This window comes from Dromiciops gliroides, chromosome 2 (genome assembly GCF_019393635.1).
Source record: "Dromiciops gliroides isolate mDroGli1 chromosome 2, mDroGli1.pri, whole genome shotgun sequence".
NCBI lineage: Eukaryota > Metazoa > Chordata > Mammalia > Microbiotheria > Microbiotheriidae > Dromiciops > Dromiciops gliroides.
The window spans coordinates 554,233,611-554,377,789 of record NC_057862.1 but is presented as its reverse complement, the minus strand read 5'-3'; the positions used below and the strand labels follow the sequence as shown (position 1 = coordinate 554,377,789).

General features: G+C 37.4%; 2 protein-coding genes across 5 annotated transcripts; both read left to right on the top strand.

Annotated features, from left to right (window-relative positions):
- Positions 1–76,369: 76,369 nt before the first annotated feature.
- On the top strand, positions 76,370–120,217 carry LOC122741712 (GDNF-inducible zinc finger protein 1-like). The gene is made up of 7 exons (XM_043985439.1): positions 76,370–76,502; positions 94,542–95,828; positions 107,596–108,513; positions 110,214–110,308; positions 112,677–112,844; positions 115,717–115,874; positions 118,684–120,217. Exons 2-7 carry the CDS (start codon positions 94,543–94,545, stop codon positions 118,924–118,926), a joined length of 2,868 nt encoding a protein of 955 aa, XP_043841374.1. The 5' UTR covers positions 76,370–76,502; position 94,542; the 3' UTR covers positions 118,927–120,217.
- Positions 120,218–122,534: 2,317 nt separating this feature from the next.
- On the top strand, positions 122,535–140,190 carry LOC122743527 (GDNF-inducible zinc finger protein 1-like). 4 transcript variants are annotated; one of them, XR_006354994.1, is made up of 7 exons: positions 122,535–122,825; positions 124,747–126,113; positions 127,998–128,092; positions 131,065–131,232; positions 134,283–134,440; positions 135,720–135,804; positions 136,984–137,116. XR_006354994.1 is itself a non-coding variant. In XM_043988514.1 (6 exons), the coding sequence occupies exons 2-6, from the start codon at positions 124,768–124,770 to the stop codon at positions 137,335–137,337; spliced, it is 2,121 nt and encodes a 706-aa protein (XP_043844449.1). In that variant the 5' UTR covers positions 122,535–122,825; positions 124,757–124,767; the 3' UTR covers positions 137,338–140,190. The 4 variants fall into 4 exon arrangements, 3 of the variants coding, with proteins under 3 accessions (XP_043844449.1, XP_043844447.1, XP_043844448.1); XM_043988514.1 differs by lacking the exon at positions 135,720–135,804 and having other exon boundaries at positions 124,757–126,113; positions 136,984–140,190; XM_043988512.1 differs by lacking the exon at positions 135,720–135,804 and having other exon boundaries at positions 136,984–140,190.
- The last annotated feature ends 3,989 nt before the right edge of the window (positions 140,191–144,179 follow it).

Here is a 144,179-nt window from a genome sequence, read left to right as displayed (position 1 = left end):
ATCATTTTACAGATGAAAAAACTGAAGCAAACAAGGATTAAGTGACTTGCCCAGGGTCACACAGCTAGTAAGTGTCAAGTGTCATGTCGGATTTGAACTCAGGTCCTCCTGAATCCAGGGCTGGTGCTTTATCCACTGTGCCACCTAGCTGCTCCTTATTAGGTGGTTTTTAATATGCACATGACTTGCCTCAGGAACCCCAAGTAGAATATAAGCTTTTTGAGGGCTAGAACTCTATTTTCTTTCTGTCTTTACATCCCCAGAACTTAACATAATACCTTGTGCATAGCAGGTGCTTAATTACTTAGAAGATAGGATTAAATGTACCTTGTCTTATGCTATTATATAAGCCCTGTGGCACTTTGTTCAGTGTCCTTCACAAAATAGGCCTTCAAATCACATTTACTGATAGATGTTTGTTCTTTCATTCTATGCTTGTCCCCAGCCAGAATTTTTTTTTCCCTGTTCTTTGTGGTATCAGTTTATAGAACACTGACAGAATAAAGACACCAGAAATTAATCCTGCTGGCTATTCTAACAAATAGGGAACAAAAGGAAGAAAATCCATAAGAACAAAAAAGGCTCTTTTAGCAGATGAAATAAATTTTTGAAAAATGCTTAATAAAATGTCTTCAGGATTAAGTTCAGACAATTTTGAAACACAAGCTGATTGATAGAAAACTTATATCAATGTGTCTTCTGAAAGATCTCACAATTAAAGGTGGAGGGAGAAGAATTATGAATGGGGGAGGTAGGTAGACAGCAAATTTTTAATTTCTTTCTTGGTCTGAAAAGTAGAAACATGACAAAATTTGTTCCAGGATCCAATAACTACATGCAGAATAAAATGAATTCTAGGGGGCAGCTAGGTGGCGCAGTGGATAAAGCACTGGCCTTGGATTCAGGAGTGCCTGAGCTCAGAAACTTGACACTTACTAGCTGTGTGACCCTGGTTAAGTCATTTAACCCCCATTGCCCTGCAGAAAAAAAAATAAAAATAAAATGAATTCTGAGGATTTGATAATAATTATAAAGGGCCTTTCATGTGGAAAGCTCCAAGTATTTGAGGGGTCAAATGCAGTGAGCAAAGCACAAACATGCCTGAAAGGGCAGAATAAATTCGATTTTATCCAAAACTATGAACAAAGCACAGCCCTCTTTAGAGGGATCAGTTTGACTTTGATACCTGGAGAAAGAACATTGCTCTTAGTTAGACTCTAGGTGCTAGCCATTGTTCCCTCTATGCCCTTAACAGATTTTGTTTTGTTTTGTTTTGCTAAATCCTCTAGTAGCATCCTACTCTAAACTGAATTAGCCTCTCTTTTCCCATTCTGAAACCCAATTTCCAGGGAGCCCAGGTTCAGAAGGATCAACCCCAAACTGTAAGAGAGGCCTTCTAAAATTTCAAAGAACAAATCTGCTAGAACACATAATGTATTGACTTTATTTTGGGCTGAGGTTCAGATTAGAATGTCTATTCAAATAGAGAGTTAGGTCACAAAACTGCTGTCCTGGACTGTCAGTGACATGAACACTGTGCTCTTTGCAGACCCAAAACTTCTTCTTGTCTTTATAAAGCTGTTCACAAGAGTCAGATATTCCCATGCTTTTGTAAGGTTGTGCTCTCAAAGAGAAAATGTGTATCAGATACTTAGAACATTTTTGGGCTACTTCCATATCCTGAAGTTGTATTTTATAGACGGTTCAAAAGGGTGGGATATAGTGCTGGACTTGAAGTCAGGAAGACTTGAGTTCAATTCTAGTCTCATATATTTACTAGCTGTGATCCTGGACAAATCACTTAATACTGTCTGACTCAGTTTCTTCATCTGTAAATAGGGGGATAATAATAAGACCTACCTCTCAGAGGTTATTGTGAAGATGACATGAGATAATTTTTAAAAGTGCTTTGCAAACTTTAAAGTGCTACATAAATCAGTCTAGAGTGCTAGATTTGAAATCAAGAAGTACAGGACTTGAATTCTGCTTCTGACACTAATTAGCTATGTGACCATGGGCAAATCACTGGACTCTCTGAGATTGTTTTCTCAGTTGTTAAATGAAGAAAAAGATACATGGAGTACTTAATTTCATAGGGTTGTTATAAAGTCGTGATGACATAATTTATGTGAAGATGCTTTATAAACCTTAAAGCAGTATGTAAATATCAGTTATTGTTATTACTTATTCTAATTCTACTAGCCAATTCACAAATCATGAGAGACTTATGTTTCAAAATTTCTTTTTGACTCAGTTTTTTGAAATTCAGAATGCCTCTTCCCATAGACACAATCTTAAAAAGAAGGGTTTCAACTTGACCCCTTAACCATTAAATTGAATAGCCTTTTTTTCTCAGGCTCCTTCTCCTTGACCTCTGTCCTGATGCTAGTAATTACACTCCCCTCCAGTCAGCTCCTTGGAGTCTGTGGTATCATCTTAGTGTTGCTCCTATTTCTTAGATCCCTCCTTTCCTGTCTCTTTTACAAGCTCTTCTTCACGTCCTTCTTCAATTTTTTTTTTTTGGTGAAGCAATTGGGGTTAAGGGACTTGCCCAGGGTCACACAACTAGTAAGTGTCAAGTGTCTAAATCCGAATTTGAACTCAGGTCCTACTGAATCCAGGGCTGGTGCTTTATTGACTATGCCACCTAGCTGCCCCTGTCCAATGCCTTTTTTTTTTAAGTGAGGCAATTGGGATTAAGTGACTTGCCCAGGGTCACACAGCTAGCAAGTGTTAAGTGTCTGAGGCCGGATTTGAACTCAGATACTCCTGACTCCAGGGCTGGTGCTCTATCCACTGCGCCACCTAGCTGCACCTGTCCAATGCCTTTTAACAAAGTGCTTTGAAAGTTTTCACATCCTTCAGCTAGACAACATATTGGAAAAGAATATCAGGCTTAGTAGTCAGGATAGACCTACTTTCAAATTCTGCCTCAGGTGCCTACTAGCTATATGACCCTAGGTAAGTCAAGAAGATGATGGGATCACAGATTTAAAGCTGGAAGGGACCTTTAAGGGTACTATGTCCAACAACACTCATCCTAAATATAAGGAAACTATGGCACAGAGAGGTTAAGGCGATTTACCTAGAGTAGGTGAGGCAAGATTTGAATCCTGGCCTTCCTGACTTCAAGTCCAATCTCTTGCCCACTGTTTCCTGATCATAAAATTGATATGATAATAATAGCACCCACCTCACAATCCCAAGATCACATAAGTAATTAGTAACCAAGCAGGAACTGCAGTGCAGATCTCTTGATACCTAAATTCTCTTCATTAGTTTTGGCATCATGTGAGAGATAGAGTGCTGGATTTGGAATTAGGAAGACCTGGGTTCAAATTATCATTTGAACATATACTAGCTATATGAGTCTGACCAAGTCACTTACTCTCTACAAGCCTTAGTTTCCTTATCTGCAAAATGGGAATAAGTACTTACATCACAGAGTTGTACTGAGGAACAAATGAGACAATGTGTGGCAAGTATTTTACAAATCTTAATGTGCTACATACATATTAGTTATTGCTGTTAACTATTATTGCTGTATTCCGGAGATGGCTAGCACTTTATTATGGATAAATGTGTCTGAAAAAGGCTTCAGCTATTTTTGCCCTTCTAAGTATAAAACTGTGCTAATCCTAACTTTGGTAGCTATTCTAACTTAGCCTATAATTACTTATAGGATTGATTTTCCTAGAAGTCTAACATGTGCAGCTTTGCCTCTTGGAGTCTACAAGAGACAGCTATAGAACTGGGAAGGGTGGCAAAACTCATTGCCACATGTATCCTAGTAATGTTTTGTATGTGCGTACCACTGTATGGCCCCAGACTTTTCACTGAAACAAAAGCTCATCTTCTCAAATGCCAGTATTCTTTTGGCAACATTGTATGGCTCTAAGTTATGGAATATTACAGTTACCTATCAACTGAAGTACATAATTGCCCAAAAGGCAACAGAGAGGTGATCACAAGCAGGCTGCAATATGCTTCAAATAAGGAATTGCAAAGGAGAAGTACCATTTCAAAATATCATTAAGAGAATTATGGCAATAGAGAAGACCTTTTTACACAGTCAACTGAGGTTTCCTGGGGGGTCCCAACAACCCATTCAAGGAGTCCACAAAGTCAAAATTATTTTCACAACAATACTAAGATGCTTCAATTTCTAGCGTGTTAAATACCTACAAATATAACACATATAGCAAAAAAAAAACCTCTTTGGGTAGTCCTCAATAATATTTAAGAGTATAAAATGGTTCTGAGACAAAAAAATATTGAGAACCTCTGGTATAGAAGTTTGGAAATATTGGAGTTGAAGTCAGGAAGACTTAAGTTTAAATCATGCATCAGATATTTACAGTGTGATGTGGTGCCTAACCTCTCCAAGCCTTGGTTCCACCTCTTATGTATAAATCTTTTATCTACCTGTTAATGCAAATATTGTCTTCCCCCATGAAAATGACTACTTGAGGAGAGGGTCTGTTTTTGCTTCTTTAGATCTTCAGCCCTTAACTTATTGCCCAACACAGAATAAGCACCAAATAAAAGTTGATTGAATGATTGACTGGTTGAGGGGGTTGGACTCTCTGAACTCTGATCCCTTCCTATTTTAAATCTATAATCTCTTGAAAAGGACAATGTACTGTTTACAAAGCAAGAACTAATGAATGGAAAGAGAACCAGAAAAAAGTCTTTGGCATATTTTGTGGGAGGTTATAGACAAGAATTACACAAAATGGGCAGACACAGTGAGGTTGTGATCAGTACTGATGGAGTGAGTAGTCAAACTGACAAAATCACAGATTCACTGCAGCATTAGGGTGTCACCCATTGCTGATATGTTGTCAGAAAATGCTATTATTAAATGTAAAGATAGTGGGAATGAGATCCTGTTCCTTGATAGCAAGGATTGGATATTCATAACTGAAACAGGAACCCAGATCAACCAGCTCCCAGCCCAAGACTTTTTTTCACCAGCACCCATCATTGGCCTCCCTAAATTCTCACACTTTTTTCTCATACTACTTTTCTAAATAGTTTTCACATACATTTGCTCCTTAGAGACCCACAACAATGCAATATGGTAGGTAACTAAGGTATTATTACTTTCAGTTTGCAGATAAAGAATCTAAAACTATTTCATTTACCAAGAGTTACACAGTTACTTGATGAAAAAGTCAGAACTAGAACACTGGTCTTCCATTACCAAGCCCAGTACCCTTTTTGGTGTACCATCCTGCCAACTAAGATTTTGGAAGATGTTGTTGAATTCCTATCAGGCCCTTTTATCTGAGTTTCTCAAAGTGTTTTAAATAACATGAAGTGTTCCTATTCCCCTGGACCTTTATTGGGTATGTCTTCTCAGATGAAATGTTTTAAGCAATATGTGTAAGTCCAGAAATTGAATGTTTCCAACTATGAGTTCCTTAATCATCAAATCTAACCCTAGCTCTCTTGAAGGATAACTCTAGAACCACAAAATGACCCTGAACTCTACTTTCTGAAATGAATATTTTCAATGAAATGAACTTTCCCTTATTGTTTGGTGAAACTTTCTACATAATCCATACATCTGTGAAGTTGTATGATCATAGTTTTAAAGTGAAGCAGGAACTTGGAGATCATCAATGTGACTTCTCTATTTTTCTTTGCTGGATCAGCCATGTCACATCTCCTGAATATGGGTATACTCCAAGAAACTGTCCTGGATACAGTTTTCTTCTCTCCCTCTAGATGACCTTATCGGATCACATGGGTTTAAATATCACCTGTGTGTAAATGATTCCCTAATCTATAGATCCAGTTTTAAAGACCATATCATCAATTGTCATTTGAATTCTTTTCTGTAGGTATGTCAAACCCAACATACTCAACTGATCATCTGTGTCTCATTTATCTTCCAAACATCCTTATTTATATTGAAGATACCACCATTGTTCCAATAACCCAGATTTGGAACTTTGGTATCATCTTCAGTTCCTTACTCTGCTTAATTCCTTATATTAAATCAGTTGATATGTCTTGTTTCTACATCTATATCTCTCATATCAGTCACCTTCTCTTTACTTATACAGCCACCATCCTAGTTCAGCCCCTTATCACCTCTCACCTAGATTATTGCAATATTCTCCTAATTGGTCTCCCTAATTGGCCTATTTTCTCTCACTTCTCCAATTCTTCCCCCCCCCCCACTACTGCCAACTTGATTTTCATAAAGCACAATTCTAACCATGTCATTGCAACAAAATAAATTGCAGTATCTTCTTGTTACTGCTAGATCAAACACAGTTTTCTGTTTGGTAATTCAGTGCCTTCAGAATCTTACCCCAGCCTAACTTTCCATCTTTCTCATACCTTACTCCCCTTTACACTCTCTATAGTCCAGTCAAATTGGCCTTCTTGTTTCACAAATAACACTCCATCTGCCATTTCCATTCCATTGAATAGGCTAATTCTCATGCCTGAAGTGCCCTTTCTCCTCACTGTCACCTCTTACATTCACTACATACCTTCAGAATTCAGCTTAAGCATGACCTTCAGAACTGTCCTTATCAACTTCCCCATCCTCAGTATATATGTATGTATGTATGTAATTATAAATATTTAGATAGACAGAGAGAGAAAGAGAGAGAGAGAGAAACAGAGAGTAACAGACATACACACAGAAACAGAGAGAGAGATGTTTTGTTTCCCCAAAAAGAATATAAACTCCCTGAGGGCAGAAACTCTTTCTTTTTGCCTTTGTATCTCCAACATCTAACACAGTGCCTACCACACAGTAGGTATTTAATAAGTACTTATTGAGTGATCTAGTCCAACTTTCTCATTTTACAGATGAAGAAATTGAGAACCAAGGAATTAACTGTGACTTGCCTAAGATCACACAGTATATGGAAAGCAGTAGGCCCAAGAAGCTATGACATTGAATGATTGAAAGTAGAATCCTAAGAATGGACAACTTTTCTAAGAGAAGCAATAAAAACCAACCTGAAAATTATCAGACAGTTGTGAATAGTGAAGGAGATGCATGAAGCAGAGGGACAGCAATAAATAAGATGTGTTTAAATGACTGGAACTGGTAGCAATGTTACCCAGCTTTTCAAATGTAGATAACTAATGTGGCACACCAGTACTGAAGTTGGTGGGAGGGAAACTAGGGGGAAAGGAGTCAGGGAAGGGCAGAGATTAAGAAGTCCAGAAAGTATTACATGCCAGATCTTCTCCAGAGGCAGCATAGTGACCTGGCCATGTTGCAAGGTCCACAGAGATGCTAGGTAGATGAGAATGACAATAGTAGCTCAGGAAACTATATTAATCATCTTTGTCTAGTTTTCAGATCTCCTAGGGTGAGAACCTCATGGTCTGGAATTCTGCAGGCAACGTTCCACTCTCTACCCATAGCCACTCCTGGCTCCTTCTGGCCAAGATCTCACGGCGGTAGGAAAACAGGTTACTCTATTGTATCTTCTTTAGCATGTGGCTTTGTATTAAGGATGGAAGAAATAAAAACCTCAGCTAGTCCAAGGTTCCCATCTCACTGAAGTCCTGACTTTACAAACTACCAAAGGGTACTGGAATCTTGTATTCACATCCACATTGCCCTGATATTTTGTTTTAAGCACAGACCAGACTAGACTGGTTCTTTACAGCCAGAACTCCATTGCCCACTTAAATACCATGAGCTTACTTTGCAAACTCTCTGAATAGCAGGCCTTCTTCTTTATATTCCAGCAGCATCCTGCTTCCACAAAAACCAACAATTCAACAAGCTAATAATAGCAAGAGGGCAAAACCAAAATAATCTTTTCTGTGTTTTCTTGTTGGATTCACATCATTTATCACTCACTTAGCATTTCTCTTGCATGTACAGCTGTGTTTATTCATTTTGCTTTGTCCCCTTCCTACCCATGCATATTCAACCCCCAAGTTAAATCTTGCAGAAGCATACCAATGAATGTAAAGAATAGTAATAGCTGTCATTTCAATAATTCTTTACATACATTGAATCATTTGATACTTACAAAAACCCTGTAAGGTATTACCATTGTATTACAGATGAAGAAACTGAAACCCAGAATGTTTAAGTGATTTGCTCAAGATCACAAAACTAGTAAGTGTTAGAGGCAAGGTTTAAAACATAGTTCTCTCCTAACACCAAGTCCAGAGCCAAAGATTGTTTCAAGAAACATAGGATTGTTGGGGAGGGGGGAGGGAGGGAAGGGAGGGGAAGGAAGGAGAAAAATTTGAAACTAGAAGTCTTATAAAAACAAATGTTGAAAACCATCTCTACATGTAACTAGAAAATAATAAAATACTTTAAAAAAAGAAAAAAGAAAGAAACATAGAATTGTACCTTCATGTCTTATTTCCTTGACCACTCCTTTCAGTTTCCTTTGTTGGATCATCATCCATGACCACCCACAAATTGCGGTGTTCCCCAAGGTTCAGTACTGTATATTCTTTTTCTCCCCTCTTCTCTCCCTTTCTCTTTTTTCTCATAATTTCATGTGTATTGAATTATCATCTCAATATTAATGTCTCCCCAATCTATATATGCATATAATTTCTCTCCTGACCACTAATGTCACATCATCAACTCACTATTGGACACTGCAAACTGCATATTTTGTAGGCCTTTCAAACTCAATGTGTTCAAAATAGAATTCATTATTCCTCCCCAAAATTCAACAATCTTCTAACCTTCCCTATTATAGTCTTTCCATCTTTCCATTCAGGTTTATAACCTTGCTATTATTCTTGACTCTTAACTCTCCCTCATCCTACCAAACCAATCAGTTGGTACATCTTGCTGCATCTGCCTCTACCACATCTGTTCCCTTCTCTCCATTCACATAGCATCTACCTTAGTTTACTCTCTCATCATCTTTCACCTAGACTATTGCAATAGGTTCCTAAATGGTTTCCCTGTCTTGTCTCTCCCAATTCCATCCATCCATACAGTCACCAATTTTCTAAAGCAAAGTTTTTATGATATCCCCATCCTAACTCAAATAACTCCAGTGCTACTTTAGATATCCAATATAAACTTTACTATTCTTTTTAAGCCCCTGACAACCTAGGTCCAACTTATTTACAGGCATTATTACAGACTATTTTCAATCACATAGAATACACCAAGGTCCAACCAAACTGACATTCTTACTGTTCTCAAACTCCTACCTCAATATTTTGTCATTGACTGTCCCCCAATCTGGAATTAGGCTTGGAACTTGAACCCTTCTAGAATACTTGTTTTCCTTCCTGCTTCAGTTCAAATGCTACCTTCAAAATTAAGTTTTCCTTGATCCCTGAGCTTCTAACACCACCCCCCAAAAAAAATTCCTTGTAGCTATTTTGTATAATCCTATATATGTCCATCTTATGTCATCTAGCTAGATTGCAAGCTCTTTAAAACATGGATTATTTAATTTCTGACTTTGTACCTCCAACACCTATTATAGTACCCTGTGTATGGTAGGAATTTAATAAATATGTGTTGGTTGAGTGATTAATTGATAAAGAAGTTCTGCATAATCCTAGGAGAAACTGGCTTCTGTCATACTTATGCAAGTAAGGCTCAGGAGTTTTATTCTTTTTCCATTATTCTTTTGCCTTTTTAGACATTCATCCAGAAGTTCCATTTTTAATAATGGCATATGGTGCATATATGACATTAAGCAGCCATATGCAAATCAGAAAGATAAAAAACATTGTTAGCTAGTGTATTAGCCCTTAATAAAAGTAAGCTTTATTTATTATAGGGCAGCTAGGCAGCAAAGTGGATAGAACACTGGGCTTGGAATCAGAAAGACTTATCTTCATGACTCCATATCCAGCCACAGACCCTTACTAGCTGTGTGACCCTGGGCAAGTCATTTAATCCTGTGGGCCATGGTTTTTCATCTGTAAAATGAGGAGACAGAAAAGGTAAACCACTCCAATATCTTTGCCAAGAAAACCCCGAAGTGGGGTCACAAAGAGTTAGACATGACTGAACAACAAAGTGTTTATTATATATAATATTTTAAAGTGTGTATATCAAAAAGCTTTTTAAAAGAATTATATTTAAAGAAAACTTCTGTCGATTTTTAAAAGTAAAGAACCATGCCCTAGTTTATCTAGTTTGTAAATTTATAGATTTTTCACTAAGACCTTAATTTATTGTAATCCACCTAATTGAAACATTTAACTCAGATTTTGTTGTTGTTTTTAAAACTCAGTTTTTAAAGGAAATAGTCAAATAACAAGACCACAAGTGATTTATGGAATTAGTATTTGTAAACAGCATTTCTATAATATGTCTGTGGATCACTGAATTTAGAGCCTTAGGTGATGTTGGAGATCATCTGGGGCAGGGTTTCTCAACATAAGTTCCAGGGATCCCTTGAAAAAGTGGATAGATTTTAGGAAGAACTATGAATGTGGGAGTGGGGGGACTATATCTTTATTTTCACTAGGCTTACTGAAATTTAGCATTTCTTTTAACTATGAATGCTGACAACAATACCAGTAGTAACTGGAACATAAGTCTTCTGACTACCAACTGAGTCCCTATCCCTTGAAGTAGGAGTTCTTTAAAAAGAACTTTTTTTTTGGGGGGGGGGGCAGGGCAATAGGGTTAAGTGACTTGCCCAGGGTCACAAAGCTAGTAACTGTAAAGTGTTTGAGGCCATATTTGAACTCAGGTCCTCCTGAATCCAGGACCAGTACTTTATCCACTGCACCACCTAGCTGCCCCAAGAAGAACTTCTTTAAAGAAGAATTCCTAGTTGAAGGGAATAAGGACTCAGTTGGGAATCAGGAGATCTGTGTTCCAATTCTGCTACTTACTAACAACGTGACCTTTAGCAACTTTTTGAACCATAGTTTCTTCATTTGTAAAATGAGAAGGTTAGATTGGATGACATCTTAGGTCTTTTTAAACCCCAGATCTAAAGTTCCTATCATTTCTGAGATCCTTCTACTCTAACAGCAATCATTAACTTGAAACTGAACACATCAGTGTTTACTGTTGCATGTGATTTCCCCCCACCAAGTTCCCATCCTTAACTCTGGCCATGGCTTCCAAGTGTTTCTGTTAGGGAGTCAGGGGAGAGAAGCTATATGGTCCCTCCAAACCTCAGATTTAAGGTTTCAGGAATATAGGTCATTGGCTTAACTAATGCTGAAAGGAGACAGAAGAATGAATATTTGGGCTGACAAGTAGAAGCCGCTGCTGTTGCTCAACTAACTCTTTGCTATTCCCAAAAGAGCATAATATTGTATCTGGTTGCACAGCTACCTCCTTGTTGATGTGGAATATATCTTAGGGTTGACTGTTTCATTTTCTGCTTTGATACTTTATTCTTTGGTGGACCCATGGTTCCTGATGCAAATCTCAGCCCATTCATGCCTTCTCATCATGCACAGTGCTTGCCAAAATTTTTTGTTTACAGATGGTTTAAGGACAAGGAAATCATGCCAGAGTCAGGCATTGCCCCTTTAAAAAAATAGACCACAATTTTTTCTTCAAATGTGAACCTCTTTCCTTGTCTTTTCTTATTTTTACCCTCACATTTAGAAGTTATGATTAGCACTTACTGATTAGCAAATAAATTAGAATAATTGATAGCCACTAATAATCCTCAAATTGTATTTTAGTCAATAATTTCAAACCTGTTTTTTTACAAGAAATTTTTTTTTATCATTATTGGTTGCAACACTGATGGGGGATTTTGTTGTTACTCTAAATTTGATGGGTTGAAACACTGGTGGGGCTTTTGTGATGCCAAAACAGACTGATGGACATGAAAAAATTAGGGCAACCCTCCAGATGTTTTGTGCTGAGTAGACAAAACATCTGGATGTTTACACATTTTGTTGATTAGGATTGCCTCTGACAGTTTTGAGCCTTGCCCAGGTTGTTTGCCCTTTTACACCCTCTGGTGGAGATGTTAATGGGCCAAAATATAGGCAACAAGAGAAACAGAGAGCAAAGAAGAGCCACAAAAAGGATGTATAGTCCCTAAAATAATGGAAATTAATTTATGAATGCTATCTTTTGAGCAAAAATTAAATTTGGGTAGTTGGTTGGTTAGTTAATTAAATTATCTTGATTTTTCATTTACTCATTCATTCATTCATTCAAGTGTACCTAGGTAGAGTTCATCTCTCAGGATGTTCCAACTATACTTAAAAATATAGCTATTAGATACAATCATTTTGAAAAGAATTAGTATTATACATATTACATATACAAACACACATATATGTATATAATATGTTGCTATTTGCATATACATATATAGACATAATTATTTGTACTATGGATTTTCTGTTTATTTTTACTTTTTGTTATTCAGCGTTCTCAAAGATTAAAATGTTACATAAGGTTTATATTGGTTTGGATATCAATAAATAGATAAGGGTGGTGGTAGATTAATTCCAATTGTCAGAGAGAACCAGGGGCATGGCCAACATATTAAAAAAAAAAAAGAATTTGATACCTGCACCATATGCAGCAAAGCTTCCATAAATGGAAGTTATTTTGGTTCCTATTGACTAACAGCCTTGAATCTGCTAACCTTGGAAACCTTGGTATGCTTACTTTGGCACTCTGTAAGGGGAAAGCAAACCTGTAGTAGTAGTAGGAGGAGGAGGAGTGGTGGTAGTAGTAGTAGTCATAGTTGTAATAGCAGTAGTATTAGCAGCAGTAGTTAATGCTTATATAGTGTTTTAAAATAATAGGATCAGGGGGTGGCTAGGTGGCACAGTGGATAGAGCACTGGCCCTGGATTCAGGAGTACCTGAGTTCAAAACTGGCCTCAGACACTTGACACTTACTAGCTGTGTGACCCTGGGCATGTCACTTAACCCCCATTGCCCCGCAAAAAAAAAAAAATGAGACAGAAAATAATAGGATCATAGTTTTAAAGCTGGAAGGATCTACAGAGTTCATAAAGGATAACTCTTTTATTTTACAAATGAGGAAAATGAGACAAACACATGGAATGTCTTATACAACTAGTAATTGTCTGAGATAGAATTCAAATTCTTGACTTTCTGACTTCAAGCCCATTTCTCTATTTACTCTGCCAAGAGTCTTCTCAACACAACTGAATTTAATTAAAACTATTATAGAAACAGTGATGTGAAGGATCAAAAACATTTAGCAACTCAAAAATAACAAAATCACTACATTGCACTACAGTGCTTCCTTGCTTTGTACATAACATTATTTCCAAAAAGAAATGATGAGTTTAAAAAGGGAAGAATGAAGGGGACATATTACCTTCACAACCCTACTTTTTTGTGTCTTCTCAAAAGCAAATAGATTTTTAAACCACTACAAGAGGGTTGTGCTGCTATCAGCAAAACCAGGAAAGACATATGCATGGGGCAGGACGACTTTGCAGTCAGAATCCTGGATTTTAAATCAGAGGACCTGGTTCAAATCTAATCTTTGTTACCACTTCTGTGTCCTTGGGCAAGTCGCTGCACTACTGTGATGACTCAGTTGCCCTCTTTGTAAAATGAGGGGATTAATGTGGGGGGGGAGGGCAGAGGGAAAGAAAAGTTGGACTATATGACCTTAAGTTTCCTTCTATATTTAAATAAGTAAAATCCTATGTTTTCTACATAGATGCTTCCACTTCTACAGCTAAAGTTATGAATTTGACCCTACTCTTGCTTCAAAACTACTCTGGGATAAATCCATTCAAAAATATATCTTTTAAAAAAATTATACTGTGTTTTGGAAATGCTTGTTTTATTCCATAAATTTAAATAAGTAGATAAATTAGTGAATTAATTTGCTATATGTTTGTATGTATGTATGTGTATATGTGTGTATATATATATACCTATACATTTGTTTATATGTACATGGTCAAGAGTGCACATGCATGCATACACACATATATACACACACAAAGAACTAACCTGAGCAGAAAAGGATTAAAAAACTATAACACTAAACTCTAGAGCCCCCTAGAACATGAAATAGAATCTATGGTCAGCATGTTGACAGATAGAACAGGAGTACAGGTTAAATAAGGTGAGTAAATTATGGAATCAATAAAAAGCAAATCTAATTTAGAAACCAAACTTCAGCCCAAACTTAGAAATTGCTTCTTAGCTACAGTGCACTGAGAGAACCCACTTCCATTCTTTTATTTATTTATTTTATTTTTTAATTTTTTTGCAGAGCAATGAGGATTAAGTGACTTGCCCGGGGCCACACAGCTAGTAAGTGTCAAGTGTCTGAGGCTGGATTTGAACTCAGGTACTCCTGAATCCAGGGCCCGTGCTTTATCCACTGCTCCACATAGCTGCCCCCCACTTCCATTCTTTATAAACCCTCAGTAGCTATTTTCACCTTTGTATCAGCAAATTCCTAGGATAGTACATTGCACTGCTTATCAAATGCTTGTTGAGCTGAAAAAAATTGAATGAAATTGAATTGGCAGTTCTCATTCCCACCCTTCCTGATATGTTACCAAGGGCAGCTACGAGGTCTCCCCTGGATATTTTAAAGGCTGACATAGAAAGCTTACTTTCTGGGTTGGCCCAGTATAGGCCTGCCTGCAGGATGGACCTGGATGACCTCTCAAAGTCCTCTTTCGTGCTAAAATTCCAGAATAGCTTGAATTCACTCCAGAATATTAAAGTCACTAGGAATATATAGCTGCTTAGGGGAGAATTGTTTGGTTAAAGATCTATACAAATGAAAGCCAGGAACCACATCTGCCAAAAAAAAAAAAAACAACCAAAAACGCAGAAAAACAAAAACAACAACAAAAACCCTGCTTTCCATTGAAACTCTGTTAAAACAGATTGTGACCTATCAAGAACTGTATCTCTGGCTATGAACTTGTCAGTCCTGTTGGCACTAAAACATCAGAACCTAGCATAAGATAAAGTTTGCTTTCAGTAGAATCTCCATAACTTCTCACTAGTAGGTTTCAGCTCTACACAGCCACTCCCCCTTCACACACACAAATATAGATATTTGAGTGATTGGAATTTACCTCCCCTTCTGCAAATCTACTTCTCCATAAGACTTTCTCTAAAACAGCAGCTTCAGAACTTGTCAACTTACTAAATACACTCTCTTTTGAGACCAAAACAAATAAATAATTAAAGCACTCTGTGAACCTAAAAGTTCTCTATAAATGTCATCTATTATTATTATTATCTTTCTCATCTTTTTTAAATGAAGTTAAGAAAGAAATGGTCCTGCTATTATTATTTTGTATTTAATGTTCTATAAGATTGTTACACAGGTGGATAAAATAACTACTTTTTTGTAAGTCACTAAAAGTATTGGAATATACATCATCTTTTTTTTTTTCAGGGCAATGAGGGTTAAGTGACTTGCCCTGGGTTACACATCTAGTAAGTATCAAGTGTCTGAGGCCAGATTTGAACTCAGGTCCTCTTGAATCCAAGGCCAGTGCTTTATCCCATGCACCACCTAGCTGTCCCCCTCTGATCCTTTAAGGTTGCAGCTGCAAAGTCTGTGTAATACTGATTGTGTCTCCCCTATATTTGAATTTTTTTTTCCTGGCCATGCAGTATTTTCCCCTTCACTTGATAGTTCTTAAATTTGGCTATAATGTTCCTTGGAATTTTTATTTTGGGATTTCTTTCTGAGTTGCTTGCTGGATTCTTTCAATGCCTATTTTTGTCTCTGGTTCCAGGATATCAGGGCAGCTTTCCTTGATAATTTGTTGAAAAATTCTATCTAGGTCCTCCTTTTGATTTGATTTTGATTTGCAGGTAGTCCAATGATTCTGACATTGTCTTTTCTGGATCTATTTTCCATGTCAGTTGTTTTTCCAATGAGGTATTTTACATTTTCTTCTATTTTTTCAGTCTTTTTAATTTAATTGATTCTTGATGTCTCATAGAGTCATTAACTTCCACTTGTCCAATCATAACTTTTAAAGAGTTGTTTTCCTCAGTCAACTTTTTTTTTAAGTGAGGCAATTGGGGTTAAGTGACTTGTCCAGGGTCACACAACTAGTAAGTGTTAAGTATCTGAGGCCAGATTTGAACTCAGGTACTCCTGACTCCAGGGCCAGTGCTCTACCACTGCACCACCTAGCTGCCCCCTCAGTCAACTTTTGTACTTCCTTTTCTGTTTAGCCAATTCTACTTTTTAAACACTTGTTTTCTTTTTCCAAGCTGTTCACTCTTAAAAAAAAATTCTCTTGAATCACTCTCATTTCTTTTCCCAATCTTTCTTCTAACTCTCTTACAATTTTAAAGCTCCTTTTTGAGCTCTTCCATGAGTTTTTTTCTGGGTTGAGACCACTTCCCATATTTCTTTTGGGTTTTGCCTATAGGTGTTTTGACATTATCATCCTCATCTGAATTTATGTCTTGATTTCCCCTGTCACCATAATAACTTTCTAAGGTCAGATTCTTTTTTGTTGTTGTTATTTTTCTGTTCATCTATTTTGTCCTTTTCCCTTCCTTTTAAATTTGATCTCTGTTCCTGGGGTGGAAGGGGAACTGTCTCTGGTTTCTTGTGTCAAGGACTGCAGGCCTAGGCTATTTACCTGGTGCTGCACTGATGTTGTCTTGAGGCCCATGGGAGATCCTCATGTCTGGTGCTGTACTGAATCGGTGGTGTGTGGAATGGCTGGTGTTGCTGGAGACCTAGTAGTTTGGCTGGTGCCAAGTGGTAATTTCAGGACTAGCAATGAATTGGATTTAAGTGAGGGAGGGCTATGCAAGGTCACCAACCTCATTCTCTCTGCCAGAGCCATCTGGGGCCCATGGTAAGATATACATCAGGATGACTAGAGATGGCCATGGATATTTAAGGCAATTGGGGCTAAGTGACTTGTCCAGGGTTACATAGCTAGTAAGTGTGTGAGGTGAGAACTAAGATTCTTCCAACTTCAGGGCCAGTGCTCTCTCCACTGTGCCAACTAGCTGCCCCAGTGTCTGGAGTATACTGAGACCAATGGGATGTTTCTGAATTTTCCTGGGGCTACACTGAAATACATGACAGTCTGGTTGTTGGAGGCTGCCCATTCGCCCAGAGCTATGGTGAAGCATGTGGAGTTTCTCTGAACTGGAGTCTGCTCATTACTCTGGCTATGCTGAGGCACATGGTGGGCCCTGGGATTGACATTTGCTCACCCCAACACACTGGGGATCAGGATCTTCCCCTGGTTTGCTAAGGTGGGGCTTGGTGCTGGCTTGCTGGGACATTTCCTGTCCTGGACTCCATTCCTCTTTCATCTGAGTGAGACCGACCTTTCCTTGCTTTCCTTCCAAGTTTCTTGGGCTAAAAGATTGTTTCACTCTATCTTTTAGCTGGTTCAGTTGTTCCAGGATTTGTTTGGGGGTGCTACCTTTTGCTTATTCGAAGGTAAATATGGGAGAGTTATGATGAGTTACTGTTTTCTCTGCCATCTTGGCTCCCAGAAGTCCACTTTTGATTACTTTTGACAAACCCAATGTTGTGTATCTATCTATGTCAACTTCTATTGTTTCTTAGTAAAGACATGTCTGTTGGTTCTGTAGGTTTTAGCCATGTTTATCATTTTTGGAGTAGTAGATGACATCATATCCTGTGCCCATGAGGCTTTAATTTCTTTGACTAAGTCTCCTTATTCTGAAAGTTTTTCATTCCTTATAGTTTGGTGATTATAAGTATTTGGCATGGTAACATCTATTTGAAAAAAAATCATTGTTCTTAGCTTTTTATGGATCAATGTTTTCCTGGACAATTGTGGCAACAGTTCTGTCTTCAATGATGTTGTGTTCAGTGTGGTTTAACCTATATGTTGAATTTATAGATATTTTGAAGTTTCTATCTTTAGTAGAGGGGTTTGTCACTTGTTAGTTTATAAAGAATGATAATCCTCTGGTGGTATTATTCTAATCATCTAATCATATCTTTCTAGGTCTCTAATAGACATGGAATTTTTGAAACCTTCAGGGAAATGTTGCACAGTTTCTACCATTCTACTGCATAATCTGCGTCATTAAAAAATCTGAGCTCCTTAATTATCTTTATGTAATTTATAGTGTCTGACTGATCTCAAATTCTATCATAAACTTCTTCATTTCTGTAAGCACATTTGTAAGATACAGGCATATTTTGATGATGCTTTGTCTATATGTTATTGATTGAGTTCATATGGATGTTGCCTGTGGAGGACATTTTGATTACTCTTTTGATTTTTAATCATTTCCAAGGTTTCATTCGGACATAAGCCACTTTCAGCATAACATAAGCAATGGCTAACTGTTACTTGATTTTATAGTTGTTTGGAGAAATGACATATGTTTATTCCAAAATCATTTCTATAAAATTTATCAGATTTATCTGATTTTTTGTCAGATTATCAGTTATTCTAAGAATACCTATTTAGATGTTTCTTTCTCTTTGGCATATAAATGTGGATCTTTCTATAACTGCTTTAGGGTTATGGGCCCTGTGCTTTGTTAATATGTTATGAGCCTTTGTTAGGATACTTTCAAAATATATTATGGTATATTTTGTAATTCCTAAGGTATATGTTAAAACTGGTATTGCATAAGTGTTGTTTTAAATGTGTTCTTCCCAATCAGCTTTTATTTTAGGATACTAGTAATTCTCTAAATGTATTCAACAATAGCCATTGTGATAAAATAATTATTAATAATTGCTTTCTTGAGAGGACCCAGAGATCAGTTTCAATCCTTTCTCCACCCCCACCCCTCTCATCCCCCAACTCCAGAAAGTCCAGTTCTTGAGGAACTTGAGCAAATTTTGTCTGGGATAATTAATAGATTAATGAATAGATATTTCACAAAATGAAGGAGCTGTTTGATTTAGTTTTTGTATATAATTCCTTGACTTGTCATTCATATATATATCAAGCGGTTTAAAAGATGCTTTGGCTTGTCTCCTTCTTTAATTTGGAATCCTAACTTAATTCTATTCAGAAGAGATAATAATATACTTAGCACTAGGCAGAACCATAATAGATTTCAATTTTCTCTCTGAAAAATGATCCATTTTATATGAATTTTCTTGAATTTATTGTGTTGTATTTTAAATGGAGAATTACACTTCCATCTATTTTGTATATTTATAGGATGTAAAATGTCATGAGTGCAAAATTGATTCAGAGGCTATGTGATAATAAATATCATCACCCCCAAAATCATCATCTACAACAAACCCTGTCTGTCTGTCTGTCTGTGTATATGTATGTTACTATGCTTTGGGGCATCTTGTTAAGTAACTCCCTCAATAAGTATGTTGCCTTTTACACCCCTGTGGTATTTTGGGGGGCACATTCTTTGCTTCTTAGCCAATATATTATTTTCTTATGTTTATAGATTTTTAAAAAGTACAACCTGTGAATGCTTTTCATTAAGTATTTAATGAAGTAATTCACTTGTATCAATCAGGCTAAATTCTGAGAGTAAGCTGGCAAAATGTATTAACAATATTAATTATTATAGAAACTTTTCATAATGCTCCAACTATAGGCTACTGCTCTACTTCCCATATGGTAAAGTAAAATATGGGCCAGACTGACTTCAGAGAGCTAAGAAGCCTTTGATGTAAAATGAAAAAGATCCTTGAAAAAGGCAACAAGGTAGTGAGAAATGTATACTAAAGTACAAATGACTAATATCAGATTATTTATTAAAAGCCAATTTTTTTTCATCGAGAATAAATGAAGGGGAGTACCAAGTACTTTCCAAGGTTGTTATTTAGGGACAAGGGCTACCACAAGTGATGTTAAAAGGTGCATAAGTGGGGGCAGCTAGGTGGTGCAGTGGATAAAGCACCAGCCCTGGATTCAGGAGGACCTGAATTCAAATCCGGCCTCAGACACTTGACACTTACTAGATGTGTGACCCAGGGCAAGTCACTTAACCCTCATTGCCCTGAAAAAAAAAAAAAGATGATGTATATTCCAATACTTTTAGTGACTTACAAAAAAGTAGTTATTTTATCCACCTGTGTAACAATCTTATAGAACATTAAATACAAAATAATAATAGCAGGACCATTTCTTTCTTAACTTCATTTTAAAAAGATGAGAAAGATAATAATAATAATAATAATAATAATAATAATAATAATAATAATAATAATAATAGATGACATTTATAGAAAACTTTTAGGTTCACAGAGTGCTTTAATTATTTATTTGTTTTGGTCTAAAATTTACATTTTGGAGGAAAAGCAGTGTGGAATTATTGGTAGAGGGCCAGTTTCAGAGATGGAAAGTCTTGGGTTCATTCTTATTTCTAATTCTTATAGGATGTTCTTCACCCAACACTGACCCCAGACAAGTCGCAAATCAGTATCCTATTTTTTTTTTTAGTGAGGCAATTGGGGTTAAGTGACTTGCCCAGGGTCACACAGCCAGTAAGTGTTAAGTGTCTGAGGCCGGATTTGAACTCAGGTACTCCTGACTCCAGGGCCAATGCTATATCCACTGCGCCACCTAGTTGCTCCAAATTAGTATCAATGAAAATAACTTCTACACCAAGTTATACACAACAATGAAATCCCAGACTTAAACCAAAAGCAAAAAAAGTTGCAAAGGCAGCTCAAGTTTGCTCCTCAAAACAATCCTCTGAGGTAATAGTGCAAGCATTGTTATCAACATTTTGTAAGTGAAGAAACTGAAACTCAGAGTAGTTAAGTGATTTGCCAATGGGCACACAGCAGGTGAGTAATAGAGAAAGAATTCTAAACTAGCTCTCTTCTCACACTCGCAAGTACACTGCACTGGTTTTATATCTATGTGACCTAGCATTATCAGTCAAGTTCCTAACCATTGAGAAATTACCAAAGGAAAACAAATTTTTAAAAAAGAGAGAGAAGAAAGACATGAGGTTGATGAACTCATTGTAAGAGATAAAATGCCAGTGCTGTAGAGGAAGATCCTCATCATGGGACAGGAAGTGAAAAAGGCTGTATCTCATTGGGTAGGGTGGGGATGGCTTAAGACAATCAGGGTAGAGTCATCCAATTTGGAACCTGGCCAAAACATCATGGTTAACAGTTCTATTACTCTTCATTTTTTTTTTTAATTTTTGACTACAAATAATCACATAAGAAACTGTAATTTTCCCAAAGAGACCTTCAAAGAAAAATTAAATTCTCTCCAGCCTTAGGCATTCTTCCAGCATAGCCATATTCATCTGTTGTAGTCAGAAGAGAATTCCTTTCCACTTGGCAGTAAGAATATTAATCATCTTCACTTCTGTTACTTGATCACAATAAGGTGGCATTTGTTATGCTCTTCCTTAACCCTTGTTTACAATCTTTTTTTATTTAGAATTTTATTTTTCCCAAATTACATGTAAATATAAATTTGGGCATCAATTTTTTAAAACTTTGTGTTCCAAATTCTCTTCCTCCCTCCCCCGTCAAGAACTCAAGCAATTCAATATAAGCTATACATGAGCAGTCATGCAAAACATTTCCACATTAGCCAGGTTGTGAAAGAAAACAGACAAAAACAAAACTTCAGATAAAGGAAATAACAAAAAAATTATGTTTCAATCTGTATTCAGACACCATCAGTTCTCTCTCTGTTGTAACGATTGGAATAACGCCACCTGCTGGATACTTACTGTAGAAGAGTTCTGCCCATGAAGGGAAGGTCTTTGAGGGCAAGACCAGGAGTCTTTTCTTTGGCGGGAGGAAGTGACGCGCACTAGTGGGAGGAGGAAGGAAGAGACTGGCGCTGACTCTGGGACTCTTTCCTGAGGACGCTGGCGGAGAAGGGAGCTAGAAATGTGCTCTCCCTTTAATAGATAGGAATCTAGGCCTTTCTCTCTCTCTTTACCAAATTTTTATTCTCCTTAATAAATGCTTAAAAGTCTAACTCTTGCTAAAGCTTGTAATTGATTGGCGACCACTCATTAGATATTTTAGACAGTTTAGCTAGAATTTTATCCCTTAACAGATGGCTGACCATGAAGAGGAAAGCTAAACTTCAGTCTTCTTCTGATCTTCTGGTTGGGTAAGAAATTTCCCCTACCCTCTCCCTTTAACTGCTAAGTACTGGTGTACTGACTGTGTTTTCCTTTAAATTTTTCGAATGGACCTTTAAACTCCCTAATTATCCTATTTTTGATTTTAGTCTGTTTAACCAGACAAATGGGAGATAAGATCATGTTAATGCTTTGTTTTTGTGGATTTTCTATTTTTCTTTTTATTTTTGTTAAAAGAGCCAGCAACTTACTCACACAAGGAAATACCTCTCCCTCTCCCAACCATGCTTTTTCAGAGAAACCTGAAGAGATTCCTGCAGCTTTTCCCAATTCTAACACTAATTGTTGCTCTAATTTTGCATGCCTGGAGGCAATGACCCACCCTCTAGAAGCTTTTAATCCCCTAGCTCCAGGAGGCAAAGTGGGGGAAGAGGAATCCAGGCCTGAGTTCAAAATCAAGTCTGATTCAAATTGTGCTGGTCCCTCCCCTCCTCTCCAGACCCCACCCTCTACTCCTCCCATGGCTAAGCCCATTGCTTCCCCTGCCTGGGAAGTCCAGAGATCTAATGCTCATGCGCAACTTTCTCTAACTACATTTGCAGCTTCAGGCTCAGCCCTTCCCCAGCCTGGCTGTGCTTCTGAGACAACCTTAGAAAACCCTTTAAATTCCAGATATGCTCGTTTTGTTCATAATTTTGCTAACCTGCTTTTGTCTTTAATTAGTAATCTTATAAAGCATTTGTATGGTGAAAAGACTGACAGACAATATAGAGGGGTTAAAGAAGAAAAACTTAAGCTGAATGAGAATGACAATCATCAACATAGTTCAAGACTCTGCTTCTTTTGGCATGGAAGGGTATATATTGTACAGAAATGTAGAAGTAAGCAGCAAGGTATTGATATGAGTATTGGGGATTTTAGATATCGGAATCAAAAGTGTTCTGAATTTACTCAGAGTATTAATAGTATCAGGTCAGAGGTTACATAGGATTTCTATGCTATTACACCTACATTTTGAAATTAATGGTATGGGTTTATTTTCATAGAGATTTTCAGGCTTTTGAGATTGTGTTTTATACTTAGTTTTTAAAACAAGGAGAATATTTGTAAAAGCTTTTTATAGTCATGCGATCAAGTTTATATTTTGTAATACTCTTATTAATATTAAGTTCATATTCATTTAGATTTCCTTAGTTTGAATTTCATTGTCTTTTATTGTTCCATGTTTCTTCTATTCTTTTGTCTATCTAATTTTGAAACATTGCAAGATGGTTTTGATTTCATAATACAATGTTAATTCTAGGAGTATTGTGCTCCCATATTCTGAGTTGTTTGTTTTTGTTATTTTTTCTCAACTGATTATTTGATCAAACTCTTTAAAGCATTTCCTTTGCAAATTGGTTGCCAAGGCAAGTGTAAATTGATTCTAGAAGTATTATTTTTGATAAGCATATTCCAAAAAAAAAAAAGAGAGGAACATTTGTAAAAGTTTTCTTGTTTCAAAAAAAAATTTTCTTTGATATTCTGTTGTGCTTTAACTTGTATTTAAATATGTTCTGATTTTTCACAAAAGTAATTTTATACTAAGTGCAAAAAAGGAGTATTATTTGAAATTGTTGCATAATTATATATTGTGTTCTGGGTCAAGATGTATTCACATTTTTTGCAATCATTTATTATCCTCAATTTTTAAATCCATATGAGACTTGGATTATGGGAACTTATCTTTTAAGACACTAATTACCTTTATTCTGAGTTATCAGATGCCAGTTGGCCAAGATGCCATCCAATCACAAGAGGAATACATGCAAGAGCAGACACTGAACTGTCACATGAGGGGAGACATGCATGAAGTCAACGTATGGCCGAGGGAACGGCTTTTGACAAATGTTGAGGTTGGATTCTCTTGGTTTAATATTTTATTCTCTTTTTCCCCACAATACTGTACAGATGGCTGGAAGTATTGATCCCACCCATCTCACTTCTACACCTGGCTTCTATGCTCCCTCCTATATGCCTGATGCCATGGACATCTCAACCCATGCATCTGATTAAGTCTGACTCAGTTTCTTCCAATATGTTCGGTGGCATGGACATATATTCCATCCACCTATTTTAAGCCTGGCATACTGTATGGGCAGTACATATTGCTCAAGTGTGGGAATGCTCATATCCCATCATTTCTCTGTTCTTTTATGGTAACCCCCATAATTATCTCAGGTGTCATGATAAATACAGTGTTGAATTTGGCCTTGACACCTGTTACCAATTATATTAGATTTTTTAATTTCTCATAATGGCATGAGGATAATTAGGCAGATGATGCAAAAAGTGATGAAACAAAGATAAAAAATTATTTTTAATAATTAATATCGCAGCAATTGTCTTCTCAATTACCCTCCATAAGGGGGGGACTATAGTAATATTATAATTTTAAAGAATGGTTCAATTTTTGTTTTATTATATGTTTCATGTGTAACAACTAAGATTCTGAATTCCCTTAGACATGTTTTTGAGAACTTTCATTGTTTGATTTGATTATTGACAAAGCTATTTTAAAGTTGTGTTAAGCTCAATTTTGTAGGAAATTTTCCTGGCTGATTACCAGCATCCACACATCAACACCTGAAAAGACTTCCATTCCACGACTACACCTAGAGGACATCTGAGAAAAGACTTTCAGAGACTTTAAATGAACAGTTTTGATTTGTTGTTTTTGTTGTTTTTTTTTCTCTTTCTGTTATAATATACACCATCTGTAACATGTATTCTCTGCAGAGGCCCTCCCTTTGCAAGACTAATGTCAAAGCGTCGGTTCATGAGGACAAAAAAAAAATCGCCCCTCTGGACAAAACTTTCCTCTCTTCCTTTTCTATATTGTTGTTCACATATTATTAGTTAGCAATAGTTATTATATTGTTTTTACTGTTCCGTCAAGGAAACATTTTGTTTCTTGAGGAACAACAGGGGGGACTGTAACGATTGGAATAACGCCACCTGCTGGATACTTACTGTAGAAGAGTTCTGCCCATGAAGGGAAGGTCTTTGAGGGCAAGACCAGGAGTCTTTTCTTTGGCGGGAGGAAGTGACGCGCACTAGTGGGAGGAGGAAGGAAGAGACTGGCGCTGACTCTGGGGCTCTTTCCTGAGGACGCTGGCGGAGAAGGGAGCTAGAAATGTGCTCTCCCTTTAATAGATAGGAATCTAGGCCTTTCTCTCTCTCTTTACCAAATTTTTATTCTCCTTAATAAATGCTTAAAAGTCTAACTCTTGCTAAAGCTTGTAATTGATTGGCGACCACTCATTAGATATTTTAGACAGTTTAGCTAGAATTTTATCCCTTAACACTGTAGATGGACTGCATTTTTCATAAGACCTTCAGAGTTGTCTTGGATAGTTGTATTGCTGAAAATAACCAAGTCATTCACAGCAGATCATCTTGCAGTATTTCTGTTATTTTGTATACAGTACATTTCCCTTCTTTACAATCTTAACCCCTGCCTGGACACATAAGGACATTTTACCAAGGACATGTGTGACAATGACCTTCTTAGTAGAAAGTTTTCTTGCTCAGCATGTATACCATGTGAAAAAAGCACAGATCCTAGGATCAATGAACATGGGTTCAAATACTGCCTCTGAAGCTTCTACTTGTGTGACCATGAGTATGACCTTTTATTTTCTTGGATCTCTTTCCATATCTTCAAAATGATAGGAAGGTGAACATGGTTCTTAACTTCTTAAGAATCTTAAGATCTATGATGCTAAGATCTCTCAATCTGAAAGACTTTGGGTTTGCTAAGACTCTAACTCCTCCCCATAACAAGTTTTTCTGACAAAAGAACCTGATTTGTTCTACTTTTCCAAGGAGAAGAAACTAGATTTTTAAAAATTCCAGGCACTATGAATCTACCATAGCATTCACTGCACCAGGCAACTTGTAAATAATAGAAATGTCTTGAATTTAGGAAGCATCAATCTATTGAGTGCCAAGAACACAGAGCTCAGATTATTCAATCTTCAGACATTTTCTGAACCAATGATTACTTCAATACTATACAAGACCCACAGTTGTGGCTTCCTCTCCTGGGGACAGTTGGATTTTACACACAATGGTTTTGAATTAAATTAAGCATGCAATGAGGTCCCTTTGATTTCTAGAATTTTGTGATTCTATTGAAACCTTAGTCTTCATGGGTTTCTACAGTCAAAAAAAAAGCATCATTTCCCACTTGGCGGTCTTCAAGTGATGAACTTCTCCTATCCAAACCTAGCTAGGCTGGTCCTTAGATAAAAAACAGAAGAAAGTATTTGTACCAGGGTTGAATTTGCCAGAACTTCTGCTCCATTAGCATAGCCTTGGAGAACCCAGTGTCATGATGAAGTATCAGATAAGTACTTTAAAAGAAGCTTGATTGGAAAAATTATTCTATTTTCCATTGACTCTGGGTGGTCAGTAGCTGCTTACAAGTATGTAAAATACAAAGAAGTACTTTTAAAAAAGAATTTTTTTATAATGAAGAGCCTTACTCTGTGAACTTTGGAAGAGAAAATAAACATCAAAAGAGTTTCTATGTGCTATACTTCCTTTCCTGTCTACTTGAGAAAGTGCCTACTGGAAAGGAGTCAAATAAAATTTATTTTCCTTTTGTATTCTCCAAACCCTAGAAAACCCTAAAGTACAAGGGCAGAGAAATTCATGTAAGACAAAAGAGAAAAATTATGGCTCCTGAGAAAGCTACTTTCATCTATGTGGGAATTGTGGGAACGTTTCCACTGACTGACAAGGTTACCAGAAAATATATATGTGATGGAGGTGTCCTGGGATATGAAGATTAAGTGAGACATGAAACAACAAATCAAAATGATAGGACAAATTCATTATCAAGACATAATCCTTTCACATCTATCTCCAAATGTACAGGAACACATGTGTCAAAGAATATGCCATGATGAAAAAAAGAAGGAACATGGACATATTATATGCCAGCAGTATAGAGCAGGGGTTACTAGGCAGTCAGAAAAGAAACAAGAGCTGAGGAGGAGGGAGGGTTAATGAGGAGGATATTTGCAGGATATCTAATTTTTTTTTTTTGGTGAGTCAATTGGTGTTAAGTGACTTGCCCAAGGTCACACAGCTAGTAAATGTTAAGTGTCTGAGGCTGGATTTGAACTCAGATCCTCCTGATTCCAGGGCCAGTGCTCTATCCACTGCACCACCTAGCTGCCTTGAGGACACTTAATTCTTTAGGGCAGCTGACTACATTTCATTTACTATTTGCCTTCCCATAACCCAGACTTTTGGGGGCAGCAAGGTGGTGCTGGGTCTGGAGTTAGGAAGACTCCTCTTTATGAGTTCAGATTTGGCCTCATGCAATTTCTAGTTGTTTGACCCTTGGCAAGTAATTGAGCTCTGTTTGCTTCAATTTCCTCATCTGTAAAATGAGCTGGAGAAGGAACTGGCAAAACACCCCAGCATCTTTGCCAATAAAACTCCAATGGAGTCACAAAGAGTTGGACAAGACTGATAAATTAACAACAACAAAGAAAGCCTGATATAAGGACAAGGATAAAAATAGAGAAGAAGCAAAATTTTATTGGTAATCTATGAAAGTAAGGCCAGTCCCTCCCTCAGGTGTGGGAGAAAAAAAGGGTTTTCAGGGCCCTGCAATATTGTGTTTTACAAATATTAAGTTTATTCCAAGTCTTATATTTAGGAAATCCTTCCTGACCTACAGTTGTCAAAGAAGGATATGATAGAGCAGAAAGAACAATGACTAGGAACTAGATTTGAAGACTATGCTAACTGCTCATGGTCCATCTCTCAATTTTCTCATCTATAGTTGAAGATGTTTGGTGGCGGGGGGGGGGGGTTGGGGAGGATTTGATTTACATATGAAGAATTGATGTGATCATAAATGATGAGGTTTTGTGTTAGCAAAGGTTTACTGCCCTATTATTTCTTTAAGAAATATGAGCTCCTGGGGGCAGCTAGGTAGCGCAGTAGATAGAGCACCGGCCCTAGAGTCAGGAGTACCTGAGTTCAAATCCGGCCTCAGACATTTAACACTTACTAGCTGTGTGACCCTGGGCAAGTCACTTAACCCCAATTGCCTCACTAAAAAAAAAAAAAAAAAAAAAAACTGTGAGGGGCGGCTAGGTGGCACAGTGGATAAAGCACTGGCCCTGGAGTCAGGAGTACCTGAGTTCAAATCCGGTCTCAGACACTTAACACTTACTAGCTGTGTGACCCTGGGCAAGTCACTTAACCCCAATTGCCTCACTAAAAAAAAAAAAAAAAGAAATATGAGCTCCTCAATTTTGATAGAATTGTATGGGCTGAAAACGAACCACATCACTTCATGGCTTTAATATCTATGCCCAGGATGTAGTTGAACACTCTAACAGTTTCAGATTTTCATAGCTTAAAACAAAGAGAAAGTCAATGGTTGAAAAAGAACCTAACTCTTCACCTCTTGGGGAAAAAAAAGGCAAATTTTTTTTTTCTCCTGCACACTCTCCGTCAGTCTGGCGACAGAGCTATTTGCTAAGCTATACATCCTCTCCATCAACTAGAGAATAGGTTTGAGAGAGCTCAGTCTAGGCAATAGAGTCACACATGAAGACAGACATGTATACAGAGATGCAGTCATTCAGAGAGGAAGCAACTTTAATGAGTAGAACCTCTGGCAAGAGAAAAAACAGCCAGCTTTGGACTCAATAGAGAGCTAGAGTCAAGCTATAGAAATTAGGAGATTCTGGCAATCCAGCTAAACTACCCAACCAGTAAATAGGTTATTCTCAAAGAAGAGTTTTATGAAAACTTTACAAGAAAAAAATAACATCAAACACTGAAATACTAGAGTTGTGAGTTGCCTTGACCATGAATCTTTTAGCATTTATATGGCACTTTTAAGACTTACGAAGCACTTTACAAGTGTTATTTCATTTGATCCTCATAACCCTGGGAGGTAGGTGCTATTATTATCCTCATGTTACAGATGAAGATACTGAGGCTGACTCAGGATCATATATCTAGTAAGTGTGTCTTAGATAAGATTTTAACTTCCTGACTCCAAGTCCAACACTATTATACCCCTTACCTGTTTCCCATGTATAACTCATTGTGTTGTAATTGAAGTTAGTCTGAACTCTTCCTATGAAAATTCTGTGTATTTGGGGGAGAATATGCTCCAGGTTTCTAGAGGGGGAATATTTTGTAGCCACCATTCTTAACATACTATAATAATAAATGCTTTCCTAAGATTTGGTCACATCTACTGGCTGACTGTTAATGGGAAGCACACTAGAGGGGGCTTGTAAGCTATAGTTTCATTCATTCATTCAGCTTTTTATTTGTTTATTCATTCATACATTCATTCATTCATTTATTTGTTTGTTTGTAGGGCAAAGAGGGTTAAGTGACTTGTCCAGGATCACACAGCTAGTAAGTGTCAAGTGTCTGAGGCTGGATTTGAACTCAGGTACTCCTGAATCCAGGGCCCGTGCTTTATCCACTGCTCCACCAAGCTGCCCCAGTAAGCTATAGTTTTAATAGTAGTTGCTCACAAGGTATCCAACAACATGAGGTAGAAGCAACCACCAACTCACCTCACTGGTATTAGTAGAAGGTAGAGGAAGGGGGAATGGCACTACATATAAAATTATGAGGTTGTGCTATGATGCTGTGATCCCCTTCCAGCTCCTCTATCTATGTTGGTACAAATTGTGGGTTTTTGAAGTCTTGCTCCTCAAGCAGGTCCCGGAAAAGTTATTTGTGGGTACTTGTGTAACCAGGTCATCTGGTGTAAGCTGCTAGTTAATATTCATCTATGGGGAAGAGGGAGAAACCTTAGAACATATGAAGCTTGACTAGATTGCTTTCGGAGAGGCTGCAATGATAGCTTGACTAAAGATTCATTCAATGCCTTAGGTTCTTAATACTTTTTTTATTTAATTGAATTTATATTCAATAAATGCTTGTTGAATTAAAGTTGAAGGAAAGATGGAAAGGGAATATACTTAAAAGGAGAGTGGGACTTCACCTACTTTCCCTTTGAAGGGTGAAGACTAGGCTCTTGCTTTAGGCTGTGCCAGGAATTGTTCGCAAGCTTCAAGGTGGGCCTGATCCCAGTTTCCAGGGTTAATATCAACAGTAACAAAATCTCCCCTGTCCTGAGTCAAACATCTGGAGTACCCACAGCGCCAATCCCCGAAGCACAGTCTCAAAAACACTGACCTTTCTCCATCTCCTGACATAGGGTTCAGCTTCAGGCTCCATTTCATGCTCCAAGCTGAGAGGCCAAACTTTAGTTGGGATTTCCTATTCCCCCAAATTTGGAGATGTGAGCCCACCCAGAATCTGTGCAGAATGTACCTAAATGAGGAGAGGCTCTTTGTTTTGACAAAGTGCACTGACCTTCCTCTAGCAGATGGCTAACTTTGCTTTGCTCTCTGGAATTCTTGAATTCCTGTGACATCAGTCTGTGCCTCCAGCCAAAAAGCATATTGCCCAAAGGCATTAGCAATCCTGAAGTGGTTGTCATACAAATTACCACTTAGCCTTTACACTAAGGCCAAAGCCAAAGGTGACTAAGAGATGACAGTATATACAGACAAGCTATAACACAAACTTTCCCCCAGGGCATTTTGAAAAGAGCACTTAAAGGAACCAAGAGAGAATTAACTAAAAGACCAGCAAAACTTACCCTACTAAGCTAGGGGCAGAGAAAGGATGAGGAGCTAGTGGCATTATTTTGATGTAACACTTCTACTCATAGAGAGAAGGAATTCTGTGCTTGGAATTGTTCCTCAAGGGCAAGGTACAGACCAGATTATTAGGTCCATCAATACATAAGAGCTAACATTTAAATATCACTTTAAGGTTTGCAAAGAATACTATTTATTCTGAAATATTTATTAGCAGGTGCTAATAAATGAATGTTTCCATTCTCCCAAGCTAAGTCTTTCTAAGCATTGTTCCTATAGCCTCCCAAATAGTATTTCTTCAGTCGATAGCTCTGAATTCTTGTTCCACTCATATAGTAGAAAGAAGCCTAGATAGATTTAAAGAGGACCTTTTTCAAAATTCTTCCTTTTCTATTTATTGCTCTATGTGACCATTGAAAAGTCACTTTTTGCCTCTCGAGGCCTCAGTTTTCTCCTCTATAAAATGAAGACTTTGGACAAAGGAAACAATTAAGGGGGGGAAAGTCCCTTCCAGTTTTAAACCCTATGGTCCTACCATCACATTTTGTTTTCCAAACTACTTCTTAGGAAGCTATCAAAAAGTTATTTATGTTTAATCTAGTTTTCAAAACACATAATCTGTTCTTTTACATTAATATAAATTGTAAGAAATATTGGATGGAACTTCAAGAAAAATAAAAAATGGGGGAAGGGGTGGAGCCAAGATGGCAGAGAGGGAACAGCAAACTGCCTGAGCTCTCCTTCTGTTCTCTCAAAAAGAACATTAAGTCAAGCCTCTGGATGGATTCTGAAACTACAGAACCTGCAAAGAGACAGAGACACAGTCTTCCAACCAGAGATAATTTAGAAGACTTCAGGAAAAGGTCGGTCTGACTCGGGCAAAAGGGAGGCCCAGCACAGGGCAGCAACCCAGCGGAGGGAGTAGGGGCAAGTCGCAAGAGCTGCGGGCCACAGCTGAACAACTGAGGCCCCTGGAACCTGGCTCAAAAAATCGGGTGGCCAAGAAGTGGAAAAACCTACCTGCACCAGCAGAGAGGGCAAGTTGCCAGCAGTAGGGCCACAAACAGGATAGGCGCGACCAGGCACACAGAAGCAGCGCACTTAGACAGGAAGTGCAGGGGGGCGAACTACACACACCATAAAAGCCTCAGAGTAAAAAGCCGGTCAACACAGCACCTATACCCCTGCACAAGAAGCCCAAAATAGGGACCCTGGTGCCCCTAGAGCAGACCTCAACTTAAAAAATAAATAAATAAGCTGCAATAATGAGTAAGAAGCAAAAAAGAGCCCTCTCCATTGAGCTGTATCAATAGGGAAGAAGCCAACGCAAACTCAGATGAGGACAATACCCTCAAATTGCCTACATGTGAAGCCTCCTGAGGGAAGGTGAATTGGTCTCAAGAACAAAAAGTCTTCCTGGAAGAGCTCAAAAAGGATTTTAAAAATCAATTGAGAGAAGTAGAAGAAAAAATGGGGAGAGAAATGAAAGCAAAACAAGAAAACTATGAAAAAAGAATCAGCAGCTTGGAAAAGGAAGCACAAAGATTGACTGCAGAAAACAATTCCTTAAAAAATTCATCTGGCCAAATGGAAAAAAAGTGCATAATTTCACTGAAGAAAACAATGCCTTAAAAAATTTATCTGGCCAAATGGAAAAAAAGGTGCATAATCTCACCGAAGAAAACAATGCCTTAAAAAATTCATTTGGCCAAATAGAAAAAAACGGTGCATAATCTCACTGAAGAAAACAATGCCTTAAAAATTAAAATGGGACAGTTGGAAGATAAGGAATCCATGAGACACCGGGAATCAGTCAAGCAGAATCAAAAGAATGAAAAAAATAGAAGAAAATGTGGAATACCTCATTGGAAAGACAACTGATCTGAAAAACAGATCCAGGAGAGACAATTTGAGAATCATTGGACTTCCTGAAAGCCATGACCAGAAAAAGAATCTAGACACCATATTCCAGGAAATTATTAAGGAGAACTGCCCTGATATCATAGAATCAGAGGATAAAATCATCATTGAAAGGATCTACCAATCACCTCCTGAAAGAGACCCCAAAAGGAAAACTCCAAGGAATATTGTAGCCAAATTCCAGAATTATCAGGTGAAGGAGAAAATACTCCAAGAAGCCAGAAAGAAGCAATTTAAATATCATGGAGCCACAGTCAGGATTGCTCAGGACCTGGTGGCTTCAACATTAAAGGACCGCAAGACTTGGAATATGATATTCCGGAAGGCAAAGGAGCTTGGACTGCAGCCAAGAATCTATTACCCAGCAAAAATGTGCATTCTCTTTCAGGGGAAAAGATGGACATTTAATGACATTGGGGAGTTTCAATCATTCCTGGTGAAAAGACCAGAATTGAATAGAAAATTTGATCTTAACATACAAGACTCAAGAGAAGTTTAAAAAGGTAAACAGAGGGGAAAAGAAAAAAAAAGGTTATTCAATTAGGTTAAACTGTTTATATCCCTACATGGGAAGATAATACTCATAACTCTTAAGAACTGTAAATGTATTTGGGCAGAGAGAAGGACTTTATACAGAGGGTATAAATATAAATTGTCTTTGATGTGATGATACAAAGAAAACTAAGGGGTTAAAAAGGGAGACTATGGGGAGGAGAGGAAAGGGGAGGTGGAATGGGGTGAATTATATCATATGAAGAGGTGAAAAAAAGACCTATTACAATAGAGGGAAAGAAAGGAGGGGTGAACATTGTTTCAACCCTACTCTCATTAGATTTGATTCAAAGAGGGAATAACATATATATTCATTGGGATAAAGAAACTTAGCTCATTCTTTAGGGAAGCAAAAGGGGAAGGGAAAGGGGGGACTGATAGAAGAGAGGACAAAAGCAAGGGAGAAAGGGTAAAGAAAGCGAGGGGGGTGATAAAAAGGGAGGGCAGATTGAGGGAGGCAGGGGTAAGAAGTAAAACATCAGTGAGGAGGAATAGGGTAAAAGAAGGGGGGGAAAGTACAAAGGGGGTAAATAGAATGGAGGGGAATAGACAGTCAGTAATAATAACTGTGAATGTGAATGGGATGAACTCTGCTATAAAACAGAAGCGAATTGCAGAGTGGATTAAAAACCAGAACCCTAAAATATGCTGTTTACAAGAAACACACTTGAAGCAGAGAGATACACACAGAGTAAAGGTAAAAGGCTGGAGCAGAATATATTATGCTTCAGCTAAAGTAAAAAAAGCAGGGGTAGCAATCCTTATCTCAGACAAAGCACAGGCAAAAATAGATCTCATTAAAAGAGATAAGGAAGGAAATTACATCTTACTTAAAGGTCCTATAGATAATGAAGTAATATCAATATTAAATATGTATGTGCCAAGTGGTATAGCATCCAAATTCTTAGAGGAGAAATTAAATGAGTTACAAGAGGAATTAGATGGTAATACTATACTAGTAGGGGATCTGAATCTCCCCCTCTGAGAATTAGATAAATCTAACCGAAAAGGAAATAAGAAAGAAATGAAAGAGGTGAATAGATTACTAGAAAAGTTAGACATGATAGATGCCTGGAGAAAATTGAATGGGGATAGAAAGGAATATACCTTTTTCTCAGCAGTACATGGCACATTTTCAAAAATTGACCATGTATTAGGGCACAAAAACATCATAGTCAAATGTAAAAAGGCAGAAATAGTAAATGCATCCTTCTCAGATCATGATGCAATAAAAATTACATGTAAGAAAGAGCCAGGGAAACATAGAATGAAAATCAATTGGAAACTAAATAATTTCATTCTAAAGAATGAATGGGCGAAACAACAAATCATAGAAGCAATCAATGACTATATCCAAGAGAATGACAATACTGAGACAACATACCAAAATCTATGGGATGCAGCCAAAGTAGTACTTAGGGGAAAATTTATAGCTCTAAATGCTTACATGAATAAAAAAGAGAAAGAGGAGATTAATGAATTGGGCATGCAACTTAAAAAGCTAGAAAAAGAACAAATTAGAAATCCCCAATTAGATACTAAACTAGAGATCCTGAAAATTAAAGGAGAAATTAATAAGATTAAAAGCAAAAAAACTATAGAATTAATCAATAAAATGAAGAGCTGGTTTTATGAAAAAAAAAACAATGAAATAGATAAAATATTGGTTAATTTGATTAAAAAAAAAGAAAGAAGAAAAACAAATTACCAGTATCAAAAATGAAAAGGGTGATGTTACCACCAATGAAGTGGAAATTAAATCAATAATTAGGAATTATTTTGCCCAACTGTATGCCAATAAATTTGACAATCTAAATGAAATGGATGAATATTTACAAAAATACAAACTGCCCAGGTTAACTGAAAAGGAAATAAAATCCTTAAATAAACCCATATTAGAAAAGAAATTGAACAAGCCATTAATGAACTCCCTAAGAAAAAATCCCCAGGGCCTGATGGGTTTACAGATGAATTTTACCAAACATTTAAAGAACAATTAATTCCAATATTATACAAATTATTTGGAAAAATAGGTGAAGAAGGAGTTCTACCAAATTCATTTTATAACACAAGTATGGTTGTGATACCAAAACCAGGCAAAGCAAAAACAGAGAAAGAAAATTATAGACCAATTTCCCTAATGAATATTGATGCTAAAATCTTAAATAAGGTATTAGCAAGGAGATTACAGCAAGTGATCACCAGGATAATACACTATGACCAGGTGGGATTTATACCAGGAATGCAGGGCTGGTTCAACATTAGGAAAACATAATCAACCACATCAATAAGAAAACCAACCAAAATCATATGATTATCTCAATAGATGCAGAGAAAGCTTTTGACAAAATACAGCACCCATTCCTAATAAAAACACTAGAGAGTTTAGGAATAGGTGGAGCTTTCCTTAAAATAATAAACAGTATCTACCTAAAACCATCAGCAAGTATTATATGCAATGGAGATAAATTAGAGGCCTTCCCAATAAGATCAGGGGTGAAACAGGGATGTCCATTATCACCCCTATTATTTAATATTGTACTAGAAATGTTAGCTTTAGCAATCAGAGAAGAAAAAGGAATTAAAGGAATTAGAATAGGCAAGGAGGAAACAAAACTATCACTCTTTGCAGATGATATGATGGTATACTTAAAGAATCCAAGAGAATCAACTCAAAAATTACTTGAAACAATTAACAACTTTAGCAAAGTAGCAGGATATAAAATAAATCCACAGAAATCATCAGCATTTCTATACATGACCAACAAAGTCTAGCAGCAAGAGATAGAAAGAGAAATTCCATTTAAAGTAATGGTAGATAATATAAAATACTTGGGAGTCTACTTGCCAAGACAAACCCAGGAACTCTATGAACACAACTACCAAACACTCTTCACACAAATCAAATCAGATCTAAATAATTGGAAAGATATCAATTGCTCATGGATAGGCAGAGCTAATATAGTAAAAATGAAAATACTGCCTAAATTAATTTACTTATTCAGTGCCATACCAATCAGACTACCTAAAAATTATTTTATACAGCTAGAAAAAATAATAACAAAATTCATCTGGAAAAACAAAAAATCAAGGGAAAAAATGAAAAAAAAATTCACAGGAAGGTGGGTTAGCGGTACCAAACCTGGAGCTTTATTATAAAGCGGCAGTCATCAAAACTATCTGGTACTGGCTAAAAAATAGAGTGGTAGATCAATGGAATAGGCTAGGGACAGGAAATGCAGTAGTAAATGACACTAGTAATGTAGTGTTTGATAAACCCAAAGACTCCAGCTTCTGGGATAGGAACTCAGTATTTGACAAAAACTGCTGGGAAAACTGGAAGATAGTATGGCAGAAATTAGGCATAGACCAACATCTTACACCTTATACTAAAATAAGGTCAAAATGGATACACGATTTAGACATAAGCGGTGACAGCATAGGTAAATCAGGAGAGAAAGAAATAGTCTACCTATCAGATCTTTGGAAAGGAAAATGGTTTATGACCAAACAAGAGATAGAGTATATTATAAAATGCAAAATGGATGATTTTGATTACATTAAATTAAAAAAATTTTGTACAAACAGAAGCAATGCATCCAAAATTAGAAGGGATCCAGAAAGCTGGGAAACAATTTTTGTGGCTAGTACTTCTGATAAAGGCCTCATCTCTAAAATATATAGGGAACTAAATCAAATTTATAAGAATCCAAGTCATTCCCCAATTGAGAAATGGTCAAAGGATATGAACAGGCAGTTTTCTGATGAAGAAACCAAAGCTATCTATTCCCATATGAAAAAATGCTCTAAATCTCTAATGATTAGAGAGATGCAAATTAAAACAACTCTGAGGTACCACCTGACACCTATCAGATTGGCTTAAATGACAAAAAAGGAAGATAATAAATGTTGGAGAAGCTGTGGGAAAATTGGAACACTAATGTATTGTTGGTGGAGCTCTGAACTGATCTAGCCATTCTGGAGAGCAATTTGGAATAAAGCTGTGCATACCCTTTGACCCAGCAATACCACTTGTGGGTCTTTTTCCCAAAGAGATCACGGAAGGGGGAAAGGGACCCACATGTACAAAAATATTTATAGCTGCTCTTTTTGTGGTTGCAAGGAATTGGAAGTTGAGGGGATACCCATCAATTGGGGAATGGCTGGACAAGTTGTGGTATATGAATACAATGGAATACTATTGTGCTGTAAGAAACAATGAGCAGGAAGAGTTCAGAGAAACCTGGAGGGTCTTGCGTGGGTTGATGATGAGTGAGATGAGTAGAACCAGAAGAACATTGTACACAGTATCATCAACATTGAGTGTTGATCTACTGTGATGGACTATATTCTTCTCACCAATGCAATGGTACAGAAGAGTTCCAGGGAACTCATGATAGAAGAGGATCTCCAAATCCAAGAAGAAAAAAAAAGAACTCTGGAGTATAGATGCTGAATGAACCATACTATTTCTTTTGTTCTTGGTGCTGTTGTTTTTTCTATTTGGAGGTTTTTCATCATTGCTCTGATTTTTCTTTTATAACATGACTAATGCAGAAATAGGATTAATGTTATTATGTGTATGTATATATATAAAGCCTATATCAGATTACCTGCTGTCTAGGGGAGGGGGGAGGGAGGGGAGGGAGGGAGAAAAATCTGAAATTGGAAAGCTTGTATAAACTAAAGTTGAGAACTATCTTTACATGTAATGGGAAAAAATAAAATACTTTAATTTAAAAAATTAAAAAATTAAAATAAATTTTAAAATAAAAAATTTACAGGGGGAAAAGGACTCATTTTGCAACTTCAGTTAATCCTAAGCAAAGATAATGCCCAGTTTGAAACAGTCTTCATAAAGGACTATAGACTGAGGGGAAAGTAACTTTCCTTTTTCTCCTCATTAATATAGATTATGTCCCAGAACCTCTTAGATACCAACCACTTCTGTCTCTCTACTATAGGTCTAGGTGTGAAATTACAAGACTGAAAATGTTTTGTTGTTGTTTTTTTAAAGGAGATTTTAGGGGGCAGCTAAGTGGTGCAATGGATAAAGCACTGGCGCTAGATTTATATGGACCTGAGTTCAAACCCAGCCTCAGACACTTGACTCTTCCTAGCTGTATGACCTTGGGCAAGTCACTTAACCCTCATTGCCCCAGAAACAAACAAACGATAAAAGATTTTCCTACCAACTAAAGATGATAGAGTAAAACATATTTATAGAACAAAATATCGACCTATTTCAGAGTTACATCTTCATGCATCCCATAATCTAGCTATTTGGAATTAAAGAAAAGCTAAAGCATAAGGTTGATGTAAACGAGAAAGTCCTAGAGAGAAGAATAGAAACCATAGAATATTAGAGATGAAAGGAATCTTAGAGATCAACTTAATACAATTTACTCAGTTTAAAAGTGAGGAAATTAAATCCCAGAGAGAAACAGTGACTTGTATATAGTCACACTGCTATGAAGTCTAACCACATTTCAATGTCCCAGCAAAGGTACAAGTTTAGGCAGCCTAGGCTAAACCTTGCATGTATCTCAATAATCATATTTGATTTGTGGCTGCTGCTCCAGGGCTTCCTCTGGGAACATTGATTAGTTTTACTCCCATTCAGGGTTTTGCCTGTTGGAAAATTTAGCTATTCTTTGTATCTATGGAGAAAAAAAAAAAGTGGTAGGGATGGGGGGAGGGCCCTCAGCTCTCATACAAGCACTCTAACTAATAATACATTCACTATAGGAAATACTTTGTTTAACCCAACAATAAACACAAAGAATCATGATGCAGCTCATAAATAATGAAAATAATTCTATTTTTTTCTCTAGTGAGTTGAAGGTCCCCAAGAACTTATATGGTGCTCCAAATTTATCTAACCATAAGCAAGCACCTCCCTCTCTCCTCCAAGGGCAAAGAACTTAGAGTTTCAAAGTTAAGTAGAAATTTCCCTTCCTATAGTAAGTGCCACCTTTCCTAGTATTTACACAGTCCTCAACAATTGTACTAATATCCTGAGGTTGTGTCTTCCTCTCTACCCTCGGCAAAGGGAAAATATTTGTGGTTACTAGAAGATCTACCTCTTTCCCCCCAGACCTGTAAAGTCCACAAAAATTACAGTACCAGCAAAAAGTAAGGCCTAAGTTTGTTCCATATCATCATGGCCCTGCTCCTTGCTATTCCTTGACTACTTGCTGGCCAACCAACCAACAAGCATTAAATGATGTCTATGTACTAGGCACTGTGCCATATAGAATGTGCTATACAGAACTATGCTAAGTGCTTAGGGATAAAAAAATAAAAGTGATATAATCCTGACTTCAAGGAGCTTATGTCCTAAAAAAGCAAACAACATGCAAATAAATAGCTATATACTAAGCAAACACAAGATAATGTTGAGCATAAGAATGGGAAAGATACCAATAGTTGTGAAAATCAGGAAAGGTTTCATGCAGGAAATGGTACTTGAGAAATCTTGAAGGAAGCCAGAGATTGCAAGAAGTAGGGGTTAAAAAGGCATGGGAGTGGGCAGCTAGGTGGCGCAGTGGATAGAGCACCAGCCCTGGAGTCAGGAGTACCTGAATTCAAATCCAGCCTCAGACACTTAACACTTACTAGCTGTGTGACCCTGGGCAAGTCACTTAACCCCAATTGCTTCACTAAAAAAAAAAAGACATGAGAGTAAGCCTAGGCAAAAGCATGGAGTGGAAGGAGTGCCAGGGCCTAGTTCAAATCTGGCCTCAGACATGAACTAGCTGTGTGAGCCTGAGCAAGTCACCTAAACTTGTTTGCCTCAGTTTCTCATCTGCAAAATGGGCTGGAAAAGGAAATAGTAAACCACTCCAGAATCTTCACCAAGAAAACCCCAAATGGGTCACAAAGAGTCAGACACAACTGAAAAATGACAACAAAAACAAAGGTGCCAGGCACTGTGTTAGATTTGGGGGTGGGGTAAAAGACAAAAATGGAACCAATCAGGGGAATGGTTGAACAAATTGTGGTCTATGCATGTAACCAGCTTTATAGCAGTGGTAAAGACAACAAATAAGTAACCCAGAGAAATGTAGGAAAACATGAAGTGATAAAATTAAGAAAACAAAACCAAGACCAAAATAAAAACAATGATTTCAGTAATGTAAATGTAAATAACACTAAAAGGCAACTAAACTCAAGGTGAATTGCAATAAACAATCTTGCTTCCAGAGAAGAGTATGAAACACATATACCTCTTCTCAGAAAAGGTGAAAAGAACTCTGGGTATGGAATATTACATACACTGCCAGAATTAGTTGCTTTCTGTTCAGTTTTATTCAACCATTTTTGTTTTGAAAGGTTTCAGTGGATGGGTATAGATAGGTAGATAGATAGATAAGATAGATAGATAGATGACAGATAGAGCTACACACATATATATTTATATATTTTAAACTGTATTTTTAAAGTATCATTATAAAAGTAAAAATGAATCTTTAATTTAAAGACCCCACATTTTAAGACTTCATATTTTTTATTTACCACAGGAATTTCCAGTGCCCCTGTCTATTGTTGATTCTCAAATAACACAGGTATTGATGGGGGAGGTGAAGGAGGAGAGTATTTTGTATTGGAATTCTGTGTTGTAAGAGTACTCTGTGATGGAACTTAAAATGATACCGCTAATTATAATTCACATGTATATCTCATGTTTAAATAATTTTTTGTAATATGTCAAGCTTATATGGTCCTTAAAAGTTCACAAAAGACTTTCCTCCCATAATTCTTGTTGAGGTAGATAAATAAAGATTATTTATCTCCATTTTACTGATGAGGAAACCTTAGCTCCCATAGGTTTAAGTGACTTGTCAAATATTATGCAAGCAGGATCCATATCCACTGTCCTTTCCACTGAACTGCACTCAAGCAGCATCCAGCTTATTGCTAGACCCAGAAAGTAAACCTCCTATTCCCCAGAATTTGTTAACAGAGTTTCTCTAGTTTGCTTTTTGGGCAGTTTCATGTGGCAATCATATTGTTTTACTTCCAAGTAGCTGTAGTACATTCTCATTTGTCCACATCCAAATTCTAATGTTGAAGCCCCTAGGTGTTCTATAGAGGAGAAAAGGAAGGGACATGTTAAAAGCAGAACCCTAGAATGAGTAAGCAAATCTTTTTTTCATGATCATTATTTTTTTTCGAGTTACAATCATGATCCGTATTAATTACATTTGCCATAGCGACAACGTGTATTTTGGTGGGCTCTTCTTCCCAAAGAGTTAATGGTATATTCAGCAACTTCTGCTTCCTAGTACCCATTTCATCATAAGCTTTCTTCTGGATTATTCATCTTATGTTGGGACAAATAACACTAGAACCTCTCATTTAATTAATCCTGGTATGCTTTTATAGAAATTATGAGAAAAGTACATCACAGTTTAAATGAAACACAATACTCTATTACAACATTCTATTTTCATTTTGTTGATTCATCTTAAGTTGGCTAGCCTTCCTTTTACTGTTTCCACTTCTATGAACAATGAATCAACAGAAAAACAATTACAAAAACAACCACCAAAACATATGAATATAAAGAAAGCTGAATAATTCAGAACAAATCTCATTTCCCTTCCCCTCTATCTAACCCAAGCCTAGTTTCATCATTCCTTTGCTAAATAAGCATGCCTTCAGCAGCCTGTTCCAAAGATGTAAATAAAAATGAATAATTCAAAGTTCCAGTCTCATTTACCCTGTCAGAGTCCCATTTTGTTTTCCATCGGTCCCTAGTTAAATAATGGGATGGATTTGTTTTGTTTTCTCTCAGCCTCCTTCTTGACTCTCTCCAAGGTATATCCCACTGCCTAGTATGTGACCTCAAAAGAATTTGGATTCTCAAATTGGTAGTCCTTTTCTAACTACTAACATACAAGTTTTCTTATCTGTTACTTAACTCTCTTTTTGGCAGGGTTGTTCTCCCTGGTAAAAAGTTCACCAGGATACAAGTAAAGATAATCTTTCTATACATAGGAAGCTTCCAGCTATCTCAGAAAATCCAAGGATCTCTCATCAAGGACTTTGAGACTCTGGCTTTTCTCCATGATAGCAATTAGATATTAGTTTGGGGACAGCAGTGGACTTTAGTTAGGAAAGAGCCCTAGAGTCAGAGCTGGGTCTGAATTCTAATCTTCCTACTCACTGTGTGACCCTGAACAAGTCATTTATTTAAATTGGTTTCAATTTATCTCATGTATTAATGCTATCTAATACCCCTTTAGCTCCAAATCCCATCCTGTGACTTGTTTCTATCACTGCATCTGATTCCTAGTCTCACTTTCCTCTTGGGGGAAATAAAGTGTTGGGTTTTTGTTTTGTTTTGTTTTTGTGGGGCAATGAGGGTTAAGTGACTTGCCCAGGGTCACACAGCTAGTACGTGTCAAGTGTCTGAGGCTGGATTTGAACCCAGGTCCTCCTGAATCCAAGGCCAGTGCTTTATCTACTATGCCACCTAGCTGCCCTGGGAAATAAAGTTTTAGGGATGGGGAAAAAACACCACTATCCTACTACAAAAAGCTGTCTAGAGTGTTCTTTTACCCTTCAAGGCTTCCCTTCAGCCCTTAATTCTGTGATGAGATATCCTCACTATGTACCCAGTCAATGTATTCAAATGAACTTAATAATTCCAAGTCACTCTTTAACCTCTAATTCATCACATTTTGTGTATTTTCCACTATTCTCAATTTAACTTTTTCGATACCTCCATTTTCTCCTTTCCATATTCCAATTAAAATTTGTATCTGATTCCAAATACAAAAGATTTCTCAATTATTCAATTGCACAAATATGCAAGTACCTAGAAAGTACCTAATATTTGCTAAGGCATGCTAGAAAATAGCAATAAGCCTGGTCCCATCTAAGTATCCACCACCACTACCCTTTCCAGCAACTCTTTATATGTATTCCTATTTGTTTGTATTTATATCCCCAGTTCTTAGCACAATGTCTGGCACAAAATAAGCTCATAATAAATGTTTTCTATCTATCACTTTATCTATCTATGGAGAGGGTATTGCAGGGAGTGGGCTGGGAGCAACATGAGCCAAGTCATAAATAGACAGTACATGGCAACATCAAGGTAACTAGCCTGACTGTATACATATGGAAAGTATCAGAATAAAAGGGCTTACCCACAAACACCCCCGTGTCTAACATAATGGTAAGTACATGGTACTCTAAAACTCCAATGGATCAGTGATCTCCTTGATGTAGGTCACAACTCATTCATGTCTGCCCATGCTGTAAACTCCACCTTCAATTCTTCAGAGACTGATATGACCTATAGCTATAGAACTTCACCAGAGTCTTGGTGTTAAGAAGACAGGAATAGTATCAGACTATAAGAAATTATAGATATGAAGAACCCAGAGGAATTTGAAGAGAAATATAAACTGATGCAGAGTACAGAAAGCTAACCTAAGAAAACAATAGACACAGCAACCATGATGTATCTAGTAAGATACACCATAATTCATATTAATATACAACCACTAGGTGGCAATAGCTAACAGATTGGCAGAGAAAACAAAAGGAGGAGGAATTACTTTTTTCCCTTACTTCCACCCTTCTTTCTCCAACTGCTCCCATAGCAGGTCTCAAGGGCTTGATTCTCCCTTAAACCAGGTCTCCATGTCATCCATTAATTACTCTGGAGTACCAGGGAACCTTTCAGTGGCCTAGGAAAGAAGAGAGGAGGTAGAGTAAACTCTCTACAGGCTGAGAAAAAGCATTCTTTTTGGTAAGTTGGCTACATCAACATTCATTCACACATGACTCAATAGCCTTAAGTCACTGTTTGCAAGATACATAATTCACCACTTTGCTATTTATTAATAAATGCCAAAATCATCAAATGCTTTCATGATTACAGCTCAGACCCTCTTAGGATGAAATTCATTATTTTTTTCTCAATATAGAGATTTTTTACTATAGATGAGGAATGCTCTACACACTAATAGATAAGGCTGATAGGTTGGCTTGTATTACTTAGCTGTTCTGTTTTATTTTTAGCTATAATGATGGGTTCTAAGCACATGGAAGAAGATGATGGATAATACTAGGACATAGCAGTGATGTGAAAAAATCAATAAAATTTAAAAGATAAACTAAGTGTAAACTGTAGAGTGCTACACAAATATGAATTGTTATACATAATGCTAATTGAATATACTACTTTCTTTGGCTACTTTACCAACTGTGTGGCCCAGTTCTAACAGGCCTCCTGTCACAATTTCCACAAATAGACAAAGATGTGGACCACAATTCATCTATATAGAAATTACCTCTCCTGTGTGTGGAATTCATCTGTCTCATGGGAGGCCTTTTCCAAATCCTAGGCTTCTTTCATGCCTCTCTATCATTTTATATATCTAATGGCTTCAACCTCCCATGCCCCATCTTTAACTAGTGACAAAGTTATTCCCACTATTTTGATGTCAGGTCCAACCTTGAAGAGCTTTAAAATCTTTATAGTTTGTGCACCATGAAAATGTCCATTTAACCTTCCACAAATTGGCCCCTATCTTTCCTCATCTTTCTTGTTTAAAATGTGCTGACTATTCAAGGAAAACTTTCAATTCAGAAGTTGACTAAACAACAGTTGGTGGGTCTGTAATAAAGGATAACAGGAAAGAAATGAGCTGTTCCATGGAGTGATTGAGTAATAAAAAGAGAAGACATAGAATAATTTTGTATATTCAGTAATCTCTCCCTTTTCATTTCCTCCACCCCATAATTTGCTTAGGGTGTGGTTTATCCCTAAGGAAGTCCAGCTTTCAAAAATTTCTAAAACATTGGGAACATTTCCCTTCACAGCAACCTCAGTGCTAATGATTCTAAAATAAACTGAACTGGAGATATGCTTCTTGGTGTCAGCATTCAATGAATATAGATAATGTGATCCCTTTTTATTCCTAGATAAAATCAATTATTTATCAACAATCTCCTTCCCATCTCTGTTAAAAGTATAATTATATCATGTCATCCTCCAAATTATAATTGTATTCTTCCAAGTGATATCATAATGCCTTCTAGGACTCTAGGTCATTGTCAGCCACAGCCTCCTCTCATCTACACTCAATCCACTGAAATTGTACACTGCCAGATGTTTCTATTCTTTTCTTTGTCCACTTTTTCCTATAAAATAAAGAACTCCCTGTATTAATGCCTCCACAAAACTGTAGATGACATTGTCTATCTAATATCCAGTCATTCTCTAAAGCATAGGCAAAAGAAAAAATGAGTAGGAGGAGGTTACTAGGGAAACATAGATGGAACAAATTTTAAGCTTGTCTGGGTCACAATTTTTTTTTCCCCAAATCCCATCATAAAGGTTCTTGTTTCTTCTTGCTCTGTCAAATCAATAAGCATTTATTAAGTGCTTAAAATGTGTCAGGCATAAATTATGTTAAATTCTGGGGTTGAAAAGAAAGGCAAAACAATTTCTACTCTCAAGGAGCTTAAAGTCGAATAGGGGAGAGAGCACAAATGACAGATATATACAGCATAAATGGGAGATGATCAACAGAATAAAGACACTAGTATTACAAAGGTTGGTGAAAGGCATCTTGCCTTCAACCCAAATTCAATCCCAACACTAGCACCTGAGAAAAGATACTTTTATATATAGGTTAAACTTTTTTCATTGCAAAAAAAAGAAATTAAATCACTTTTTTTTTTTTTGCAGGGCAATGGGGGTTAAGTGACTTGCCCAGGGTCACACAGCTAGTAAGTGTCAAGTGTCTGAGGCCGGATTTGAACTCAGGTACTCCTGAATCCAGGGCTGGTGCTTTATCCACTGCGCCACCTAGCCACCCCCTAAATCACTTTCTAAGTCATTCTTGTTACATCTCTTTGGTTAGAAACAAATGGTAAAAAATTTTGGAACCTAAGAGTTGCAATTATTCAAAAACCATATCATCTAATCCAGGACTTAAACTTTTTCCATTCACAGCCCCATTTTGCCTGAGAAATTTTTATGTGACCCTGGGCATATAGGTGCATGAAATAGGTATAAAAAGCAAAAAATTTACTATAAGATCTTTCATGATTTCCATATTCAGATATGCAACCCCATATGGGGTTATAACTGTGAGAATTAGAGCACTACCAACCTGTTGAGAAAGATATTGCAGGAAAGCTCCACCATGAGGAGAAAGCATGTGACTTGGCATCCACATGTGAGTTAATGTCCAGAAGTGACCTTTTCTGGGGTTTGAAAGGTCAGATCAGCGTCAGGAAGTGATGTGTGCCACCTGTGAATCCTGTCAATCAGTGCTACCAACCAATTAGCTTGGAGCTGTGTGTGTGGACAGCCCTGTTTCCTGTTTCACAGGAGGCTTCTGGGAGGAGCAAAGCCTTTTTCATTACAGGACCTTGGCTTGGCAGGAGGACAGATACTTGGCTCTCTTAGATAGTTAGATGAAGTTTGCTTTTTACCTCTCTCTTTTCACTAACTTCTGATGTACTTTAATAAATACTTAAAAGTCTAAGCTCTTGTTAAAGCTTCTTAAAGTTCAGTCCACTATTCTGGCATAATGAAATCTCTTTGGATCCTTTGTCATCAAGTATTTTAGCCATCCCTCTGAATTTTTGTCATTCAAAAATTCAAGATACAGGCTAGCTATACTGTTCATCTAAGGAGCTGCATGCGGAACAGACTATATCTGCCCTGGACAGATCCCTAGGCTATTCTATTAGAGAGCTCCCTTCATTCATAAATCATCACTTTTTAGATCATTCTCAGTTGGCCTATCTTGCTGAAATGCAGATATAATATGTGTATTATGGCATTATTATGATCTATCTAATAGCTCTGTCAAAAAGCATAATACAGTCTATCTTGAGATGCTTTAATGAAGCCATGTTGGTTCATTGCAATCATAGATAGGTTTATTTTCTTAAAATATTCAAATCATCCATTTACTAATACATTCTGGGATGATTTGATAAAATAAATTCATATTCATTTACATTACTTGAAGAATCCAATGCCAATCCTATTTTGAACTTCAGGGTATTTATCCAACCCCATGCCACATCTCCTTTTTTATTTCTCAAAGACTCTTGATTGTGAATTGGCACTCAAAACCAGTTGCTTTTTTAGTACCCTAGGATACAGTTCATCCCAGCCTAGTAACTTAAACTTACTAAGAGTAGCTATGATCTCTGTTATATATCCTCACTTGTATTTCAACTCATTATCAACCATTACCTTTCCCAATCAATCAAAATATATATATTAAGCACCTACTGTCTGTCAAGCAAAGTAATAAGCATTAAAGATAAAAAAGCAAAAATGAAACAGTCTCTATACTCAAGTAACTTATATTTTGGGAGGAAAGATAACATGTACATCCATAACAATAGGTAAGACAAAATAGAAGGCAATTGGAGGAAAGAGAGCACTGGTAGCTGGTAGGAATCTAAATGAGTGTCACCTGGAAGACTACAGTTGCGCTCAGGTTTGAAAAAGAGTAAAGCATTCTAAGAAGGGAGGGACAAAGACTATCCCCAAGCCAAGTATCATTCTTTTTGTAAGGGAATGGGAAAGCAAAATAGAAATTAAATAATTTAGGCTTCTCACTCTCATCTATTATAATCAGTTCATCTGTCCCCACATAAGGGGGCACTATCTTTAATTTAATCTTTCTCTACCCCTAATTAAGATAAAATAAAAATAAAATACACTTTGTAAAAACCTTGTAATCCATTGCCAATCATATCTCATTTTTAGCTCTCACTTTTCTGATGTTATTCTTTCACTATTCTTAAGTTATTCCTTTGTAATTTGTCTAAATTACTTTCCCTTTTTTTCCATTTCTATTTGAAAAAATGGGTGGATCACTTAGTTTCCTACTTTATTGCTATTACTAATTCATTCAGTGGTATTGATTTCTTTAGATAGTCCCCTCTCCCTTTTTGTACCTTATCAAAATATTTTATATTCATGTAATCAGAATTTAATTCTAGACAGGAGCCCATACCTCTTCTGGCATGCTCTGTAGAATTTTTAGACCATAGACTACCATCTACCCTTCCTTTGAATTTCTTGAAAACAACTTTCCCAAGATCTAGGTTGTGCATCTTCTCACTATGTCTGGAATTCCCTCTTCTTATCTATCACAAATGGCTGTGGTAGCTTCCTTCTAAGATTTACACCATTACTGGTCAGAGTTAGGATCTTTATTAGTTGAGAATGATGATTGACTTCATTGATTCTTCCACATATTGAAAAATGAAATTAATATTAAGGCAAGTTTAGAATTGAATAGCCAATCTTCTTCAAAAAAAAAAACAAAAAACTTAGGGCAATGATGGTTAAGTGACTTGGCCAGGGTCACACATATAGTAAGTGTTAAGTGTTTGAAGAAGGATTTGAACTCAAGTCCTCCTGAATTCAGGGTGATTACTTTATCCACCATACCACCTAGCTGCCCATAGCCAATCCTCTTTTTTTTTTTTTCTTGGCGAGGCAATTGGGGTTAAGTAACTTGCCCAGGGTCCCACAGCTAATAAGTGTTAAGTGTGTGAGGCTGGATTTGAACTCAGGTCCTCCTGAATCCGGGGCCAGTGCTCTATCCACTGTGTCACCTAGCTGCCCCCACCAATCCTCTTTTAATAGAGAGTGTAAGAGGTTTCAAAGTTTCATCGTCTGAGCAATTGTTTGTAGTATACTACACCATAATTCTTTAGTAGTTATGGAAAATGTATTCTCATTTGAGCAAAAGGACTAATAAACTATTTAGAAGTCCTTTTCAGCTTCATTCTTCTAGTTGAAGAAATGGTCATTTCTCCCTGCTATCTTCCCTGACATATTTTTCTTATGGACAGAGAGGTGGCCTTTTGCCTTGATGAGACAGTGATCTGGGTAATTTAAGTATAGAGCTATCCACAAATTCTGTACTTGGATGGCTGGGCTAGATGACCTCCTGAGAGACCTACCTTCTAAATGTTAATATGATCTGGTTTTGAGTCAGATATTTCAGTAAGATCTTCTAAAAGGACATATCACTGTGACACTTTGGGTTTTAGAGAAAGAACCATAGGAACAAACATCTAGAGCATTAATTCTTGATCTTGATTTAATGACATCAAAAAGGTATTTCTAGTTATCTCTAGGGATGGGAAAACATTTGCCAGAATAAAAGAATAAAAGAAAAATTCCCAAACAAAACAAAATGAAGTTTCTATAATACAGAAACTTCCAAAAAGGCTTAGGAGGATGCACCTTTATGATGGAGGTGACTGCAATCTTGAAAGCTACACAATTATAGTACAAGGCCTGGAGGGTCTTAACAAATTGGAAAGGCTTCTGCTATTGGTCTTACAACAGACTATATACCTGTTGTCTGAGAACCAACTTGGCCAATTTTTTTTAAATGCATCACTGGTAAGTGGATGATTTTGGGGGTTGGGGCATACATAATAACTTATGAAATTGTCTACAAGAGTGTGAAGAGAGTTGGGATTTGGGTTGGTGGAGGAAGAATCAACAATAATGAAAAGTTTTTGAATTATTGTACTAATTTGAAAAATAAAGATATTAACTCAATAATTTTAGGAGAAAGATGTAAAGGGAAGTAAGATAGAGGCAAGGCAGTTTTGTGAAATGAACCATGTGGTACAATTCTCAAACACCTGGGAATCACTTGTGGGGACCAATTTTTAATTGGGGAGTGCTAGCTAAGCGGCTCGCTGCAATATTGGGGCAAGGAAGGAGACTGGCAGCCTCCCTCAAAACAGAACAGGATTTATTTTAACAAGAACGAACTGAAAAACAAAACACAAACAGGATCAGTAGGATCAAGGGAAAGGAAAAAAAATGGGGAAAGGGAAATTATAATACCTGAAAAAATACCACCGCCCAGGAATCAGCTGAAAATACGCAGCAGAATGCCTATCGCTTCCCAGCTTCCACCTAGAATGCCCAATTCTCCTCCCCCCGCAGCCTCAGCCAATGGGATGGCCACTCTGACAGTCACATGACTGCCCTCACTAGGCTTCCAATCATTATAATTTTGCCAGGCCTATATAGGCATCAGCGAGTGGTGATGATGTGAGGTGCCAGAGCCCTGGCAACAACTACAACCAGTGGGTGGAGCACTGTGCGGTTTGCAGAGCCCCAGGCCAGTGCGTGCTGAGGCATAAAAACCTCAAATAACAATTAATTCTTTACACACTTTGGAAAGTGAATTGGAGAAGCTACTCTAAAAATTCCATGGAGGTGTTACCCACTGTGACCTCACTTATCAAAGTAAAATGACAGTCAAAGTTCTTTTCAACTTTCTTTTACGTACATGCTGACTAACTGTCTTGTACTGGGATTTAGCCTTATTAGATTTTATTTGGGCTTTATTGCCAAACAGAAACCTGAGAATACCCAGTCCTGGCATAAAGGACACTATTGGTCTCATACCCTCCATGGATATCACTCAATGGTTTCAAGACAAGAGTCAGTGTAGAGTAGTGGATAGAGAACTGGTCTCCAACTCAGGAGGACCTGGCCTCAAACACCACTTCTAACACATACTGGCTTGCAAACCTATACAAGTTACAACATCTCAATATTCTAGGAAACTCTCTAAGACTTATAAATTCCAGGAAAAATGACAAACTGCATTTCTAGAATGAGTTTCTTCTTTTTGTGTTTTTTTTTTGTTGTTGTTGTTGGGGTTTTTTTTGGGGGGGTGGTCAATGGGGTTAAGTGACTTGCCCATGGTCACACAGCTAGTAAGTGTCAAGTGTCTGAGGTCGGATTTGAACTCAGGTACTCCTGAATCCAGGGCTGGTGCTCTATCCACTGAGCCACCTAGCTGCCCCCTAGAATGAGGTTCTTAATCTAGAAATTCCATATGGCTATAAAATCAAAGGCCTAATTCCTGTGCTATAACAAAATAGGCTTGGGCAACATAATCTGACTTTTTGGCTTTAGTGGGTCTGTGTCTTGTTGCCTATTATGCGGATTTCATATGTCTCCCTTAAGCCTTTTAAAATTTTGGAGAGTACATTCTGAATGCTCTTGTATTTCTTTTTGTGCTGTGGAGACAGCTTTACACCATAGCAGGACTATTACTAAAGTCAGCATATTAGTCTAGCTATCAATCATTCTCTGCACAAATAACTCACATAGTCCCCAGCATGGCTCCAGATGCATGTTTAACCTATGCTAATACTTTTTATTCTACATGGACCAGATGAACAGACATTTCATCAGGAATTGATGAAATGGGGAGGGGTGCATCACAATATGATTGCATATGAATAGGGAAAGGGTGTGTGTGTGTGTGTGTGTGTGTGTGTGTGTGTGTGTTTGCACATATACACATGTGGGAAATAGCTTGGAAGGTTGGAAGAGTCTTTTGGGTCACTAGAAGACAAGCTGAGTTCTTTTTCTGATTGAGAAAGCTACTAAAAGCTCTTACCTTACATTCTTAGAAAAAACCCTAAAATAATAGGGTTGCTACCCAATAAGATTCTCTTATATGGTGTCCTCAGTAACTTTCATTCGCTCATAGCCCTCAGCTTCACAATATTCAGCACCATGGTCAGAGCATGTAGTTTAGCAAAAGGTTGGAAGGACAAGAAGGAGAATGGGTTGGGGAATAAAATAGGAGGAAGGAGTGGAAAAAGAAGGAAAGGGAAGAATTGAAAAAATTCATGTTCTCCATTCCCAGATATTAGTACTTTTATGTTGTTAAGAACATGATGTTGTTGTTCAGTTACATCTGTCTTTGTGACCCCACATGGGGTTTTCTTGGCAAAGATATTAGAATGGTTCTTCTCCAGTAGAGTAAGGCAAACAGGTTAAGTGACTTGCCCAGGGTCACACAGCTAGTAAATTTCTGTGACTGAATTTGAATCCGGGTTTTCCTTTCTCTGGGCCCAGCACTTTATTCACTAAGCCATCTAGCTTCTTCTAAGAGCATCATCATTAATTCTAAATAATTGCCAAGTACAGTATCACCTGGTTTGGTAGATGCTGAACTTAAGGACTCTACTTCACTCTGTATGACCCCTGATTCCTTTGCTTACCCACAATCTCATATGTTACTTTTCTTCTCCCCATCATGAGTATAAGTAGCTAATAGATGTTGAGTTTTTATTTGCTCCTTGGAAACTCTCACCCTCAGTCTTTACCTTCCTCCTTACCTTTTCCCTCAGAGTTTAATAGTGTCCCAGGTAACAACCAAGAAAACAATAGTCTTGCATGTGAAATTGTGTTGATATTGCCTGACATGTTGCACTGGGCCCTCCACATATGGTGACAAAACTCAAGTTTCCTTGGAGTTGGTAGCAACTCTTGATATTTGAATCTAGAGAGTTTGGAGATTCCTATCACTACTACCAGTTGGAAGCAAAGAAGAAAAACAACTAACTGAAGAGCCTTCTTCTGAAAACATATAGATAGTTGGGGCAGGAGGCTGGTGGAATGAAGAGGGGTAACAGAGCCAGGAATTTGTTGGCCTTGGAAAGATCCTATTAGTTAATAGTTCCTCCTTTCCACACCTATGAACACATCAAAGGGACAGGAAGAAGGAAAAGGCATTTACAGGAAGTTAGGGTGCTATTAGTCCAGCCAGCTGAAAATTCCCCTATGGTTCCTTTAAATGACCTGGGCGTGGATCATCTCTTATTGGGATCACCAGCTGAGAATAAGAGGGCAAAACTGGTCAGAAACAGCTAGCAAGTCAAATGTAACTAACTAGATTCTTTTTTCTGTTGCTAGGGAGAAAGAGAAAAGGATTTCAAATTACTTCAGAATGCAATAACAATTTCATGCTGCCTTCCCCACCCATAACACTCAACTGAGAACTTTTACTTGCCAATCAATATCTCATTAGAAAGAATAGATCCCAAGAGGAAAAAGGTACATTCCTCAGTATAAATTAGGCACTGATTCATTCTGGACTTTCCGAGCACAGAGAAGGATTCTCCATTTATGCATTTGTTCATTTTTTGGCTCTAATGATAAAAGTGTGTCCCTTTGTATCAAGTCACATTGGGGTACTCAAATAAAAAAATAAAACATTTAATTAACCCATAGCTATTTTTGAGGAGCTGCCTCTGAATCATTCCTAAAAGTGAAGTTCATGCTCTTCTGAAAAAATGAAGAAAAATGAAAATTCTCACAATATTTCCTAAAACCCTCACTGGGAAATCTATCCCATTTTATGTGCTCAAATGCAAAGAACATGACAGCTGCCTTTGAGAATTTGAAGGACCATCACATGAGAAAATAATTAGCAGAGTTATGATTGATAAGCAATTTATTTTTCACCTGAGGCAGGTGCCTGGAAGATTGGGGATAAAGGGATGAGGAAGATGGGGAGGAAACTTACCAAAAAATAGGCGAAGCCTACTTGAGCTGGAACTGCAGGTGGGTTGGGGAGGAGGGTGAGAAAGAAAATTGCCAAGAGGGAGAAAGAACACCCTGTCTGAGAACTATACTATCAGTACTCACTAAATTTTCCTCCCTAAGGCAAAGCTCTGAGCACTGTACCCTAGTTTTAGTTATCAGGAGGAAATTTATTCTGCTTGGCCCCAGAAAGCATAAAATGGAAGAACAGTTAGAAATTAAAGAAGCAACTGTGAGCTTGATGTAATGAAAATCTTTTTAATAATTAGAGCTATTCTAAGTGTAATAGACAGTTATATGGCTCAGTGGATAGAGATCAGGGCCTGGAATCAGTTCAAATCCAGCCTCAAACACTTACTAGCTGTGTCATCTTGATCAAGTCACTTAACCTCTGTTTGCTTTAATCCACTGGAGAAGGAAATGGTAAACCATTTCTGTATCTTTGCCAAGAAAACTCCATGGACAGTATTGGTGTGCTATGGTCTATAGGGTCATGAAGAGTCAGAAATGACTGAACAACAACAATGTGTAATAGACTACCTCAGAAAGTATTGGGCTTTCCCTTATTGAAGGTCTTTAAGCAAAGACTAGATGACCATTTGTAGGATTTGTGGTATGGGGATTCATTGAGGTTTCTTCCAAGCTCTGAAATTCTGTGAGAATGGGAAATGCTTCCAAATTTTCTAAAATTTAAAACTTATTTCAGATGTAAAGGAGCCACTAGGTTCTTGATCAGAAAAGTTTGACATGATACAGGAATTGATAGGTCCAGCCTAGATATAGAGGGAACACAACTAGGAATCGGAATACCTAGAATCCAGATCTTTGTCAAGCACTTGAGTTATGTGACCTTGGGCAAGTCACTTTTCCCTACTGATTTTCTTTTTCCACATCTGTAACATTAGAGAACTGGACTAAAGCAGGGGGTCTTAATGGCTTTTGTATCATGGACTCCTTTGGCAGTCTGATGATGCCTATAGACCCTGTCTCAGAATAATATTTTTAAGTATATAAAATAAAATGTTTGGAATTACAAAGGAAAACAATTATCCTGAGATACTAATATCAAAATATGTGCATATATATATATATATATATATAATGCACATGCATTATATATATATAGTGTGTGTATGTATATATGTATGTATATGTGTATATATAATGTGTGTGTGTATATGTATGTGTGTGTGTATGTGTGTGTATAATGGGGCAGCTAGGTGGTACAATGGATAGAGCATTGGGCTTGGAATCAGGAAGACTCACTTTCATTTGTTCAAACCCAGCCTCAGACACTTACTAGCTATGAGACTCAACCCTGTTTACCTCAGTTTCCTCATTTGTTAAATAAGTTAGAGGAGGAAATGGCAAACCACTCTAGTATCTTTGCCAAGAAAGCCCCAAAATTGAGTCATAGAGAGTCAGAAATGACTGAATAACAATAATGTGTGCATATGTGTACTATATATATAATACACATATACATACATATTATTGTTATTATATATTATATGTATATATAATTATATGTGTGTTTTATGTATACATTATATATGTACATGTTTGTAGTTATATGTACACATGTGTGGTATGTATGTAGATAGAATATACAATCAAGGCTTTATGATGGACAGATAGATTTAATGATAGAAGATGATAGGTAGATAGAGAAATAGATGAAAGGAAGTGAGGAAGGAAGGAAGGAAGGAAGGAAGGAAGGAAGGAAGGAAGGAAGGAAGGAAGGAAGGAAGGAAGGAAGGAAGGAAGGAAGGAAGGAAGGAAGGAAGGAAGGAAGGAAGGAAGGAAGGAAGAAAGGAAGGAAGAAAGGAAGGAAGGAAGGAAGGAAGGAAGGAAGGAAGGAAGGAAGGAAGGAAGGAAGGAAGGAAGGAAGGAAGGAAGGAAGGAAGGAAGGAAGGAAGGAGAGAGGGAGGGAGGGAAGAAGGAAGAGATTCACAGACCCTAGGTTAAGAAAAGGACTAGAATCTCTATGGTTCCTTCCAGCTTTAACATCACATAGTTCTGATTCTAAATATTTCTTGCTACAATTTTCTTTTAGGAAGTGAAGCTGACTTCTCATTTTTTCCAAAGTCTGCAGTGGCCTCATGTGGACATGTCCTGAAATAACAGCTAAGGCAAAACAGAAGTATTAGAAAATTGCACTATTTTTGAATATGTAAAGAAAATATTTAGTTTTCAAGCACTGACAAATAGGTGTTTTAAAATAATGTAAATAATATGATCCTAATGTGGTTTCATGATCAGGTTAAAGCACCAGAAGCCAAGAAACATTAGCTCTGTTTTGGGCTTTACCTCTTCAACAATTATTTTTTTGTTGCCCACTGTAAATCTCTATACTCTGAGGCCTCTGTGCCTCAGTTTCTTTTGCTAATTCATTTTTCAATGAATTTTATTCCCTGAATATTTTGTCTGTGGTATATTTTATTGAAATGTTAATTATATTTGTTATATAATAAAGTATTACTAATAATGAATAACATTATATAATAAGTTATATAAATTTGATCCTTCAGAAAAACAACACCTCTTTATTTTTCTTCTAAGTTACCACATTAAATTCTCAGTTCTTTTTTCTTCTATTTCCAGCTGAATTTTGTAAGGATATCAGCTCCTGGGGTCAAGACATTAGTCCTATTTGAACTTTCTTAAGGAATGTCTATCACTAAGCCACACACATTTGAATACATCTAGTTTCTTACCAAAACCCTGAATAGGCAGAAGACAATAATTTTGATTATGTAAAATTAAAAATTGTTTGCACATACAAGAACAATGCAATTTAAATTAGAGGAGAAATGGTTAGCTAGGGAAAAAATCTTTGCAACAAAGTTTCTCTGATAAAGTCTCATATCTAAGATAAAAAAGTAACTGATTTAAAATGTATTTGTGTATTTATATGTAAATATATGGGGTATCTGTGTGTGTGTATATATATATATATACATATATATATATATACATATATATATACATATATATATATATATATATACAGTGTCTCTATATAATAGATCATTAATAGGCAAATGGTCAACAGGTATGGATAGTCAGTTATAGAAAGAAGACATCAAGCTCTGAAAGCCATATGAAAAAATTACCTAAATGACTAATAATTAGAGAAATGCAAATGGTTATAGGAGAAATATCTCTGCTCTGAGATCATGTTGTGGTTAATTTCTGTCAAATGTGTATTTGCCACAACACAGAAATGATGATGGTAAAATCCTAGGTTTTATTATTATGATCAAGCATAGGTTCAGACCTTAGAGAAAATGTAAACAATTTTGAGGATTCCCACAAGGCTTCTTATAGGAAAAATTACATCAGATTGACTGAGAAATAATTCATGTACATATGGCAATCTTGTACATTCCTTTTGGACATAAAAGTTAAAGAGAAGATATCCATAATCCTATGCTTCCCTCAATGTCATAAAAGTTGAACAAACTTAGATAAACAGAATTATAATTTCCTATATCTCCTAAGGGAAACAAACTTCATCAAACAAATTCTATAAGAAAACTAAGTCAGGTTACAGATTAAACTACACTTAGAGTATTCACAGGTAGGCTGATTGAGGAGGAGGATTTATGTCATAGCCAGAAACAGTTGAGATTCTTCCTCTGACTTATCATCTAAGATATGTTTAAGACTCTAAGTATATTTTTACACCCAATGGGGCAGGTTTTAGTCAGGTGAGGTAAATACAGGAGGAATAAAAGGAAATCAAAAATTCTCAAAGAAAATTAAAACAAATCAAGTTTCATACCAATAAGATTAACAAAGATGATCAAAAAGAAAAAGGGAAAAGAAAATTACAGTTGCTGTAGGAACTGTGTGAAAACAGGTACACTTATGTGCAATTGGTAGAGCTGTGAATTGGTCTAGTCATTCTGGAAAGCCATTTGGAATTATGTCCAAAAATTACAAAGCCTTTGACCCAATGATACTGTTGCCAAGCCTATACAAAAATCACCAAAGAAAGAAGAAAAGGATCTCTATTTACCAAAAAAAAAAATATATATAGAAGCTTTTTTTGTTATAGCAAGGAATAGGAAATTTGGGGAGGTACATGCCCTTTGACCCAGCAATACTGCTACTAGATTTAAACCCAAGGAGATCAAAGAAAAAGGAACAGGACCCATATTTACAAAAATATTTATGGGACCTCTTTTTGTAGGGCCATAGACCTGGAAATTGAAACGATGCTCATCAACTGGAGGATAACTGAACAAGTTATTGTATATAAGTGTGATGGAATACTATTGTGCAGTAAGAAACATTGAAGGAGATGGTTTCAGAAAAACCTGGGAATGTATGAACTAAGGCAAAGTGAAGTGAGCAGAACCTCAAGAACAGTGTATACAGTAGCAACAATATTGTAAAGATAATCAACTGTGAAAGCCTTGGTAATTCTTATCAATACAAAGATCCACCACAATTCCAAAAGACTATTCACCTCCAGATAAAGAACTGATGGACTCAGAGTAAAGATTAAAATATTTTTTCTCATTATTTTTCTTGCTTTTTTTCAGAACATGGCAAATGCAAAAATATGTTTAATGGATTTTTATGGCTTCATATGTTTAATGGATATCAATTTTGTTGTCTTCCCACTAGGTAGGAGAGGAGTGAATGGAGGGAGAGAATTTGGAACTGAGAATAAAAATATAATTTAAAAAGAAATTTAGAAAAACAGGTGGTGCCCATTAGTTGGATAATAAATGAATAAATCATTATATGAACATAAGGGGTTTGAAGTATAAGAAATGAGGAAAGGGTTAGTTTAAGAAAAACCTGGAAAGAATTCTATGAATTGATGCAGCATGAAATAAATAAAACTCAGAGTATAATTTCTACAATAACAAAATTGTAAAGAAAAACAACTTTTAATAATTTTAGAACTCTGATTAACGTAATGACCAACCATGAATTCAAAGTATTGAAGAAGAAACATATTACCCATTTTCTGACAGAGAGGTGATGGGCTTGTTAATATGAATATATGGATCACCTGGATTTGATGGAAGTACCTTATTATCCAAAAGTATTTTTTATGAAACCCTGGGTTAATGGGAACAAAATGTCCTTCAACTGAACTCCAAAACTGAACCCAGATAACTAGCAGATAAAAGAAGCTACCTAGTGACTTCTTTTCCCTCAGGATAGTAAGTCCCTATCTTATGGTGACATCTGGGCATCCTCATCCTTGCTAAACCCCTTTTTTTGGAATCCTGTAATCTTACCATGATGCTTTGGTATTTCCTTCATACTTGTTAAAACTGAAATTGCTAAACTGCCTTTGCTTCTGTATCATAGTATTGTAACTAACAATGCCCTGTAACCCATGGGCAAAGAAACCTTAAAAATGCTTAGAAGGAGAGTGTCTGTGAGCTTTCCTCTTAGGAGGGGAATCTCCACATGATCATGTGTTATGTATTTCTTCTTGGGACAAAATATTAAATTGATATTATGTTTTTCCTATCCATTCTCTGATCTGGTTTCTGTGAGGTACCTACTTCTGGTAAGAGAGGCAGAAATAGACTTCTCTGATCTGGGTGAACAAATTGTAGGAGATATTATTGATATCTCTGACCTGTTTATTATCTTGTAGGAGGATGGTATGAAGACTATATTTAATATTCAGCAGAAACAAATGCAGAATAAAGACTACGTTTTTTAACATGGCAAATGTATTGGGTCTTTTTGCTTAATTTAAAAAAAAAAGAAAAGATGATCATTGAACCATTTTCAAATGCACAGAAACAAAATGAAGGAAAAGCAAAAGGAAACACAAATAAGCAGAACATCTATGAAAGTTACATGTTCAATTGACTATGTAATAGAGATTTGCAGTTTCATATATAGCCCTCTCTGTTCTATTTTGTATATGAAAATACCTGTTTTATTTGGTGTTTGTTAGGTTCAGAATTTTTTAAATGTCGGAAAAATCATGCATATAACTTGCCTAACTGGAGTCCTACAACCTAGGTGAAGCCTTCTAGGGCTACTTCTACTGACAATGAACTCTATTCTTGCAATTTCTATAGCACTTAGAGTCATAGGATCATAAATTTAAAGATGAAGGGGGTTTAAAGGCCATCCAGTTAAATCATTTCATTTTTTGATTTGCCTAATGCAGATGAGAGGTTAGATTTGAGCCTAGGTACTCTGATTCCTTTTGACCTTTCTATGTCTCAAGATGCAATAGACACAACAAAATTTAGCACTTAATCTATTCATCTCCTATTGTTCTCTAATAGCTTCACTTCCCTTAATCTCCCCAATTAGACTGCAATTTCCTTGGCCTGAGAGCCTATGTATTGCATCTTTTCTTGCCTTCACAGCATTTAGAATGCAGTCAAGAGGTCACAGTAGACATTTAGTTATATTTCTGACCTTCAACTCAATGCAGTTCAATTCAGTTCAACATTCATGGAGACCCTCTTCAGTGTTGAGATTGTAAAATCCTTTTTGTGCTTATTATTTGTTGATTCAGAGTACTTTATTCATTGTTCTCTGAAGAGCAGAGGCGTCAAATGTAAATAGAAATTGATCCCTGTAGGAATATAATAAGAAAATCATAAGATAACTATCTTTGTTATATTATATATTTTTTTATTTTGTTAAATATTTACCAATTATATTTTAATCTGGTTGACCACTTGCTGCCTTCTGGCCAAGATTTTGACACGTCTACTCTAGAGCAAAAGGCAGTCTTAAAGGACCTTCTCAAAGATGTTTCCCATTCTTATGAAAAGATCACACAAGATTCAAGGAAAGCTCCTAAGCACAGTCATGACTTTGACCAAAGATCCTCAAATTATCAGTATAATGGGAGGCATAAAAAGGGAAGACATGTACTTATAAAATATTGGCATTTCTGTAAAGGAGGAACCTCTAATAATAGATGGTGAATTCTTCTAGGGGCTACTCTTTTCAGATAACATGACAATGATCATAGCATTGTCATGCTGAAATTTAATGAGAACAATTAATATAACAGGATTAAGTTTGTTAATCAGGGCAGAGGAATTATAAAACATGGTATTGCATAGCAGATGCTAAGAATACTCAAAGAGTGGGGTTGAGATCAGAGTTTTTATAGGGTACAAGGACAGCAGAGGAGTTGTAATTTGCGATACCACACAGCAGGTGCTAGGGTACCTGAAGATGGGAAATGCGGACAGGGTTTATATGGAATACAAGAACAGAGAGTGAATGAGATTGCCTTTGGGTAGAACAACTTTCTCACATTTTCACCAGACAGGTTCATTTGTAAAACAAGCTAAAGATCAGGAAGAAACCTTGGGAATCTCAGGAAGAGATTCTATTTCTTTGGTTTGTCTACTTTTGCTTTTGGGGGGGGGGGGCGGGACTTTACAAATTAATCAGAAATGTGAATATAATGTTGGGTCATTCTCCGGCAATTCATTGGCCTGGGAACAAAACTAGATGGAATTCAATCAGTTCTCAGTCAATTGTGTTTGGGGTAAGGGAGATCAGAATGAAGGGTGGAGGTCCCAAAGCTAGCTCAATCTAATCTGGTTCCACTTATCTCTCTAGGCTTATCTGTCCTCTGGTTTAGTTTCTCAAGAAGATTCTTTGATGTACCCCAGAGAACTTCTGGGGTACTCTGGGCCCACAACATTTCCCCACTTCTCTATATATGGAAAGGGGACGAAGATTCTTCTGAAACTGCTCCATGCTGATGGGGGTCGAAGAAATCACATTGCAAGGGAGGGGGAGGGGAGAGAAGTGGAGAAGGCTGGTCCAGAGTGTGAGTAGCTGTGAGGCCCAGAGGGTCTAGAGGAGACATGTAGGCACAGTGCCATGAATCCTTGAGCCTATATGGAACAGACTTAACAAAAAAATTAAAACTGACCAGAGCAAAAAACGAAAAGGAACTTTATCAGATCAGGAGTAAAAGTGTGACCTGGAAAGGCTGAATGCAGGACAGGGCATGGCCTGCTTTACCAAAGTTAAGTAATCAGATCAAAGCCTAGTTCTATGAGAGGCAGTGTCTGTCTACATTTAGGGTCCTTTTACCCTATCCCCACTTTGTCCCTTGATTGAATGCTAGGACCTGAACGAGAGAGTAAGACAGAGGTCACCCCAAAACCATTCCTAGGCTTGCCTCCTATGTCCAGCTTTGCCATGGGCCTGACAAGGGGCTGGCCAAGAGGCCAGGCTGCAGAGTGCTGGGTTTTCACTAAGCCATTCTCTTGGACGCTGCCCTGGGGACAAAGATGTAGGAGAGCTGGCCTCACCTTCGAGTGGTATCCCCCACTTCTGTGTCCCGGTTTACTGCAGCTGCCAGAATCTCAGTCACCCGGAGTTCTGCTGGTAGCAGATGTGGTGATGGCTGCTGCTATTATAGAAGCTTGGTCTATGGAGCGGGCACGAGCCATCTTTTCTCTCTCTTTGGCTACTGCCAGGTCCCTGTTATTAAAAATCTTAAAAGCAATATCAAGGAGTTGTGAGGATGGGATCTGGGGACCCCAGTCTAACTTCTGGAGTTCTCTCCTAATATCAGGAGCAGACTGGCTGCAACATGGGTGGAGATGGGGAAAAGGAGATGGGCATAGGCTACTGCAGATTAGGTAAAGCAGATGGGAGTGACTGCTGAATGGAAAGAAATAGGAGAATAGAGGACGTATTGGGGCTCCCCCAGATTGTGACAGGGGTTGTGGAGACCGCTCTTGGGTAGGGTGAATAGAGGAATACTGAAATCCACTCCCAGTATGGCCAGAGCTCGGCTGTGGAGGGCACAGGGGATTGGTTCTGAGATCAGCTGGTAGACAAAGAGGAGTCTCAGTCACAGAGCACTGGCAAGGGGTAGACACACAAGCACAAAAGTTCTTACCCAGAAACATGGAGTCCGAGGGTCTGACCGTGGTTTGGCTGTCTAAGCTGAGCTTTTGGCGAGGGAGGGAGACCCAGGCTGCCCGTCCACTGTCACATGCAAAACCTCTCCCTCTCTGTGACTCAACCAGGAGGTTGAGAGGGAGAGGGAGAAAAGAAACCAAGAAGGGAGAGTCCTACCTCCAGGTTTTGTGTGTGCCAAGCGTGGTCCAGATGTCTGACTGAGTTTTTGGCAAGGGAGGGAGACCCAGGCTGCCCTCCTCTCTGTGACTCGAATGGGAGGTTGAGTCAGGTGGGAGAGGGAGAAAGGAAACCAAGAAGAGAGGTTCCCACCCCCCAGTTTTGTGTGCCAAGAGGAAAGAAGGAATTTCCTTTCTCCCCGTACAGGCCACCAAAATGTTATGGGGGAAATGGGGTACAGGGTTTGGGTTAGGGGTAGGGGTTCTTAGGAATTCCTCTTTAAAGAATTACACCCTCTTGCACACAAAAGCAGTTAGAATAAGATGGTAGTTTATTTAGGGGCAAGGGAAGGGAAGGGAAACCAAGAGAAATCCTTGGACTTCTCTTGGGGAGAAAGGCACAAAGCATGTGGCTCTGAAGTACCAATCTCCTCGAGCAGGAGACTGGCAGGTACTTTTATAGAGGACTGATGGGGGTAGGAGTTGACCATTTGACTGTGGAAAGTTCCTTTACTGAGGGAGGCCCATCCCCCACTGGTGGTAGCTGGGGGAATTGGGTGAGGGGTGGCTACAGATCTCTCCAGCCATCTCTCTCTTCGGGACACAAAGGCTGCAGCCACACCCAAACTTATCTCCCCAGGGGTAAGGGAGATCAGAATGAAAGGTGGAGGTCACAAAGCTAGCTCAGTCCAAACTGGTTTCACTTATCTCTCTAGGCTTATCTGTCCTCTGGTTTAGTTTCTCAAGGAGAAGATTCCTTGATGTGCCCCAGAGAACTTCTGGGGTGCTCTGTGCCCTCAACAAGTTAATGGTGTTTTATGGCCAATGTGAAGTACCACTTGGAGAAGAACTTTTATAATAATGGTATAAAAATGGTATAAAGTTATAAAATCTTTATTTCCTTTTATACCTCCTGAAATTTTTGGTTAATTTCACCTCACCAAAACATCCCATTGTGATGGGTGTAGTGAGACAAGGGACCTCAAGAAACTTGAAACCATAACCCCTAAGGAATCCTTAAAGTTTAGAAATTAAAACCCAAATGAAAAACAGCTCTGCCCCCCCACCCCCACCCTCTCACTTCAGGAATATGGTATGGATGAGCAAGAAGACCCTGGTACACTGATAAGGTCAGCAAGGAACAAAGATGATACGCAAGATATGGATGGGTGACTGATATCCCATTATTCAAACTCTGGACACCCCCTCCCCAGTTGTTTTGTCTTTCTTTGTTTGTAAACATATAAAGAGATCAGCTCTTTTTTTACTCAGGGAGACAGTCTCCATAGTGACTCTGTCTCCTGGCCAAATGTTCCTCCCCCCTAATAAATTGTTTTATTTTACAAGATTTGCAGTGAGCCTCCACTTCTTTGTGTGAGCTAGTCCTCCAAAATCAGATGGACAGTTCCCCCTGCCCTTCCCCCCTGACAACACCATGGAATATAAAATTTTACTTAAGACCATTAAACTCTACTTTGATAAGAAGCCATAGGAAGAACATGTAAATCCTTCTCCTCCTCAGTCCATCTATTTGTGAATCATCTAAATACAGTTTAATCTATAACCTGATTTAGTTTACATATTGTTTGACAAAATTTGTTTCCTTAGGAGATATAGGAGATTATAGCCAGATTGAACAAAGTTTGAAGTTTTATGACATTGAAGAAAGCATGGAAAGAAAGCATGGAAGAAAGCAACTATCTTCTCTTTAACTTTTTATGGGCAAGAAGAACGTACAAAATTGTGAAATGTAGTTTAAACTGTTACCTATAGAGTTTATTTGATGAATTTTGTTTCCATAGGGGAGGTATGAGATTATAATTCTGTTTAACTAACTTTGTTGAACTTTTATGACATTGAAGGAAGTATAGGATTATGTATCTATCTTCTCTTTAATTTTTATGGCCTAAGAGGAATGTACAAAATTGCAAAAAGTAAAAGAATTGTTTCTCTGACATAATTTTTCCTATAAGAAGCCTTGTGGGAATCCTCAGAGTTATTCGAGTTTTCTCTGTGATCTGAACCTCTACTTCATCATAATCATAAAACCTAGGTTTTTATTTCTATCATTTATGCATTTTGATAAGTATAAATTTGGCAGTAGGGTCACTAGATGGCCTAGTGGATAGAGCACCAGGTCTTGGGCCTTGAATCAAGAAAACTGCAGTTCAGATTTACTAGCTATGTGACCCTAGGCAAATCACTTAACCTCTGCTGTAATCCACCAAAGGAGAAAATGTCAAACCACCCCAATATCTTTGCCAAGAAAACCCCATGGACATCCTTGGCATGCTATGGTCCACAGGGCCCACAAAGACAGATATGACTGAAAAAAATAACATTTGGCAGCAGTTACCCACCACACAATTTCAAAGAGGAGATATTTTTCCAATAATAAAAATAACTAATTTATACACCCTAATTTAAAGTTTACAGAGTGTTTACATTTACTATTCAAGTAACAACTCTAGGAGGTAGGTCCTATTATTATTCCCATTTTATTTATGAGAAAACTGAGCCATGCAGAAGTAACTTACCCAGATTAATGCATCTAGGGATTCCTGACTTTCTCTACACCGGGCCTTCTTAAAATTCTTCTACTTGGGACCCCTTTTTGCCTGAGAAAATTTTACATAACCCCAGGTATATAGGTGTATAAAATAGGTAAACATAACCTTTTACTGTTGCCAATTTTTTTTTGCAACCCCTTCATTCAGTTATATGATCCCATATGGGGATATGACTCACAGTTTAAGAAGCTAGGCTCTACACCATCTAGCTTCCTCATACCTTTGATGGAAGTTTCAGAAAGGCAAATTGATGGTTGGTGCCAAGAATCACATCCTAACAATTAGAGCAATCCAAAAGTGGAATAGGGTCCCTAAAGAGGCGATGGAGTCTCCTTCAGTTGGGGAGGAAGGGGAGGGTGTCTTAAAATGGAAACCAGGTTACTACTTATCCATTGCATTTTAGAAGGGATTGTCACTCAGGACTGGGTTAGACCAGATGATTTCTGAGGTATCTTCCTATTCTAAGGGTCTGTGAGAAGTTAAGTTTGAGTAGAGGATATGGATGTGAGGTAGTTGGGCAATAAGACTAGGAAAATCATGTTGGATAGAAGAATGAAGAGACTGGAAGAAGGTAAACTGATTAACAGGGTCTACAACTCACTCTGTGTGACCTTTCTGGCTCTCAGTTTCTCCAACTATAAAATAAAGAGTTTGCCCACTAAAGTATTCTGTGCTTTTAGATGATCCTGGGTTGTTGTGAGGTTACTACAATAGCCTAGGTGGAAAGACCTTATAAGGCATATAATCTGACCTGTATGTGTGCAAGAATTCCTTCTGCAACACATTTGACAAGTGACCTCAGCCAGACTTTGCTTGAAGACCTCTCATGAGGGTAAACCCATTACCTCCTAGAGCAGTTCATCCCACTCTTGAATTATCATAATTATTAGGAAGTTTTTCATCACATCAAAGGTAGGTGGCTCAGTGGATAGAGCCCTGGGCCTGGAGTCAGAAAGACCTGAGTTTAAATCCCCTCTCAGACACTTTCTAACTACGTGATCATGGGAAAATCGCTTAACCTCTGTTCACCTCAATTTCCCCATCTATAGTTTGAGAAATAATAGCACCTATCTCCCAATTTTGTTTTGAAAACAACATGAGATAACATTTGTAAGGCACTTTGTAAAAATTAAAGTGTTATATAAAGGCTCATTGTAGATGTTGTTATCATTGCTCCTACTTCTGGCATCTGGGGCAGAGTAAAAATCAAATCACTTTTCAAGGTGACAGATTTTCAGGAAAAACAGTGAGAGGAGAGAGAGAGAGAGAGAGAGAGAGAGAGAGAGAGAGAGAGAGAGAGAGAGAGAGAGAGTGAGTGAGCACTTACAATGTGCCAGGCACTATGCTAAATGCTGCAACTGCAAATACAAACAAAAAAAGAAGACTGTGCCTGCCTTCAAGGAATTTACATTCTAATAAGGAACACAACACAAGCTGGGGGGTAGAGAATAAAAAATTTCCTGCCAATGCAGGAAATTCCAGAGAACCAGGAACAGAGAAACAAGCTAAAGATAACTCAAATGAAAGGTCTAGGTAGGGACTCACTGAGAGTATCATGTCCTTCCTTAAGTCTTCAACCAATCTTCATATCATATAATTTCATCTAGTCTCTTTATCATTCTGGTTGCCTTCTTTGGATGCTCTATGGGAAGATTCCAAACCTGAAGTCCTGAAGTCCATACATTTGGTTTTTAAAATATCTATTTTGATAACTATATTTCAATATTATTAGTTGTCTTTGTAATCCTATGTATTTTACTTTATTTATTTAAAAAGAGAATACTGAGAAGGGGTCCATAGATTTCACCAAATTACCAAAGGGGTTCATGACACACACAAAAAATTAAGAACCATTGTCCGGGCAGCTAGGTGGCGCAGTGGATAGAGCACCAGCCCTGGAGTCAGGAGTCCCTGAGTTCAAATCTGACTTCAGACACTTAACACTTACTAGCTGTGTGACCCTGGGCAAGTCACTTAACCCCAATTACCTCACTAAAAAAAAAAAAAGAACCATTGTCCTTTAGCTTAACAATATCTTTTCTAGAATGGGAAGGACAGAAGTTAAGAATTATAATGTGGTCCTGAATTAATGTAGTGTCATTGGGAATTCAAAGGGACAATGCAGAGGATAGAAACTTGGGGAATGACTTATGTGAGAAGCAAAGGAAAGAATCTCAAAGATGAATCCCAGGTTCTGAACCATTACCAGAAATGTAGAAGAGAGGCTAAAAAAAAAATTTGGTTTGAAACTATATGAATTTGAAGGGCAAATGGAATATCTAGGTGGAAACCTTCAGGAGTCAGCTAAAAGTATGGATCTGGAGCCTTGCCAGTTTACACTGAAGTTACAGCACCCTATATAGTAAATCAGCTTGAAACATGTGCATCTGTGAGGAATATCACTCCAATAACTTCTGGAACTTAGCGTTGGTGATGTGTCAAAGGCTCATTTGTTGTCATTCTCTTGAGAATGGGCCATCCCTTGTCTAGTTGGTGGATGACCACAAAATGGAGGCTCGAAGGCCTTGTTATGCAGGCCTTTTTATCTCCTCTCATGCCTAACGCTAAATGGCCCCTCCCTTTTTCAAGGATTACAATCTACACAAGACACAGTATTCTCACCACTTTAACTTTCCAATGGGAAAAATCTATGACTTTCCCAGACATAAATATCTCAATCTTAATACTAACCCTCACCTGGGGATACATTTTCACAAATGGTTCTTAATTAGCTTTTAAATTGATTCATACTGAGAGGAGACAAAAACCCCCATTTCCTCACAGTATTCTACCCAAAGTCTGAACTCTGATTAATACAGAAAGCTATACTAACAATTCCAGGATTTATTAACTGAGTGGTACCAGGAATGTGCCCACTGACTCAATAATTGGGACTCAAGAAGAAAGAAGGCCAAAGTACAGAGCTCGTTCATTCTTTCAAAAGAAGGTACATATTCACTGGTGCAGCCAGGACATGTGACACACAGAGGCAGAAAGTCAAGCAGTTTTTATACCTTCTTGCAAACAAGTACAGTGGTTAATATGTGGCTGTTAGATTGAAACCAGATGGTTGGCTACACAATTCTCCTTCAGAGCAGGACCCCCTGACTCTAGGGTCCCAACAATAGGTCATTCCTTTATTCTTTAAGGAGTCAAACCTCTGATTTCTCAACATAGCCGGAGCTAAATTTTACGACTACAAAACAATGTTGAAATGTTTGAATGACTCTTCCTGAGCAGAACATCTTTAGAGCTAGGGGCTGGGGGGGGGGGGTCGGGGGGGGGGGTCGGAGTGGAAATCATAAGATCTGAACATCAGGCTATCAGTCATTCTTCTCATTAACAATGACCCTTTCAGAGATCTGGGGCACAGAAAATTAGCCTCCAACTAACCTATCAGTGCTGTTATTGGCAAGGGAGGCAGTTCAACATTTCAGAATCAAACAGGATTAATCAAATTAGTCCTCCTCCTCCAGTCTGGAATAAAGCTGGGGCACTTTTGCTAGGTCCTGAAGCAGCTGACTCTTCAGTTGACTACTCTGAAATGTTGCTCCATCCAGTCCTGCTCTTGATGCTCTTGGGATTACAGAGAGGATCGGCTACATCATTTAAAGAGTGTTTTGGTTATGCACTAACCCTCTGGAAGGAGATTTTGTGGTTTGGGTTTCTTTCTCAGAATCTGAATCCTTAGCATCTGAAAAAAAGGTTTAGGTTTGTTTTGTTTTGGTTTGGTTTGGTTTGGTTGAAACCCATCAAAGCCACAACTGCTTAACTATTTCTGCTGATAGTTTGGCTCCAAAACATTAAGCTTCTCTGAACAAACAATTACTGTTAGCTCCTACACAGCCAAACAGCCATTGTTGATTTAAAAAATGATTAATCCTGTGTTTGCAGAATTAAAGATGCTTAAATCAGGTCTGTCATCATGGCTGCCAAAGAGCCACGGGGGCTCAGTTTTTACAACCAGATGCTCATTCTATCCCTGATTTGATGCCAGCTTTGAGATGAGGCAATTGGTTCCAGGAGCTGCCTAAGCCCAGCATTATTTTCCAGAAGATGCAGATGTGAACCTATGGCTAAAATACTATTGATATGTAAAGACTTTTGTTGCAAGATAAAAAAGCCAGTCATTTCTAAGCTTGTTGTTGATGAAGGAGGTCAGATATATGACTCATATTACTGAAGGTCTCTATTTACAAGTATAGTTTTGACAACAGAATAAACCCATTATGCTTTGCACCATGCAACAGAAATATTGTGGAAAGGACCATGTCAATCGATTTTGTATAGTGAATCTGAATTTCAGTGTCCTAAGAGAGCTGGAGAGTTAAATCATTTTGTAAAGCAGTAAGTAACTCTTCCCTCCTACCTTCCCACATCTTTTCTCCTTTGGCGTTTTAGGTAAATCCAGACATTTATAAATTGAGTTGGTTTAAAATGAGTTTTGCCTGTATCAGATTGCTACATTCTGCATGTGTGTAGGCATGGGTAAGGGAATGGGGGAAAGGGAGTGGGATAGAGAGAAGTCCTATAAAAGTACATAGTCATGCATCTCTGTTCTCAAGGACCTCTGGTGGAAGGGTTAGGAAGTGTCTACTTCATTTTTAGGAGGTGGGAAGAGACACTGTATCCCTCCATTTTCCTCCACTAATATACATCTACAAATCTGTAAATCTGTTTTGTAAATGACTATCTCAGGCAGTCCCAGTGTTTTTTAATTTACATCTTGAAGAGTCACAGACTTTCCAAGCCACTGGGAAATTAAGGGATTTGCCCAGTGTCCAACAACCAGTATATGTCAGAGTGAGACCATGAATCCATGTCTTCCTTACTGCAAAGGCCAGCATTCTTTCCTTGACATCAGGCTGTCTCTTCCCACTTCAAGAAGCCTCCAATCTGTTATGTTCCTACTATTTGAATAGTGTTATATTTAACTCTGTAGGCAATTTGCCTTATAAGTGGGGGAGTCATCTAAATGATCTCTAAGGTACTTTCTTGTTCTGAAATACTTCAGTTTCTGCTTCTGAAATCCTTCCTTCCTTCCTTCCTTCCTTCCTTCCTTCCTTCCTTCCTTCCTTCCTTCCTTCCTTCCTTCCTTCCTTCCTTCCTTCCTTCCTTCCTTCCTACCTTCCTTCCTTCCTTTCTACCTTCCTTCCTTCCTTCCTCAGTCTAGTGGCCCTCTGCTCACCACATTTGTGTGGGACACCTAAATGACTTTAACTCTACAATTCACAACTCCAGAATCCAAATGACCCACCAGCCTCAGCTTTCCTGGGGAGGAAAGACATCAGGTATGCACCAACACCTTTAGTTGGTCTTGACTTTTCAAATAACAATAGGTAAATGAGGCCTCCATTAGCTTCAAAATTTTAATTCTCTAGGCCTCAGTTTCCAAATCTGTAAAATAAGATGGTTGGCTTACATGATTTCTAAGGTCCTTTCTGACCATTAATATTGGAACCCACGATCTATGGAATAGTTCACATGATAACAATGACTCATATTTACATAGCTTTAATGGGTACAAAGTATGTTGTTCACAACAAACCTGTGAAATAGGACATTTTTGAAAATTCTGAACTTAATGAGCCCTTTTCCCACCAAAAAAGGACATTTCCAAATACAGAGTAAAAAAGAAAATGAGGATTTCATATTAAATATCTATAATGCATAGATTATTTTAAAAATCATAACAAATGCAACACTTTCCTTCAAAACTATCTTGCTTCTGTTTCCTCTTATCCTTATTTCAGTTTGTTTTCTGCATTAAAAATATTGCAATTGCCTTCTTTTATTAATTTTATTTTTTGACAACCTTTGTTTGGTACCCTCATAATCCCTTTTCCTTAACTGCAAAAAGAAACACAGTTCTTTAAAAAGAAAAAAACAAATAAGCATGGTTGAGCAAAATAAATCCACGCATTTGCTATTTGAAAAAATGTATCTATAATTCTGCACTTTGAGCCTAGCACTCCTCTGTCAGGGAGTGAGAAGCAAGCTTCTTCACCAATTCTCTGGAATTGTGATTGATTAGTGATTACACTGATCAGAGTTATTAAGTCTTTTAAAGTTGCTTTTCTTCTGATTGTTATTACTGTATAAATTGTTCTCCTGGCCATCAATTCATGCAAGTCTTCCCAGGTTTCTCTTGAAATCTTCACTTTTGTCATCAATATTTCATTACATTAATTTACTGTAATTAGTTTAACAATTTACAGGCATCCCTTTAGTTTCTCTGATACAATAAAAAGTACTGCTATAAGTATTTTTGCACTAAGGAGTCTTTCCACTATTTCTTTCAATCAATTAACGGATATTTACTAAGCATCTCTTATATTCAAATCACTGTACTAGGTATAGAGGATATAAATAATGAATGATAACTGCAGTTTACTGAGAACTTACTGATCTTCACCTATTCTCCATTCTCAGGTCAATGAATTGCCTGGGGTTGGCCAATCTTTGTCAATTCTAGACTATTGATTGGTTTTATGGATATCCCCTAAATAAACTATCCCCTCCCAAAGATTCCTAAGCTTATTTCCTGGACTTTAAGTTATTATGTAAAAAGGTTCACTTACATTAAGTAGTTTCTCTCTGTGAGAAACTTACTTTTCCCAAGGGCAGTCTCAAAACTCCCTCTGTTCTGTTACCCCATATAAAGCCTGTCCTCGGTCTTCATCTTTAGGTGTTCCTAGGAATCTGATATGTGATACTCTGCTCCTCTGCCCTGATTAAGGACCTAAATTCTCCTAGATTGATTTTTTTCTTTAATTTTCAGGTTGACAGTTACAATCACATCCCACAACTTATTCAGCCAATTCCTCAACTGATGGACATCCCCTCAGTTTCCAATTCTTTGCCACCACAAAAAGCTGCTATAAATATTTTTGTATAAATAGGTCCTTTCCCTTTTTTTTTTTGGATTATTGGAATATATCCATAGTAGTGGTATTGTTGGACTATGGACTACTGGGGGCAGCTAGGTGAGGCAGTGGATAAAGCACCAGACCTGGATTCAGGAGGACCTGAGTCCAAATCTGGCCTCAGACACTTGACACTAGCTATATGACCCTGGGCAAGTCACTTAACCCTCATTGCCCTGGGAAAAAAAAAAAGACTGTGGACTATGGACTAGTAGTCCCTGCTAATAAAGTGACTTTGCTTGTAGTAGGTACCTCAATTTGCCTTTATTGAACTTTTTTGTGACAAGTATGAGTTGGAACCTCACAGTTGTTTTAACTTGCATTTTAAAAATATTTCATTATTGGTGATTCCAAGCATTTTTTTTTTTTTTGCGGGGCAATGGGGGTTAAGTGACTTGCCCAGGGTCACACAGCTAGTAAGTGTCAAGTGTCTGAGGTTAGATTTGAATTCAGGTACTCCTAAATCCAGGGCAGGTGCTTTATCCACTGCACCACCTAGCCGCCACCCCCCCACCCCCCAGTATTTTTTAATGTGGCTCTTGATAATTTGGAATTTTTTGAGAATTACCTGCTCATATCCTTTGACCATTTATCTTTTGGAGAATGGGTGTCATTCTTATTTATTTGAATCCATTCCTTGTCCATCTGGGATATGTTTATCTAAAAAACTTGCTATAAAAATTTCTTTTCAGAACTAACTGTGAACAGTTACATTTTAATTTGAATTTATTTGGTTTTGTTTGTGTAAAAACTTCAATTTTATGCAATCAAAATTATCTATCTTGTGTTTAATGATCATTTCTATACCTCATCTGGTCATGAATTCTTCCTCTATCCAGAGTTGTAAAAAGTATTGTTACGGGGAAATAGGTGGGGGATTTGGAATAGGGGTTTGGGATAGGGTTAGGGGGTAGGAATTTGGGGTTCTTAAGAATTCCTCTTTAAAGAATTACATCCTCTTGCACACAAATCCAATAGAATAAGATAATAATTTATTTAGGGGCTGGGGAAGGGAAACCAAGAGAGAAATCCTTGGACTTCTCATGGGGAGAAGGCATAGCACAGAGGCATGGCTCTGAGATACCTATCTCCTCTAGCAGGAGACAGGCAGGTACTTTTATAGAGGACTGATGTGTGTGATCATCTGACTGTGGAAAGTTCCCTTATTGGGGGAGGACCATCCCCCACAGGTTGTGGCTGGGGGAGTTGGATGAGGGATGGCTGCGGATCTCTCAAGCCATCTCTCTCCTCCTCCAGCCACAAAGGCAGCAACCACACCTAATCTTATCTCCCCAGGGGTGGGGGAGACTGGAATGAAGGATGGTGGTCCTGGAACTAGCTCAGTCCGGATCTGCTGCCACTTATCTCTTTAGGTGTGTCTGTCCTTTGGCTTCATTTCTCATGGAGAAGGCTCTTTGATGTACCCCAGAGAACTTCTGGGGTGCCAGGCCCATAACAGTATTTTCTTCCTTGCTCCTCTAATCTTATATGAGAAACGAGCATGCAAGTGGAACCTAAAGCCAAAGGAAAGAGTTCACAACCCATCTAGAAGTTTGCATATTTATACCAATTACACAAAGGGAGGAGGAGGTACCAGAAATCACCTAAAAGGGGAGTGGCATGGGAGGGATAAAGGTGCAGTAAAGTGGGAAAAGGATAAAACCCCTCCTGAAGGGGAGGAACAAGGGAATAGCAGAAGCAATGCTCTTTTCCCTTGGGAACTAACTGTTAGGCAAGGAAGATTTGAAGGTCTGCTATCTACAAGGGTCTCAGCTACACAAGTAGTTTCTCAGTCTAGTGCAGACTGACTGACACCTGTCTTGACTCCCACAGACACACAGGAAGTCCAGTTTGGGATGCAAGCAACAAATTATGTCAATTAGAGGGGGTGGGGGGCTTCATCCTTGACACATTCAGGCCTCCTGAGGTAAGTGTTTCTGAGAAATACGAAAAATCAAAAAGACAAGTTCAGGGAACCCCTTTATAGTAATTGCATTTTTGAAGAAAAATATAATACTGTATTAAGCACCTTAGACACAAGGCCACCATAGACATTTTTAAAAAAGTATTATTTTTCTAAATCCAAGTATTTCTAGAGAGAGAAATGTTCAAACTGACATCATCCCTCACCACTTCATGTTTTGCACATCTCTCACAAATTAGGACAACAGTTATAGGAATCTTGAACTAGGAAAAAGTCACAAAATGTTTAAACTGTAAAGAAAATTACACAACCACCTGAGACTTTCCTTATACATAGGGGAGGTATAAGATTATGATTCTGTTTAACTTACTGTTTAACTCACTAATGGTTTTGACTAACCATTAAAAACAGTTTGGGGTTAAGATACTACTTCCTATAATAGTCCTGTGATAACTTTCTTACCACCTTTTCCTTTAGAAGAGCAGCCACCTAACACGCTAGAATCTGCAAAATCAATCTTGAGTCTAGTTACCCGTTTTACCTGGCTAGCTTCCTAGTTTTGCCCCACATGGATCTCCCTTTTCTGCCACTGTTCTTTGATGTGTAAATCATTATCTTTCCTACTTATTTAGCCCAAACCAGAAGTAATCATAGGGACCACTTCCTCCCTCTGATTAATACCTAATGTCTTCAGGAGATGAGGAGAAGGGACACTGCCCTTAGATGAGCCAGTGGCCCAGTCACTTCTGGGAGATGGGGAAGGTAATGATTTTTAAGCAGAGTTGTCATCACTTTGTTGTTGTCACTGTTTAACCTCCCTTAATCCCTATACTTGAGATTTTTAGGCTTTGTTCTTGATATGTACATCTTCCTAAAGGGGAAAAATCTGGAAAGGATATTAGATTAAATCAAGAAATATTATTTCTTGATGTTGTCTGATGAACTAAAAGTGAGATTTTAAAATATGCTTCCATTTATTCATTTAACTGCTGTTTCTGAGAAAGTATACTATTTTATACATTCTGTAGTTATTATAAATAAAACAAACAAAATGGCCATTTTGGAGCCAAATAGAAAAGAAATGGACCAAAAAAACCCACCCAAAACAACAACAACAACAAAAAACACCTTACCACAAGAATACAGTATTTCCCCAGCCCAGCAAACAATGGAAAAAAATAAGGGAGAGGACAGATAATGTTTGCTATATTCCTCACCTGTGGTCCCTCGTCTTTAGGATTTAAGGCTGAAGAGAAAGTCAAGAGACAGTGTGGGGGGCAGCTAGGTGGTGCAGTGGATAAAGTACTGGCCCTGGATTCAGGAGTACCTGAGTTCAAATCCAGCCTCAGACACTTAACACTTACTAGCTGTGTGACCCTGGGCAAGTCACTTAACCCCCATTGCCCTGCAAAAAAAAAAACAAAAACAACAAAAAAAAGAGAAAGTGTGCTTTCCAGGCACTGTGCCCTGCTCTCAGGCTAATGGGAGAGAAGACATGTTAATAGCCATCTACTATCGTGTTGGAGAAATTGGAGATTATACCAGAGCACCAGCTAGGGTCAGCTAAGTGGAGCAGGGAGTCCGTTCAAAAATGACCCCGTACATTTACTAGCGGGTCACTTAACATCTGTCTGCCTCAGTTTCCTCATCTGTAAAATGGAAATAGAACCTAGCTCCCAAGAATGTTGTGAGAATCAAAGTAATATATGTAAATAAATAGCACATAGTAGGCGTTTATTTACTTAAGGGACGGAAAACTTGGACAAGTCATTCTTCTGTCAGCTGGCCTGTTTCCTCCCCTTCTAAAGAAGGAGGATGGCCTTCTTATGCTCCCAAACTGTACTGTGTCCGGCGCTGCTAGTCGGGCTCACAGGTCCCGGCTATTCTTATCCCGCGCCCAACAACCACGGCAACCCATGGCAACCTCTAAGCCAATCGGAACGGTAACGGTTATTTGGCGCAGACGCAGTTAAAGGTGTTCCAGCCTGCTGGGTCTCCGGGGCCTGGGGATGCATGCATACCATCACCCAATTAAGGCCAATGAGAGTCAAGAAAAGTGACAGCGGGATAAGAAGGGGGGGGCGGGGGGGTGCAGGTGGGAGGAGGACGCTTGCAACGGAATGTAGAGCTGGTCACCGGTCACGTGACGTGAGCTCGCTGTGCCATGTGATCTCTGCCGTCGGCTGTTTTCAAGGCCCCTTCTTCGGCTGTAATTGAGGGGACCAGAGTGATCGGTGGCGCTAAGAAAATTGTCAAACTACCAGCCTCGGACCCCTGCCACCCCTGCCGCCTTAGCCCTCGGGCTCCCCGAGCAAGGCAAAGGGACAGGGGCGGGGCGGGGGCGGGGTGCGAGGTGTGGGGGGGGGGAGAGGGGGGAGAGCGCCCGAGCAGCCAATGAGCTATGAGCGCGGCGGGGACGGAGCCGCCCAGGTCGCTCCGCCCCGCCCCGCCCCTCGCCCTGCCCCGGGCCGCGTCCTAGCTGCAAGCAGTGCGGAGCAGGGTGAGTGTGTTTGAGGAGGCCGCTGGAACCAGTTGCCGGGCCTCGGGACCCTACCGCCTCAGGGGACACGGGGCGGGGTCGGTCCCTGCAATTTAATCTGATACCAGGGCCGGGGGAGAGGGGGCAAGGGGTGCGGAGTGGGACTTTGACTTTACTGTGAAGCTCTGAGAGGAAAGGGAGGCGCGGGGCTTTATCTGTACTTAGCTGATGACTCTCGGTGGAAAGCCCCGTAAGCTGGTTGCCTCGTTTTATTTTTTGGTTTGCACTTGATTTCATCATTTCAAGATATCTTACTCCCAGTATGGAATCTCCTTCCACTCTTGTGGGTCAGCGTATGTAATTTAATAGTGTTAAGAGAGTTGCCTGGAGGCAGTAAGAGGTTTAGTGAGCTGTCCATCAGCACAGTCAGTATGTGCCAGAGGCACGACTTGAATCCAGCTCTCCCTGACTCCAAGGCCATCTCTCTCGCACTATGACAATGCTTCTTTGTTGATGTCACTCACGTGTGGTTGACATATAACATGCAAAGCCATCTTTAGAGTTCTATATGAATGTCAGTTATTAACTATTAAAAGGAAACGAGTATATGTGGACTGTGTGTTCTTTAAAATACATGAAGGTTTTCGATGCGTTATACCAATGTGGACAGGTAGGTTGCACTGAAGACATCTATGGTTGGATGGGGTGTTTGGCTGAGAAGGGTTAACTTTCCAGATTGAACAGGTCAGGCAGAGTCAGTTCGGCGTGAGAAATTTTGAGCGAAACGGTATCAAGCATAGTTATGGAATAGAATAGTGGGCAAAGAAGATTGTTACGAAGTGCTGTTCAAGTAGCCATTCCTAACATTTTCTCAGGATGCTTCAAATCAGTCATGAAGTTTCTTACCAGAGAAGTAATTTGCATTCGTGCATTTTTCTTCTGGTATTTTGGGTGATTTTTCGTGGGTGTTTGCCCAGTCTCCATTATTAGATGTAAGATCCTTGTTGCAGCTTCTCACGGTAATCTATACTCCACAGGCTGTGGAGACTCTTGGTTATCTTAGTAATGAGAACACTAACAAATGTGATGTCATTTTTCAGTCTCATAATTTGGGTTTCATCCCTTTTATCCCACCTCCTTCCCCCTAGCATTACTTAATCACCTATTCTGTGCCAGGCACCATGCTTGATATTGGGAATACAAATGTGAAAGTTATATGATAATTTCCCCAAAAGAATTTACATTCTAACATGGGGCTGAGCACTAGAGAAAAGAGTTTTGGTGTGGGCAGTCAGTCATTGGGATTATGAGAGGAGCAAGTCAATAGCCACTCCCTTTTTAGGAGCAGTGGTGGCACAAAAATCCAGAGGCACTAAACTGGAAGGTGGTAAAGAAGAGGAAGGGGAGGGAACTTGATAAAATGCTGGGTTTCCTGGTGATTACCTAAATAGGATTAAAGCATGATCTGGGGACAGCTACATGTTTGAAAGTTAGGTGCCTTTTCAGGATAGAGTGCCAAAATTGTGTGGATTAATTTCCCTTAGTATATAGTTAGATAATAGAATGCTGTAATTAATGGGGATCATTCCACTAGGAAAATTTTGAGAATAAAAATAGTCACCCACCTTATCTGAGTGGTTTAGGTACAGTTCTATTTATAAGCAGAGGAATCACTTAGTTAGATAACCCTCCTAAATCTATGATTTTCCTTTGTTGCAAGAATATGCTTATGGCAATGATACTGGACCTTGTTTTTTCAACAGTTCTTAAACATTTCCAATTGTCTGAAAGGGTGCTAAATTTTTATTTTTAAATTTCAAAACCAAATTATTTTAAATTCATTTTTAAAACTTTGATATGTCATAAAGCACCTTTAGAATGAAAGGAAAGAATTGGAAAGACAGAATGGTATTATAACTTTCAAGGGTTTGAATTATTACTTCAGGAGGTTTTCTCACCGTAATTGGAAGTAGGTGGAAGAGTTTTTTTTGGGGGGGTGGTCAATGGGGTTAAGTGACTTGCCCATGGTCACACAGCTAGTAAGTGTCAAGTGTCTGAGGTCTGATTTGAACTCAGGTCCTCCTGAATCCAGGGCTGGTGCTTTATGCACTGTGCCACCTAGCTACCCTGGTCAGGCTGATTTTTGAAAATTATGTGGCTGAACATGTATGTATGAAACTTATGTATGTATATGAACTTAGCTATATATTCTTGATACTCATGGTGATACAATTTCTACATTTTTAAGTCTTAAAGAAATGTGAACCTTCCTCAAAATTAGACTGCATTTGCTTGCAACATTTTCCTTCCTTTCTTGTGAATTATGTTTGCATTTTTGTTTCATCAGTTAATAAATACATTAAGCACTTACCAAAAGTCAAACAGTCCCTGACCAAAGGAAGCTTACATGGTGGCTGTGAGTGGGGTGGGAAAAGTAACATGTAAACATATTATGTGAGTACAACTTTATACAAAGTAATTTAAAGTGTGTAGGGGAGCTAGGCATTAATAATAATAACGAAGATTATGATATCTATCATTTGTTTAGTGCTTTAAATTTTGCAAGCATTTGATAAATAACTAATTTTTTGCTCACAATAACCCTGGGAGATAAGATGCTATTATTTCTAAGACATGGAGATGAGAAGTGAATACTTTCCAAACATGGGGCAAAGATAGAGATGGGAGATGAATAACTTGTGTGAAGAACATAAAGAAGGCTAGGTTGGCTGGACCAAACATTTTATGAAGCTCAGTAGTGTATAATAAGCCTGGAAAGGCATAGTGGAGACTATTTGTAAAAGACTTTAAGTGCCAAACAGAGCAGTTTTTATTTTATCCTAGAGGCAATGAAGAAGATTCTTGAACTTACTGAGCAATGCTTATTGAACATAGTCTGACCTATGCTTTAGACACATCACTTCATTAGCTGTGTGGAGAGTAGGCATTAGAAAGGGGAGAGATTTATGACGGGAACACCAATTAGGAGGGTCTGAGCAAGGGTAGTGGTTATATGAATATAGAGAAGGGGAAATACATAAGAAAAGTAAAAGCCTCACAGTTATTAAAGAACTGGCTTTTACTAGTGGTAGTCTTTCATGGAATATCAAAATTCCCTGGTGGAATTGTTTATGTATGTGAGCATATTCCCAACTTGAAAGAATTAAATTCAATATAGAATTATTGTAAAATGACCATAAAAGGACTTCAAGATAAAATTTTATATCCCTTTCCTCAAACTCTTCCTCTGCGTGCTTTAGTTAGGCACTCAGTTACCAACTCCACAAATGTTGTTAGAACTAATTTGAATCAGTTGATCTGCAATCAAACATCTGCCTGTAAAACCAAAAAATCATATTAACATATGCAATTTTTTAATGAACAATCATAAGTAAAATCTTCTTTAACTTGTAAAGGGAAGTACACATAATAGTAGGATCCAAATTCCAAGGAAATCCACTACATCAAATCAAAAACTTTTCATTAATTTAGTTTAAAGATGTTTATGGATCTCTACATAGAACTGAAGTGTCTCAGTTTCACTGTTAGAGTAATCAGAGCTATCCAGCCACTTCTATTTGCATTTCACCCTACTACTGACTCATGACCTACATGGTTTCTCCCTGTTTAAGTATCCCTTTATTCATGGATGTAGTGTCAAAGGATCTGTAATTCTCTTTTATTTGCTCCAGTCCCCCAGACAGAGAAAGTGCTTCTGGCAAAATATCTAAGTGTTAATTTTGTCTCTTTCTTTTCTGTGAGTCTCTCTCTTCAGTTGTTCTCCCAACTTTATTCCCAATAAGTAAATACACTGCTTAGACAAATGTTAGTGGTTAAAAATGTTTAAGAAAAGTAAGCATTTCACACAAAGCTGGGTAAACAGATTTTCCTGTGTCCAGGCAGGGAGAGAAAGGAGGTACGGGATTATTGCTTTAGGATATGTAGTGCAAGGGGAGTTTCAGTTACATTGCTTCTGTCTTGATATACTTTGTGCCAATTGGCCCAAGCAACTTCAGGCTGGATGTCACCTCTGTCTTTTTTGCTGCCCTAACGCCATGTATATTCAGCCTATCCATTCAGAACCTGGGTTCCTCTTCAAAAGCCTATTTTCTAGACTTAATGAACTGTTGACTTTTTTTTTTTTTTTTTTTTTTTTTTTTAGTGAGGCAATTGGGATTAAGTGACTTGCCCAGGGTCACACAGCTAGTAAGTGTTAAGTGTCTGAGGCCGGATTTGAACTCAGGTACTCCTGACTCCAGGGCCAGTGCTCTATCCACTGCTCCACCTAGCTGCCCCGAACTGTTGACTTTTAAATGTTATCTTGAGGTATATCCTGTCATTATTCATCTTAAAAAGTGGTTTCCTTTCTGATTCATTGAAGAGACAATTTCCCATTTCAAAAGGATCATCTGGCTGCATCATTTATATTTAGTCTATTACTTCAGTGTTAGTACATTTATTTCAAATGTGTGAGTAGATGCTGGACTTTTTCTCCCTTCAGTAAAATATTTGCTGTTCTTAGCAAATTAATCAGTCAGGGTGTGCTGAGAATATTTGTTTTTAGTTCTAATTTTGTATTTTTTTCTAGTGACCGCAGGTCTAAATTACATGCAGGACATATTGTGGCAGTACATGCTACAATAATACATGTACAGTACATAGAATTAAATATACACAAAAAGGAATTCAGTAATAAAAATTGTTCTACATAATAACATGCATAAAAGTAATATCTGTGCAAAAAGACAAACAGAAGATTTTGTATAATAGAAAAGTGTTCCTAAGGTATGTAAATATACCATAATTACTGCATTCATCAATGAACACGTGTAATTGCACAAAAGGCACACTTTTCATAGGTGAATAGTAGTATTGTCTTACTACATGTGTGAGCACTTCAATGGTTTCCCCTGTAATATCACAAATTCATCTCTTCATAGGTCAAATGCTTCTAGGTCTTCTGTGACCTGCCCATCTTTCTGTCTCTATCCTGCTAGTTGATGAAAATTCTTATCAGAATTTATAGTTGTATATCCTTAAACCTGAATCTGCGGAAAGTTCGGGATATCTGATCTCCACAGTTTATGTTCTAGTCTGGCAATCCTCTGGGATTACTCTCATTTTGATTGATAACAGATTAAAGTGCTCCAAGTCTTCCTCACTTGAAATGTCTGCTTCTGAGCCATTTTGTGGTTCACACATTCTTTGAAAAACTAGATATGGAGTATTTTTCTATTAATTCTGTGTCACAAGAACACAGCATTTCTTAGTAAAACTCTGTTTTCTTGTTGAGGATTCAGACAGTAGACTCAGATATCATGCTGCCATGTATTTAGTCAGTGTTTTTGTGAGCTGAAGTTGGAGCTAATAATAAGACTGGTTGTCAAGGTCTTCAGTCTTCCCATTCTTAAGGTCTCAGAGACACACATCAAGAGGACATAATTCTTAACCAAACATCTCTCTGGTGTAATTCCTGATTGAGTTGTATATATTTACAAGTCATGTTGACTCTACCAAGATTCCTGTTCTGGTATTGGTGTTCTGAATAAGTTGTATAATTGGATTGTATAATTAAAATGTTATGGGTGTGGGGGCTTCTTGAAGGGTGGGGAGGTAAACTTCTAGATGTATAGGCAGGTAAGTGGCATAGTACAATAGTGGGTAGAATGCTGGGCTTTGAGTGTGAAACAAAGGTTAAATCCTACATCAGATACTAACTAGCTCTGTGACTCTGGCCAACTCAATTACTCTTTCTCAGCCTCAGTTTTCTCATCTATAATAGCACCTAGCTCAAAAGGTTGTTTGAGGATTAAATCTAATCATATAACAATTGAAAAGTGATTTCTTTGCAAAGCATAAAATGTTATATGCATGTTACCTGGTGGTCATATATGTTTTTTTATTATTATTCATAAGGAAAATCTAAACAAAACACATATGCAATTTGTAATCACTGAGGTTCAGTCTAACTGGGTACCAGAGTTAGAATTTTGGCATATAAAATTCCTAGAAATAATAGCATATTCAGCTTGAAGGAGATAAAGGATAAAGGTGATAAAAATATATTCCCAAAGTAAGCAGAATTCTATAACAATGAAATGCTTTAGTACTTTAAGAACAATAAAAGAATGCTTGAGCAGCTTTTCTCAAACCTTTTGGTCTCAGGACCTTTTTAAACTCTTAAAACTTACTGAAAAATCCCCCCTCTCCCCAATGTTGTGGGTTATATCTATTGGTATTTACCATCTTAGAAATGAAAATGTTTTAGTATTATTATGAAATAGTTTTGACCTTGCAGACCCCCTGAACTCAGAGACCCCTAGGAGACCATGGACCACATTGTGAATACTGAGGTGCTAAATGAATGCTGGAAACACTAAGTATATTTCGTTTTACCCTGTAATTGTTAATATTCAGTTGAAATCTTTGAGTTTTCAAATAAAGGGTGTCACTTGTCAGGTACATTGAAAATTTGGGGTGTATGGGTGTTCAAAAAAGACTAATACCCCTGCTATTAGGGCGGCTGAGCCCCTTTCAGGGCTGCTCATTCACCTTTGGTATCCGCTTGGCACTCAACTTTTACCTGGGACTCTAAAAAGCCATGGAATGCACAGTGGCTACATTCTGTTAAACCATTCAGGCAGACAGGCTAAAGCAGGGTGAGGGTAACCAATGGGCCTCAGATCCATCAGTGAGCTAGGGCAGTGTCTCCCCCAAGCACGTGGACACTTTCTTTGGCAGAATAGGTAGATATGGGCGGTTTGTTTGGATGGTCATGAAGGCAGCTGAAGCAGGCACTGGGGAGCACTTAGAGCTTGGTTGGACATCAAAGATGCCAAGGTCATCCACTGCATCCTGAGCCATTTACAGTCATCTTGACTTTTCTATTGCCACTTGATGACTCTGGAAGAGAGCTTGAGGCCTATAACTTTGGGCAACTCTGCTTCACTTAAATACAATTTATGCTCCAGTCAAAAGACATCACCTATACTATTTTATATTTGGATTATGGATTGATTTCAGTTTGACAGTTAACACCAAGAAAAAAGAGGTTCTCCACCAGCCAGGACCAAACCATCCATGGAACCATTAGTAACAGCCACTGAGGAAATTTGGAATGCTTTGGATAAGTTCACTTGGTTATATACTTTCCAGGGATGTCCACGCTTATGATGAAGCTGACCCAAGCATTGCCAGAGCTACCTCAGTGTTTTCGAGGCTCCAAAGGAAAGTGTGGGAGAGAAGAGGTATTAGGCTTCCTATCAAACTAAAGGTCTACCTTTGTGCTGACCTCATTGTTGTATGCCTGTGAAGCCGGGACAGTATACCAGCACCATGTCGGGAAACTGAATCACTTCCATTTGAATTGTCTTAGAAAGATTCTGAAGATTATCTTTCAAGAAAAGGTACAAGCTGAACTGCCAAGCCTTCAAACTATACTACAGAGAACACAACTTGAATGGGCTGGCTGTATTATTTAAATGGGAAATGTGTGTTTGCCTAAAAGGCTGTTCTATGGAGAACTCAAGGCAAGTAATCACACAGAGGTCAGAAGAAGCTACCCAAGAACACTCTCAAGGTCTCTCTGAAGAACTTTGGAACTGATTGTGAGAGTTATGAAACACTGGCACAGGACCACCCAGCATGGCATGATTGCATCAAAGAAGGCACTGTACTCTGTAAGCAAAGCTGAATTGTAGTATCTCAAAAGAAACATGGGGTATGCAAGTTTAGAGACAGCCCCACTTCAAATGTTCATATGAACTAGAGTCTTCTGAGCTTGTGTTGGTCTGATCAGACACAGATGTACCTTGAACCTGACATAATGACATTGTTTTGATCCTCTTCAGAAATGAAAGATAACAGCCATTGTTAAAGAGGGAATTATTTTCAGGTATGTGTGAGATGGACTAAATGGTCAGTGAGGTTCCTTTCAACTATAATTCTTTGGTTCTGTGATGTTGTAGTTCAATAGTGTCAAATACATATAGAAAGTAAGGATCCCTGTGGGCTGCATATTGACTTAAAAAACCACATAATAACATTATCTGTGTTCTATTGTATTTTTATTGATTTTGTTAAATATTTCCCAATAATATATTTTTTTTGCAGGGCAATGAGGATTAAGTGACTTGCCCAGAGTCACACAGCTAGTAAGTGTCTAGTGTCTGAAGCTGGATTTGAACTCAGGTCCTCCTGAATCGAGGGCCATTGCTTTATGTACTGTGCCACCTAACTGCCCCTCCCAATTACATTTTAATCTGGTTCTGCATATTTGATACCTCTGCTATGGTTATACCAAAACTAGAATAATCAATAAAATTTGGGTTAAAAAAGGTAAATAAGATCATAAGATAGTATTATTGATACCACTGACAGTTTATCTGATTTAATTCTCTTGACTACATCTCGTGAAGCAGATGTATATAACTTGCTTAATTCACTTTGTCATATGGATCTGTATTTAACGATACAATACAATTATACAGCAATGGTGCTTATTATGATGATGATATACTATAAACAGCTATTAAGAAGAAAAAAGTTTTTCTTGAAAAGTTTGTAGATCTCTACTACAATCTTTGATATTTTCCCTAAAGGATGCTAAGGTCGGGGCAGCTAGGTGGTGCAGTGGATAAAGCACTGGCCCAGAATTCAGGAGGATCTGAGTTCAAATCCAGCCTCAGACACTTGACACTTACTAGCTGTGTGACCCTGGGCAAGTCACTTAACCCCAATTGCCTCACCAAAAAAAAAAAAAAAAGAATGCTAAGGTCACATCAATCTATAGCAAGCAAATCCTATATAAAAACTATATTGGCTGTCCATAGTAAAAAATAAAAGCATATTTATATAACAGGTTAAATAAGAGGCATACATACCCTTCCTACAAATTTCCCTATGTCTGTTGCTTTCCAGGCAAGCAGGTTTTTGACCTCAGAGTCAACCTCAACTCCTCCCTCTCCTTCATCCTCATAGATAGTTTTCACCCTAGACTATTTCTTTATCACCTCTTGTCTAAATTATTTCAATAGCCTCCTATTTGATCACTCTGCTTTGAGTTTCTCCTGTTTCTACACAGATACTAGATAGTAATTTCAATGAAACACAGATCTGATGGTTTTATTTTGTTTCCAAGATAAAATTTAAAATTTTCAACTTGGTACTTAGAAGTTCTTCTACACCTTTCCAGTCACAATGGGAGTAAAATAAGACAAACAAAAGACCTAGGGCTGGTTTCATTTTGTTTTGTTGGTTGTGAGAGAAAAGAAAAGGGAGGAAAATGAAAATACACCCTTAGTTCAATAAATTTTAAAATCCTCAAGTTGACAGAACGTCTTGTATATATATGCCCCCTTCTCTCTTCTGACATCACAACCATTCTGTTGTAGACCCTTATCACCTCACACCAGGACTATTGCCTTTTGGTTGATTTCCTTGCCTCAAGTTTTTTTTTTTTTTTTCCCCCACTACAATCCATTTTCCACTTATCTGTCAAAGTGACTTTCTTAAAAATAAGATCAAAATATGAACAAGGCAGTTCTGTTTTCTCTCAATTCAGTTGTTTGTTTATGATGCTATCCACCATGAGCACTGGTCCTTTGCCTTTTTTTAAATTTATTTTCTTTTTTTTTTCCAATATCACTAAAAAAACCCAAGCCCTAAAATCTGAACTCACCCCTTTTTGCTTGTTTTTAGTTTTCTTTGCTAACCATAGCTTATTCTGAATTGTAGTGCTCTTGATCACAGTCTTCCAGGTCTTTGGCTACACTTTATTACTCATAGTATGTTACTTGCCTTTCTGTTTTCTGAATGTGACTTTTATTATTCTGTTAGTTCACTATATTGGTCTCTATATAATTACTTTTTCTTATTAGAATTTTCTGTTTGTGTCCTCAGAATTTCATTTATAAGAATTTCTCTTCCCTCTAGGGCTGACTTCCTTTGTAGAATTTTAGGCTACAAAATCCTATCTATCCTTTTTCTAAATCCTCTGAAACCAGTTCTTCCCCAGACTAGAATGCACATCAGACTATACCTGGCTTTCTCCGACACAAATACTAAGATGGAGTGAACATGATTTTCCGAAAGTTTCTATCGTTTAGTCTTTTTATTTGGGGGGGGGAGGGCAATGAGGGTTAAGTGACTTGCCCGGGTCACACAACTAGTAGGTGTCAAGTGTCTGAAGCTGGATTTGAACTCAGGTCCTCTTGAATCCAAGGTCAGTGCTTTATTCACTGTGCCACCTAGCTGCCCCTCATTTAGTCTTAATTACTGGGAAAGACATATCCAGAATAGAAGTTCCATCTTTGGAAGATGAAATTATCAGTAAGGCAAGTCAAGAATTCCCTTACCATTTCAATTCAACAAGCATTAATAAAGCATCTGTTAAATACTAGGTAATAGAAAGGCAGAAATGAAACAGTTCCTTCCTTCAAGAAGCTTACCTTTTTTTGGGCTTAGGAGAGGGCAACATGTACACATACACCTAACAGAATTAACTCCTCAGACTATTAGTCTGCTCACCCTCCCATTTACTACATTATTAGTTATGTTGTAAATGGGAGGGTGAGCAGACTGACCTTCCAAGAATTTAAAATCATTAGACTCATATGCTCACTTAGATTGTGGCCAACAATTCACTTTTCATTTTAAGTGATCACTTTGGAATTTCATGACATGATGGGGCTTGGTGAAACTGAAACACTTGTGACCAAAGCATGATTATCTGGGATTTGCATGTTAAAAAGACTTTATGTACATTTTCTTTCTTTCTTTCTTTTTTTTTGGGGGGGGGGTGGGACAATTGGGATTAAGTGACTTGCCCAGGGTCACACAGCTAATAAGTTTTAAGTGTCTGAGGCTGGATTTGAGCTCAGGTCCTCCTGAATCCAGGGCCAATGCTCTATTCACTGTGCCACCTAGCTGCCCCATGTACATTTTCTAATGAGGTTTTCTACCTCAGCGCTGTTAAGTTAGGAGCTAGGCAATGCACTTAATTGTTGTTAATTACATTTTTCAGGTTGAGGAGACTGAAGTTTTTAGAGATTAAATGATTTGCCTAAGGTCACATAATTAGTAAGTGACAGAACTGGGACTTAACCAGACCTTTTTACTCTACATCAAGCACTCTTACTCTGCATTATGTCTGGGTTAATATAACCACTTCAGTCAGCAAATGGGTCCTACCAGGAGTAATCAGATGGTTTAGACCTAGTTTGGTCTCAAAGGACAATCAATCCTTTGTTATTTATTCTAGATTCTAGCTAGAAATTAATCTTATATAATAAATTTAGTCATCTGACATTTCCTCTACCTGCTATAATATCACCTTTTTGATAGAGATGCACAGAAATCAACAGTCTAGCAATCATGCCTGTGCTTAGTATAGGATCTTCTAAGACAAGCATGGAAAAATTCTTGGCCTTTTTTTTGACAGCTAGATCTTTCTCTTCTTTCAAGTTGAATTGTGTTTCATTCATATGTTTCTCTAAGGACTCTTTTTGCTAAGAATATCACTAAGGGCACATAGCACAAAGCTAAGAATATCACAAAGGCACCTAGGTGGCACAGTAGATAGAGTGCTGGGCGTGGAGTCAGGAAGACTGATACTCTTGAGTTCAAATCCAGCCTCAAACAATTATTAACTTTGTAACCCTGGGCAAGTCAAAATCCTATTTGTCCCAGTTTCTTTATCTGTAAAAAAAAAAATGAGTTGGAGAAAGAAATGGCAAACCACTCCAGTATCTTTGCCAAGAAAACCCCAAATGGAGTCACAAAGAATCAGGCATGACTGAAATTCTTGAACAGCAACAGCATCACTAATTCAGATCTCTGTTATCCTTGCTAGTTCTAAAATACTGCAAGGGCCAAATTTAGTGTGGGGAGTTAATTGGGTAGCTTGCTGTAATACTGGGGTTCAGAAAATAAAGGGGGACCTCTAGGTCCAGAGTTTCCCCTTTTCCAAACTGCCTCTTTTCCAGTTATGTCTCCCAGACTAATAAGAAAGGAGATTAACAGCCTCTTTTTCACAAACAAATCAATACTATAATATGTTTAATCTTTCTCAGTTTCCATCTAACAACTTCTGTATTTCTGATTATAGGTAGCAATTCTGGGTCTACAGTTGGATTAATCAGTTTTTTTCCCCATGTTTATTTTTATATTCAAACTTTGTTGATGATCCAAAGCCAAAACTTATATGTGGATTTTTGATTATATATATGTATGTGTGTATAGATATAAATATATCTTTTTTATACTACCCAACATAGAATCATAAATCTAGAAATTAAAAGGATGTTAGAAGCTATCAAGTCTAACACCCTCATATTTTATTTTATTATTTTTTTTTTAGTGAGGCAGTTGGGGTTAAGTGACTTGCCCAGGGTCACACAGCTAGTAAGTGTTAAGTGTCTGAGGCTGGATTCAAACTCAGGTACTCCTGACTCCAGGGCTGGTGCTCTATCCACTGCACCACCTAGCTGCCCTAACATCCTCATATTACTGAGAAAACTGAAGCTCAGAGAGGATAAGTGATTTTCCCACAGTAGCAATTGAGGCAAGATTCAAATCTGAGTCTCCCTAACTCCAAGTGCAACATTTTCTCTATTATACCACCTAACGGCATTGGTCTAGCGTGGGAGCTTCATCAGATTTCAGAGGAAGCTGAAAATAAATCAAAATTGCTTTCAAATCTACTATTTGATATAAGTTTTTAATTTATTTTAGGTATGGTTAGCTTTGGATCAGTTACATTAATAATTTCTATGAACTATTTTTAGCAACAATTTGCATTACAAAATGGTTGACTAACTTTTTGGGAATTGTCTCCCATTGTCAAAAGAACTCCATTGAACTAATGAGAACAGAAAACAGAAGAATTTATGCCATAGTAAGATATGAGGGTTACTTGTTTTTAGTGAAAATATTCATCTTAGGAAGCAAAAAGGCTTTCTTATTAATTTTTGGGTTCCTGGTTTTTGGTTTTTGTTTTGTTTTTGGCAACACCTGTATGCATGGATCATTATGCTGTATTGGGCAGCACATTGGAGTGTGAAAAGACATAAAATAGGGCAGCTAGGTGGCACAGTGGATAAAGCACTGGCCCTGGATTCAGGGAGACCTGAGTTCAAATTTGACTCAGGTACATGACACTTACTAGCTGTGTGACCCTGGGCAAGTCAATTAACCCTCACTGCTCCGCAAAAAAAAAAAAAAAAGACAGTCATAGAAAAATAAATTAAAAGAGCATTTACTTATGTGAGTTTAGAAAAACAGAGCTGTTTTTTTGTTGTTTTTTTTTTCTTTTTTTGCGGGGCAATGGGGGTTAAGTGACTTGCCCAGGGTCACACAGCTACTAAGTGTCAAGTGTCTGAGGCCAGATTTGAACTCAGGTACTCCTGAATCCAGGGCTGGTGCTTTGTGCACTGTGCCACCTAGCTGCCCCCTGAAACAGCTGTTTTTAGAAAAGTTAGTTGTATGTGATTAAGGGGCTTATAAAAATCCTGACTTTTTATAAAAGGATATAGGTCTTATTCTTAGCAAACATGTTTTAGTATGCAATTATAGTATTCTCTTTAAAAATGAATTATACTATTTGGGGGTATTTATTATGGCATGGTCATGACCCTGGGTTCTCAAAAGTCAATAACAACAGAGCTTGAGGACTAACAGATCCCACCCACCTGGAAAGGCTGAGTACTGGCCTGGTTACAAACTATATCAGTCATTGGCAGACCAGTACAGATATGGTCAAACAGGCTCATTACCAAGTTGGGTACAGAGTAATTAATTTTTTTTGCCATAGCAACTTGTGAAGATTGTATACTGAATTATACATCATATTTAAGATATATTAGTGGAGGGAGAAGATATATTGATGAATAATAATTCCTTGAAGTACAGAAATTATATAATATTGTATGTAGGGCATTTCATTAAATGCACCTTTAACATAATGCTGATTAGAAATTATGTGAATTAAAGGGAAAACAATTAATTTCTCTCTTTCCTTGGTAGGAAGTTGGAATGTTTTCTACTAGTATGTCTAAATGCATTCAGGATCACACATTTGAAAAACTGGAAATATATATACCTCTTATTATGCATGATGAAACTGAAAACAACTTTTATCACTATTATTGACCATAGAACTTTCTTGGCTTTGTGCCTGATGATTGACGGGTTTGCTAACTAAGGATATTATATTCAGGAGTGTTGCTCAGTATGATTCGGGAGAATGCAGCATGCTTATTTTACCTACTCTGGGAGAAAATATGCCCATGAGTTGAAGCATTTCAGAGGATTGTAAGAGTTGAAAAGTAGTTAAACAGATTTTAGAAGAATCCATACTAGGGTATTTCAGATCTAGATAGAAAAAGTTGGCCATTATTCCCAAATGTAAATATTCTCTTTGTATTGTTATTGATCAATTTAGAGCATTACCAGTCTATTTCTACTCTGTAACATAGAGGGAAAGAGGAATTTAGTATAAGAAGAACAGACCACATGGTCAGTAGATTTTTATGTATTTGTTGAAAGGAATTTAGAGAATAGAGTATTTTACATATGTTCTTGTTTGCATAATAAAAATCTTTTCCTTTTTCAACATCTTACACTTTTAGTTATATAGAATAAGCTAGTTTGGATCTCCCAGAGATTGTTGGCTGTTTTATTTGGATTTTATCGCTGTTTCTCTTTATGATGATTTTGCCCTTAAAGTGATCATATTGCCTTCTCTTACTTATCTGCTAGTTTGATTTGAAACAGAGAGAATGGAATTATTTCCAAATTAACAAATATAAGAGATGCTATATGGTACATTAGCGAGAGGGCTAGCTTCTGAGTTAGGAAAACCTAGTGTGGTCATTAGAAACTTTATATTATTTGATGTTATAATTGTCATGATAAGCCTCCAATATGGAGCCCCTCAGGCTAAGTGGTCCTAATGCCCATAAAAGCAAAGAGGCAAAGACTGACAGTTTGTACTTTTCCTTTGTCAACTCTCTGTCAGGAAGATAAGGCACATGGCTTTTGGTGGGATGAAACTCTTAACCACCTTCAGTAGTCTGAGCTAGTGCTTTCCTTGACTTCAGGAAGTTTTAGATAGTTAAGTTAGATCTTCTCCTGTTAAAATAATGCCAACTTGAATCTCAGCCAAGCCTGGTATTGGTAATAAGTGGCCCCAAGGACTTCTTCACTACATCACGGTCTGATTAGAAATGTCCCCTCCCACATCTAGCATTGATTACCTGTTCTCAACCAAGCCCATTCTTAGGGTTTATAATTTTGTCACATGAACCCCAACTCTGAGCATATTTCCTTCCTCCCCTACATATCTCTCTCCTGTCTGACTGGCAGAGTTCCTTGAATCCATGGGGATGAACTTGTCTGTTTATGTGCCATAAAATGTGTATATGCTTTTGTTTGCCCGCTTGCTGTGCCACATAATAATAAAGTATTTGATTGTATTAGCTTCCTAAGTAGCAATTTTCTAGAAATTCCTGAACCCAGATCTTCGTTTTAGCCCTATTCAAGAGGCCAAATAAAGCACCTAGGGTTCAAGGCCTGCTGCTGATCCACACTGACAGATTTTAGGCAGGTCCTATAGCTAGTTGCTCAATGCCCCAGCCAACTAATGATTACTTTGTATGGAAGACTATAATTTGTGGAGTAGTAACCCACTTGTATTAGTAGAGGAAGTTATCTTCATCAATGATAACATAGGTCTGGAGAGAGCTAGGTGGCACAGTGGATAAAGCACCGACCCTGGATTCAGGAGGACCTGAGTTCAAATCTAGCCTCAGACACTTGACACTTACTAGCTGTGTGACACTGGGCAAGTCACTTAACCCTCATTGCCCTGCCCCCCCCCCAAAAAAAGATAACATAGGTCTAAATAAACAAAAGCAAACTAAAATTATAATGTGGACTTTCAAGGCAGAATTTTCATGAAAGTTGGCTGCTAAGCCACACATTCTTTTCTTCTATGTGGATTCAAAAGATCAGAAATCAGTAGCTCTAGATCCTGTACTTGAATTCAGAATTTTAACTTTATTGAAGGGTTTTTCTTTTAAATTTTGCCTTAGTGTTATGTATTGTAGTGGAAGGATACTAGACTCAATCATAAGATATGGGTTTCTAGATAATAACTTGTGATAATAGATCACACCTCTTTGGATTTCAGTATGTTTTCCCCTTAAAACATATTATTAGACTGGATTATAAGGACCCCATCAGCAATAAAATCTAGTAGTTTGGTGAAAACAGTAACTACTTGATACACTGAAATGTTATCTCACATAAATAGTAAATGGTGTAATAAAAGGAGTACTAGGCTTGAAGTCAGGAAGTCTTGAGCTCAAACTCTGGGAAAATCACTTGACTTATGTCTGCTTCAGGTTCCTCACCTGTAAAAGGAGAATAATAATTGCACCTGTGTCTCAGGCAGAACTGATGTTCTCAGGGAGCAGCTAGAGAGTGCAGTGGATAAAGCACCAGCCCTGGATTCAGGAGGACCTGACTTCAAGTCCAGCCTCAGACACTTGACACTTACTAGCTGTGTGACCCTGGGCAAGTCACTTAACCCTCATTGCCCCACAAAAATAAATAAATAAATATAAATAAAGTTATGAACTCTGAAAAGAACTGACTCAACTCCTTAAGTTTTCCTCTTATTACTTATATGGTATTTACATAGTATTTTACAACTTTCAAAAAACACCTTGTATAATTCTCTGATTTGATTTTCTAAATAACCCTGTGCTGTATTATTTTTATAGTGATGTATTATTTTCCTTACCTTCCATATAAGGAAACTAAGGCACAAAAACAAATAATACATGACTTTTCCAAGACAAGCTAACAAAGTGTCACAGATGGTTTTCTGATAGAAGATCCAATGCTCTGCATTCCTTGTCCAACTACTTTCTATAATCCATTCTGTTCTGGGAGCATACTCTGTCAAGGGTCTGTATTTCAAAGTATTTTTTCCAGCAAAGTAAAGAATGAGTAGAGATGGCAACATAGTAATTATCTCTGGCAATAGTGACTGTCCCGATAATTTTCCCAGATTCTTTATGTGGGCAATAGCACCATCATGAATAACTTTTATTAGTGTTGTGACTGTTACTTAATGCTCAGCTAAACTCCCTGTTCCATTTACACTGGTACAACTGTGGGTGAAACATGTACTCTTAGTCATTCACCTACCCCACTGGCAGCTTAAAGTTACAATCTCAGTGACGTAGGTTGACTATTCCTCACACACAGCTGTCTTAATTTTAGACTTAGACCTCTTCTTTCTCTTAGAAACCTTATCAGCCTACATAGGTTTAATTATCATATCTAAGCTAATGATTCTTAGTTCTCTACATAGCTAACCTTGGTCTTTCCTGAGCTCCAGCACCAATCCCCAACTGCCTATTGTATATTTCAAACCACATGTCCTGTAGCATTCTCAAATTCAGCAGGTCCAAAAGAACTTATCTTTCCTCCTCAAGCCCAACCTTCTCCGGAACTTACCAGTTCCTGTTGAGATGTCTCATTTCTATCTCTTGGAAACCCTTGTTCCTTTGAGGCTCAGCTCAAGCATAACTTTCTATGTGAAACCTTTCCTGATCCCCTAATTTTCTGATCTACTAAATCCCCCTCCTAATTATTGTGTATCTATTCTGTAAATACTTATGTATGTACGTGGGTTCTTCCTCAACAGATTATAAATTCCTCTTATGTTTCACTTTGATCTTTGTAACTACATTTGTAACCTAGGGTAGGTGCTTGCTGACCAGTTGATGCTTTTGCCCATTCCTTAATATCAATATATAAAAAATATGACCAATCATTAATTAATATTTCAAAACACCATTAATAACCTTGATAGAAAACTATAAAATTCTAGTAAGATACTAAAGGTTTATGTTGATAAGTATACTTAACAATGGAAAAGTAACTAGTCTCAATCTCATGGGTCATCTAGACTTCTTCTAAAGGATAGTGAAAAATTATTAATGTGGTAAATAGCTTCTTCTAATTGTTTTCTCTTTTCCTTAATAACAGAATGGAGAAACAGAAAATCCTGGTGAGATCCAAAGTGGCTGCTTCAAACCTTCTGAGTGCCTTGCATTCTCTCTATCAGTTTGGTCATTTCTGTGATGTAACTGTTCATACTGTACATCTTGGAATTCAGGAAGAGTTTTTGGTACACAAAGCAGTCTTGGCTGCTTCAAGTAACTACTTTAAAGGCCTTTTTCTAAGTGATGAGATGTCAGACATTAAGAGGTGTACTGTGATTTTAGATGACATTTACACAGAGGAATTTACATCCTTTCTGGAATTCATCTATACCGCAAAAATTGAGATCGAACCAGAGAAATTACACCGAATGAAAGAGGTAGCAGAGAAACTTGAATGCAAGGACCTCCTTGACATTTGTGAGGAAATGAAGACAGAAAGTAAAATGGATGGCTTGGATTTAAGTCTCCATTTGAAAACTCAGGTATGTGAAAATGGTGGGGCTTCATGGGTCTGTGATCAACGTGCTCATCAGACTAAATTGAGTGATTCTCCACCAATTGTAGTGACTCCTGTGAATAGAAAACTCTGGGATATGCAGAAACACAGAACATTGTTAACAGGCAGTTCAGATCAAGCTTGCATGGTTTTAACTGATGTGAAAACTGGAATAGCCAAGATAGTGAAAAAGAAACGAATAAAGCCCACTGAGAACCATACCACAGAGGTAATCAATTCAGGAGGGGAAAAAAGCCACCCTTCTTTGTGTGGGTTGGAGGCTAATGAAGCTTGTCTAGTCATCAGGAGTATATTATCTGAACAAAATGAGGATGAGAATTCTCATACTTCCCAGTCTTTGAGCTCAAATGAATGCAGCAACACAGTGCAGGATTTGCCTCAGGTGTCTACAGAAGCCTACGAGTGTAAAAAATGTGAACAATCTTTCCCTTTCATCAAATCATATCAGTCACACATGGAGACTGAACATGGGATTAATGTTGTCATCAAGTACAGCTGTAATGTGTGTGACCAGCTTTTTTCCAATCGCCAAAACCTGCGGCAACACCGACTCACAGTTCATAATGATGAGCGGCGCTTCCCTTGTACGTTCTGTGATAAGAAGTTTAAACGTCAGAAGGATATAAAGTGTCATGTACGAAGAGTGCATGAAAAGAAAAGGAATCCTCAGGCTTGTCCCTACTGTGACAAGGTCATCAGCTCCAAGTGTGGCCTGACTGTTCACATTAGAACCCACACAGGAGAGAAACCTTATAAATGTGATTATTGCCCTGCAAGTTTTGCCCAGAGGTCTGCTTACAATACTCATGTAAGGTACATTTTGTGTATGTACGTCTGGACACAGGTGCTGACAAGTAGACCTAAGATTATTTAGTAATCTTTATATTTTCAATTTATCATATTATCTGGCTTGATCATGAGAGATTTGGGGTGGGAAAGATAATAAAAATTTAAATATCAGATATATTTTTTTTAAGTTAGGGGGAAAGCTTTTATCTGTCCTTGGTATATATTCATTATGATCTTAGGGAAATCTTTAAGTAAAGGAAGAGGTATGTTTAATCATAGTAGATCAAAAATAATAAATTTTATCCTGTGCTTTGCACACTGAAATTATCTGTTGATAGCAGAGCATTCTCCAAGCAGTCATATAATTGATATCAAATATTGCTCATTTCTAAATAGGAAGGCAGAATTTACAGAACCACAGAATCACACAATAAGGAGGGACTTCAGTGGCCATCTGGTCCACCCTCTAACAGAAGAACACTTTCTACATCATATTCAATAAGTGATCCTCTGACCTTTTCTTGAACTAAAATAATCAGCAGTCCATTACTTCTGCCTACTTTTAGATAACACTTATTGCCAAAAAAGACTAAATTTGCCTCTTTGTAACTGTTACCCATTTTTCAAGTTCTTCAAGGTCAATCCCTTTTCGGCCTGAGAGCACTTTAGAAACTTAAAGACTGTGACAGTGTCCGTGCTAAGCCTTTATTTCAGGGCATACATCCTCAGATCCTTCAACTGATCTTCTAGTCTCATGAATCTAAGCCCTTTTCCTCCTGCACCTGCCCTTGTATGTTTTTAAGCTTACTGGCATATATTATAAAATGTGGCACTCGGAGTTCAACATAGTAATCTAATAAGAGCAAAGTAGAGTGGACATATCACCATTAGACTTGGGATACCAGTCCTTTCTTACATGTAGGCTGTCATGCTTGTCACACTCAGTTCATATTGAGTTTGTAATCCATAAAATCCCTCAGATCTTTTTTTTTTTTTTAAATCATAAGTGTTTTATTTTCCAATTACATGTAAGGATAGTTTTCAACATTTGTCTCCATAAGACAATTAGTTCCAAATTTTTCTCCCTCCCTTCCTTCCCCCGCCAAGACAGAAAGCAATCTGATATAGGTTACATATGTACAATCACATTAAAACTATTTCTGCATTAGTCATATTGTGAAAGAAGAATCAGAACAAAAGGGAAAAACTGCAAAAAAGAAAAAAATCACAAAAAAGGAGAAACAGTATGGTTCAATCTGCATTTAGAAACCACAGTTCTTTCTGGATGTGGAGAACATTTTCCATCATGAGTCCCTTGTATTTGTCTTGGATCATTTTATTGATGAGAAGAGCTAAGTCCATCACAGTTGATTATCACATAATGTTGCTGTTACTATGTACAATATTCTCCTGGTTCTGCTCACTTCACTCAGTATCAGTCCACTTAAGTCTTTCCAAGGTTTTCTGAAATCTGCCTGCTCATCATTTTCTTACAGCACAATAGTATTTCATTACATTCCTATACCACAACTTGTTTAGCCATTCCCCAATTGATGGGCAGCCCCTCAATTTCCAATTCTTTGCCATTACAAAAAGAGCTGCTATAAATATTTTTGTACATGTGGGTCTTTTTCCCTTTTTTATGATCTCTTTGGGATACAGACCTAGTAGTGGTATTACTGGGTCAAAGGGTAGGCACAGCCCCATAACCCTTTGGGCATAGTTCCAAATTGCTCTCCAGAATGGTTGGATCAGTTCACAACTCTACCGACAATGCACTAGTGTTCCAATTTTTCCACAGCTTCCCAAACATTTATTATTTACCTTTTTTGTCATATTAATTAATCTGACAGGTGTGAGGTGGTACTTCAGAGTTGTTTTAATTTTCATTTCTCTAGTCAATAGTGATTTAGAGCATTTTTTTCACCTGGCAATAGATAGCTTTGATTTCATCATCTGAAAACTACCTGTTCATATCCTTTGATCATTTCTCAATTGGGGAATGACTTGCATTCTTATAAATTTTATTTAGTTCCTTATGTATTTAAGAAATGAGTCCTTTATCAGAGACACTGGCTGTAAAAATTGTTTCCCAGCTTTCTGCTTCCCTTCTAACTTTGTCTGCATTGCTTCTGTTTGTACAAAACCTTTTTAATTTAATGTAATCAAAAATCATCCATTTTGCATTTGATAATATTCTCTATCTCTTGTTTGATGATAAATTGTTCTCCTCTCCATACATTCCCTCAGATCTTTTTAAACAAAGTATCTACCCACACCTCTTTAATTTTTTTTTAACCCAAGTGTTAAACTTTACAAGAATAGAAGGGCCTGGTATGCTGTGGTCCATGGGGTCATGCAGAGTCCAATGTGACTGAATGATTGAACAACAAGAAGTTAGACTTTATCCAAATTCATCCTCTCAGATTTGGCTCATTATTTTTTTAGCTTTTGCATATCTTTTTGAATCCTGACTCATCTAGCTTTAGCTTTCCTTATTGGCCTTCTGTCATCTATAGATCTGACAGAAATATTACCTGTGCCTTTAAATTACTCATAAAAACATGTTAAACAGTACAGGGCCAAGCACATATCCCTGAGGCACTCCACTAAAGACCACAATCCAAGTTGGATGGAACAATTAATAATTACTGTTTGAAAATTATCATTGGGGCAGCTAGATGGTGCAGTGGTTAAAGCACCAGCCCTAGATTCAGGAATACCTGAGTTCAAATCCGGCCTCAGACATTTGGCACTTACTAGCTGTGTGACCCTGGGCAAGTCACTTAACCCTCATTGCCCCACAAAAAAAAGAAAAGAAAAGAAAAGAAAGAAAGAAAGAAAATGATTATTAAACTAACTCTCAATTGGGGCAGCTAGGTGGTGCAGTGGATAGAGCACCGGCCCTGGAGTCAGGAGTACCTGAGTTCAAATCCGGCCTCAGACACTTAACACTTACTAGCTGTGTGACCCTGGGCAAGTCACTTAACCCCAATTGCCTCGCCAAAAAGAAAAAAAAAACTAACTCTGAATCCACCTAACTATAATATTTTCCATTTATTACACAGGAATAGTGAAAGTGGCTTTATCAAATGCTTATTAAAATCAATAAACTATTTGTAGCACTCTCCTGCTCATCTATAGTACTCTCCTGATCAAAAGGAAACAAAGTAGTCTGGCATGATCTAGAATTTTATCAGGAATTAAAATCAAGCTCAAAGGCCTATTTTTTGTACACTTTACTCTGTTTTGAAAATTTGGAAAACAGTGACACTTCTCCAATCCAACAAGACCTTTCCCATTCTCCATGATCTTTTTTTTTTTTTAAATCTTATTAGTATTTTTTTTCCAGTTACATGTAAAGATAGTTTGCAACATTTGTTTTATAAAAGTTTGAGTTCCAAAATTTTCTCCTTCTTTTCCTTCCCTCTCTCCTCCCCAAGAAGAAATCTGATATAGGTTATATATGTACAATCACATTAAACATATTTCCACATTAGTTATGTTGTGAAAGAAGAATCAGAACAAAAGGGAAAAACCTCAGAAAAACAAACAAACACAAAGGAGTAGAAATAATATGGTTCATTCTTTTTTCTGGGTATGGAGAGCATTTTCCATTGTGAATTCTTTGGAGTTGTCGTATCATTGTGTTGCTGAGAAGAGCTAAGTCTATCGGAGTTGATCATCACACAATGTTGCTGTTACTGTGTACAACGTTCTCCTGGCTCTGCTCACTTCACTCAGTATCAGTTCACTTAAGTCTTTTGAGGTTTTTCTGAAATCTGCCTGTTCATCATTTCTTATAGTACAATAATATTCCCTTACATGCATATATCACAACTTGTTCAACCATTCCCCAATTAATGGGCATCCCCTTGATTTCCAATTCTTTGCCATAAAGAGAGCTACTATAAATATTTTTGTACATGTGGATCCTTTTCCCTTTTTTATGATCTTTGGGATACAGACCTCGTAGTGGTATTACTGGGTCAAAGGATATGCATAGTCTCTTTGGGCATAATTCCAAATTGCTCTCCAGAATAGTTGGATCAGTTCACAACTCCACCAATAATACATTAGTGTTCCAATTTTTCCACATCTTCTCCAATGTTTATTATTTTCCTTTTTTTGTCTTATTAGCCAATCTGATACCTCAGAGTTGTTTTAATTTTCATTTCTCTAATCAATAATGATTTAGAGCATTTTTTCACATGGCAATAGATAGCTTTGATCTCTTCATCAGAAAACTGCCTGTTCATATCCTTTGACCATTTCTCAATTGGGGAATTACTTGCATTCTTTCTTTTTTTTTAGTGAGGCAATTGGGGTTAAGTGACTTGCCCAGGGTCACACAGCTAGTAAGTGTTAAGTGTCTGAGGCCGGATTTGAACTCAGGTACTCCTGACTCCAGGGCCGGTGCTCTATCCACTGCGCCATCTAGCTGCCCCAAATTACTTGCATTCTTATGAATTTAATTCAGTTCTCTACATATTTTAGAAATGAGGCCTTTATCAGAAACACTGGCTATAAAAATGTTTTCCACCTTTCTGCTTCCCTTCTAACTTTGGCTGCATTGCTTCTTTTTGTACAAAAACTTTTAAAAGTAATCAAAATCATCCATCTTGCATTTCATAATATTATCTATCTCTTGTTTAGTAATAAATTCTTCTCCTCTCCATAGATCAGAGAGGTAAATTATTCCTTCCTCTCCTAATTTACCAATATATTACCCTTTATGTGTAAGTCATGTACCCATTTTGACCTTATTTTGGTATACAATATAAGATGTTGGTCTATGCCTAGTTTCTGCCATAGTATCTTTTAGTTTTCTCAGAAGTTTTTGTCAAATAGTGACTTCTTATCCAAGAAGCTGGAGTTTATCAAACAGTAGATTACTTTAGTCATTTACTCTTGTGCTTAACCTATTCACTGATCCACTATTCTATTTCTTAGCCAGTACCAAATAGTTTTGATGACTGCTGCTTTATTTTATAGTTTTAGATTTGGTATGACTAGCTCACCTTCCTGTGCATTTTTTTTTTCTATTAGTTCCCTTGGTATTCTTGACTTTTTGTTCTTCCAGATAAATTTTGTTATTCCTTTTTCTAGCTTTATAAAATAATTTTTAGGTAGTCTGATTGGTATAGTACCAAATAAGTAAACCGACTTATGTAGAATTGTCATTTTTATTATATTAGCTTGCCCTATCCATGAGCAATTGATAGTTTTCCAGTTATTTAGATCTGATTTTATTTGTGATGGTTTTAGGTAGATATTGCTTATCATTTTAAGGAAAGCTCAATTTATTCCTATTCCTATGTTCTCTAGCATTTTTAATAGTAATGAGTACTGTATTTTGTTGAAATCTTTTTCTGTATCTATTGAGATAATTATATGATTTTGGTTAATTTTCTTATTGATGTGGTCTATTATGTTGATAATTTTCCTAATGCTGAATCATCCTTGCATTTCTGGTATAAATTCCACCTATTCATAGTGTCTTATCCTGGTGATAAATTTCTGTAATCTCCTTGCTAATATTTTAAGATTTTTGCATCAATATTCATTAGGGAAATTGCTCTGTAATTTTCTTTCTCTGTTTGGCTTTGCCTGTTTTAGGTATAAACACCATATTTGTGTCATAAAAGGAATTGGGTAGAAATCCTTCTCCACCCATTTTACCAAATAATTTATAAAAATTTGGAATTAATTGTTCTTTAAATGTTTGATAGAATTCACTTGTAAACCCATCTGGCCCTTGAGATTTTTTCTTAGGGAGTTCATTGATGGCTTGTTCAATTTCTTTTTCTAAAATGGGGCTATTCAAGTCTTTTATTTCCTCTTCTGTTAATCCAGGCAATTTATATTTTTGTAAATATTCATGCATTTCATTTAGATTGTCAAATTCATTAGCATACACTTGGGCAAAATAGCTCCTAATTATTGTTTTAATTTCTACTTCATTGGTGGTGAATTCACCTCTTTCTTTCTTTCTTTCTTTTTTTTTTTTGGTGGGGCAATGAGGGTTAAGTGACTTGCCCAGGGTCACACAGCTAGTAAGCGTCAAGTGTCTGAGGGTGGATTTGAACTCAGGTCCTCCTGAATCTAAGGCCAGTGCTTTATCCACTGCACCACCTAGCTGCAGCCCCTTTCATTTTTGATATGGGTTTTCTTCTTTCTTTTTTTAAATCAAATTAACCAAAGGTTTATCTGTTTTATTGATTTTTTTCATAAAAGCAGCTTGGTTTTATTTATTAATTCTATAGTTTTCTTACTTTCAATTTTATTAATCTCTCTTTTGATTTTCAGAATTTCTAATTTAGTATTTAATTGGGGATTTTTAATTTGATCCTTTTCTAGCTTTTTTAGTTGCATGCCCAATTCATTGATCTCTTTCTTTATTTTATTCATGTAAGCATTTCAAGATATAAAATTTCCCCCAAGAACTGCTTTGGTTGCATCCCATAAGTTTTGGTGTGTTGTCTTGTTGTTATTCTCTTGGATGAAGTTATTGTTTATATGTTTTGTTGTTTGACCCACTCATTCTTTAGGATGAGATTATTTAATTTATAATTAATTTTCATTCTATCTTTCTATGGCTCTTTATTACATGTAACTTTTATTGCATCATGATCTGAAAAGGATGCATTTGACTGTGAGGTTTTTGTGTCATAATACATGGTCAATTTTTGTGTATGTGCCTTGTACTGCTGAGAAAACGATATATTCCTTTCTATCCCCATTCAATTTTCTCTAGAGGTCTATCATAACTAGCTTTTCTAAAATTCTATTCACCTCTTTAACTTCTTTCTTATTTATTTTGTGGTTAGATTTATCTAGTTCTGAGAGGTGAAGGTTAAGATCCCCCACTAGTATAGTTTTGCTCTCTATTTCCTCTTGTAACTCATTTAACTTCTCTAAGAATTTTGTTGCTATATCACTTGGTACATATATGTTTAGTATTGATATGACTTCATTATCTATGTTACCTTTTAGCAAGATATAGTTTTCTCCCTTATTTCTTTTAATTAGATCCATTTTTGCTTTTGCTTTTGCTTTGTCTGAGATAAAGATTGTTACCTCTCCTTTTTTTTTTTTTTTTTTTTGGTGAGGCAATTGGAGTTAAGTGATTTGCCCAGGGTCACACAGCTAGTACGTGTCAAGTGTCTGAGGCCAGATTTGCTTTTTTTTTTTTTTTTTGCTTCAGCTGAAGCATAGTATATTCTGCTCCAATCTTTTACCATTACTCTGTGTCTCTCTCTCTCTGCTTCAGATATGTTTCTTGTAAATAACATATTGCAGGATTCTGATTTTTAATCCACTCTACTATTTGCTTCCATTTTATGGGAGAGTTCATCCCATTAACATTCACATTATGATTACTAACTCTGTATTTCCCTCCATCCTATTTTTCCCTTTGTTTTTACTTCTTTTCTTCTTTCCCCCATTCCTCCTTAACAGCATTTTGCTTCTGACCACTGCTTCCCTCTATCTTCCCTCCCTTTCAGCCCCCTCCCTTTTTTCCCCTTTCCTCCCCTGCTTCTGCCCTTACTTCTATCAGTGCCCACCTTTCCCCTTACCCTTTTAGTTCCCTAATGGGTGAGCTAACTTTCTTAATCCAAATGAGTGTATATGTTATTCCCTCTTTGAATCAAATCTGATAAGAGTAAGGATGAAACAATGCTCACCCCTCCCTTCTTTTCCTCTATTTTAATAGGGGATTTGCACCTCTTCATATGATGTAATTAACCCCATTCTACCAACCCTTTCCTTTTCTCCTCATATATTCCTTTTTTCACCCCTTAATTTTCTTTACGTCATCACATCAGAGTCAATTTGTACCCATACCCTCTATGTACACTCTTTCTATCTGCCCAAATAGAGATACAGTTCTCAGAATTATAAGTATTATCTTCCCATGTAGGGATGTAAACCATTTAACATCATTGAATAACTTTTTTCCCATTTACCTTTCTAAACTTCTCTTGAGTCTATATTTGAAGATAAAATTTTCTGTTCAGTTCTCTTTTTTTATCAGGAAACCTTGAACATCCCCTATTTCATTGAATGTTCATCTTATCCTCTAAAAGAGAATGCGCAGTTTTGCTCGGTAATAGATTCTTCGCTGAAATCCAAGCTCCTTTGCCTTCAGGAATATCATATTCCAAGCTTTGCAATCCTTTAATGTTTAAGCTGCTAGGTCCTGTGCAATCCTGACTGTATCTCATATCTCCCAATTCACTGGTTATAGTCGGTGAGTAAAAAATACCTGTATCTTCCCACTGTTGCTTCTAGACTCTCTCTACTAACATCACTCAGGAACCTTTTCTCTTCTGAAGTTCACCATCAGAATGTATAACAATTCACATTCCTCCTCCCTCCCCTTCCCCCCTTCCTTCCTTAATAAATTTATAACCTTCTTAAAAGTGTCTCTCTTCACCCTAATTCCTGCCGTCATACCAAGGGACATAAGCATCCATATATGGTGCTCCCTTAGAACCATAACTTTCCATTTCCACATTCAACTCAATTCTTATGACTTTCTTTTAAATATTATCCCAGATAATCATACTCTTGACCTCACCATCAGCCACACATGTGTTCTATTTACATATTCATGAACTCTGATATTCCTTTATCTAATTATAGTCTTTTATTATTTCATCTTTTCCCACAACCCTTATCCCCATTCTTCATCTTCATTATGATCTCCAGTCTGTGGTAAAAATTATTTGTGGTAAAGATTAATATCAAAAGTTTTAGCTGAATCATTTGGGAGGGGCCACACCTGGCCCACCCTGAGATTGTGCATGCTTCTGAGCAGCTTTTGAAGGACCTCCACTTTTGGGGGAGGAAAAACTGAACTCGACCAGAAGGGAGGGGTGTGTTCAAAAGTTTGCGCTCTTTCAGCCTGGCAAGCAGTCTGGTGGCAGTCCTGGACCTGGTGGAGGCATGTGTTTACTGACCAGGTCTAGTGAGTTTAATTAAGGAAAATCCTAAATTCCTTTGAATTAGCTTAATTGGGAACACTCTGGGATTGCATAGGCTAAGGTTAGAGTTAAGACTATCTATCTGTATTTCTACTTACTTATTTCCTTAATTGGTTTCACCTTTGTGGTTTAATTAATTCCCAAGTAATAAAACCTGATCCTTTATGAACTAAAGCTCAGAGGCTCCTTTTCTTATTGGCCTGGGAGGAATATATAAAAAGGAAAGTTCAAAGGGGAGATTAAACCTAAAAGAGTTCCTCATATTTCTAGGACCCCAATATTAAGGCGAGTCACCCTAATAATGCTCCATATATCAAATTTTGGCCCTCACAAGTCTCTCCAAGCCTGTACTTCTTCCCAGGCCATCACTTCTGAATTAGCTACACTTTCCTTACTTTCCTATCTCACCCCTTGGTGAAACAGTTCCCCCAAACTATTATGTACCCTTGAATCACTAGCCCCTCTGTCCTACTGCCAGTTAAGCACAACGAAATCCCAGCCCTGGACTACTCCCACCATCCATTTTGTTTGCTCTATTCATGTGCTGCTGAATGGAAATAGAAAAAAAATCACAAAATTTTGCCAATTGTATCCATTAAATTTTTTTACTCTCATTTCAAGTAACCTTCACAGAAGTGAGACAATCATTCTATTCTTCCCTTGATGTCTTGCTTTCTTGTTCTCTACAGTGGCTATTCCAGACATTCTCATCTCTCATCAAGCCTGCCACTCTATCCTCCTCTCACATCTTCTTAGCTGAGGAATTTGCCTCATCCTTCACTAAAAACATTTAAGGCCCTGTGAAAGAGTTCCCCTCTTCTTCTTTTTCCATTTCTTATCACTCTGACACACCCTATTATTTTCTCTTTCACTCCTGTGTCAGATGAAGTAATGGCCCCTCTCCAATGGCCCCATGACTCATCTCCTGGCTTTTCTGGGAGATTGTCCCCCCCATCATTCCTCCTTAATTTAATCTTCAGTCTCTCCCTGTCTAATGGTTCCTCCCCTATTACTTACCAACATGTTTATATTTTTCCATTCTTAGAAAACAAAACAAAAGAAAAAAACCTTTCTTGATCTGACCATTTTCGCTAGCCATTACCTTCCATCTTCTTCTTCTTCTTCTTCTTCTTCTTCTTCTTCTTCTTCTTCTTCTTCTTCTTCTTCTTCTTCTCCTCCTCCTCCTTCTCCTCCTCCTCCTCTTCCTCCTCCTCCTCCTTCTTCTCCTCCTTCTTCTTTTTCTATTCCTCCACCTCCTTCCCTTTCTCCTCCTCTATACTCCTTAAGTTGCTGCTCTACTTCCTGTCCTATTTCACTTTTCTAATTCTTTTGCTTTCCAGCTTCCAGCCTCCTTATGCAATGAAAACTTCTCTCCAAAATTACCAGTGCCCTATTAATTACTAAATCTGAAGGCCTTTTCTCAGTGTTCATCCCTTTTGATCTCTCTGCAATCTGTTACACTGTTGATCACCTTTATTCTTGTAGACTCATCATTCTCTAAGTTTTCATGACATTGTTCTCTCCTGGTTCCTCTCCCACCTGTCTGATCCCTCCCTCCTCAGTCTCCTTTGCTGGATTTTCATACATGTCATGCCCCTTAACCATGGGTGTCCACAAATGTTCTGTCCTGTCCTATTCTTTCTTTTTCATTTCTACTGTTTCACTTGATGACTTCATCAGCTCTCATGGATTCAGTTATAACTACATATCCAGCCCACTTTCTCTCCAGAGCTTCAATCCTAATCACTAGCTGTCCTATACACATCTTAACCTTAACATGTCTAAAACAGAACAGATTATTACTCTAAACCCCTTTTCCTGACTCTCTCTCCCAAAGAGAGAGAGTCAAATATGCAAAACATATTCATACATTTAAAATATCTGATATTATAAAAAACGTTCCACATCTGTGGATACCCCATCTCTGCAAAGATTTATAGGTGGAAGGTAACATTTCATAACTCTTCTTTGAGACCAAGCCTGTTCTTTATACTTGAGCAGTGTTACATTTTGATTGCCTTATGGTTGTTCTTTCCATTTGTATTGTTTCAGTCTTTGTGTATAGTCTTCCCATGACATTCAGGTTTCATATTCATGGTTTTGATTATTTGTAGGGTGGCTATCTATAATTAAATGGGAATTTTTGGAGATTTGTGGCATGCTGGGAAAAATCACATATGACACAAGTTTGTAAAGAAAACAAAAAAAATAGTAAGCCATACATTTATAAATATTGTATTTTAAAATCCACGTCACCAGACTTCTCCATTCTCTTTCATTATACCACACTACTTCCTGAATACAACAAAATATTTCTTTTTTTTTTTTTTTGGCAGGGCAATGGGGCTTAAGTGACTTGCCCAAGGTCACACAGCTAGTAAGTGCCAAGTGTCTGAGGCCAAATTTGAACTCAGGAACTCCTGAATCCAGGGCCAGTGCTTTATCCACTGCACCACCTAGCTACCCCAACAGAAGATTTCTGTAGAGGAATTATTACCCTACTTACCCAATGATCCCTACTAGTTCTCTGAAGAGATCTGGCTTTCCTGCTACTCCATTGTTATGGAGAAATGGAAGAGCCTTAAGGCATGAGATATTCTTTTTAAGATAGGGGGAAATCATATTAGCTTTATAGGGGTGTAAGCAAAGTTAGAATTAAAAATGCTTTGAAGTTTTACAGTCTTTGATTATGAGAACTATTGCATTGAGTTAGAAATAGCCTACTCCACAGAATGTCCATTTAAATATAAGTTCTTACCAACTATAAATTGCATTTTGTTGTGTGTTTTTTTTCCCTACAGAAAAATACATGAAACAAAACAAGATAGAAAAACAATGCCAGTATACTGGATGGTTGTTCCACCTACCAGCAGATCAGAGACAACAGACTATGAAATAGATTTCACTAAAGAAACATGGGAACAATCCTCACATAATAATTTACCAATGGGAACCAGAAGCACAGTAACCCTCAGCTATGAAGAAGATGTTGGCAACTCATCTAATGCAATTGATTCTAGTAATGAAGCAGAAGCAAAGGAAAATGAGAAAAATGATGACAAAGAAACTGAAGCAAGTAGAGAAGGAGACGAGGATGAAAAATCAAGTTTTAAAGGAGAAGAGGAGGGAGATTATGATGCTGTTTTTTCTGAAGTAGAAATGAATGATAGCAAAGATAATGACATCGTCTGCACAGATGATGACTCTCCAAATGAAAAAGATGAAGAAGATAATGAATCAGATAAAGATTTTAAGATAAAGAAAGTAAATAATATGACATTAATGAAGAAATCAACTTATGTCATAACTTGTGATAAGTGTGATCAACAGTTTGTATCCCGGAAAAAATATGTGGATCACTGCAAAGATGTACATCAGTCTCTTCCTGGGAAAGTCTATCAGTGTGATATCTGTAGCAAGTCCTTTGCTAGTTATAACAGCTGTAAAGAACACCGAGCTTGTGTGCATACAGAAGAGAGGCAGTTTGCCTGCACTCTCTGTAATGCTACTTTCAAAAGAAAGCGAGATGTCAGAACCCATTACATGCGGAAGCATGAAGGAAGAGTAAAACGACCACTTTGTTCTGTGTGTGGAAAAATTTTGAGTTCTAGAACAGCACTGGTATTCCATATGAGAACCCATACAGGGGAGAAACCTTACGAATGTAGTATCTGCCATGCTAAATTTGCTCAGCCATCCCAACTTAAAATTCATACAAGGTTAGCTTTTACTAGCCCCTCTTGATTCCTTTTAGTCACCCACCTATTCCTGTCCCCCTTTTTTTAATGATTGGCTTTCTTGAGTTAGCTTTTAACATCAGTATATTTTTATTAGTGCTGACGCATTAAAAATGATTCACTTTTAATTGTTTGCCAAATGTAACTTTAAAATTATTTTATTAACATGGAAAATTTAATAAATGAACTCTTTTTAGCCCCAGAGTTAGAATATATCATCTAAAGCACATAATTTTAAATTATTTTTATATTCTTCTTAAGTATTCCACTTTATAATATAATCCTGAAAAGTTATACTTAAAGGGATAACTTTAGGAATGTTTTGCATCCAATATCTCTAGCTGCCTATGAACTTCAAGGGAACATTCTATGAAATGCAAAGATAGGAAACAATCACAGTAAGGATTGAGTTAAATGTGGTGTAGCAGATTTAATTTGTTGTTTCTTGGTTCTTGATTAAAATTTGACACTCAGTATTATCTGTCACCAGTTTTTCGTTTCTGGTCATTTAAAAAGAAAAGGAGGGGCAGCTAGGTGGTGCAGTGGATAGAGCACCATTCTTGGATTCAGGAGGACCTGAGTTCAAATCCAGCCTCAGACACTTGACATGTACTAGCTGTGTGACCCGGGGAAAGTCACTTAACCCCAATTGCCTCACCAAAAAAAAAAGTAAATAAAAATAAAAGAAAAGGAGGTATGGTTTTATGAGACAAATAAGAAACCAAGAATTTGATTAATATAGGCATGTTGGGGTTATGATTATATTACCTTTAACTCTTGCCCATATCTAAAGACCCTCATTGGCTTTGTCCTTGATTTTCTTAGTCTGCAAAATTAAATGTAGGACCCCAAATCTAAAGTAGTGAGGATGATAGAGGTGTACTTAGTAATAGGAGTATATCTGCAAGGGGTCTTAGATGTCATATAGTTCATCCCTTTCATTGTATGCAGGAGGAACTGAGGCCCAGAGTGATGAAGTAGAGGGTGGGCCAAAAGTCATGAAATCATAAAGGGGTTTCAATATTTAATAACTCTCTAATTTTTTGTTTTAAATTTACAATACCATAGCATCATATAAAGTATATATAGCAAATATATGTATATATATAATAAAGAAAAAATAATTATCAAAAAGTTATTAAAACATCAAACCCCTTCATGATTTTTGGCCCACCTGGTACTTCATCTAAGTTGGGACAGGTAATGATCAGCAGAACCAAGGTCCTTCAGTTTCATTTTAGTTCCTTAAGAATTGGGTTTAACAGTTAAAATTTGATATATACATTGTCACCTAAACATGATGGCCTATGGATTGTTTTACTTGTATTTGCTTTTGCGTTTTATTAATATCTTTTGCTTTTACATCAACATCATATCCAAATATACAAAATCTTTCCTCTCATACCCAGGAAGCAGTCATTTGTAAAGATGAATTAATTAAAAAAAGAAAAAATAAAGTCAACAAAACTAATCAATATATTATCAACAATATTTGACATGTGACATCCCACACAATAGTCATTTATATCTACAAAGAAGGAAGGGTAGTTATTAATTATTTTATAACTCCTTTGTAAACTGTTTCCACAAATAATATGTACATTTTGCCCAATAAAATAAGTTCAAGATCAAATATGCTACTATTGAATCTGGATGTTTTTCTCTTTACTTACTGGATATAGGTCTCATACTGGAGAAAAGCCATATATTTGTGAGGACTGTGGAGCTAGCTTTGCAGATAAAGGAAAACTAAATGGCCACAAGAGGACTCACACAGGTTTGTATTTAACACCATAGTCGTATAATATCTTCATGTATAGAATAAACCCTAATTTGATATTCAAAATTAGCCCTCTATAAATTCAGGTGACTAGATTATAAATGATTTTTTCCTCTATCTATCTATCTATCTATCTATCTATCTATCTATCTATCTATCTATCTATCTATCTATCTATCTATTGATATATACAGATATAAATTGATATACTAGAGTTTACCAAAAACAAGATGATATTTACAATAAAAATTCTATCTTCTGAGGAGCAGAAAATACTTTGTCAAAATTTATATACAATTTGGACCTGGAAGCTAGGTTGTTAGTGTTTTTTGACTCTACTTCCTAGAATTGAATTAAAAAGTACTGAGTGCTATTTATTATGTGCAAGAGATAGTAATAGGCACTCTGGAGAACAGAAAGAAGTAAAAGGCATAATCACAGTATCCCTGTGGCATAATATAAGCTTCTTTAAGGCAGAGATTGTCTTACTTTTGTATTTGTATGTTTAGCACCTAAGCTAAGTACGTAATAGGTATTTGTTAAATACTTCTTGGCAATTGGTAATTTCCTTGGGCTCTCCATCCTTGGAGTTTTTAGATAAAGTTGAGAAGTATAAGTATTTTGGAAAACTGAATTGAATCCATTTTAGATTAATCAAATATAAGCATTTTTAATAACTTAAAACACTTTGTAAAAGGCACAAACATTTCAATTATACAAAAAAACCCAAATTTTAAATTCAGGAAATGATATTTTCTAATACAAATCAAGATTTTAGTTAGATTGTATCTGGATTGATCAAGTCCTATCTTGCCTTCAAAAAAATGTAAAACTCTTATAGTGACCTTAAAAATTCTTCCAGAAACAAAGATCTGTCTTAAGTCTTAATATCAATATTTTACTAGTGTTGTACAGGGGTAAGGCATGAAACACTATGATGAATTCACAGTGATATCACACAGAGGGCAACAGAGAGGGGCATGTGAGCAGGGTACAACATATAATGTGAACCTTAAAGAGAAACAGAACTAAAGAGTTTCATCAGAAAAATGTATGATTAAAAAAAGAAGATAAATTAGTCATTAGTAAAAAGGATGATGGTTAATATGAATAGCCTGAATACTCCACTGAGATCCTTGTACTATGAAGAGAAAATAAGAAAGGCTTCCAGCACATTGATGAATTACTGTGCTGAATCTATCAGGGGATACAGCTAAAAAATGGTAGCATCTGTGTTATATCCACCTCTCTAGTTTCAGATATTGATTTCAAGGCATTTAAGCTATTGGCATATGTCTCAATGCTCCCTTCTTTTTAAAAAAATAATAAACATTTTTATTTAAATTTTTGAGTTCAAAATTCTATCCCTCCTTCCTTCTCTCCCCTGTCTTGTCCTTCAGGTGGTCAGCAATCAGATATGGGTTATATATGTGCAATTATGTAAAACATTACTATATTAGTCATTTTGTACAAGAGAAGTTGAATAAAAGAAAAAATGAAAGAATGTGAAAATAACATGCTTCGGTCTGTGTTCAATCAATATCAGTTCTTTCTCTGGAGGTGGATATTATGTTTCATCTTTATTCCTTTGGGATTGTCTAGGATCACTATATTGCTTAGTATAGTTGTCATTCACAGTTCTTTATCAAACAATATTGCTGTTACTGTGCACAACATTCTCCTGATTCTTTTCATGTCACTATATGTTAGTTCATGTAAGTCTCCAGGCCTTTCTAAAATCATCCTGCTTGTTATTTCTTATATTCCAATATTCCAATAATATTCCATCACAATCATACCACAGCTTGCTTAGACATTCCCCAAATGATGGGCATTCCTTTGATTTCCAATTCTTAGCCACCACAAAAAGAGCCACTATGTTTCTGTACAAATATGTTTTTTTCTCTTTTTTGAGATGTCTTTGGGCTATAAACCTAGCAGAGATTTTTTTAAAAGTGGCCAAAAGGGACAGATAGGTGGCGCAGTGGATAGAGCACCAGCCCTGGAGTCTGGAGTACCTGAGTTCAAATCCAGCCTCAGACACTTGATACTTACTAGCTGTGTGAACCTGGGCAAGTCACTTAACCCTGATGGCCTCACCAAAAAAAAAAAAAAAAAAAAGTGGCCAAAAAGTATGTGCCATTTATCTCCCTTACACATTTATTGTGTTGAAGACTATAAATATAATCACAAATAATGGTCTTGAGAAAGTACTTTAATAAAGTATTAGTGGGTTTTGTGTGTTTGTGTATGTGTGTGTGTGTTTTTGTGGGGCAAACTTCCCAGCTCTTGAATTGTGATGAAAGCTGTAATGATGAAATTATCAACACATTTGCAAATCCTTGACTTTATTTTATGTTTTTAGGAGAACGGCTATTTAAATGTGATGTCTGTGGAAAACATTTTGCTACCAATGAATATTTAAAATGCCACAAAAGATGTCATATGGGAGCTAAGCCTTATAAATGTGATGTGTGTGGAAAAACATTTGGATTGAGAGCCTCATTAGCTCAACATAGCAATGTTCATGCAGGTAAAGATAAATTTAAAGAACAGAGCAAATAAGGCATTTCCTTTGGAAATCAGAAGATTGATATTGATGAAAGTGTTAATAATCACCAAAGCACCAACATTTTTCTTATACAGGGTATCCTAACAGATTCTGTGCAGTTTTAAGTTTTAGTAATTTGTCTGTCTGTCTATCTATCTATCTATTTATCTGTTTGTTTTAGTAATTTAAAACTGCACTAAGACACTGTCTTTAACTAAAGTAACATTTAGTTAACATAACTTAAAAGTCTAGTCATTTCAAACTGCACTAAGACTATTGAATACCGTTTTTATCTTCTTTAATAATAGCACACATTTTTACACATTTATGTGTAACGTAAAGCACTTCCAAATTCTTTTGTTGTAATGTAGATTATAATCTACTTTAAACTTTAAAATACTCCCACTGCTTCGCCTGATGTTTTCTATAAAGTTGGTACTTTAACATTTTACTATATTGAATTTTTATAATGAACCATGAAGTAGCTAGTACAAATAGTATTATCCTCATTTTACAGGTGAGGAAACAGAAGCTTCGAAAGGTTCCTGAGTTGCCCAAGTTCACAATAGGACTCACCAGCTAAATTTGCTTGACTCTCCACTCCACTCTCTGCCACTATCCTGTACTATACCACGCTACACTACACTACCTTAAATTCCTTGTTACTAGATTATTAGAGCCAATACTAAGAAGGGAAAGTGTTTAATTTCTAGATTTTATATACCTCCTGACACTTGTTCTAAAGAGGGAGATATATAACATTGAAAAAAATATTTATTGAACATGTATTAATTTGAATATAAAAGAAATATAATGCTTGGCTCCTGCCCTCTAAGAACTTGCAGTCTAGTTGTGGAGACAAGATATAATCATATAAAACAGAAGACAATGTAAAATACCCTATTAATGGTGTTTTTTTTTTTTTTAACACTTTACCCCTTAAGTGCTACAGGAATTCAAATAGGGACATCAATGCAGAGCCATTGTATTGTACAGCCTTGATAGCATTCTTCAAGAACTCAGGACACCTGAGTTTTAGTTCTGGTTTTGAAGCTAACAAATTGTGTGACTCTAGGCAAGTCACATGACATCATAGAGTTTAAATTCCTCATCTTAAAAATAAAAGGGGTAGATAAACTAAAATATCTCTGAAAGCCCTCCTACCTCTAAGATTCTATAACTATTAATGTATGCTGGATCATATGTAGCAGGATGCTCCTATGATATCTTAGCTCAAAGCTATCTCAGTATAGATTTAAACCCACCACACACACACACACACACACACACACACACACACACACACACACACACTTTTTTTTCAACACCCTTTTCTAAGTGCCTATAATTTAATACATTTTAAATATGCTAGTAGTTATTTAAAATTGCACTAAATTTTCATCGCCTCATAACAACATCTTTAAATAAAATATTTCATTAAACTTCATCATTTCATAAGATGGAAAAAAAGTAGATAGTAAGTGGGCTGGAAGATACTCTAGCTGAGTTAATCATAATAGTGACAGGAACTTAGTAAACCCAAGCTGACAATTTCTTACTTGTGTGCCAAAGTTCGAGAGTCTGAAATTATTCAAGCTGGAAATAATCTTTTGTCTAATTCATAGGACTATTGGGAGTAGAGAGCTTTATAAAATGTAGTCTGGTATACAGATAAGAGTTGTTACCTTAATTCCCTTTTTCGTTTCTGGTTTTGAACAAGGCACAGGAAAAGAAAAAAATAGCAGATTTTAAAATGTTTTTATTTCAGCCCTGTCAGTAATTGCTGTGCTGCCCATTCCTAGTTATCTATAGCTTTATTCCTAAAATATAACCTAAGTTACCTTCTCTGATTTGAGCAAGAAACAAAAAAAATTAACTAGAAAGCAGTTTTTAAAATTACTGAGTTTTATGCTACAATATTTTTAATAATACAATTGAAGATATTGTGGTACATTGGAAAGAATGCATGATTTGTAATCAAAAGTTATGTACAAATCTAGAATATATCTTTAACGTTCTGATTTGAAAATAATTTTCTGTTGACTAGTTTTTTGGGAAAAGTATTTCCAGAATGAAAAATTTCCATAGCTCATGTGGATAAAACAGTTTTGATACCTTTTTTTTTTTTTTTGTGGGGCAATGGGGGTTAAGTGACTTGCCCAGGGTCACACAGCTAGTAAGTGTCAAGTGTCTGAGGCCGTTTTTGAACTCAGGTCCTCCTGAATCCAGGGCCAGTGCTTTATCTACTGCACCACCTAGCTGCCCCGATACCTTTTGTTTTTATGTGATAGCCATTTCCCTGTCTGCCTTCTTCCTTTCCTGAGGCTTCTTATGACAAGGAAAAACAGTTAAGCAAAGACAACAAATGCAACAAATGCCTGTACCATGCACAACATGTAGTCCATTATCTAATGAAAACAGGGGCTATGTTTCATTATTTGTTATGTGGACAATTCTGCATCAATTCATAGGATCTTTCTCAAGTTTCAGTTTCTTACATTTGTCATTTCTTTTTTCCTTTTTTTTTGGCAGGGCAATGAGGGTTAAGTGACTTGCCCAGGGCCACATAGCTAATAAGTGTCAAGTGTTTGAGGCTAGATTTGAACTCAGGACCTCCTGAATACAGGGCCAGTGCTTTATCCATTGTGCCACCTAGCTGCCCCACATTTGTCATTTCTTACAGTATAACTATATATCACATGGATATATCGGTTTGCTTAGCCATTAGCCAAATGATGGGCATCCTGTTTGTTTACAAATTTTTTTTGGCAGTACCTGTGTTTGAATTTCTAAAAATCTTGTTTCTAAAATTTTGTTACGAAATAACTGTGCTGATTTTGACACTTGCTTCCAGAGACTCGTCCATATTTCTGCGAACAATGTGGGAAAACTTTTACTCAGCAAGGAGCTCTCAGACGCCATCAGCGCATTCACACAGGAGAAAAACCATATAAGTGTCGGGCTTGTGAGAGAACTTTTACAGATATGTCAACGTTGAGGAGGCATGTGTCGGTAGGTTGATTCTCCATAGTTTTAATGTATATTTGTTTGCTTGAAATTTATATGAACTGTTAAGAATTTTGTTTATCCAAATTCAAAAATTATTTTTCTTTTACCCGAAATATTTTTGGCCCTTGTTCTTATCCAAATATGAAGTCAGCAGTACTGGAGTAATAAATATATGCTTTGGATTGTTTTTCCAGTTGTGGTTAATAGAGTTGTACTTTCTTGCCAGTCATCTTTATGATGAACAGCATACATCTATGAGGTGGCTGGCTGAGAGGTAGGTAGCCTTTGTGAATGGAACAGAACAAAGTTACTGTGCTTCACTTGGCCATCATACCTCATTAGCACATACTGAATCACTAACAGGAGTGACTAGCCTCAGATTCTGGAACAGCAGTGCTTCCTGATCATATTTCTAACTGGGTATAATGACTGAATAAAGAAGCATTTTTTTTCCTGTCTTCTGGCAGTACTGGTTCAAGTAGAACACAGCATAAATCAAATATAAAGTGCTAGTGCAGTGAAGTCTGTAGACCTAGCTTACTTCTCCAGCCTGTCAAATGATGCTTAACTGTTCACTTTGAGTTTTTCTATTTGCAAAATGAAGGTATTTGAAGAAAATGAAATCCTGTCTCCCTACATACCACACAGAGATGTTTTGAGGAGAAAATAGAGAATATTTATGCAAATGTTTTGAAAATAAAGGCTAATAATAATAGCTGACATTTGCCTAGTATTTTATATATATATATCATCTCAATGAACTTTACAATAACCATTTGAGATAGATATTACAGGTATCATGCCCATTTTATAGATGAATAATTTGATGCTAAGAAAATAATTTGATGCTAAGAAAGAGGTTCAAGCACTGCCTATATGTAAATATTTTCCTGCTTTGCAGTCTTAATTATTTTTGAGATTTGGTATTTTTTATTAAAGTAGGTACACTTGTTATACAGATTTCAATATTTCATTGACTTGCATTTCAGTGGTCTTTCCCTGACATTATTAAGCATAAAAGGAACAAATATTTCTATTAGTTCAAAACTAATTCTGGATTGCAGATTATATAGAACATAATGGTTGTTAAATATTATATGCACAGGTATGTCCTAAGTTTTTTGTTTAAATTCCACAAGCTATATCATGAGGTACACTACTTATTAAATATTTTTGAATAAGCAGTATTGCCAAATGATCTAATGCCGTTATATGTAGAAGGGCTTGGCAATATCAAATATTATTTTCATAACTTTGCTTATTAGGATAGAGACATAGAAATATTTTGGGGGGCAATGAGGGTTAAGTGACTTGCCCAGGGTCACACAGCTAGTAAGTGCCAAGTGTCTGAGGCTGGATTTGAACTCAGGTACTCCTGAATCCAGGGCCGGTGCTTTATCCACTGCGCCTAGCTGCCCCCCCAAGACACTTTTTAAAGTATAAAAAGGGAAGAAAGAGAAAATATAGTTCAATTCCATCATTTGACAGATGATGAAATTGTAACCAAGAGGAGTTAAATGATATACCAGTCACGGCGCTAATGTCAGTGATAGGACTAGGCCTCCTGACTTTTACTGCAGTACACTGTAATAAAACCTAATATAAATTGAGAGAAAAGATTATATTTGGACTCTTCTCAGAGCCCTAAAGGCAGAGACTGAGACTCGTTTCAGGCCAACAGCTTTATGGCCCCTAACCTCCCAGCAGGGGGGCAGCTCAGCGCATGAGGCTTCAAGCTGAGGCTCCTGGGCCTTAGGCCTGATAAGGGCCTGAAGAAGGGCTTGGGTTTTGTGGGAGTCGGGCTGGGCTGGGAGTTCACCTTGAGGCACCCAAGGTAATCCCCACGTGACTCAGAGCTCAAGCCCTGATTTGAGTTTTGTTTTGAAAAGTTATATTTACATAAGCACTGTTTAGTGGGGAATGGGGACATTTTTACTCCAGCATAGGGTTGGGGCCTAAGGCCGCAATCTGATTGGTTGGTGGGTAAACGAAGCAATCTGATTTTTCAAACCCCAAGACAGGTTTTCTTTCTTGAAGAGTTATGTATGTTAACACAGTATTGTTCTGAAGGGGGGGGGGGGGGCGGGCGACACTCTTGCCCAGAATAGGTTAAGGCCTGGTATTGTAGTTTGTAAAATCTGATTGGTTAACTGGTACCACCTGATGGGTTCTTAAGCTGTTACTGTTATTCTGTATAAATAGCAACTGCAATAACTGAAATGTAAATGAGGGATATCAAAAGACCTTAATGTGATTGGTCAGAGGGAACCACTTGAGGGGTATAAATAGAGGTGAGGGACCTCACTTCAGTGCACTCTCAGCACATTCACAAGAGTACCCATCTTCCCAAAGATGAATAAAGCCTTCACTCACCAACTGCTGCCTGCTTGAGATTTTTGAACAGCAAACTGCTAGCAACACTAAAGCTGCTAACACTAGAGCTGAGCAACATGAAGAGCGGTTAGCTGTGTTTCTAACATAAATGATTTTTAAAAATATTTTAACTAAAATAACTAAATCATGAAGCTAAAGTTTATTCAGTCTATATTCAATACTTTTCAAAATTTAACATTGGAAGCAGCTGAAATGGGCATCAGCCCATGGGAGTCAGCAGTAGCAAACAGTGAAATCAAAATCAGCCTTATGTTTCATAACCTGGGTAGAATTTTAGTCAATATTTTAATGATATTAATAAGTCATTGTTAATTAGAAACATCCATAATCATGATTTAAGATACTTAGGATTTCTACACACTGGCTTTTCTCAAGATCATTTTTAACCACAGCTCTTTTTTTCTCCCATTTCTATTAGATCCATGATCGAAATGCACATTGGAGAAGTTTCCTGATAGATCTTACTACTAAAAAAGACCACAACTGGTCAAAAATTGAGACCTTATCAGATGTATGTATGAATGAGGAGCCAACACCTGAAATTTGGTCAGTTGACCAAGGTAGATTATATAAACCAGAGAATGCAGTTGTGAAAACTGCTAATGTCATAGCAGCAAGTGTTACTACCAGTACTAATAACCATTCCTTGGTATATATGTAACAATAAGACCTGTATTGATAAAGCTGTTTACATGGTACAATCATATAATGAAACATGATCAGGAATTTTAAAACCTGGTACAATTGGAGATGTTTCGTTTTGATATCATAGTAAGCCATCTGATTTTTTTTTAGAAGTGGTATAAGACTCCTATCAGTAAAAATAAGTTTGTTTAAATAGATTTTATTTCTTGGAACTTTTATTCACATATTACAAATGTGTTATGGCACTAATAATTCTTTTATATTAAATTCCACATGCCATTTGTATAAACTTACATTTATGTTTATATTTATATTAAGTTAATTCAAGGGAAAGCAATATGGTATCAGTTACACATAGTAACTAATTTATTTGTATATACTTATAGAATGTTTTTTTGAAGCTAAGTATAAAAACACGAAATCAGTTGTGCAGTGGTAGGATTTAGAGGTTTTCTGAAATGAATAAAAATGGGATATGAAATTTTACCTTTTGCTTGACTGATATTGATAGTTTTATATTTTGTGAATATCTTACCTGAATCTTTAAAATAAGCAAACAATGTGGTTGAATTATGATGTGTATTAACAGACTAGCTCTTACAATGCAAACCAATTTATTATATAATAGAAAATTATTCATGGATTTATAGTTTTATAAAAACTTACTAGCAGTTTAGGAAATCACAGAGAACTAAAAATGAAAAACACAGTTTTAGTGTCACATTTGTATTTTACCATTTCTTTAACATAACCTGGATCATATATTATTAAAGTTAATCCAGTTTCAACAGGGAAACTGTGGCTCAGTGCATTGCCAAAGGGCACAGAATTTTGAAACGCATATGTAATCTACAAACATTATATTCTCAGTATTTGTGTCTATCATATTTGAAGGGAAGACTGCTAATGGTGGCTATAGAGCTTTTAGAATGACCTTTCTCTTCTTTACTGGATAAGATTATTTTTTTCTTTAAAGCTACAAGCTTTAAAGCATTCTTTGCATATAGTAATAACAGTATGCCTTTAGGAAAGCATGACAGTAGCAAATGCCTTCATTTTTTAGCTAGGTGATAAACCTTTATTGAAGATTTACTGCTAACTGCACTACCTCTAAAGCCAAAGGATCAGACACATGACAGTTACTGCTTATGTCCAGAGGAAAAACTTTAAGCAAAATGAGTTTCATCCTTTTATACAGGTAAGACTAATTCACTGCTTAACTTTAAACAATCAATAACTTCTCTAAGATGTGATTAGAGTTTAGCTATGAGAATCAGTGTTTAAAACAAATAAAACATCTAGGTAAAATACAAAGCCATTGACAAAGTTTGTTATTCAGTTATTTCAGTTGTGTCTGATTCTGTGACCCTATTGGGGTTTTCTTGGCAAAGATACTGGAGTGGTTTGCCATTTCCTTCTCCAGCTCATTTTACAGATGAGGAAACTGAGGCAAACAGGGATTAAGTGACTTGCTCAGAGTCACATAGCTAGTGTCTGAAGGCATATTCGAATTTAGGAAAATGACTCCATGCCTGTTACTCTATCCACTGCAATACTTAGCTGTTTTCATTGACAGAGCCATGGGGCTAATTTATACATTTTTTAGATTTAAAAAAATAATCTGAATTATTACCACCTTAAATGCAATGGCACATGCCATGGCAATGAAATGAGAAGACGTGATTAAATGGAAGCAGAATGGATTATGATGCCAGTCTCAAATTTGGATGGATCCATAATCCATTGCTAGAGGTTAGGGCACTGTACCATTCCCCCCCCCCCCTTTGCATCCCAAGAACCTAACACAGTGCTTTGCAGATACACTAGATGAATTGTTTATGTTCTTCCCTTACTTTATTCCTGCGGCTCTATTCCAATGGGCCCAGAGGCCTTTTAGCATTCTCTATTTAAACTATGGGGCACCTAGGTGGTGTGCAGTGGATAAAGCACTGGCCCTGAAACTGGGAGGACATAAATTCAAATCTCATCTCAGACACTACCTGTGTAAGTCACTACAGTACTACCTGGGCAAGTCCCTTAACCCCAATTGCTTTAAACATCCGGGCCCACCTCCTGTCTTCCTGATCTATCTTGCCACTGGACCCAGGTGGCTCTGGAGGAGAGAGTGAGGCTGGTGACCTTCATAGCCCTCCCTCACTTAAATCCAATTCACTACAAGTCACAACATCACCCAGATGTCATGGCCCTCTTCCATAACTAAGAACCAACAACAACAATTTAAAGTCCAGAAGTCCATTATTTTAACTTCTCTTAAATGATTTTGCATTTCCTTGTTGCCTTTGAATGAAAGACTCTTAAGATAATGTCTGATTAGGGAATGTAATGGGGGAAATGGGGTACGGGTTGAGTTAGGGGATGGGGTTCTTAGGAATTCCTCTTTAAAGAATTACACCCTCTTGCACACAAACCGTAGTTAGACTAAGGTGATAGTTTATTTAGGAGCAAGGGAAGGGAAGGGGAGGGGGAGGGAAACCATGAAAGAAATCCTTGGACTTTTCATGAGGAGATTTGGCATAAAGCACATGGCTCAGAGGTACCAAATGTCCTCGAACAGGAGACTGGAAGGTACTTTTATAGAGGACTGATGGGGGTGGACCATCTGCCCAAGAAAAGTTCCTTTAGTGAGAGAGGACCATCCCCCCCTGGTGGTAGCTGGGGGAATTGGGTGAGGAGTAGAGGACCATCCCCCACTGGTAGTGACTAGAGAAATTGGGTGAGGGGTGGCTACGGATCCCTCTTCAGAACACAAAGGCCGCAGCCACACCCAAATTTATCTCCCCAGGGTAAGGGAGACCAGAATGAAGGGTAGGAATCCAAAGCTAGCTCAGTGATTTGGTTCAGCTTATCTCTCTAGGCGTTATCTGTCTGGTTTAGTTTCTCAAGGAGAAGCTTCCTTGATGTGCCCCAGAGAACTTCTGGGGTGCTCTGCACCCCATGACAGCAACAATCTTCAAATGCAGAGAAACTCTTAAATACCAAAAACTGGATTTTAATCTAGGTCTAATAGAAGCCAGCTCTCTCCACTATCCCAAGATGCCTCACACTTACAATTGTGGGTGTTGAATAGATGTTGGATTAGGTATTAAAAAGGACAGTACCCGTGGCACTCGTAGGGCACTCGGAAAGGTTTTCAAGTTAGTCAAGACACTCCTGTGGCGGCTGAGCAGCCCGCATAGGTGGTGCGGGTCTGGGCAGGGGCCCAGTGAGCCGATCTAGCATCATCTTGGGAGCCCAGACTTTCAGTTTAGGCCTGGGTTGTTACCCGGTGGCTGGCAGCCCTGCCGGGCGCTGCAGGAAGGTCCTAGGAAGGAGGCTTAAAGGAATCACCCCTGGGGAGAGCTACCCTCCAGCATGGACGCGGTACCACGCCCGCTCCAGGATCGCGGTTTGAGTCAGACCCTCGCGCTTCATCAGTTAAAGGCACCCAGTCTTTGCCTCAGGGGCTGGCGAGAGGGGAGCAATAACCGGAGCCGCAGGGGCCAACCGAGGCAGCAAAACACAACAGGATCTAGCGCTCCGGCCGGCACCCATGACGTAATCACGAAGCGCACGTCCGCCACGTGACCCTAGCGTGTTCATGCCATATGACCCAAGATGGCGTTCCCGACCTCGCTCTGGTAGTTGCTCTGGGCGGGCGCTGTAGGAAAGGAACTGTGAAAGCGCGCCCCCCAACCCCCCTCGTCCCAAAGGGAAGCGGGGAAAGGCAGGGGCAACGGCCGGTGAGGGAGGGGCGCGTGCTGTGGAGCGGGGGGAGGGAGCGCCCCGGCAGCCAATGAGCTGTGAGCAGAAGGAAGCCGAGCTGCCCGGGCGACCGCCTCCTTCTTCTTCCCCTTTGCCTTCTCCTCCCCATATCCCTCCTCCCCGGACCTCGTCCAGGCGGATGTTCGGCGCCGGGTGAGTGTCCCGGCCCCGGCCTCTAGTGCAGTGTCCCGGCCGGTTCCGAGCCCCTCCGCCCCCGCCGCTGTGGCTGCCCCTGGTCCTTCTTGGCCCGACTGTGTCCTGGGGGCGCCCCCACGGGCCTAAGTGAAGGAGCGCGGGGCTTGGGGGCTCTAGAGCCCGGGGGCTGGCAAGGGAAGCCGCCGGGCGGGGGCGGGGGGCCCGCGGTAAGAACGCGCGACCCCGAGTGTAGGGAAATTCCCGGGGATTGGGGCAGTGCCCTCCCCTCGCCCTGCTCCGTGGCTACCCCGCTCCCGGCCGGCCTGGGCAGCTCCTGTGGCCCGTCCTTGGGCTTCATGCGGTCCGGATCTGAGTCCGATGCCCGGCTCCGCTTCGGTAGTGCAGGTGCAAAACCTGTCCCTAGGTAAGGGAGCAGAACCAGACGATCTGCCGTCTTCCAACTTAATGAAATGAGGAGTCCTTTTTTTCCCCACGGCTCCTCAGCCAGGTGACAGGGCAGATCTGGAAGCTCAGAGGCAGGTACATAGGGAATGGACTCAGTAATCTTTTCCAGGTTCTTCTAATGACCCTGTGAAAAACCTTGAAGTCAGATAGTCCAGCCAGCCCTTTAACTCTGAGTATTTCATTACATTTGTTGTGCTTCCATTAGGTCCACCAGGTTTTCATACTTAGCATCAACAAATGACATTTGTTTAAGTACCTACTGTGTGTAACGAGATCCAAAGATGGGTAAGGCGAGGTCCCTGCCCTCAAATAGCTTACAATCTTAATGGGTAGATAGAACATATAAATATATGTGTGAATACATATATGTGTATACATATGTATATGTGTATATGAACATGAGTAACGATAAGCTGTCTTAAGCTAAGTGACTTGAGTGAGGGAATATTTGCTTTAAGAGCAGTTGGAATACATCCTTGAAGGTGTGAGACTTGAACTGGAATTGAAGAAATAGTAGCACATAGAGAACTGGAAAAGAGGGGAGCATTCCAGAAAGAGCAAAGAGGAATTTGTAGTATGTTAGGAGAAGTAGACCATAGTGGGTGGAGCAAAGTTACAGGGAAATAATAGAAGATAAAGCTAGAAGCATGTTGATAGGAGATTTGTGAATTACTCCATTGTAGATGACCATGAATGCCAATTTAAAGATTTCAGTTTTATTCATTACTGATAGGAAAAACCATTGAAGGTTGTTTTAGGAAGATTAATCCAGCATTGTTTGAAAAAGAGTTGGAAGATGTGAAGTAGTTCAGTGTTGAGGGTGAAGGCCTGCAATAGAGTTGTAGGTAACTAGGAAAATTATTTCTTTAATAACCTGAAGGTGGAGATTAGTTTTGGGGAAAGGAATATTATTTTTGTCAGGGTCATTGAGTAGAAGTGCCTAGCAAGCAGATAGAAATACGTAACTGGAATTCCGGTGGTAGAGTTATAGCTAAAACATTTATTAAGCACTTATTGTTAAGCAGGGGATGCCAGTCCTTCAAGAAATTTAAATTATAATAGGGAAAGAACACATAATGGAAGGATAGAAAGCAAGGGGACAGGCACAAAAGTTATGGCATGCTCTAGAGATGGCCAGAGAGTGAAGCCCGGATCAAGATAAAGCAGAAGCCCACCTATCAGAATTTAGAATAGTTCCATGGATGGAGATGAAGTCATCTTTGGAGTTGAATCCCAGGGGAGTCATCCACACTTAGTTGATAATTGAAAGCCTTTGGATGAGCTCTCAGAGAGAATAGAGCAAAGAGTCCACAGGTTAGTGACCAGGCTTTGAGTTATGCCTACATTTAAGGAAGCAGGAGGAGGAAGAACCCTTGAACTTTTTATGCCCTCTATAAAATGAATACATTTAATTTAAAAAATATCTTAACATCAATAATTGATCCTATTGTAACTAACTTTTTTCTTTTCAAAGCTGTTTTCAGAAAGAAGAAAGATGGAAAGTGGTGCAGTTCTGCTACAGTCCAAATCATCACCAATTAATCTTTTGAATGAAATGCATCAATTACGTCTTCTTGGTCACTTGTGTGATGTGACTGTCAGTGTGGAGTATCAAGGTGTAAGAGAAGAATTTGTGGCTCATAAAGCTGTACTGGCAGCCACAAGCAAGTTTTTTAAGGAGATGTTCCTTAATGAGACAGTGATAGATGGAACAAGGACAAATGTATATTTAAATGAAGTACAGGTTGTTGACTTTGCTTCTTTTCTTGAGTTTGTCTATACTGCAAAGGTCCAGGTAGAAGAAGACCGTGTGCAGAGAATGTTGGAAATGGCTGAAAAACTAAAGTGTTTAGACTTATCTGAAACTTGTTTTCAGTTAAAGAAGCAGATGTTAGAATCAGTACTTCTAGAACTTCAGAACTTTTCTGAGTCTCAGGAGCCAGGAGAGAATAATAGCTCTCAAACAAATGATGTCTTACTTGATTCTAAGGCTAGTATAATGGTAGAAGTCCCTAATGCTGATAGCCTCTCTGACTCTTCAGATTATCCTGTAGAAAGAAATAGCAATGGTTTAATACCACAGACACCACTGAGAAAGTCAAAGGACAAAGCAGATAAGAAAAAAGAAGTTATGAAACCTCCATATCCTAAAATTCGGAGAGCTAGTGGAAGGCTGGCTGGTAGGAAAGTATTTGTAGAAATCCCCAAGAAGAAGTACACAAGGAGACTCAGAGAACAGCAAAAAAATGCCACCGATGTCGGGGAGAACTCATCTCCAGAAGACCAAAGCATACTCGATGTGGAGATGGTAATAGAGCCAGTGACAAAAAATGTGGAGCCAAAGAATGAGGAATGTGATGCCAGCTTTGAGTTAGAGGAAGCTTTGAAAAAAGCTGAGGAAGATGATGATAAGAAAAAGAGCAACTTTAAATGTACCACTTGTGAAAAGGAGTTTCTCTATGAGAAGAGTTTCCTGAAACATATCAAGCATAACCACGGCATTGCTGCTGAGATAATTTATCGCTGTGATACCTGCAGCCAGACATTTGCAAACCGATGTAATTTGAAGAGCCATCAGCGCCATGTTCATAGCAGTGAGCGCCATTTCCCTTGTGAACTCTGTGGGAAAAAATTCAAGAGGAAGAAAGATGTTAAAAGGCATATTCTTCAGGTTCATGAAGGTGGCGGGGAGCGCCATCAGTGCCAGCAGTGTGGCAAGGGCTTGAGCTCCAAGACCGCTCTGAGGCTCCACGAACGAACTCATACAGGGGACAAACCATATGGCTGCACTGAGTGTGAAGCCAAGTTTTCTCAGCCTTCTGCACTGAAAACACACATGAGGTAGGAAGAAACTTCCTTAGACCTGTGGAAAAGGTTAAGGGGGGGAGGACTCTGACAATACTTTGTGCCTTTGGAAGGAAGCATCCTTATAGAATGCAATATTTTTTATTTCCAGATAGTGTTTTTATGCTTGAAGAAAACAAGGCTGAGCTATGACTTTGGCCAGAGTTTTTTTTTGCCTATTTGAAGTAAGGTCCCTTAAAGGCTGAAAAAATGGTTAATTGATGGTTTCTGCATTTGAGAATCTGTGGTCGCTATAACTTTTCTTCACCTAGGAAATGCAGGAAGTAATTGTCATTTCCAGGAGCTTTATGGAAAGCATAATTTCTTATCCAGGAGTCATGAATTTTTAAAAAGTATTTTGATAAAAATTTCATGTAATTAGTCTCCTTAGTAATCTTATATATTTTATTTTATGCATTTAAAAACATTCTGAGAAAGGGATCCATCGACTTAACCAGACTGCCAAAGTGGTTCATGACAGAACTATGGTTAAGAACTCCTGATCTAACTGGTTAAATTTATATTATCTTCTCCCATCAGACCTGGAAAACTTAACAGTGTGGAGAGATAGAGACTCCCTGCTAAAGGAGCAGACATGTGTACTTTTCAAAATATTTGCCCATAACCCTGCACTGCATAACTAGAAGATCCACAGTGGCTTAAAGGGCTATTCTCCCCCTGTGTTTTCTAAGGGAGAGTTGGAGCTTATTCTTGTTCTACTGTATAATTAATTATTAACGGCCATCAAGGGTTAGAGACTGCATTAGTGCTCCTTGGCCGCTAGGAGGCCCAAGTCAGGGGACCTGATAACTTGAGTATACTTTTTCTTCAATTCCACCTTTGAATTTTAAAATACTATTAGCTCTTTGCCACTTAGGAAGCCATTTATAAAGACTGGTTGCTTGTTTAATTATGCAGTCTCTAGAACTGAGAGGGAAAATAGGATAGATTTTTGTTTCTTTTTTTAGTATTGTCAAGTTAACCTTGGGTTAAAGAATCTTAATAAATATACATAACAGTCTCTTTAAGCATTCTTTTTTTTAACGATCCAGAGTTTTTCTAATGCCTCATATCCAAAGGTAAATCAGTGACAAAATCCTTGTCATTATCCTGGCCTCCATGAATGTACCTCTGAGGCAGAGAGAGTTGACTTCATTTAAAGTAGGTAGGATGGGAAATACTATTTATCTCACCCTTTTGGGGTAGGGAGGGTGACTGGACGCAGAAGTATGGTAGTCAGAGTCCGATAATATATACATATTTTCTTTCTAATAGCTTTATACATCCTTCTTTTTAGGTCATTTCCCCATTTTTGATTGGGGCAATATCACATAAAAATGAGGTTACTATCATAAATTTCATAAAAGTTGGAAAATATGTGACAGCTTATCAAAACATGGCTCCTTAGAAAATGAGATACTATCTTAATTTTTTGAGAATTAGAACTGTTGTAGCAAATAAAATGGTTCCTTAGAAATTTATGATTGTTTATGCTACATGGGGATTTTTAATGCATATAACTTGAGATAGTGGTAATTCTTTTTAATAAACTTTTACAATTTGTGAAAGTTTATTAAAACTTTGTCAAACTAGAAATATATGAAGATATAGCTTCTTTATAAATGTCTTAAGATGAGCAAACAGATAAAAATGAGAATTCATAGAGTATTTGTAAAGTTTTATCAGAATCATTTTTGTATCTGAGGTTTTGTTTTGTGAACATGAAAGCTCCTTTTACTTTGAACTTTTCATTAGTCTACCAAAGATAGTTTTGATCAAGATTAATTGATTTCAAGATTGGAGTGGGGGGAACTTTAGTTGAAGGGTGTGAACTTTGAAGTAAAACTCATTCTGAATGATTCTGGAATGTTGTAATTTCAGAATTCATACTGGTGAAAAACCTTTTGTCTGTGATGAATGTGGTGCAAGATTCACTCAAAACCACATGCTGATATATCATAAAAGGTGTCATACAGGTAAGTGTGCTGTCATCATCATGCCTGTAGGAGAAAAAGTCACAGAATCGCTCAATGCTAGGACTGAAAAGAAATTTAGAAATGTGTAGTACATCCCTTAGTTTTACAGATGGCTTAACTGGGCCAAAAGAATTAAAGGAATTGCCTAAATTATACAGATTAGCCCAAAGATTCAAGCCCAGGTCTTCTGGTATTAGATGTCCTTTCTGTTTGTTATGCTACAGATGCCCGCACTTATTTAGGAATTCATGTCTTGCTGCCTTAACACTATAGTTCCAAGTAATTCAGAAATTTTTCCAGGCAATTTGAAGTATTTAAAATAGAGAATTTAATTAAGAATCTTGAAAAATGACTGCAGTGACACTCTGTGGAATTGTTCATTTCCTTGCTTGTAAAATCTATAAATCTTGTCATATTAAAGTCAAGTAAAAACGAAATTAAAAGAAAGATGCTGAGAAATCTATTGATATAATATTCAGAGTTTGTAAAAATAAGTAACTTGATTTTTTTACAAGGTTATTTCACAGCAAGATTCCCAAGTTCGAGTTTCAAAAGTTCAGTTAGACCTCTCTTAGGAGTAGGGATACAGGGCATGTAGAACGGAAAAGGTAGGTGAATAACATTTTTTGTTAGACATAAATGTCTAGTGAATGAGTTCATATTTAATTTCTATTTTAATGACAATTATAACTTTAAAAAGCAGGACTCATTTGATAGATATTAAACTGGGATTATTTTATTTTGGAATTTCATTTGGTTTATGATATCTTAGTCTTTTCTTGGCTTATAAAAATGATTTGAGTTGAAGGATAAACTCTTTGTTCTAAGTTTTGTTTTTTTTATGTATAGTTTGCTTTACTTTCGAATTATGTAATAAATTCAACATGTTTATCTATGCTTCCTTCTAGCCTTCCTTTTGTTCCCAACAAATTCCCAAATATTTTATGTATTCTGAAGTTATTTGTGATGGAATTTTTCTGTCTTTTCCAGCTAGATTTTGTTGGTAATATACAGAAATGCACACTTATGTTTTAAAAAATGTTTGTCTCTCTTTTTTTTTCCCTGAGGAATGTATGGGGGCAATCCTAACTTTAGTTCCTCACTCTCCCCTACCCTCCAGAATGAATAATAAAAGAAAAATTCCTTCTTCTTTCCGCTCTCTATTTCTTCCTTCCTTCCTCCCTCCCTCCCTCCCTTCTTTCCTCTCTTTTGAAATTTATTACACTTTTCATTAACATATAAACCAATATAAATATTTTAAACATAAAAAACATACATAATTATATAGCAATAAATATAATAGCTAACATTTGTATAGTGCATTGAGGTTTACAAAGAGCTTTATGTATGTAACCCTATGAGATGAATGCTAATAAATACTCCTTTATACAGATGAGAACACAGAGTTTAAGCTTGCACAGTCATATTGTTAGTAAGTTTCTGAAAGAGAATTTGAACTCAGCTGTTTCTGACTATATCCATTGTACCACCTAGCTCCCTCATAATATGTTAGGTGGGCTTTTTTGTTGTTTTTGAATGTTTCAAAATAAAGTGTCTTTGATGCTACTTATGATTTTTTCAACCGCTCTTTTTTTCTTAATCTGCCTCTCCCTTTCATTCATCCAGCTGAGAAGGGGGGAAAAACTCTCAGTATATATTTGTAAACAAATCTCTACATTTTCCATGTCTCAAAATGTATGTTTCTTTTTTCTATTTTAAGTTCAGAATTTTCTATTTATGTTCTTTCCAACTACCCTGGTAGTGATAACATTAGGAGTTACAAATAACGTTTTACCATATAAGATGTAAACAGTTTGACCTTATTAAATCCCTTTATAATTATTATTTCATGTTTATCTTTTTATGTTTCTCCTGATTCCAGTTGGTCAGGTTTTCTGTTCAGTTCTGGTCTTTTCCTAAAGAATACCAGAAAGTCTTTTAATTAATTAAGTATTCATTTTTTTTCTTTCCTTAAAGGATTACCCAGCTTTGCTGGGTAAGTTATTCTTGGTTGCAAACCCAGCTCTTTTGCTCTTTGGAATATCATATTCCATCCCCTTCAGTCTTTTATTGTAGAAGCTGCTAAATCTTATGTTATCATGACTATAACTCCACAGAATTTAAATTGTTTCTTTTTAGTTGCTTGTAGTATTTTTCTCCTTGACCTGGGAGCTTTGAAACTTAACTCAAGTGTTCCTGTGAGTTTTCATTTGGGCATCTCTCTTGAGAGCGACTGTAGTTGGCAGGGCACTCACCAGTGTGTACTCACTCCTCCTTGACTGTAACCCCCTCACCCCCCCACCTCCAACTCCTCCCCACCCCACCCCTGGCCACCCCTTGCTATTTGTTGATTAGGGATATCTGCCCAGAGGTATCTGCACTTCAGTCAGGCCAGACCACCACTTTGGGAGGTCAGGTCTTTCCTAACTTCCTTCTAAGTTTTCTTAGGCTGGATAGCTGCTTAACCCCAATTTTTAAATTATTTCTACCACTATGCTCTAAAGTTCACTTTGAGGCATTATTTTAAATTATTTGTAGGGGAATTTGAGAGAGCCAGGTAGTTTCCTGCCATATTCTGCCACATTCCCAGATTCCTCTCACAATTCTTTTACTTGAGGGAATACCTAAAAATATTCAGAAACTAAAACTATCTAGGCAGTGCTGCTACCTCTAATGTAGGAGTTCGTAACCCAACGTCTTTGAACTTTTTTTTTCTATAATACTTGATAGCTGTATAACTTAGTTTCAATATAATTGATTTCCTTTGTAATTCGATATACTTTATTCATTTTAAAACATTTAGAGAAGGAGCCCATAAGTCTTCAAACTGCTGAAGGAGTCCATAATACAAAAAATAGTTATTAACAATGATAACTTATCAAAATACATGTTGGTATTGAGACCATTTGTTTCTACCTCTGTTTTATGTATATTGGAATTTTTTTTAAAGCCCTGTTTTATCTTTCTTTTAGGGGAAAGACCTTTTATGTGTGAAACATGTGGCAAAAGTTTTGCTTCTAAGGAGTATTTGAAACATCACAATCGGATTCACACAGGATCCAAACCCTTTAAATGTGAAGTTTGCTTCAGGACGTTTGCACAGAGGAATTCACTGTACCAGCATATTAAAGTCCATACAGGTATGACTTGAGATAATATAGAAAAGGGAATTGTTATGCAAGAAAAGTGTCCTTAGTTGACAAATAAGTTATATTCCAAAATGTGCATGTTAAATCTGTTTTGTTTTTTTTTACCTTGGAACATTTTTCCCCCACAGAAAATAATGTTCTTTTGTGTGGTCTGGTTCTCAGTCTAGACACCAGTCTACTTGTAAAGTAACGGAAGTATAATACTACACTAAAAAATACAGAGGGCAGCTAGGTGGCACAGTGGATAGAGCACCGGCCCTGGATTCAGGAGGACCTGAGTTCAAATTCGGCCTCAGACACTTAACACTTACTAGCTGTGTGACCCTAGGCAAGTCACTTAACCCCAATTGCCTTACCAAAAAAAAATACATAGAACCTAACCACCATATGTGATCATTTTGGGGGTTGGGGCAAAATAAATTTAGAACTCAGGGCTGCAGACACATTACATCTAACCCTTCAGTAGGGGCAGATATTCCCCTTCCTTTAGCCCTTCTTGTTTGTTTTTTTGGCAGGGCAGTGAGGGTTAAGTGACTTACCAGGCCCACATAGCTAGTAAGTGTCAAGTGTCTGAGGCCGGATTTGAACTCAGGTCCTCCTGAATCCAGGGCCAGGTCTTTATTCACTGCACCACCTAGCTGCCCCCCTCCCCCCATCTTCTAGGACCAGTCCAAGGCTCAGTCTAATGTTGTGGGATGGCAGGGAATGGTAAATCTTCAAAGATTCTTCTTTCTTTTTTGCTCTTCTAGTATTAAAACCTCCTGCACTGGTTTCTTTGGCACTGTCACCAGAGCTTAAAAAAGCATTTGTTTAACCTAGGCAAAGTTGGAAAATGGTGTCTCTTGGACTTTACTTCCCCATCAAAGGTTTTGATCCTTTACTATTGCAAAAGCAATTTGATTTATTACAAAATATATAACTGTACATGAAGAGTGGAATTTTCTAGGGGCAGTGTGGGAGACCAGACCCGAAACAACATCATCATCACTAGAGAAAAAGGGAAGAGGAGAAGAGTTCCTATGGCATAGCCAGGGTTGTTAATCATACTGAATGTTTATAAATTGGTTTATGTGAGTCCTCAGCCAGTGGAATAGCCTAATCAATTTGTAACATGAAAAAAAATGCTGTATTATTTCAGTGGCAATATTGGTTACAGTTTTGTCTAGAGCAATGATTTCATCAGTGTAAAGAACTTCCAGTATGAAAGCTTCCTCTACCTATTACAGATTAGCAACTCATCTGAAACTGAGAGTTTTCAAATGTGGCTTGGTGTTACTGAGGTGGTGGTTCTGTTCAGACTCACACAGCTAGCATGTCTCAGAGACAAGACTTTAACCCATGTTTTCGTGACTCCAAGGCTGGCTCTCTTTTTACTAAGGGGAGAGGGTATTAAAATACCATTTTTTACATTCAATGTTTCCTGGCTTCTTGTGTGGCTGTAAATGGAAGAATCAATCAGAGTAGTAATTAATTCAACTTGGAGATAGGAAGTTAGATTTCTCTTTTTCTAAGCATCATGATAGACTTTGTACTCTTGTGTGTTCAAGGTTTTTATCAAATGTCAAAGTGTGAGGGATTTTTATAGACAAGAAATTATGATGTTGAGTGAGATGAGCAGAACCAGGAGAACATTGTACACAGTATGAACAACATTGTGTGATGATTAACTGTGATAGACTTAACTCTTCTCAGCAATACAGTGGTACAAGATAATTCCAAAGGACTCATGATGGAAAATTCTCTCCAAATCCAGAAAAAAAGAACTCTGGAATCTAGATGCAGATTGAACCATCTATTTCTATTTATTTTTGTTTTTCTTTTTTGAGGTTTTTCCCTTTTGTTCTGATTCTTCTTTCACAGCATGACTAATGCAGAAATATGTTTAATGTGATTGTACATATATAACTTGTATCAGATTGCTTGCTGTCTTGGAGCGGGGAGAAGGGAAGGAGGGAGAAAAATTTGGAACTAGAAATCTTATAGAAACAAATGTTAAACTATCTCTACATGCACCTAGAAAATAATAAAATACTTTCATGATAAAAAAATGAAGTTATGATTTGTGTTAAAGTTATATCTATCATCTGTCTGTGTCCATCCTTCTGTCCACCCATCTGTTTAGAATTTGGACTTGTGATTTTACCAGGCAACACCCTGACCAGTAATTTCCTCTACCATTGCTGGTTGACACCAAGTCCTAGGGTATTGCCTAAAGCTCTGAGAGGTTTAGTGATTTGCACATAGTCACATGGCCAGTATAGGTGAGAGGGATGGAACTTTAAAAAAACTATCAAATTGGGGCAGCTAGGTGGCACAGTGGATAGAGCACTGGCCCTGGAGTCAGGAGGACCTGAGTTCAAATTCGGTCTCAGACACTTAACACTTACTAGCTGTGTGACCGTGGGCAAGTCACTTAACCCAAATTGCTTCACCCAAAGGGAAAAAAAAAACTATCAAATTATAATGGAAAGCTGGCCTTGGAGCCTATAAGACTTGGGTTCCTCTCTGCTACAAACTTCAACAGTGATTTGGTTGATAGAGCCAAATGGTGTGCCATCTTCTGGCACTTATGGCCTTGATTCAAGATATTTCATATAATTTTATTTAGAAGTTAAATTGGAAGTGAGAAAAGTCCGGTCTTTATTCAGTGTCCTCCTTTGATCCCATAGCATACTTTCATTCTCTTCGTCTAGCTTCATTGTTTTGCATTGGCTATAGGTTTAAAAGATACTTATGTTCTGGGAATTAAGTGCAAACTTCTCCCTTCTCTTCTTTTCCCCACCATGAACTGGAATCCAGGCTTTTTGAGGTGTAGCCAAAATGATAGCTTTCTGACCAAGATTACTTGAACCCCAAAACTTGTGACCTGTGACTGAGGAGGTTAACACAAATCGATTGATTTCATTTGCCCTTTCCCCCTCCTAATAGTGTCCTAGAGATCATCATAATTTGAAAATAGACCTTAAAGAGTGTGCTTAAGTAAGTCGGCTGTATTTGACAGGAGAGACCTCAACAATAAATTGTTGTTGTTGTTTTTTCAGGTGAACGTCCATATTGTTGTGATCAATGTGGTAAGCAGTTCACACAGCTTAATGCCTTGCAGCGTCATCATCGAATCCACACAGGAGAGAAGCCATTCATGTGCAATGCATGTGGACGAACATTCACAGACAAGTCTACTCTACGGCGGCACACATCAGTAAGGAGGAATATATGATTTGCATGTTTCCTTTCACCTCCCTTCCAAATTCTATCCCTCTCTCATTCCCTCTCTCCCTCTCCTCCCCCCTCCCTGAGGTGATAAGCAATCAGATATAAATTATACTTGTGCAGTTATGTAAAACATTACCATATTAGTCATTTTATATAAAAAGACTCAAGGAAAAAAAAGCACAAAACAGCATGCTTCAGTCTGTGTTCAATCAATTTCAGTTCTTTCTCTGGAGGTAGATAGTATGCTTCATCATTAATCCTTTGGGATTGTCTTGGATCATTGTATTGCTGAGAGTAGTTAAGTCATTCACAATTCCCTTTCCTCTTAAATGTATTTTTTCAGTTCAATGAGCCAGTGCATTATAATTATAATTAAAGTAAAATAATTTTATAAAAGTTCTATTAGCCTGTAGACAGTCTTTTATTTTTTAAAAGAGAGGAATAATAGTGGTGTGATAACTGTGAGGCCAGGAATTTATCCAGTATAAGCTCCACCCCTAAAATAAAATCTCTTTAAAAGGGAAAATATAGGACACACAAACACAAACATATACACATATGTGTACACAGACACAGAAATAATTACATAAAAGCGCCACATTAAAATATTGGCCTTTTTGAGCTCTTGTTTTTCAAAAAGTTTATAAATGAGCTATTGCACTGAAATGTGGGGAAATTTAAAATAGTGAACATCAGAAATTGAGTGTGAAAGTTAAAATCTTGAAACATTTAAAACAAAAACAGCATATTGACTTTATGTAAAGAGTTTTTAAAGTTGCTCGATATATTTAATGCAGTTTTGTGGAATATATAACAACTGTCAGATTCCTCTATTTCCCCCGTTTGTATTTAAAACAAGAGCCTTAGCAACTAGCAAAAAATGGCAGTTTGAGGGTTTCTAAATTCTATCACCTTCTACTCTGTTTTGATCAGTGTTCTACTTCAGGAACATTCTGTTCAGATTAAGTATAACAGTTATTTCTCATTAAGCCAGGGGATGCTAGTGTCATGTGCTTTTGGAAAGAAGTATCTTGCCAGGTCTTCTCTCTCTCTGATGGCTGCCACATGTGATAATGTGATAGCAGTGAAATAAACAGATGGTACTCTCTTCCTCCTCTTCCCTCTTTCCTCTTTTCCCCTCTTTCCCACTCCTCCAAATCCCTTCTGTAATCCCATAGCATCCTTTTGTTCTGTTGAGATTCTTCTGGGAATTAAGTGTAAACTTCTCCCTTCTCTCCTCTCCTCCAACTTGAACTGGAATTCAGGCTTTCTGAGGTCTAGCCCAAACTAACAACTTTCTGACTGAGATTACTTGGACCCCTGAACTTGTGACGAGACCAACACAAACAGGTTACTCTCACTTGCCCTTTCGCCCTCATATCACCTCTGCTTCTCTCTGTAACATCTTTGTATGCTCTATGACATTGTTTTACATTTCCCTACCTATACAGCTAGCAGCAACTTCAGGTCCATCTATAAGTGGAAAAAGAACCACAGCCTCTTTGGGTAGGAGTATTCCAGAGGTCTCCCATCATCCATTCCTTTTTTTTTTTTCCCCTTCTTTCCCTTCTAGCTTCAGGAAAATAAGGGAAAGAGATTTCACAGTCCTTGCAATTAGTTAGGGGCTTGGGTCAGAGATGTAGTTCTGCAAGCAGCAGGATCATCCAGCATATGTTCAAGGTTGTGAGGAAAAAACATGTTGCTGCTCCTGCTAGGAAAACAGTAAAGCCTAAGTTGCATCTCTGATGTTAGCAGCTTATTATAATCTTTATTTAAGATTTTTATGAGCTAAATTTGCAGGGCAGGGGAAAGGACAGAGTATTACCTATATTTGGACCAATAGTTTTCTTTATACAGTATTTAAGCAAAGCATAATACATGATTAATCACTTAAAGCTTTTTTATTTAATTACATCTTCTTGTTTTCAAATAATAATTACTTTTTTCTTTCTCTATCACATCCCCACTGGAAAAAAAGTAGAAAACAAGACCTTCATACCAAATATCCATAGTCAAGCAAAACAAATTCCCACATTGGCCACGTCTAAAAACATGTGTCTCATTCTGAACATTTAGTCTCTCACTTCTCTGTCAGGAGGTGGGTAATATTCTCCATCATTTCCCCACTTAAATGTAAATCTTTAAATTTATACTAATAGTTCTTGGTTTGTATTTTTAGGGTAATTTCATTTATGCTCAACCTCCCACTCTTGTCCCCCAATTTTTAGAACCGATGTGTTTGGATAATTATTTTCATCTCAGTTCCCATGTGGTTGGAACAACTAGTTTAGATTTGCTCAAACAAGTTAACTATTTTTTTCAAGGATACCTAAGTATTTTCCAATTATAATAGTACTAGGTGCAGTTTTGTACTGATAACAACTAAAGTGCACAGAACCAAAGTTTAAACAGAAGAGACACTACTAGTTTGACAGGATAGACCTTTAAAGAAATGACACTTTCAAGAGATTTTATTTGTTTTAATTATTCCTCAAATTACTTGATGATGTTTGTGTGTTTTCTTTGTAGATACATGATAAGAATACACCGTGGAAATCTTTCCTTGTTATTGTAGAAGGTTCACCCAAGAATGAAGACAGCCATAAAACTGAACAAATGGATGAGGACTATCCATCACCCAAAATATCAGAAAAGCTACTCTCATTTGCAGAAAACGGCCACTTTCAAAACTTGACAGCAGTCCAAGGAGCTCTGACTGCTTTACATGAAAACAGTCCTCCTACAGACCTAGACTGTAAATCAGATGATCCTGTAGTCCCCCAGGAAGCCCTTATAGCTACCACGTTAAGTGATCTTACAGTACTTCATACTCAGACAGATTCAATTCAACCATCGCTTCATGCTTTGTCAAACATAGAATGATTGCTTCCAGTGGTTTGCTGAGAAAATCCAGCATAAGAGAGACTTCTTTGAATGCACAACGCCAAGTGCTCAAAACCATTGCCAATAGCATAGACATAGAATTTAAAGTGGGCACACAAAGATGGGCTTTTATGAATGACATCCCCCAGATTTTCCTGAAATTCTTGGTACTCACACATCTTTATCAAAACTTTTTTTAAAATCTCACTTTCCAGACCCTAATCTGCATGATCTCAACTATACTTTGCTCAACAGTTATGATTCTACTTTGAGTAGATCTGTTGTATTTATTCTAAGGCTTGATTATTCTTATTTTTTAACAAAGTTCCAATAAGCTCTTTTGAACCTAGTTGTTACCCTTTAATTACCAATTCACTTTCTTAATTTCCTGGGAATAGGTCCTTTGAAATCTTCTCATTGTCTCAATCCACCCTAACCTTCTTTGTGGATGTATTTATGTGATAATCTTAGGATATTTTTCCAGTTGAGTTGATTCCTTGATGAAATAATGTTGGACCATATTTTACCAAGTGTCTTCCCTGATAAATCAAGCCAAGTAATTGGAGCTTTGGGATCATTGAAATGTGACCCTTTTTCAGATTGAAAAGCCTATTATTGAGCTCATTTTTAATATCACTTAGGCACAAAAATGGATGACCAATTAAAATCATAAACTCAATAACAATAATCTCTATATTGGCTCTACAAAAAAGACCATGAATATCTTAGCCTTTTCTGAAATTCCAAGTGTAATTCTTACCAAAGAATCCAGCAGTAGTGCAGTTTTTTTGATACAAGGTGCTGAAAATTATTCGAGTACTTGAGAATTTATTGAGGGCTGCAGTAGCTTTATTCCTCTGGCAAAATATAGTGATTCTGGGAATATTTGCAGTACATTGTGATGGCTTTGGCTTAGGTAAATTTTCCTGATTTTTGATTTGTTGTTACTTATTGATAGTCATAATTATCCAGACTTTCATATTTTAGTAAGACTTTTTAATGACAAGCACATAAAAGTATCGGATTCCAAATATATGTTTACTTGAGATGTTCCAAATGGCCATGACTCACATTTTTATTACTAGGTTGTATTTTAATAACTAAAAGATTTAAGCAGGTGTTTAAAAACTCCTAGTATAATTATCTCATTGCATGTCAAAGATGCTTCTGTTTTTCTCTTTGCAGTATTCTTTCAGAAGCCTCTTTTGTTGCACTTGCTGCTGGTGCTCTTTTAACTAATAAAGATGTACTTTGCCAAGTTTGAGCTCTACAGTACTAATACAAGCGTTCCAGTTTTTGAATTTGCTATATTTTGGTGAAGTACTTTGGTTCAAATGTGGTCCTTGTTGTAAATCTTTATGTTCATGTCAAGAATCTTATGGAACCACAAAATATTTTAGCCCATCACTTGTGTTTTCTTTAAGTTGTTTTGCTAATTTTTCTATGAACAAAAATTGTGTGGGTAGTTGTATTTTCTTTTGTTTCCATGAAACCACTGGAAAGTGCTTTAACCACGTGGGTTTCTCTGGAGAAAGTCTGTTTTACTCTTTTTTACAGTAATTTGACCATTTCCTTATACTAGTGTCACATGTTTAACCTATTTTTAGTAAAATATTCGCAGTGACTTAAGAGTTTCACCACCACAACTACACCTTTAAAAATGGCATTCTAGATCTGTATCCAGAGTAAAAAATTGCTGGCTTTTTCCCCCCTCTAGAACGGTTTCAACTTTTTTTTTTTTTAATTTGGAGAGAGGGAAAAACCTACACTAACTTGCTTTTTCTTGAAAAACTTATTAGAAGGAATTTGGATACTAGATTTTTATTTAATGATAGTTTGGTGGTCTTAAATTTTTGTAACTTTTCAAGGAACAATAAAATTTTACCTGTTCAATCTTTTGATGAATGAATATTTACTTTAAGTTCACTGTGCTGTACCTATTAAGTTCTTCATATCCAGTGCGTAACAAATTCCAAACTCAAGATAAAACCTGAGTAGTTATTGTGACTAAAGCACAATCAGCTATCTTTAATTGTGTAAACAACTTTTAAAATTAATGGTTTATAAGCTATTTTATGGTATATTGTTGAAATTAAAATACTTTAAAAATATATATTTAAAATGTTAAAAGTGTTTTTTATAACTTTGGATTCCTCAATTGTCTAAATTTTTTATTCCTATTCAATACTGATAATCACAGTATTATAGGTACAGAGTGGAGAAATTTTTTTCAAACTCATGTAGAAGTAATTTGTACATCTCAATTCTATTATGTAAGCAGTGTCTTAAATGGAACATTAAAGTTAGAATATTTTATCATGATAGTACATCGAATACTGAGTCTTATAGAAGTCTTACTGGTTATAACCGTCACATGTATGGAAAATGCCAAATTTGTAGAATGACACCTCCACCTCATTAGTAACAATTGTTAACTGAAGAATTTTGTGCAAACTGTATATAAAAAGCAGGGAGGGTATTATTACATCTGCTTATGTTGTAATCTAACAAATTCTAATAAGAGGAGTTTTCTTCTATTCTTTGGGGATATAGTTAAGGGAACAGGGGAATCTTTAGTGTCCTATGTGGGCACCTCAAACTTAGCATTTCCAAAACAGATGTCATCACTTTCCCTCACTTCCAACATTATTACCCCTTGCCATTTTTCGTCAGGGCACCAACCACCACCATCTAACACTTGCCGAAGTTCAAAACCTTGGTATGATCATTGGATGTGATGAGAAAAAGAAGATAGTTGTCAGCTCCCCTCAACTTGCACATACTTGAATTAGAACCCTCCCTTTTTAAACTACTCCTACTCATCTGGACTACCATTAATAAACTCAATTTTATTTTCCCAGTCTAGCCTTTCTACTTCTAGTCTTTTCCTTCATGATTCCATCATAATACAACAGCGAAAATTTTCCAACCATATAGTCAGAACATGACTTTAGTGAGAAAAAAAAGAAAAACTTCGAATGGCTTAGTGCCTCTCAGAGAATACATGCACCCTGTTCTTTAAGGCCCTTCAGAATCTACCTTCAACCTAACTTCCAGCTTCAACATATGTTCTATTCAAACTAGAATTCTCCATGCATTCTCTCAGGCTAGCCCCCTTACCTGGAAGGCACTCCCTTGTCAACTCTTCCTTTCAGATTTCCTGGTCTTTATGAAAGGTATCACCACCATCCCTGTTGAGACTATTCTCTACAGTTGGTGTTCTTGTCCTGCTCAAAATCCTTGGAACAATTTGGATTTCTTGCTACCTTTTATTAAGCTTATTCGTGCAAATGCCATTTATTCCCCCACTCCTCTGTCCTTACAAAATAGAAGCTCTTTTGTATTTGTTGTAGGTGCTTGACAAGTGTTTACTAATTTGTCCTGTACCATTGATTACTTGAGATGTTTCCAAAATAGCTGCCTGTGTTGATTTTAAAAGGCTTAGATTCTCAACTTTAGGGAAGAGAGCTTAAGGACTAAATTCTTTTTAGGACCTTTAATGAGATCAGGATCCTAAGTAGCCAACCAACAGTTATGGGCACTTTAACTTTAGGAGGGCCTTTGTGACTGAGATATATCAATGAAGTAATGGGAACAGTTAAGGACATTATATTGTTATATATAGTTTGAAAAGGCTATCATAGAAGGACTGGACTTTGAATCAATTAGAACTATCCCAAAGGTATTCTGGGTTGCCTTGAGAGAGGTAGTAGGTATCCCCTTCAGTTTCTGAGCAAAGGTTGTTGGGTACATTACTTGTTCAGGCATGGGTTGCACCAAATGGCCAGAGGCAAATTCCAACTGGGGCAGCCAGGTGGTGCAGTGGATAGAGTGCTGAGCCTGGAGTCAGGAAGACCTTAGTTCAAATCCGACCTCAGACACTTAGCTGTGTGAACCTGGGCAACTCAACCATATCTATCTGAGTTTCCTCATCTGTAAGATGAGATAGAATTGGTAAACCATTCTAGTGTCTTTGCCAAGAACACCCCAAATTGAGTCACAGAGCCAGACACAACTGAACAAAACCTTTCCAACTGAGATTGTTGAAAATGTACAGGAGCTATTTCAGGTCACCAGAATTCCAAACAATACTTTTATACCAAACTCCTATAGGGAAAAGGGGAGAAGAGAATCAGCATTTACTAAGTGCCAATTATGTGCCAGGCACTATGCTAAACACTTCACAAATATCTCATTTTATCCTCACAACCACCCTGGGAAGTAGGTGGCTGTTATAATTGAAATTGAATAAGACAGAGGTTGACTGCCTTTCCCAGGGTCACACAGCTAATGTGTTTGAGGTCAGATTTGGACTAAGGTCTTCCTGATTCCAGAACCAGTGCTTTATCCACTGTGCCACTTAGCTGTCACAGAATGACTAAAAACATTTTGTTATATACTTTTTAATATTGCTTTATTGAATTTTGGTTGAATACTAGGACTAGGCACATCAATTGATGAATTTTTTTTGGACAAGTTGAAAACAACTTGGATATTTCTATTCCATACTTTATGAATACTTTTCTATATTTGTTAACATTCCTCAGCATTTTAAAGGCTTCAAATAAAACATGTTTCTACCTATGAAAACCAGATGCACCAAATTGTGCCTATGCTTAAATGCATTATACTTTTGTTGTAAAAAAGGAGCTGATCCCACATTTATTTTTATTGGGTCATATCTTTGCCTATCTTAGTCTTTTCCACTTGGAGCATCAGAAAAATTCATCAAATGTTTATAGAACATTGTGAAAAATGTACTTACAGAATAAAATAAAATTTTATTTTTGCATGTAGTTTCTACTCTTTTACTTATTTTTGTGAGTTTTCAATTTTTCAGAATTTATACTTTGGATGTCTTAATAATATAGCTTTGCTTACATCTTTACTGATAAAATGTCCAAGATACTCTGATGAACAGATTTTAGGTCCCAAAAGAAATATCCCATCTAACTCTTCTGATGGTAAGCTTGCAGAAAGTGAATTCAAATGTAGTAAATGCTAAAACTGTAATGCATGAGAAAATAGTATGGCAGAGAAAAAGTATTGCTCATCAGATTCCAGCAATGATAAATCCATCAGTGAAGTGACTTTTTAAAATGACAATCTAAAAGGTAATGAGCAGTTTGGTTCTCAGGACCCAAGTACACAACAAAAGAGATAAAGACCCACAATGTCTGAAAGGCAAAAATGGTTCTTGGTAATGGGTTGCAGCTTCTCGACAGTGCAAGGATACTTGCAACAGCTAAATATTGCACTTTAGTCTGGCCTTACTACATACTTTACAATCCATGTCATCAAAGTCCTATTTTTTTCCCTCTGGGGCAATGAGGGTTAAGTGACTTGCTGGGGGTCACACAGCTAGTAAGTGTCAAGTGTCTGAGGTCAGATATGAACTCAGGTCCTCCTGAATCCAGGGCTGGTGCTTTGTGCACTGTGCCACCTAGCTGCCCCCAGTCTTATTTCTTTTCAATCATTTTTAGGAAAACATGTTTAGAAACATTAAGAAATGCATAGATACTGAGGGCCAAGATGTAACATACAATGTTATTACTGGTCCATTACATTAGATGAAATAGAAAAGTTCACTGATCTAATTGTTGCCCATGGTGTGTTATCTGTGGAAGAAACCTATCCTTAAAACCATGTGGAATAATTGGTCCAAGGGGCTGGGGAGAGAAGCCATTCTTTGTTCAATAAAACTATGTAATGAAATCAATTCCTAGATATAAGGTACTTTGACTTTGACCTGAAAACTGAAAGGAAGCAAAATCTCAGGACAAATTTTGTCCAGTATTCTCACTAAGGAATCCTTTCACTGAAACTTGTCAGAAGACATTCATTCCTGATGCATATGTAATGGTTGATGAGTAACTGCTACCTTACAAGGAACACTGCAAATTTATTCAATATATGTCAAACAAGCCAGATGTATTTGGCCTAAAATTTTGGTTGGCAGTATACACTGAAAACAAATACCAGAAAGGAATACTACCAGTTAGGTTTTTTTCCCCAGTTAATTTTTTGACTATTGTAGCACCCTAAATGTCCACAGGTACATAACAGGGATAAGGCACCTCCATAACTACCTGGCTTGAGTTACAGCTTTCAAATAAAGCCAGACTATCTCCTGCACTAATAAGCCATTATAGATCCCTGGTGGAATATGTCTGAAGGAAATGAAAACCTGTTTTGCAATTTAAGAATATGGATGCCTAAACCAATTTTTTTCTCATCAAAATTTACCTATGGTACTTGAATTTACTTTATAGCCCTACTGTGGTAGTGAAAAAGGGACATGACTTAATAGTAAAGACAAATGCCACCTTGAACATGTATTATATATAGTTGTGCAACATCATATAAGTGACTACAGTATCTCTGAAGGTTTTTCATCTGTAAAATTATCTTTTGATAATATTTGCACTACTTTCCTCAGTTTTAGGGAGAAAGTGTTTTATAAGCCCTAAAATCCCTATGGAAACATGAATTACAAACCATAAAACACCATACAAATGAACTAATCGACACAAGTATTGCTTCTCCCTGATTCAAGCAAAATTTATTTGCTCAGAAGTTAAAATGACTAATGCTCATGGGCTTAATGGGCAATATAATACTAAGCTACAACTAATCTAGAAGTTAAAAGGCAGCTTCTAAGAGTTTATAGCATAGAAAACAAGAAATTAAGAGTTACTCCAAAATAAAATGATCAGTGAAGGTTTCATATCAATGTGTGAAACTACAAATGATAAATGGGGAAAAGGAGGAATGCCTATACTGTCTTAAAACTTTTTTTAAAAATATTTTTTGTTTCTTGTAATTTCCTAAGCAGGAAAGAT

Excerpts from the sequence above, each read along its gene's own strand:
- LOC122741712 (XM_043985439.1), top strand. The coding sequence starts at position 94,543 with ATGGAGAAACAGAAAATCCTGGTGAGATCCAAAGTGGCTGCTTCAAAC. Across the intron at positions 112,845-115,716 it reads ACATAGCAATGTTCATGCAG|AGACTCGTCCATATTTCTGC; the intron begins GTAAAGATAAAT and ends ACTTGCTTCCAG. Across the intron at positions 115,875-118,683 it reads CGTTGAGGAGGCATGTGTCG|ATCCATGATCGAAATGCACA; the intron begins GTAGGTTGATTC and ends CATTTCTATTAG.
- LOC122743527 (XM_043988514.1), top strand. The coding sequence starts at position 124,768 with ATGGAAAGTGGTGCAGTTCTGCTACAGTCCAAATCATCACCAATTAAT. Across the intron at positions 126,114-127,997 it reads GCACTGAAAACACACATGAG|AATTCATACTGGTGAAAAAC; the intron begins GTAGGAAGAAAC and ends TTGTAATTTCAG. Across the intron at positions 134,441-136,983 it reads CTCTACGGCGGCACACATCA|ATACATGATAAGAATACACC; the intron begins GTAAGGAGGAAT and ends TTTTCTTTGTAG.